Raw genomic sequence first — 110,292 nt, 5'->3', positions numbered from 1 at the left:
CAAATAGTTTTCAAATTTTTTAAAACTTTGCAGACTTGATCAATGAATTAAGAACTTTTAATTTAACGATTGGATCATTAAAATTTGATGTAGAACATGAGTTATTGAGTGGAGTAAGTCTACTAAGACTTACTCTTGGAATAACTCTACTTAGACTTATTCTATTCAATAATTCATATTATACATCAAATTTCAATGTTCCAACTGATTAATTACAAGCTCTTAATGAATAAATTAAGTTTGTAAATTTTCAAAAAAATGAAAAATCATATGATACTTTGTTTTATAAATTCAAATGACGGATAACCATAAAAACATTATATATGTTGATTTGAACATATATAAAAAACTATGATTTGGTTTTAAAATTTTTATAGTTTATCTATTCATTAATAATGTTTAATTCAAGAGTTGCATCATTAAAATTCAATGTAGATTATGAGTTATCGAGATGAATAACTTAACCGAGACTTACTTTAGGAATTAGTGAATTTCTCCTATATATACTCCAAGAGTTGTGACACCCTTCTATTCCAAAACATTTAGTGTGATGGACACAATCTTCGCTAATTCCAGGTTACTTCCTATGCTCCTTGAGATCTTTCTCTAGATTTTTTCTCTATGCATTCTTAGGGTTTAAAAATTAACACATGTGACTTAACCCTTTCTCTTTTCTATTATTGATAAGACTTTGGGTTATGTTTAAGAAACCCAAAGGTTTTTCACAAAACCATAATTAATCTTTATTTTATTTTTATAAAATATTTTATTTATATTACAAACCCAATTACATAAATTAATTAAGTCTAAAATATAATTTTTATTTAAACAACGTATTTTTGTTTTTAATTTTGAAAATCAGGATGTTATAATTGTAACTCTTGGTAGGATTACTTCACTCAATAATTTATGATTTATATCAAATTTTAATGATTCAACCATTAAATTAAAAGTTATTAATAAATAGATCAAATCTACACAATTTTACAAAATTTGCATCGTTAATAAATTTTGTAAAGATTTGCAAAATTTATCTATTCGTTATGAAATTTTAATTCAACGATTGAATCATTAAAATTCGATATAAATTATGAGTTATTGATCGGACTAACTCCTTAACTTGCCAACTTGTCGGGGCAAATGGCAAGTTGTGGGAAGTTGGTCTGCCAACCCACCTAATTTATTATTATTATTTTATTTTTAATGTTAGTTTAAATAAGTTATGTGAAATTTATTATGTGAGTAATTTGTGATTTGTTAAACAGTATATATGTTATGCATTTTATTTATTTTATTATATATAATTTGAAATTTTTATGTAGCCTATTTATTGAAAGAATTATTATTATTATTACATATCTATTTTATTATATAGCAAATTTGATATTCGTTGTGTAACAAATCAAACTAAATATATTGTAATTTGAGATTTATTTTATTATTTAGATATATTAATTTATGTGGGTCATTTAGATATTGAGAGAAAAATATGTTAAAAGAAGTATAAAAAATAAATATATGTTTCTTTTCCTTTTCTTTTTTTTTTACTTTTTTGGCGAGCTGGCCTGTCAGCATGTCAACACACCCTTAGATAGGACGAGTCAGAACATCTAATCTATTTTTACTCAATGAACCAGCCTAGTCCAACCCATGTTTTGCAGGTTGACAAGGGGTGGGACAAAACGGATATGATTGACCTGTTTTGTCATCCCTAATTATTCTCATATAATTAAGACTTAAAATTATTAAGTTGTCACAAATTGTGTCATAAAAATTTAGAATTAAAAGTATATCATATCAAATTAGTTCCCTTTAAAAGGTCTTCATTGATACAATAACTCACATACTTATTCCAATTGAAATTTTAAAGAGATAAGAAAAGAAATTATAGTTTTAATATTTTTCACTAAATTGTACTCATTTTTTTTAGTTATTCACTCGGTGAATTGTTTTAGTATGTTGCTTGAAGACTTGTGGTCTCCTTATAAAAGGGATGCTTGAGTTTATTGCGGATAATGTGGATCTTCTTAGTTGAAAAGAAAACAATGTGAGATTTGAGGATTTTTCTTCATCCAATCACTTAATTTGGGGTTGATTTTTATTAAAACAATTTTTTTTCCTTTCATGTCAAAGATAACAATTGAAGATATTTTTTCCAAGCTTTCCAACCATTCAAAGAATATCTCAAACGAATAACTACAAATCAAAATATAACATTGTAAACACATAATCTTTTAACATAAAAAAAAAAAAAAAAAAAAAAAACTTAAAAGATTTTTTCTCTTTTCTTTGATTTTTTTAACATTTTGTTTTACACGTTTTTTTCTTAACTTTTGGCATCTTTATGGACGAAATTGAGTGACAACATCGCTTAACTTACCATGGTTATATTCACTTATCAAAGTTCCTATAATATATATTTCCTCTTTTCTCTTTTGTAAGAAAAAAAGTACATTTGTTTTTTTTCCTTTTTTTTTTTTTTTTTACTTTTTTGGCTAGCTGGCCTGTCAACATGTCAACACACCCTTAGATAGGACGAGTCAGAACATCTACTCTATTTTTACTCAATGAACCAGCCTAGTCCAACCCATGTTTTGCAGGTTGACAAGGGGTGGGACAAAACGGATATGATTGACCTGTTTTGTCATCCCTCTAATTATTCTCATATAATTAAGACTTAAAATTATTAAGTTGTCACAAATTGTGTCATAAAAATTTAGAATTAAAAGTATATCATATCAAATTAATTCCCTTTAAAAGGTCTTCATTGATACAATAACTCACATACTTATTCCAATTGAAATTTTAAAGAGATAAGAAAAGAAATTATAGTTTTAATATTTTTCACTAAATTGTACTATTTTTTTTAGTTATTCACTCGGTGAATTGTTTTAGTATGTTGTTTGAAGACTTGTGGTCTCCTTATAAAAGGCATGCTTGAGTTTATTGCGGATAATGTGGATCTTCTTAGTTGAAAAGAAAACAATGTGAGATTTGAGGATTTTTCTTCATCCAATCACTTAATTTGGGGTTGATTTTTATTAAAACATATTTTTTTTTTACTTTCATGTCAAAGACAACAATTGTAGATATTTTTTCCAAGCTTTCCAACCATTCAAAGAATATCTCAAATGAATAACTACAACTCAAAATATAACATTGTAAACACATAATCTTTTAACATAAAAAAAAAAAAAAAAAAAAAAAAAAAAAAAAAAACTTAAAAGATTTTTTCTCTTTTCTTTGATTTTTTTAACATTTTGTTTTACACGTTTTTTCTTAACTTTTGGCATCTTTATGGACGAAATTGAGTGACAACATCACTTAACTTACCATGGTTATATTCACTTATCAAAGTTCCTATAAAGATATATTTCCTCTTTTCTCTTTCCTCTTCGACAACATTGTTTCTTGTTCCTTTGTCTGTAAATTACACGAGTGAGACAAATTTAAAATTTGTATCAAGAATATTCTTTAGAAATTGTATTTATTAAACAAAATGTCACGGACTTGATTAATTAAGAACAATGAAGGGTATAATAAATAAATAGAAATTACCTGAATTCGATATGAAGAAATTGAGAATCAAAAGAAATTTCAAAGTATTTATATTAATGATGATTTATAAGCTTTTTATTAAATTTAAGATTGATTAAAGAAATATAAGCAATGATTATGATTCCTCTATGTTTTGAGTTTAACACTTTGCATTCAGAACAATGACTTGAACAATGTGACTAACAAAATCAAGTCTATTCCTAGAACAAAAAGTGATTAGGTGCAAGATTCAGTTCGGGTTTTCAAAAACGTTTTCCAACTGGATTCAAAAGCCAAATATTCATACAACGGATGATCAAGCCGATATAAGCATTAAGAGAAGAATCAAACACAAATAATGAGATCAAAATGCATATATTTCAGAAGAAGGAGTTAGTAGTTACATCCAACCAATCCTTAAGGAGTTTAGCCACACATGGCCATTACAGGATCAAAGAGTGAAAAGAAGAAATTACAAAGTAAAGGATGAAGAAATGGAGTTGATCTTCGTTCCCAAAGGATTCAGCTTCCAAATCTTTGTTCTCCCTTCGTTCTTCCTTCTTCACGTCCCTCAATCTGTTTCTCTCTCTCTAATTCGTGATCCCCCTGTTTTTTTTCCTTTTCCCCCTTTTATATGAGCTCGAAAACAGGGCACAAAGTGATTTTTTTAACTCCAACGCTGTGGCAATAGAACCACAGCTATGGCTGTGGAGAATCCTTCAAGATGAAGCAACTTCTAGCGTTGCAGCTGTAGCTCCACAGCCATGGCTGTGGAAACTCCTTCATGATAAAGTAACTCCCTGAGCTGTGGCTGTGAGACCACAGCTATGGCTGTGAGTCTCTGTGGCTTTCCTTGATCTCCCAAGCCTCAACGCTCAAGCTTTGGACCTGCAGCTTTAGCTTCAAGTCTCTAGAACCAAAAATGAGCATTCCAGATTTCCACAGCTATAGTTGCAGAACCACAGCTATAGCTGCAAGTTTCTGGCCTTCAAAATTTCTCCCCAGGTTTCCACAGCTATAGCTCCAAAACCACAACTATGACTGTGGAAATCTGTCTTCTCAATTTTCCTACAAAAAAATGGAGGGAAAACATTAAAATTTGGCTACTACTCTTCTACCCTTTTAGTATAGTTTGATTCTTCCAATTTAGGGACAAAATAACATATATAAATATCTACAAATACCAAAAAAGTACCAAAAGTTGAGTGTAAATCATACATAAAAGACACTCAACAACTACCCTATCAACAACTACCCCAACTTAATCTCTTTTTGGTCCCCAACAAGATACCAATCAAAAACCAAAAAAGTCATTTCCTACCATGAGATTTCTTCTGTATCAACAATAGGTAAACACTTAATCAATTCACCATCAAAAACCATTTTCTGCTCACTGAGGTGCCCGCAAAACCAATCATGCTTAACCAAAAAGATTGCAAGATAAATCATAACACAAACATCACAAACCAATAATTGAACATACTCTCATAAGAATGACTCTCCAGGGTCAGTGTTTCTCTCAATTCCACTCATCATTTCTATGAACATAAGCATTGATATCATCTCTTCATTACTGTTCTTTGAGAGAAAATTAAGGATCACAAGGACTTTTTGAGGGTTCTACTGAGGCTTGGTTAACAACGGAATGTGGTTTTTCATATTAACAAGGTCTAAAATTAAGAGAGTAAAATGAAAATGACCCAAACATTCCACCTTGTTCACTCTTAATATTCAACTTCAACCAAATCTCTCAGCCCAAAATCTTCCTCTCATTACATACTCTTTTTCCTCAAAATTTGCTGCCTAGATTTTAAGAGACCCCTATCTCTTTTAAGACTATTTATACAGGTGCTTGTTTATTTTTCTTTTGATTTGATTTTTTTATTTTTTTTGTATTTTTTTTATTTCTTTTTTTGATTTTTTTTTGAGTATGATAATGATAAAATGAAACTAGCAAGCACAATTAAATTTGAGCAGTGAAAATGATGGAGGGGTGACTCTTCCCTTCAACTTTGCATTAGCTTAATTTCTCCACTTCCTTTCAACTAGGCAATTTTTACCAACTACCCCAACTTAATCTCCACTTCATTTTCATTTACTCTCAAGAGTTTGGTTAGGGTGAAGAGTTGGTATTTGGCATGGGCTTAAGGTTGAAGGAAGGCTAAGGCTCAAACAGGCTTCAAGGAAGGGATTCGATTATGGCTGGCTGTTTGGCTCTAGGCTTAAAAAGATTTTAGTTATTTATAGTGGAATGCCTTGATCTTGTCCAAAACTTTCTCACAAGAACAATCATTCAAGACTCAACCAATGCAAACACATATACCATGATGATGGCTCTCAAAAGTGGAAATATATATGATATATGCACTGTTTAGTCACTCTCACTCACCAGCTTGGCTAAATGTTCAATTACTGATCTTTCATGCCATGCTAATCAAATAACTCACAACTTCATGATCAAGCAAATTGGATGAGTACAACCTCAAAGCAAGTCTCAAAACAACCCATTTCAAGGTGAATCAAAAGATGTGTTTTCACTTTTTGTTGATCTAAAAGCCATCTCCTTTACTACCTCCCAAGAATGATTTTCAATTTTTCCCAAAAAATATCTATATATATAATTATATATCTCTATTTACATTTTTTATTTTTATTTTTATTTTTTTTTATTCACACTACTGCTCTCAGAGTAACTAAGGTGCAAACTCCAAACAAAATAATTAGTATCCCAAATTCAAACATTAGCAATTGCACCACCAAGTATAACATTCAACCAAAACACCAGAAGTTTAAGCATCTAACCCAAAACAAGAAAATCACCAAACAGTTAAAACGATTAACAGAAATTTAAATGACTGAAATTTAAATTGACAGAAATTTAAAATTGCATGAATTTAAAGTAAAACTCTGGTTCCTCAGAAAATGGGCTCAGAAAGTGGGTGACAGTGACCCTTCATCCTCAAATCCTTCTTCATTGTCCTCTCCTCCGTCAATTCCTTCTTCTTCAACTCCAGCATCAGACCTCTGTCCTTGTTCACCTACATGAGGCTGCTCAGGCTCACCACCTCTTCCTGAAAAGACAGGACTGTCCCCAGGCCAAAGAATAGCATCTTGAAATTGCTCCGGTGTGGGCTAAGGATATAAGCTTCCACCGGTATTGGCCTGATGTAAAGTGTAGTTGTAAAAATAGGAGTGCAAAGCCAATTGCCCTCGATGATTAGCGGCTTGTTGAAGTTGCACATGGCAAAGATGCGTCATTTCCAATTGGTACTGCTCCTCCATGTGCTGAAAGTGTTGCACCATACAAGCCTGCATGGTAGAAAAATCGAAAGGACTAGTTGGCGGAACTGGAGGTGAGGTAACTGGTGGTGGAGATTGGGAATGGGTAGGTGGTGGGTGTGATCTGCGAGATGCCCGAGGAAACTCTCGTGGGTTATAGCTGCGAGCATTGACAAACACATGATCTATCTTCCTCTTAATTGGGACCAACGGCTGAGGAATCACCACTCCTTTAGCTTTACATAAGTCTATACTCAATCCAGGGAAAGCTAAGGGTCTGACAGCACCAGACTTAGAAGGTTTAGAGAGGACAATAGCATGAATTTCATTTGATATTAAGGTAGCTATGTCCACATCCTTCTATAGCAATATACAAAAAATCAACTTTGCCTTGAAAATGGTATTGTTAGAAGTGTGTGTGAGTGGGATGACATTACTGTAGAGGACGGCCTGCCATAAACGCACAAGTGATTTCAAATCAGCTCGAAGAATGTGGGTGGGTTGGTTCTTCATGCTTGTTTGATATTGGCTACCTGGAAGGCTCAGAGTCTCAAGCACCAAATTAGACATCTCATTCATTCGGTCTTCATGAGCTTCCTATAGTCATCTTCTTCCGGGATGGTGTACTCAGTTTGCAAGAATGTGTTGATGGCCTATGGATCATAAGAAATGGTTTTACCTCTCACCCACGAGATTCTATCCTTGGAATCAGGTCGTACAGGGAAGGCATTAGCATAGAACTCTCGAATGATGATTTCATTGTATTTGTCTTCTGGCTCGCCAATCTTGGTACAATTCCTCCTTCTATATTCATTCGTGAAATCTATTAAAGGAAGCACTTCAATCACCGGACGCTCAGCTATAATTTGACGACTTTCCAAATCCAAAAATCTCTGTTGCTTGTATTTGGTGCGAAATCGGCTTGGAAGGAAAGTGAAATTTCTTGGTGGCTGAGGTGAGGATGGTGCTTCTTCGTCCTTAGAGGGTGATACTGATGGGGTTGGGGAGGAAGTAGCCACTTTCTTTCTTTTTTTATCAGCTGGGATATCATGAGTGGCTCTAGAGCTTCTGCCTGAACCTCCCCCTCTTGAACAAACCATCTGAAAAGTAATATTATCACCCCCAAATTTCCAATCAAGTTAGACCATGATGACTATGGGGCTGATTTTGGAACACAAGCCCTTGAAAACATTGAGAGCCATGTGTTCCAAAATCAGCCCCACAGTCATCATGGTCTAACTTGATTGGAAATTTGGGGGTGATAATATTACTTTTCAGATGGTTTGTTCAAGAGGAGGAGGTTCAGGCAGAAGCTCTAGAGCCACTCATGATATCCAGCTGATAAAAAAAGAAAGAAAGTGGCTACTTCCTCCCCAACCCCATCAGTATCACCCTCTGAGGACGAAGAAGCACCATCCTCACCTCAGCCACCAAGAAATTTCACTTTCCTTCCAAGCCGATTTCGCACCAAATACAAGCAACAGAGATTTTTGGATTTGGAAAGCCGTCAAATTATAGTTGAGCGTCCGGTGATTGAAGTGCTTCCTTTAATAGATTTCACGAATGACTATAGAAGGAGGAATTGGACCAAGATTGGCGAGCCAGAAGACAAATACAATGAAATCATCATTCGAGAGTTCTATGCTAATGCCTTCCCTGTACGACCTGATTCCAAGGATAGAATCTCGTGGGTGAGAGGTAAAACCATTTCTTATGATCCAGAGGCCATCAACACATTCTTGCAAACTGAGTACAGCATCCCAGAAGAAGATGACCATAGGAAGCTCATGAAGACCGCAATGAATGAGGAGATGTCTAATTTGGTGCTTGAGACTTTGAGCCTTCCAGGTAGCCAATATCAAATAGGCACGAAGAACCAACCCACCCACACTCTTCGGACCGATTTGAAATCACTTGTGCATTTATGGCAGGCCGTCCTCTACAGCAATGTCATCCCACTCACACACACTTCTGACATTACCATTTCCAGGGCAAAGTTGATTTTTGTATATTGCTACAGAAGGATGTGGACATAGCTACCTTAATATCAAATGAAATTCATGCTATTGTCCTCTCTAAACCTTCTAAGTCTGGTGCTGTCAGACCCTTAGCTTTCCCTGGATTGATTACAGGCTTATGTAAAGCTAAAGGAGTGGTGATTCCTCAGCCGTTGGTCCCAATTAAGAGGAAGATAGATCATGTGTTTGTCAATGCTCGTTGTTATAACCCACGAGAGTTTCCTCGGGCTTCTCGCAGATCACACCCACCACCTACCCATTCCCAATCTCCACCACCAGTTACCTCACCTCCAGTTCCGCCAACTGGTCCTTTCGATTTTTCTACCATGCAGGCTTGTATGGTGCAACACTTTCAGCACATGGAGGAGCAGCACCAATTGGAAATGGCTCATCTTTGCCATGTGCAACTTCAATAAGCCGCTAATCATCGAGGGCAATTGGCTTTGCACTCCTATTTTTACAACTACACTTTACATCAGGCCAATACCGGTGGAAGCTTATATCCTTGGCCTACACCGAAGCAATTTCAAGACGCTATTCTTTGGCCTGGGGACAGTCCTGTCTTTTCAGGAGGAGGTGGTGAGCCTGAGCAGCCTCATGTAGGTGAACAAGGACAGAGGTCTGATGCTGAAGCTGAAGAAGAAGGAATTGATGGAGGAGAGGACAATGAAAAAGGATTTGAGGATGAAGGGTCGCTCTCACCCACTTTCTGAGCCCATTTTCTGAGGAACCAGAGTTTTACTTTAAATTCATGCAATTTTAAATTTCTGTCAATTTAAATTTCAGTCATTTAAATTTCTGTTAATCGTTTTAACTGTTTGGTGATTTTCTTGTTTTGGGTTAGATGCTTAAACTTCTGGTGTTTTGGTTGAATGTTATACTTGGTGGTGCAATTACTAATGTTTGAATTTGGGATACTAATTATTTTGTTTGGAGTTTGCACCTTAGTTACTCTGAGAGCAGTAGTATGAATATAAAAAAAATGTAAATAGATATATATAATTATATATATATATAGATATTTTTTGGGAAAAATTGAAAATCATTCTTGGGAGGTAGTAAATGAGATGGCTTTTAGATCAACAAAAAGTGAAAACACATCTTTTGATTCACCTTGAAATGGGTTGTTTTGAGACTTGCTTTGAGATTGTACTCATCCAATTTGCTTGATCATGAAGTTGTGAGTTATTTGATTAGCATGGCATGAATGATCAGTAATTGAACATTTAGCCAAGCTGGTGAGTGAGAGTGATTAAACAGTGCATATATCATATATATTTCCACTTTTGAGAACCATCATCATAATATATGTGTTTGCATTGGTTGAGTCTTGAATGATTGTTCTTGTGAGAAAGTTTTGGACAGGATCAAGGCATTCCATTGTAAATAACTGAAATCTTTTTAAGCATAGAGCCAAACAGCCAGCCATAATTGAATCCCTCCTTTAAAACCTGTTTGAGCCTTAACCTTCAAATCACCTTAAACCTTTCCCAAATACCAACTCATCACCCTGACCAAACTCTTGAGAGTAAATGAAAATGAATTAGGGATTAAGTTGGGGTAGTTGGTAAGAATTGCCAAGTTGAGAGAAAGTAGTGAAATTAAGTTAATGCAAAGTTGAAGGGAAGAGTCACCCCTCCATCATTTTTCTCTGCTCAAAATTAAGTGTGCTTGTTAGTTTCATTCTACCATTATCATGTATTCAAATCTCAAAAAAAAATCAAAAAAATAAAAAAAAATAAAAAAAAAACAAAACAAAACAAAACAAAACAAAAATCAAAAAAATAAAAAAAAAAATCAAATCAAAAGTAAAATAAGCAAGCACTTGTACAAATAGTCTTAAAAGGAGAGAGGCCTCTTGAAATCTAGGCAAAGAATCTTAAGGAATGAGGGTGTGTAATTAGAGAAAGAATTTGGGCTGAGAGATTTGGTTGGAGTTGAATATTTAGATTGAACAAGGTGGAATTTTTTGGTCATTTTCATTTTACTCTCTTAAGTTTAAACCTTGTTAATCTGAAAAACCGCATTCCCTTGTTAACCAAGCCTCGGTAGAACCCTCAAAAAGTCCTTGTGATCCCTAATTTTCTCTCAAAGAGTAGTACTGAAGAGATGATATCAATGCTTATGTTCATAGAAATGATGATTGAAATTGAGAGAAACACTCACCCTGGAGAGTCATTCTTATGAGAGTATGTTCAATTATTGGTTTATAATGTTTGTGTTATGATTTATCTTGCATTCTTTTTGGTTAAGCATGATTGGTTTTGCGGGCACCTCAGTGAGTAGAAAATGGTTTTTGATGGTAAATTGATTGAGTGTTTACCTATTGTTGATATAGAAGAAATTTCATAGTAGGAACCTTTTTGGTTTTGATTGGTATCTTGTTGGGGACCAACAAGAGATTAAGTTAGGGTAGTTGTTGAGTGTCTTTTAGGCTTGTTTCGCACTCAACATTTGGTACTCTTTTTGGGTAATTGTAGATAATATATATGTTATTTCACCCCTTTAATTTAAAGAATTAAGTTATACTATAAGAGTAAAGGAGTAGTAGCAATCTTAAGGAATTTTCTCATTTTTTGCAGGATTTTTGGCTAGGCAGAGATCCACAACCATAGCTGTGGATCTGGAGCTCGAGCTGTGGAAGTCTAGGAAGGATATAGAGGTCCAGAAAGTTGAAGCTATAGCTGTGGATCTACAGCTATAGCTGTGGAAATCTGAAATGCACTTTGAAGCTCTAGAGAGTTGAAGCTAAAGCTGTGGAATCACAGTTAAAGCCATGGAAGCACCCAGGACCCAGCAAAAACTCCAGAGACCCACAGCCATAGCTGTAGGCTTCACCGCTTGAGCGTTGGCGGTTTCTTAAGATTGAAGGAGTTGCCACAGCTATAGCTGTGAAACCACAGCTGCAGCCTTGGAGGTTTCTTCACCCTGAAGGACTCTCCACAGCCATAGCCGTGGATCTACAGCTGCAGCCATGGGAGTAAAAGTCACTTTTTGGCCCTGTTTTGAAGCTCATATAAAAGGGGAAAAATGAAGAAACAAGGGATCACGAAATTAAGGAGAAAAACAGAGTAAGGAGGACTTGAAGAGAGAACCAGAGGAGGAACTACTACTTGGGTAGCTGGGTCATTTGGGAACGAAGCCCAACCCCTTGTTTTCATCTCCAACTTTGTAATCTCTTCTTTTACTTCTTAGATCTTGTAATGGCCATGTGTGGCTAAACTCCTTGAGGATTGGTTGGATGTAACTACTAACTCGTAGATCTTCTTAAAATAAATGCGATTCTAATTCCATTATTTCCACGTTCATTAAGTAATCCAACAAGATTCCTCAAGGTTGAATCCTAAAGTCATTTAGCTCAAAACATGATTCCTCTATGTTTTGAGTTTAACACTTCGCATTAAGAACAATGACTTAAACAATGTGACTAACCAAATCAAGTCTATTCCTAGAACAATAAGTGATTATGTGCAAGATTCAGTTCAATTTTTGAGTTTATTCCTAGACCAAATCAAGTCTATTTTTGAGCTTTCTCCCAAGCCTCAACGCTCAAACTTTGGACCTGCAGCTTTAGTTTCAAGTCTCTGGAACCAAAAATGAGCATTCCAGATTTCCACAGCTATAACTGCAGAACCACAACTATAGCTACAAGTTTCTGGCCTTCAAAATTTCTCCCCAGATTTCCACAACTATAGCTCCAAAACCACAACTATGGATGTGAAAATCTGTCTTCTCAATTTTCCTACAAAAAAATGGAGGGAAAACATTAAAATTTGGCTACTACTCTTCTACCCTTTTAGTATACTTTGATTCTTCCAATTTAGGGGCAAAATAACATATATAAATATCTACAAATACCAAAAAGTGTACCAAAAGTTGAGTGTAAATCATACATAAAAGACACTCAACAAGATGAAGGTTTGCTTTAACATTCACTTTACTCGTTACTTCTCTCCTTTTCTCTCTTTTTCTTGTTTGGTCTTGATATTTATAGCCTTGGGATAAATATGACCGTTGTATGAATTTCAAAGTGTTTGTTGGCGCAGAGCTTCCCGTTGGTGCATATAGCAGTTCTTTAATGGGCATATAGATCTTGCATTTAATGCATTTGATCTTGCATTAAATGTTTACTTTCCGAATCTGTGTTACATGAAGTCTTTTGTATAGATTGTTCACTTTTATGTCTGAATTCAAACATGATCTAAGTATTTTTGTACTTTCTCTGACATTGTAGCTGTAAAGGCGTTGTCTTTCTCTGAGAAGTAGCTGTACTATCTTTGACGCACGCAACTTTGACTTGTGGATTCGCGCTTGTTTATTTTTCTTATTTCTTCTCATACTTTTGATGACTTTTTGTGTTCTTCTATGAGTCTAGACGATATATGATATCTCTTGTTGTGAATAGTGGACTTCAAACGCTTTTCAATATTCTTTATTCTTCATTTGCGTCTGGAACATCAGTCTTCGTCTCAGAAATAGACTTCGACTTTTCCTTTCGTCTGGTTTGAATTTTACTTTCGTCTGGTCAATTGTGAAGATGGAGTACCTAAGTTCCGTCTGGAATGTTTCTTCATTTTGTGATATCCATCGTTTGATACTTTTGTTGACTTTTGATTAGTTGACCATTAGGCTTCATCTGATATTTGTACGGACTTCATCCGGTACTTAACCAACTTTTATCTTGTTCTTGATTTAGCCTTGTTTGACACTTGTTTTGGCCTTTCGTCTGATGCTTCAAGACTTCGACTAGTAGTGCGCCTTGTATTGTATTTGCTATATTTTCATCTGGCTTTCGATCAGACTTAGTCTTGATGCTTGATTTATTATCGTCTGATACTTTGTATAGCTCAACTAGGCTTCATTTGGTTTGACCATAGTACGTACTTTGTTTCTTAGTTTTGCCTGTTCTTGTATTTATCTGAAACACTAACACACATGTTAGAAATAACAATATGTATTATATTTGTCATGTTCAAAACCTTGTTGGGATTTTCTTCATCTTACTTAACAACGTTGATTTGTGGGGTCAACCTTTGATCCTAAAAGTAAATGGATATCTCAGAAAGGGCCACCCAAGGAGGGTTCTGATCGGTGAAGGGTTCTGACCAACCAGGAGTTGCATGAAGTGTCGTGGAGTGGAGTCACTAAAAGGTCAAAGCTTAGAGGTGTTTCACTAAATAAGGGTGTTATTTAACACAATTTCAAAATGATTTTTTAAATATATTATCAACAATACCCACGGATGTATCCGTCGGTAAAGTCGTCAAAAAGTTACCAACGGTTGAAAATCTGTTGGTAAATATTTCATACGAGCAATTTATCAACAAATTACTACCTGTCTGTAATCTTTCAAAAACAAAGTGTTACCCACGAATTTTGGTCATCTGTAATTTTGAAATTTCTTGTAGTATATCTAACCCTGGTGAGACTCTTGTAGGGTACTATGATGTCTCTAAGATGAGTTCAGGAGGAGTGCTTATGTAAAAGGGGAAGGTAGTGGATTATGTGTCTAGGCAATTGAAAACCCACATGAACAACATTACCCTACCACTATAACACAGTTTTTAGTAACATTTGAAAAATGTTACCTAATTATGTATAAATATTGCTAATTTGCTTTTGTAACATATTACTAAATGTAGTATATAATCCATGTTGCTAAAGACTTTTAATAACATTTTTATATAATTAGGCAACATTTTTCAAATGTTACTAAAGTTATATTTTTGTAACATTTTAATGATGTTGCTAAGTTTTTGTTAACTTTATAAAATAATTATTATTTTTAATTTAGATATTGCTATCAATTACTATTTTATTTATGTCTCCTAATCTTCTAAGAGTTCTTTAAGAGAGGATTGAAGACATTCTTAATTAGTCATCACTAATTAATTAGATATTAGATATCAAAGTTCATTTATCTTAAGTATAACTATATGATTATATGTATTCTTTATGAGTCATTCCTTTATTCGATTTGGAACTTTAATTATGGATAAAAATTAAATATGAGACAAATATATTTTTTTTACTCAATGTGAGACTTAGATTTTAGAAACAATTAGAAAGAATAATGTTGAGATAAAAAAAATGTTACTTATTTTTATTAACATTTTTCAAAAAAAATGTTGCAAAATAAGCTATGTGACATTTTTTTACTCAATATGAGATACTGATTTTGAAAATAATTAAAAAGAATAATATTGAAATAAAAAAATATTACTCTATCTATAGTAACATTTTAAAAAAAAAATGTTGCAAAATGACATACTTATTCAATATATAGTAACATTTTAACAAATGTAAGAAATAAAATTTTGCTAAAGAATTAAAATGTAATAGTGTAACCATGACCTAGAGTTAGTTATAGTAGTGTTTGTTTCGAAGTTGTGGAGCCATTACTTGTATTTTTCTAGGTTTGAAGTGTTTTGGTGATCATGATAGCCTTAAGTACCTTTTTTACTAGAAAGAACCTAATATATGAGATAGAGGAGATAGTTAGAGTTCCTTAAGGACTACAACTTTGAGCTTAGATACTATCCTAGTAAGGTCAATGTGGTGGCTGATTCCTTGAGTAGGAAATTCCTTTAGGTGTCTACCTTGATGGTTAGGATTCCTTTAGGTGTCTACCTTGATGGTTAGGAGCTTGGCTTGTTGGAGGATTTTAGAGACCTTGGTTTGGCTTGTGAGTTGACCCCTAGGAGTATTAGATTAGGAACCTTGAAAATGACCAATAGCCTAATAGAAGAGATTAGAGAGGACTAGAAAATAGATTTTTTTCTTTTAAGTCAGGTAGAGAAATTGAACCAAGGAAAAGAGAGTGAGTCTAGAGTAGGTGTAGATGGAGTATTAAGGCTTAAGGATAGGTTGCGTGTATCTTGTATACTTGAGGTTAAGAAGATGATCCTTAAGGAAGGTCATAAAAGTAGCTTTAGTATCCACCTTGGAGCCACTAAGATGTACCAAGACCTTAAAAGGATGTTTTGGTGGCCTAGGATGGATGAAGGGAGAGGTAGAAAAGTTTATGTATGCCTATTTGTGTTAAACATCTAAGGTAGAACACCAAAAGAATTTAGGAAAGTTACAACCTTAAACATATATCTATGTGGAAGTGGGATAGCATCTCCAAAAACTTTGTGGTTGGGTTACCTAAAATCGCAAAGAACCTAGATTCCATTTGGTTATAGTGGATAGACTGACTAAGTTTGCTCACTTTATCCCTATCAATATTAGATAACCTTTGGAGATGTTAACCAAGTTGTACATTCAAGAGATTGTGAGATTGCATGGGGTTTCTTTTGTCATTGTTTCTAATAGAAACCCTAGATTCACCTTTAGATTCTGAGAGAGTTTGCATAAAGTCTTGGGTACTAAGCTTTGATTAAGTTCAACCTATCACCGTCAAACAAATGGTCAAACCTAGAGAACCATCCAATCCATAGAGGACTTGTTAAAAGCTTATGTCCTTGAATATGGGGGTAGTTGCAATAGTTTTCTTCTATTGATTGTCGCCACCCGCCGAAACGGACATTGGCATTCGCGACGATGGTTGGACTCTTTTTAGTTTTGAAAAATGATGGATTGTTAGAACGACTTATTCTCAAATTGAGACCTCATCGAACTAACAATTTTGTTAAATAATTCTCACCAATCCGTATTAATCCCAAACGGGACCCTCCATGGATTAGTGGTTTTCGCAAAAAGGGGTTCTTGGAGTCGCCACCAATGTTTTACTCAAAACATTGGAAAAAGACATAAGGCAATTGATTTTCGCAAATCAACTTTGGCCATTACAACCAGAGTTTGGGTAAGGGAGTCGATTACGTGTGGGGAAGGTGTTAGCACCCCACAACGCTCCTTTCGGGTTCCCTATGACAGATTATTTCATAAATAATAGCGTAAAATTACTAAACTACCCCTATTTATTAGAACGATTATAAGTAAACTATCTACATGATGAAAGTTTTAAACGTGCAATGCAACAATCAAAAAGCGATAAATGAAAGCGGTAAAAGAAAGGATTTGGAAAGAAACCTTCGAAGTGGGCTTTTTTATATATTCAAAAAGGAGTTAGGAGGCTTTTTGGCGCTCCTTCCCACTACACGTTCGCTTGCTCCTTTCCCTAAAAATAAATATTAACTATGGAAATCAAAGAGATTTCCCTTCGACTTGTTCGAGTCTCAAGCTAAAGGCTCGTGAACTCAAGAACTTAGTCGGATCAGCTCTCGGAGAGATTTCTAGGGCAGAGAATAGCTCAAAAACCCAAGAATACTCAGCAAGAGGGTGGAGAAATGCTCCAAATGTGTGGAAGGACGAGCCAATGACGTCCTATTTATAGGATTGAGGCGCAGTACGGCCTAAGGAGTCAATACGGCCCGTACTGAGTTTTTGAACTACAGTACGGGCGTACTGAATTCAGTACGGCCGTACTAAAGTTCAAAAACTTCAGTACGGCCGTATTGATTTCATTATGGCCGTATTGTAGTTCAAATGACTCAGTACGGTCGTACTGAACCTCTAGGAGGGCGTATTGAGCTCCAATACTCACACACCATTATTCTAAGCTACTCTAAGACTTCTAGACCTACAAAGAATCATCCTAGGGTCTTCCAGGAGTCCTTCCGGCTGACTTTCCTTCGGTCGTCGAGAGTCTTTGAATCTTATTTCCGACCCGGACAATTTTAGGGGTCTACAGCTGCCCCCCTTTTACTTAGTCGAACGACTTTTTTGGTGTACCGGTTGACAAGTAAAGGAGTTGACCCAATTGTCCGGGGAGTAAGCCATCCTTCCGACTTGTAGTGTCTTCAGGTGGGAAAATTGTTGAGTAGCCTCTCTAGGTTGAGTTTGCCCTCTCCAGGGTGAGTATTAGTCGTCGCCTCTCCAGGCTCGTGCATACCTCGGTGTTTCTGACGACCTCGGTAGCGTGAGTTTGCCCTCTCCAGGGTCTGCATGCCTCCGTGTTTCTGACGACGTTGGCAGCTGCATACCTCCGTGTTTCTGACGACGTCGGTAGCTGAGTATTAGTCGTCGCCTCTCTAGGCTCGTGCATACCTCGGTGTTTCTGACGACCTCGGTAGCGTGAGTTTGCCCTCTCCAGGGTCTGCGGTTTGCCCTCCCCAAGGTTGCATACCTCCGTGCTTCTGGTCACTTTGGTAGCGTGAGTTTGCCCTCTCCAGGGTCTGCGGTTTGCCCTCCCCAAGGTTGCATACCTCCGTGCTTCTGTTCACTTTGGTAGCGTGAGTTTGCCCTCTCCAGGGATTTGTGATGATTTTGTCTCCACAGTCCACGATGCTGCTTCGACGGTTGTTTTTGATTTTGGTGCCGCTGAGGGCTGGATAACGCAGGGATCCGTCTAGTGGATGTGCAGTTACTCATAGGTTCTTGTGTCCCAACTTTCCATTGCGTAGTTGGTGCCCACTGGGGAAATTCTGATTCCTTGGGGATGCAGACACAAAGATGCTCTTTCTGAGGTGGGCGATGCCTTATGATTGGCTGACGTCATTTCGACGTTGGTGGAGTATCCCGGTTATCCTTATTCGGGTGACTTTTTTGATTTTCTGGTTTTGTTGCCTCTGCGTAGGCTGTTATCCGCTGGGGGATTCTGTCGTATTGATCTTGATTGGCCTCTTCTGTTAGGCGGATTATCTTGACGTTCGGTGTTTGGCTGAATACCGAATTCCGCTTGGGGAATGGTTATTGATCTTTCCAGATTTTCTCTTTTTGAAGGAGTGCCTCTGAGTAGGCGAAGGGGGATTGAGGATCTTATGTATCCCAGAGTATTATTTAGAAAGCCTCTTCAGGCTTAGTTTCACTCGTCGCTCGAGTTGGAAAGCTATCTTCCACTGAGGAAGTCTAAGTCCTTTGACTCGGATATTTTGTTTGGATGATCATGCTTCCATTGGGGAATCTTGCTGATCTTGCTCTGATAGCTTTCACTGGGAATTCGGCCCAAGTGTGCAAGCTGAGATGTCTCTGGGGAGTATTATTTCGGCAAGCCTCTCCAGGCTCAGTTATTATGTACGATTGTTGGATTTTCTGAATTTTTGCCTTTTTTGTCGATTTCGGCTTTTTTCGGCTTTTTCTGTACAGAAATTAAAGTGCTAAAGAACTTTGAACTCGAAAGTGGAAAATTTCATTAATCAAACGGAATGAAATTTGTACAATGATGATAAAAAGAGTGGGGCACAGCCCGATCAATCAAAATAAACAAAAAGCAGGAAAACACAGCAAATGGTCGGTCTTCATTCCTCTGCCGGCGGATCCTGCGGAGGGTCTGGGAAGCGACGATGCAGCCAGACTGTCAGGTTGTCAAAATCCTGTCTCAGGGCGTCAATGCTGTGCTGCGCAGTGTCGAATCGGGCGTCGATGCTCTGCTGCAACGCGTCAAAACGAGCATCAAAGTAGGCCCTGTCTTGCTGCGAGGTGTCGGCCTCTGTCTGCGGGTCCCCTTCACCCGGGAGCTCGATGTTCTCGAAAAGCTCACTGAAGGTGTCGCGGGTGGTCGCACGTACATATTGCCTCCCTGCCTTAGCAATGATCTTCATATTGAGCAGGGTGGCAGCATTGATAGGCTTGGGCGCCAACTTCCTCGCATCTACGCCATCAGGGCACCCCCAAGTCTCAGCGAGTCGTGAAAGGAGCGTAGAGACCAAAATGTATCCTCACCGAGCGTCGCTGCCCTCTCTTGCCCCCAGATTCTTTATATGTTCGAGAAAAAAGAATCCGGGGTTGGCCTTCTGCCCGGTGGCCATGCAGTAAAGAGCTAGCAGATCCTGCCGCGTTACTGACTCTGGACTCTTCAGTCTGGCGTGGATGGAGCCGGTGATCAGCTTGTGGCAAATCCGGAGCGCAGTCGGGAGTCGGGTACCCTTTACTCCAGCGTGATAATCCATCTGACCCGTGACCTCTCTCCACATCTCGGTCGGGGTCAGATTATCAGGGCACTCACAGACGGCGTCCCGATATTCCAACTGATCGGCTCGCCGAAAGAAACCAGCCTAGACGTTGAATTCATCCAGTGTCAGGGAACGGTATCCTCCCTTCATCCAAAAGTCTACAGAGTAGACCGTTGCGTCGTAGCTGTTCGTCGACTCTGTGACACCAACAGTAGCCAGAAATTCCTTTGTCGCGGTCGGATAGATCTTAGGGTGGGGATCACGGAGAAACCCCCATCCTATGGCATCGATGTAGCCTCTGACCTCATCTTCCCATTCCATTGCCCGAAGGATGCTGAAGTCGAGCACCCTCGACGGCTGGAAGACGAATGACTCGAGGAAATCCAACCTCTCTTAGTGCCGCGCGGTCATTTCAAGTTGCGCAGGGACCCTCTGCCTCTTCCTTGAAGACTCGGCCATTTTTTCGGAATCGGAGGGATCTCAAACACACTCACAGATAAAGTATGCAGAGAAATGAAGATGTTGTGATGAATGAGAGGAGGAGGGACGTATTTATAGAAAAAATTAGGTCAGTACGGCCGTATTGAATTCAGTACGACCGTACTGACCTTACTGTTGATGTACAAAAGAATGGGCCAATACGGGCCTTAATGAAATCAATACGCCCGTATTGGTGTGGACGTTATGGCCAATACGGCCGTATTCATTTCAGTACGCCCGTATTGAGTTGAAAATTTGTTCGTAACCCTAATTTTAGTACGGGCGTACTGAACATGGTACGGGAGCTTTTTTTTTTTTTTTTTTTTTTTGGAAATAAACAGAGAATAAGTGATCTTCCAGTACATCTATCATCTGTATGCATGTATGCGGTAGGATGCACCTAATTCTATTTGATTTATTTTTCAAAAGAATTAACCGATGCGTTTCTTTGCTTGGATTTTGCCATTCCTCTAGACGGGCTGTGCGCTGCCGATTTCTGTAACCGAGGAATGATGTGTGTTATATCGAGATTGGTGTCATCAACCCAGTGATCCTTCCCTTCCTTTAGAAGACGTATCAACCCTCCTATTGACCACTATATCTCCATGTTTCCACTAAATTATTCTAAAATCGTTTGGGACAAGAGAAAAGAAAGGAAAGATATTTTTGTTCAAAAGTTTGTGTTTTAGAGGGGATTATTATTGTTTTGAAAACGGTTTTTGTAAGAATGGCTGGCCAAGGTAGGCTCATGTGTTTAGGCTTGTTTGATTAAACACTTATGAAGTTAAGAAAGTCTTGTTATTGACGTTGTGATTCGACAACTTAGATAGCTTCCCTTGAACCTTTCTTTTTGAATTCAGCTCATGGTACCATCATGGATTTCTTTTGCTTTTTTTTATTGTCCTTATTTTTGCCTAAAACACCCATTTGTGGCGTCTCAGCGGACCTTTGTTTCATTTTTGCAACCCTAATTTTTGCCTAGATCACTCTTTTGTGGGATTCCTAGCGGGTTCTTTGCTCTTATTTTTGCGCAGCCCCCTTTTTGGGTTTCCTGTCGAGCTTTTTTTGTTTTTAGGATTTTGTCCTTAAAGGATTTCTTTTTTATCCATGATGGCACTTATCGAAGCCAAGGAAAGGTGCTCCAAGTTGTCACACACACTTCCACATAAAAATGATGCGGGTTTATTGTTATTAAGACGATTTTAACCTCATTCATGCTTATTCAAACAGGGTTAAAAATAATGTGGTCTAGAAATTTATTGCAAGCAAGAAAAGAAGCAATAAGAACTAATAAAGAACGATTTTATTATAATTCTAGCGGAAACATGTGCCCTATCGAGGCTCGGGGGTCGGGCTGTCCCCGAGGAGTGATCTCTAACAGTCATCAGGTCTATACATCCCTATCGGAAGAAGAAGAGCACTTGATGACGACGACCGGCCTTGACACTTGTGAACCGACCTTCCTAAAGATCTGGCTTAAAGAACGTCGAGAAGGATCTTGGTTCCTCTTCGTCCTTTGATCTTTATTAGGGTTGTATCCTAACCCTTGTTTCCCCGGATTATCCTTAATAATGGGTAGCTCGGGAATTCCTTGGGAATCCTTGCCAAGTCCTTGTCCAGGCAAGTATCCGTTCTTGGTGAGCATGTAGGCTACCTTCTTCATTTCTCGGGGAAACGTTTCGACATTGGCAATCTCCAATGCTTGGAAGGCGGTCTCTAGAGCTTCCTCTGCTGCATCCACGTAAGGTATGGCAGATGGCTTGCTGATGAGTATGTCATCTTCGGCTTGTACGGTCACCAGCTTGTCACCCACTATGAATTTGACTTTCTGGTGGAGCGTAGAGGGAACAGCTTTCGCATCATGAATCCAAGGTCGACCGAGGAGACAGCTGTACGCGGGAGTAATGTCCATCACTTGAAATTCGACATTAAAGATGGTGGGTCCAATTTGGATTGGAAGATTGATTTCTCCCACCACTTCTCTTTTAGAACCGTCGAAAGCTCGGACGATCATGTTGCTCGGGCGCATTTGGATTCCCTTGATTGCCACTTGATCAAACGTTCTTTTTGGCATCACATTCAAGGAAGATCCATTATCCACCAAGACTTTAGCGATGTGTTATTCCTTGCACTTTGCAGAGATGTGCAAGGGCTTGTTGTGATTCGGTCCCTCAACGGGGATTTCTTCATCGGTGAAAGTGAGGTGATCATTAGCCGTGATGTGACTAACAATCCCCTCAAACTTGTCTTGGGAGATAGTGTGCGACACGTACGCCTCGTTCAAGACTTTCAACAGAGCTTGCTGATACGGTTCGGAGCTTAGGATCAACGACAACAGAGTAATCTTTGCTGGCGTCCTATGAAGTTGATCCACGATGGAGTACTCGCTCTGTCGGATATATTTTAACAGCTCGTCAGTCTCCTCCTCGGATTCTTTAATTTCCTCGATTTTCTCTTTTTCTTTTTCCTTTCCTTTATTCTTGGGAGCTTTATCATGAAGATCTTCGGGAGTGTAGATCCTGCCACTCCTAGTCATGCCCCCAAGTCCAGCGATGTTAGAGATATCGCTGTCGGCAGAAGAATGGATGTCGTATATCCATGGCACAGCCTTATTCGATTCGTAGGGAAAAGGTCTTGGAACAGTGATCTTCAACGGTGTCGGACCTTCCCCTTCATTCGTCTTGATTACCAACAACAGAGTTGATGTGCGTTCGCTTGGCGCGGTTGTTGGCTTACACTTAATAACAAACGGCGTGCGATCCATTCTGAACATACGCATCGATTAATCCTTTCTTTTTATTAATGTTATTAATGAATTACTAGGAGAGATGTATGCAAATGAATGACTATGAAATGCAAAGGCAATTGAAAGATTTCATAGATCTCAAAAATTCGATTTATTAATCAAAGAAAGTGTACAACTCATTATACAATGCTTCGAAGCAAATTTTTACAAAATGAGAAAAGCCGATAGAAACCCACAGGCGGGTTCATGTTTCTTCTCCATTCAACTTCGGCTTCCTCTACATGACGAGCCATTGCTTCGGCTTGCGTATGGACCGCTTGGCTCATATTATCACTAATCTTTTGAGCGTCCTTCGCCTTTTGAATATAATAGTTGATCATGGCTTGCAGCTCATTAAGCTCGTCTTCGACTCGATCTTTCTCCTCTCGGAGCTTAGCCATATGTGCTAATCCTTCCCTTTCCTTCTTGCGAAAATCGGAAAGGCTTGCGGTTTGTTGTTGAGCAACTTCCCGCCATTGCTGTGCATCGGATCGAGGCAAGAGTAGATCATCTTGCATATCCTTGATCAACTGTGCCTGCCTTGTGTACTCGGCTTCAAGGCGTGCTATCTTTGCGTTGACATCTCGGAGTTGACTACTCGGTTCGACCTTTGGCATTTTGGATGCCCGAATAGCCTTCTCATTAAGGTTAGCACACTCGTCCTTGAGCCGCTCTATCTCATTGTCTTTTTTCTTGCACTGCCTTTGTAGACCGTCAATGGCGAAACTGGATTCTTCGCTTTTCTCCTCAAGAACTCTCATCTGAGCTCCCATGATTTCCAGCTTCTTGGTCAAGGCATCGACTTGTTCTTGCAGCAACCTCCTCGTAACTGCGGTTGCGCAAGAGGTGGATGGTTGGGGCACTCCCCTCTCGCTCCTCCAAGTCTCGTAGTCGGTGGAGACGGATACCCGAGGCTTTCCAAGCTCTCGATCTCCCTCGTAGATTGGTCTCTCCCACGCTCTAACGACAGCGTGCATGTCCCTTTGATGCTCGGAATCAAAGGAGAAACACAATCCTCCAAGCTCCTCTTTAGTAGGAACAATCTGAGTCCTCATAAGTTGCCTCATAGCCAATCTAGGTGAATAAGCTATGCAACCTCTGAGGCCCATCAAAGGTACGCTTGGGTAACTGCCCCATCTCATCAATACGTTGCTCGGACGGAACCAAGGACAAACCCATGTGAAGTGCTCAATGCTCCACTGTTCCATCTCTTCCTTCCATTCGGAAGCATAACGGCGACATACGGGGATCTTCGAAAAGCTCCTCAACGGATCGGGCAAAGTCCCCATGTGACTAGAGGTGTAGAAGTGTGTGATGCTCCACACATATAACAAGGAGGTGCAGCATCGGATAATCTTCCCTTGCTTCTGCTGAGATATGTTGACAGAAAGCAAGGTGTCGGCAAGAATGGCAGGCACGGGACTCTTCATGTGCACGTCCCATGCGAAGAAAGCATCCATAGCGGCATGGTCCACTGTGTTAGCGTGAAAGGGGAATAGGACTGTCCCAAACACGGCTAATGCTAGAGTCTTGTTGAAAGCTAACCAATCTCCCTCACCAGCTAAGGAAGAAAGGTGATCCTCAATCATAGCGAGCTTCCAACCTTTGATACTGCCGTTCCCCACTAAGGCAGATGATCGTGATGGTAGTTTGACTTGAGTAGCGACCCTCTCCACGGCCACATAATTACCATGAAAAACATAGACCCCTACTGATTTGGGCCATCGCAGCATGAGCTCGTACTCCTCGAGAGTAGGAACTAAGTCAAACTGGAGGAACTCGAAGCAATGCAAATCGAGACTCTAAAAGTGAACCAATGCTCTCAGAAAGGCCGGATCCACACATATCTTCATCAAATCGAGGACTCGTCCATATGATTTCTCGAACTCAACACGAGCCTCATGTGGCATCAAAGAACAGAGGTGGTCCAACCTCTCGGCACAGTATAACAAGAAGTCCACTTTCTTCAACTGCCCTTGCACTCCTCTAGATCCCTCCATGATCTTCGATAAGAATGCATGATATGAGATGATGGCGTTGAATATGCATGCATCATCTTAGGAGCATCCTGAAAACATGATAATGCTTAGTTGAATAAACACAATGCATGCATATTCAACGCCATCATCTCATATCATGTATTCTTATCGAAGATCATGGAGGGATCTAGGGGAGTGCAAGGGCAGTTGAAGAAAGTGGACTTCTTGTTATACTGTGCCGAGAGGTTGGACCACCTCTGTTCTTTGATGCCACATGAGGCTCGTGTTGAGTTCGAGAAATCATATGGACGAGTCCTCGATTTGATGAAGATATGTGTGGATCCGGCCTTTCTGAGAGCATTGGTTCACTTTTGGAGTCTCGATCTGCATTGCTTCGAGTTCCCCCAGTTTGACTTAGTTCCTACTCTCGAGGAGTACGAGCTCATGCTGCGATGGCCCAAATCAGCAGGGGTCTATGTTTTTCATGGTAATTATGTGGCCGTGGAGAGGGTCGCTACTCAAGTCAAACTACCATCACGATCATCTGCCTTAGTGGGGAACGGCAGTATCAAAGGTTGGAAGCTCGCTATGATTGAGGATCACCTTTCTTCCTTACCTGGTGAGGGAGATTGGTTAACTTTCAACAAGACTCTAGCATTAGCCGTGTTTGGGACAGTCCTATTCCCCTTTCACGCTAACACAGTGGACCATGCCGCTATGGATGCTTTCTTCACATGGGACGTGCACATGAAGAGTCCCGTGCCTGCCATTCTTGCCGACACCTTGCTTTCTGTCAACATATCTCAGCAGAAGCAAGAGAAGATTATCCGATGCTGCACCTCCTTGTTATATGTGTGGAGCATCACACACTTCTACGCCTCTAGTCACATGGGGACTTTGCCCGATCCGTTGAGGAGCTTTTCGAAGAACCCCGTATGCCGCCGTTATGCTTCCGAATGGAAGGAAGAGATGGAACAGTGGAGCATTGAGCACTTCACATGGGTTTGTCCTTGGTTCCGTCCGAGCAACGTATTGATGAGATGCGGCAGTTACCCAAGCGTACCTTTGATGGGCCTCAGAGGTTGCATAGCTTATTCACCTAGATTGGCTATGAGGCAACTTATGAGGACTCAGATTGTTCCTACTAAAGAGGAGCTTGGAGGATTGTGTTTCTCCTTTGATTCCGAGCATCAAAGGGACATGCACGCTGTCGTTAGAGCGTGGGAGAGACCAATCTACGAGGGAGATCGAGAGCTTGGAAAGCCTCGGGTATCCGTCTCCACCGACTACGAGACTTGGAGGAGCGAGAGGGGAGTGCCCCAACCATCCACCTCTTGCGCAACCGCAGTTACGAGGAGGTTGCTGCAAGAACAAGTCGATGCCTTGACCAAGAAGCTGGAAATCATGGGAGCTCAGATGAGAGTTCTTGAGGAGAAAAGCGAAGAATCCAGTTTCGCCATTGACGGTCTACAAAGGCAGTGCAAGAAAAAAGACCATGAGATAGAGCGACTCAAGGACGAGTGTGCTAACCTTAATGAGAAAGCTATTCGGGCATCCAAAATGCCAAAGGTCGAACCGAGTAGTCAACTCCGAGATGTCAACGCAAAGATAGCACGCCTTGAAGCCGAGTACACAAGACAGGCACAGTTGATCAAGGATATGCAAGATGATCTACTCTTGACTCGATCCGATGCACAGCAATGGCGGGAAATTGCTCAACAACAAACCGCAAGCCTTTCCGATTTTCGCAAGAAGGAAAGGGAAGGATTAGCACATATGGCTAAGCTCCGAGAGGAGAAGGATCGAGTCGAAGACGAGCTTAATGAGCTGCAAGCCATGATCAACTACTATATTCAAAAGGCGAAGGACGCTCAAAAGATTAGTGATAATATGAGCCAAGCGGTCCATACGCAAGCCGAAGCAATGGCCCGTCATGTAGAGGAAGCCGAAGTTGAATGGAGAAGAAACATGAACCCGCCTGTGGGTTTCTATCGGCTTTTCTCATTTTGTAAAAATTTGCTTCGAAGCATTGTATAATGAGTTGTACACTTTCTTTGATTAATAAATCGAATTTTTGAGATCTATGAAATCTTTCAATTGCCTTTGCATTTCATAGTCATTCATTTGCATACATCTCTCCTAGTAATTCATTAATAACATTAATAAAAAGAAAGGATTAATCGATGCGTATGTTCAGAATGGATCGCACGTCGTTTGTTATTAAGTGTAAGCCAACAACCGCGCCAAGCGAACGCACATCAACTCCGTTGTTGGTAATCAAGACGAATAAAGGGGAAGGTCCGACACCGTTGAAGATCACTGCTCCAAGACCTTTTCCCTACGAATCGAATAAGAATGTCCCATGGATATACGACATCCATTCTTCTGCCGACAGCGATATCTCTAACATCGCTGGACTTGGGGGCATGACTAGGAGTGGCAGGATCTACACTCCCGAAGATCTTCATGATAAAGCTCCCAAGAATAAAGGAAAGGAAAAAGAAAAAGAGAAAATCGAGGAAAATAAAGAATCCAAGGAGGAGACTGACGAGCTGTTAAAATATATCCGACAGAGTGAGTACTCCATCGTGGATCAACTTCATAGGACGCCAGCAAAGATTACTCTGTTGTCGTTGATCCTAAGCTCCGAACCGCATCGGCAAGCTCTGTTGAAAGTCTTGAACGAGGCGTACGTGTCGCACACTATCTCCCAAGACAAGTTTGAGGGGATTGTTACTCACATCACGGCTAATGATCACCTCACTTTCACCGATGAAGAAATCTCCGTTGAGGGACCGAATCACAACAAGCCCTTGCACATCTCTGTAAAGTGCAAGGAATATCACATCGCTAAAGTCTTGGTGGATAATGGATCTTCCTTGAATGTGATGCCAAAAAGAACGTTTGATCAAGTGGCAATCAAGGGAATCCAAATGCGCCCGAGCAACATGATCGTCCGAGCTTTCGACGGTTCTAAAAGAGAAGTGGTGGGAGAAATCAATCTTCCAATCCAAATTGGACCCACCATCTTTAATGTCGAATTTCAAGTGATGGACATTACTCCCGCGTACAGCTGTCTCCTCGGTCGACCTTGGATTCATGATGCGAAAGTTGTTCCCTCTACGCTCCACCAGAAAGTCAAATTCATAGTGGGTGACAAGCTGGTGACCGTACAAGCCGAAGATGACATACTCATCAGCAAGCCATCTGCCATACCTTACGTGGATGCAGCAGAGGAAGCTCTAGAGACCGCCTTCCAAGCATTGGAGATTGCCAATGTCGAAACGTTTCCCCGAGAAATGAAGAAGGTAGCCTACATGCTCACCAAGAACGGATACTTGCCTGGACAAGGACTTGGCAAGGATTCCCAAGGAATTCCCGAGCTACCCATTATTAAGGATAATCCGGGGAAACAAGGGTTAGGATACAACCCTAATAAAGATCAAAGGACGAAAAGGAACCAAGATCCTTCTCGACGTTCTTTAAGCCAGATCTTTAGGAAGGTCGGTTCACAAGTGTCAAGGCCGGTCGTCGTCATCAAGTGCTCTTCTTCTTCCGATAGGGATGTATAGACCTGATGACTGTTAGAGATCACTCCTCGGGGACAGCCCGACCCCCGAGCCTCGATAGGGCACATGTTTCCGCTAGAATTATAATAAAATCGTTCTTTATTAGTTCTTATTGCTTCTTTTCTTGCTTGCAATAAATTTCTAGACCACATTATTTTTAACCCTGTTTGAATAAGCATGAATGAGGTTAAAATCGTCTTAATAACAATAAACCCACATCATTTTTATGTGGAAGTGTGTGCGACAACTTGGAGCACCTTTCCTTGGCCTCGATAAGTGCCATCATGGATAAAAAAGAAATCTTTTAAGGACAAAATCCTAAAAACAAAAAAAGCTCGACAGGAAACCCAAAAAGGGGGCTGCGCAAAAATAAGAGCAAAGAACCCGCTAGGAATCCCACAAAAGGGTGACCTAGGCAAAAATTAGGGTTGCAAAAATGAAACAAAGGTCCGCTGAGACGCCACAAAGGGGTGTTTTAGGCAAAAATAAGGACAATAAAAAAAAGCAAAAGAAATCCATGATTGTACCATGAGCTGAATTCAAAAAGAAAGGTTCAAGGGAAGCTATCTAAGTTGTCGAATCACAACGTCAATAACAAGACTTTCTTAACTTCATAAGTGTTTAATCAAACAAGCCTAAACACATGAGCCTACCTTGGCCAGCCATTCTTACAAAAACCGTTTTCAAAACAATAATAATCCCCTCTAAAACACAAACTTTTGAACAAAAATATCTTTCCTTTCTTTTCTCTTGTCCCAAACGATTTTAGAATAATCTAGTGGAAACATGGAGATATAGTGGTCAATAGGAGGGTTGATACGTCTTCCAAAGGAAGGGAAGGATCACTGGGTTGATGACACCAATCTCGATATAACACGCATCATTCCTCGGTTACAGAAATCGGCAGCGCACAGCCCGTCTAGAGGAATGGCAAAATCCAAGCAAAGAACGCATCGGTTAATTCTTTTGAAAAATAAATCAAATAGAATTAGGTGCATCCTACCGCATACATGCATACAGATGATAGGTGTACTGGAAGATCACTTATTTTCTGTTTATTTCCAAAAAAAAATAAAAATAAAAATAAAAATGCGCCCGTACCATGTTCAGTACGCCCGTACTAAAATTAGGGTTACGAACAAATTTTCAACTCAATACTGGCGTACTGAAATGAATACGGCCGTATTGGCCATAACGTCCACACCAATACGGGCGTATTGATTTCAATACGGCCCGTATTGGCCCATTCTTTTGTACAATAACAGTAAGGTTAGTACGGCCGTACTGAATTCAATACGGGCCGCACTGACCTAATTTTTTCTATAAATACGTCCCTCCTCCTCTCATTCATCACAACATCTTCATTCCTCTGCATACTTTATCTGTGAGTGTGTTTGAGATCCCTCCGATTCCGAAAAAATGGTCGAGTCTTCAAGGAAGAGGCAGAGGGTCCCTGCGCAACTTGAAATGACCGCGCGACACCAAGAGAAGTTGGATTTCCTCGAGTCATTCGTCTTCCAGCCGTCGAGGGTGCTCGACTTCAGCATCCTTCGGGCAATGGAATGGGAAGATGAGGTCAGAGGCTACATCGATGCCATAGGATGGGGGTTCCTCCTTGATCCCCACCCTAAGATCTATCCGACCGCGACAAAGGAATTTCTGGCTACCGTCGGTGTCACAGAGTCGACGAACAGCTACGGCGCAACGGTCTACTCTGTAGACTTTTGGATGAAGGGAGGATACCGCTCCCTGACATTGGATGAATTCAACGTCCAGGCTGGTTTCTTTCGGCGAGCCGATCAGTTGGAATATCGGGACGCCGTCTGTGAGTGCCCTGATAATCTGACCCCGACCGAGATGTGGAGAGAGGTCACGGGTCAGATGGATTATCACGCTGGAGTAAAGGGTACCCGGCTCCCGACTGCGCTCCGGATTTGCCACAAGCTGATCACCGGCTCCATCCACGCCAGACTGAAGAGTCTGGAGTCAGTAACGCGGCAGGATCTGCTAGCTCTTTACTGCATGGCCACCGGGCAGAAGGCCAACCCCGGATTCTTTTTTCTCGAACATATAAAGAATCTGGGGGCAAGAGAGGGCAGCGACGCTCGGCGAGGATACATTTTGGTCTCTACGCTCCTTTCACGACTCGCCGAGACTTGGGGGTGCCCTGATGGCGTAGATGCGGGGGAGTTGGCGCCCAAGCCTATCAATGCTGCCACCCTGCTCAATATGAAGATCATTGCTAAGGCAGGGAGGCAATATGTACGTGCGACCACCCGCGACACCTTCAGTGAGCTTTTCGAGAACATCGAGCTCCCGGGTGAAGGGGACCCGCAGATAGAGGCCGACACCTCGCAGCAAGACAGGGCCTACTTTGATGCTCGTTTCGACGCGTTGCAGCAGAGCATCGACGCCCGATTCGACACTGCGCAGCACAGCATTGACGCCCTGAGACAGGATTTTGACAACCTGTCAGTCTGGCTGCATCGTCGCTTCCACCCTCCACAAGATCCGCCGGCAGAGGAATGAAGACCGGCCATTTGCTGTGTTTTCCTGCTTTTTGTTTATTTTGATTGATCGGGCTGTGCCCCACTCTTTTTATCATCATTGTACAAATTTCATTCCGTTTGATTAATGAAATTTTCCACTTTCGAGTTCAAAGTTCTTTAGCACTTTAATTTCTGTACAGAAAAAGCCGAAAAAAGGCGAAATCGACAAAAAAGGCAAAAATTCAGAAAATCCAACAATCGTACAGAATAACTGAGCCTGGAGAGGCTTGCCGAAATAATACTCCCCAGAGACATCTCAGCTTGCACACTTGGGCCGAATTCCCAGTGAAAGCTATCAGAGCAAGATCAGCAAGATTCCCCAATGGAAGCATGATCATCCAAACAAAATATCCGAGTCAAAGGACTTAGACTTCCTCAGTGGAAGATAGCTTTCCAACTCGAGCGACGAGTGAAACTAAGCCTGAAGAGGCTTTCTAAATAATACTCTGGGATACATAAGATCCTCAATCCCCCTTCGCCTACTCAGAGGCACTCCTTCAAAAAGAGAAAATCCGGAAAGATCAATAACCATTCCCCAAGCGGAATTCGGTATTCAGCCAAACACCGAACGTCAAGATAATCCGCCTAACAGAAGAGGCCAATCAAGATCAATACGACAGAATCCCCCAGCGGATAACAGCCTACGCAGAGGCAACAAAACCAGAAAATCAAAAAAGTCACCCGAATAAGGATAACCGGGATACTCCACCAACGTCGAAATGACGTCAGCCAATCATAAGGCATCGCCCACCTCAGAAAGAGCATCTTTGTGTCTGCATCCCCAAGGAATCAGAATTTCCCCAGTGGGCACCAACTACGCAATGGAAAGTTGGGACACAAGAACCTATGAGTAACTGCACATCCACTAGACGGATCCCTGCGTTATCCAGCCCTCAGCGGCACCAAAATCAAAAACAACCGTCGAAGCAGCATCGTGGACTGTGGAGACAAAATCATCACAAATCCTTGGAGAGGGCAAACTCACGCTACCAAAGTGAACAGAAGCACGGAGGTATGCAACCTTGGGGAGGGCAAACCGCAGACCCTGGAGAGGGCAAACTCACGCTACCAAAGTGACCAGAAGCACGGAGGTATGCAACCTTGGGGAGGGCAAACCGCAGACCCTGGAAAGGGCAAACTCACGCTACCGAGGTCGTCAGAAACACCGAGGTATGCACGAGCCTAGAGAGGCGACGACTAATACTCAGCTACCGACGTCGTCAGAAACACGGAGGTATGCAGCTGCCAACGTCGTCAGAAACACGGAGGCATGCAGACCCTGGAGAGGGCAAACTCACGCTACCGAGGTCGTCAGAAACACCGAGGTATGCACGAGCCTGGAGAGGCGACGACTAATACTCAGCTACCGACGTCGTCAGAAACACGGAGGTATGCAGCTGCCAACGTCGTCAGAAACACGGAGGCATGCAGACCCTGGAGAGGGCAAACTCACGCTACCGAGGTCGTCAGAAACACCGAGGTATGCACGAGCCTGGAGAGGCGACGACTAATACTCAGCTACCGACGTCGTCAGAAACACGGAGGTATGCAGCTGCCAACGTCGTCAGAAACACGGAGGCATGCAAACCCTGGAGAGGGCAAACTCACGCTACCGAGGTCGTCAGAAACACCGAGGTATGCACGAGCCTGGAGAGGCGACGACTAATACTCACCCTAGAGAGGGCAAACTCAACCTAGAGAGGCTACTCAACAATTTTCCCACCTGAAGACACTACAAGTCAGAAGGATGGCTTACTCCCCGGACAATTGGGTCAACTCCTTTACTTGTCAACCGGTACACCAAAAAAGTCGTTCGACTAAGTAAAGGGGGGGCAGCTGTAGACCCCTAAAATTGTCCGGGTCGGAAATAAGACTCAAAGACTCTCGACGACCGAAGGAAAGTCAGCCGGAAGGACTCCTGGAAGACCCTAGGATGATTCTTTGTAGGTCTAGAAGTCTTAGAGTAGCTTAGAATAAGGGTGTGTGAGGATTGGAGCTCAATACGCCCTCCTAGAGGTTCAGTACGGCCGTACTGAGCCATTTGAACTACAATACGGCCATAATGAAATCAATACGGCCGTACTGAAGTTTTTGAACTTCAGTACGGCCGTACTGAATTCAGTACGCCCGTACTGTAGTTCAAAAACTCAGTACGGGCCGTATTGACTCCTTAGGCCGTACTGCGCCTCAATCCTATAAATAGGACGTCATTGGCTCGTCCTTCCACACATTTGGAGCATTTCTCCACCCTCTTGCTGAGTATTCTTGGGTTTTTGAGCTATTCTCTGCCCTAGAAATCTCTCCGAGAGCTGATCCGACTAAGTTCTTGAGTTCACGAGCCTTTAGCTTGAGACTCGAACAAGTCGAAGAGAAATCTCTTTGATTTCCATAGTTAATATTTATTTTTAGAGAAAGGAGCAAGCGAACGTGTAGTGGGAAGGAGCGCCAAAAAGCCTCCTAACTCCTTTTTGAATATATAAAAAAGCCCGCTTCAAAGGTTTCTTTCCAAATCCTTTCTTTTACCGCTTTCATTTATCGCTTTTGATTGTTGCATTGCACGTTTAAAACTTTCATCATGTAGATAGTTTACTTATAATCGTTCTAATAAATAGGGGTAGTTTAGTAATTTTACGCTATTATTTATGAAATAATCTGTCATAGGGAACCCGAAAGGGGCGTTGTGGGGTGCTAACACCTTCCCCACACGTAATCGACTCCTTTACCCAAACTCTGGTTGTAATGGCCAAAGTTGATTTGCAAAAATCAATTGCCTTATGTCTTTTTCCAATGTTTTGAGTAAAACATTGGTGGCGACTCCAAGAACCCCTTTTTGCGAAAACCACTAATCCATGGAGGGTCCCGTTTGGGATTAATACGGATTGGTGAGAATTATTTAACAAAATTGTTAGTTCGATGAGGTCTCAGTTTGAGAATAAGTCGTTCTAACAATCCATCATTTTTCAAAACCAAAAAGAGTCCAACCATCGTCGCGAATGCCAATGTCCGTTTCGGCGGGTGGCGACAGATGGCGACTCCACTGGGGAAGCCTCGAGAGTCAGTCCCATTTAGTGATGGATTATTTCTAAAATGATAGTTTAAAATTACTTCATTACCCCTCGCTTGTATGATAATATGTTTTACCTAATTGGCTTTAATAACTGTTGGATGTTTAAATTTTCGCAATTGTTTGAAATATAAACTGCACACGAACCTTTGCACACAACAGTTGATAGACTGTGGCCAAGGCCAAGGAATCCAAGAGGTGATATCATAAAAGAACCAAGAGGAATGGGATGATCTTCAAGACCTTTTCATATGTTTTGTACATAATTTCTTTTGTATAGGTTATTTTTGCCTTTGTATTTGTAAGGCACTTTATTTCCCCTTTTAGTAGCTATTGTATATTGATTCTAGGGTAGGTTACTTGGACACTTTGACTCCATTTAACCTAACCTAGAAATACATTCTTTTGTTAGTTTTCTAGTAGGAGTGGCATTAGCAAATTAGAGAGTGTCCTTAGTAAGCTAGAGAGTGCTCCTAGCAATTTAGCCAAAGGTGGTCCTAGGCTAAATTTTTCATATTGGACTCATTTTACTCCTAATTTTTCATAGATTTGATTTAGCTAGGTTTCATTCCCATTGAATGAACCTAACTAAACCAAATTAACCATTTTCAAATCAAAAGGAGTAAATTAATTCCAAGAAGCCACCCACCTTAGAAGTGTGTTCACACTTGTGTGAACACTTGTGTTCACACTTGGACGAAATTCATGGAGTTTCTTAAGCTTGGAAGCTTGAAGCAAAAGCTTCTCCTTAGCTAGCTTACCAAGCAAGCCAAGTGAGAAGCTTGCTCTCCAAGCCTCTTGACCTTGGACGGTTTATCTAGACTCAACCATGGTTCCTAGTGAACCATGGTCAAGACTAGCTTGCTCTCCAAGTTTCCTACTCCTATAAACTTGTAATTCTTTGATTGTAAAACACTTTTGACCAATTTGAGAAATGAAATCTGAATTTTCTCTCTAAATCAAGAGTCACAAAAACCGAAGAGAACTTTCTCTCCTAAGTTCTCTCCAAAGGTGCTTCAACCTTACCTTGGTTCCTTAAGCTTCTACCTCAAGCTAAGGAGTAACCGAGCCACTTCAAGGCTTCTTCTCCATTGAAGAACACTTCAAGGAGCTTCAAAGAGTCATTGGAGTCTTAACCTCAATAGCATTCACGGTCCTAAGCATGGAGCAAGTGAAGGAATCATCAATCTCCTCACCTAGTTCCATCATTTTTGGTATCTAGAGCCTAGTGCTCTTGAGGTTTTTGTTTCTAACTTTTCTTACTTGAATCCGTGTTGTCTATTCTTCCTTTTCTGTCTTAAAATTGTGTTTGCTGCATGGATCTAGTTCTAATACAATTTTTGATGGATCCTATATGTCAAGTATGAAGTAAATGATTCATGTTTGCTTGTTCCTATTCTTATGAATCATTTTCGGTTTTGTGCTTTTAGGTACTCTTGAACTTGTGCATTTTTGTATTTGCTTGAGTCTTCTCCATTCATTCACATGTGTCCGTGATTGGACAACATACATTGAGTTAGATTTTGTTTTTGAATCATATGTTTTGTCTAGAGTCATGTGTAGTCCTTTGAATGTCATTGATTCCTAGACTAGCTTGTTTTGACCTAGTTTTTGTGTTGTGTTGATTGAGTCTGAAAATTTTGTGTATTTTTTCTTATTGAATCTGTACCTCACCATATGTGCTTTTGTTTTACATGATTGAGTTCTTAATTTGCTATTAGTCCTAGCAAATTTCTTAGAGTTAGGTTTCTATTATGTCTTGTTAAAAGTTTTGTCAAAAAAATTCATAAACACTAATTCCTCTTAGGTTTTCCTTGAGTATGTTGTGTGGCTGAGACTTATTGAAATTTTTTGAACATTAAAACAGAACCAAAACAGAGGTGTGAGTGTCTTAAATGCATTAGAAAAACAAGAGAAAGAGTGCTTAAAAATTTGACAAAAAAATAGTACAAAATTGTGTAGCACTAATTGAAAATTGCATGTGAACACCTCTTGTTTTGTGTCAAATTTTTTGCTGCAGTTTTTCTACCTTAAAACCGAGACTCCTAAGTGATCAAAAGGCATTCAAAACTCCTGAACATTGAAAGAAAAATAAGAGAAAAATATTTTGCTAAAAAGAAAAGAAAGAAAAAGCAAAAGAAAAAGCCAAAAGGAGTGAAAATTTTGCTTAAATTGCTCTCGGTTTTGATGAATTTTTGCTTACAATTTTAGTTGGTTCAGCCACCTATTTGTGTCTTGTTTTTGTTCATAATCTTAGCTTTTAATTTTGTAATCCATTCTAGTGCCTTTCCTAGGTTACTCTTGTGTGTACTAGCTTCCAAATTTGCCTTAATTTTTGCTTGTCAATTTGTGGAACTCTTTCTAGTCTTGTCTCATTTTCTTCTACCACTTGGTGTAGCCATTCTAAATTGTTCATTTTCAGTTTTAGCACTAATATTCAGTCTTGAAGGTGGTTGAGTGCTTCTTGAAAGGTGTAGGAGGCCAAGGCAAAGGACATCCACTTGAAGGCTTTGGTGGTTGCTTAGGGAGTTTGTTCTCTCTTGGTGGCTAGGCTCTTGGAAACACCTAGAAGTGACAAACATCAAAGTTGCTTCTAAAGAGAGGAGTGAAACACCTTGTGAGGCTGCAATTGGTGGCTGATTTGGAGCAAGAAGAAGTTATACCATTTGTAAAAATTTTGTGAAAATTAGAGACTAATTTAGTGACGGAATTTTTGGTTCCAAAACTAGTTTTCTTCACAAAATCCGTTGCTAAATTTGTTTCTAAATTAGTGGCAATTTGTTTTCTGGAAATTAAAGTGCAGCCACTAAATTCATTTGATTGTGAATTTACATTTCATTTGGAGTGTGAATTTGCATTTCATTTGAAGAAAATTTGAATTTCATTTTCTTGTAATTTTTAATTTCCAAATTTTTTGTACAAGGCCTTTATTAAGGAGTGTCTTGGAGTGCCTTTGGTGTATCTCCATCTCTCCTTAAGAACTCTTAATAGCTAATCACGTGTAGTACTTGTGAGAGTGGTCCTTGAAGGTCTTTGGTGCCTTTCAAGCTCTCACTTAGGTTTAATTGCTTTCAACGTCTAGTTTAAGTTTTCAAGCAATTTATGTTTTAAGCAATTTATGTTTTCAGTCATTTAAGTTTTCAAGCAATTTAAGTTTTCTTGCTCTTTATGTTTTCAAGCATCTTATAAATTGTACACATAGGCACTTGCTTGTTATTTTTCCTTTAAGAAAAGTTCTTTGTGAAAATTGTTTTGTGCAAGACAAAAGTACAAGGGGGTTTAGAGATTTTTACTTGAAGAGGCTTGGTTATTAAGTGGCTCTTTAGTAGCTCACCTCCCTCCAAAGTTCAATTTGTACTCTTAGACCTCTAAGTGCCAAGTCTAAAGCACTCCAAAACCTTATTTTCATAAAAACTATTTTTGTGTGAAAAATATCTCTTGAATTAAAATGTCTCAAAATTCCTCCAATAGTGAAAGTGATGGCTCTCCAAAAAGTCTTTCTTATATCACTAAAGAGCTCAAATCACTTAAACTATGGAAAAAGCAAGAATCCATTGAAAGAGAGAAGGAAAGAATTCAAAGAGAAGGACATCTTGCTTATCTTGAGGAAGAGTTGAGAATTTTAAAGCAAGAGGAAGAAAAATTGAAAGAAGATATGAGAAAACATAGGAAAAAGAGTAGGAGTTCACATTCACAATACACATCTCCTAATGAAAGCCTTAATGTAGGTAACCATTATCAACCTCCCCCAAGAAGAACTATTAAAACTAGGGAATCCAAGGTGGATCTCCCTCAATTTTTTGGGAAGGATGATGTGGAGGCCTACCTTGATTGGGAGATGAAGGTAGAACAACTCTTTGCTTGCCATAGGGTAAGTGAAGAAAGAAAAGTCCCTCTTGCAACCCTTAGCTTTCAAGGGCATGCAATGTATTGGTGGACCTCTTTGGAAAGAGAAAGACGTCTCCACAATGATCCACCTATCCAATATTGGAATGATCTTAGGAGTGCATTGCGGAGGAGACACATTCCCTCTTACTATGGTAGGGAGCTTATGAATAAGCTCCAAAGGCTTCAACAAAGAGATATATCAGTAGAACTCTATAGACAACAAATGGAGCTTTTAATGATGAGGGCATGCATAAGAGAAGAGGAAGCCACTACAGTAGCCAGATTCTTAAGTGGTCTTAACTTAGAGATTAGAGACCAAGTGGAGCTACTACCCTACAGGGACCTAAATGACTTGGTCCAACTTTGTGTAAGGGTAGAACAACAAATGTTGAGAAAATCTTCTAAAAGAGAAAGCTCACACTCTAGATCTCTTAGGAAAGACTACTTGGAGGAAGAAAAACCTTTTGAAAAGAAAATTATTTCAGAACCCTCCAAAGAATTGGCTAAAAGGAAAGAGAAAAATAAAGATAAGGATAGAGATCTCATCACTCCACACACTAGCACAAAGACTAGTGATATTAAATGTTTCAAGTGTCTAGGGAGAGGTCACATTGCTTCTCAATGTCCTACAAAGAAAGTTATGATATTAAGGGGGCATGACACTTATAGTAGTCAAGAAGAGACTACTACCTCCTCTTCTAGTGAGAGTGAGGTTGAAACAAAGCTTCAGAGGTCCAAAGTGGAGCCAATTTATCCTTATGAAGGAGAGCTCCTAATGCTTAGGAGAATCCTTCATAATCAACCTAGTGGTACCCTATCACAACGAGAGAACATCTTTCATACAAGATGTAATGTTTTAAATAATGCTTGTTCTCTCATTGTTGATAGTGGTTCATGGTGCAACTGTTGTAGCACTAGGTTGGTTAAAAAGTTGAGTCTAATTACTATGCCACATCCTCAACCTTATCATTTGCAATGGCTTAATAAGGATGGTGACATAGTAGTTAACCAACAAGTGAAGGTCAAGTTTTCCATTGGGAAGTATGAGGACCAAGTTTTATGTGATATAGTACCAATGGAAGCTTGTCATATTTTGTTAGGAAGACCATGGCAATTTGAAAAGAAAACAGTACATGATGGTCTTACTAATGAAATTACCTTCACTCATAAGGAAAAGAAATTTGTGTTTTATCCTCTCTCACCTCAACAAGTGGCTGAGGATCAAACACAAATGAAAATAAAAAGAAAAAGTGAGAAAGTAGGGAAGAGTAAAGAGGAAGAAATATCCTCTAAGGGAGTTATGTCTAAAGAGAATTACTTTGTCAATAAAGAACCTATGAAAACTATTCTCTTTATTCATAAAGACCTTAACTCTTACCCTCACGCTGCCACTAGTCTTGAAGAAGAGATTCACAAATCCATTATTTTTAAAGAAAAAGAATCTCAACTTCAAGATTTTGTGAAGGAGAAGTGGACTTCTTTTAGTTCTACTTCTCATGCTACTTCCTTGGTGGTGCCCAAGGTAGATAGTCTTCCTACCTTAGTTGTGTCAATAATGCACCCAATTTATGGAATATATTATTTGTTGGATATAACATCTGAACCTTCAAGGTTCCTTGTGACAAATTTTTCATAACTATCCAACAAATAATATAATCCAAAATTGTTTAGGAAATTTCTTAGTAGTATTTTCCTTATTTTTTAGGAAAAGCCTAGCTTACCACATAGGATACTTTAGGCAAGATATTTTAGTTTTTAGGATTAAGTCTTTAGTGTGCTATAGTTTTAGCTTTAGCACATTTTTTGAATTTAGAAATATACCTAGTCTATGTTTAGGAGAAGATCCTATTCATTATATTAGTAGGTCTAGTATCATAGATTTCTTTAGGTTTCATGAAAGGATTCCTTCTAGGATATTCCTTTCACATTTATTTGTTGAAAATATCACTTCTGATGAATTTCATTATATATTTGTAGGTATGGCCAATAATCATGAGGACCCTCGAGATTTGAGGTCAAATCCTTTTCAAGAGGGAGGGGATGATAGACTATGGCCAAGGCCAAGGAATCCAAGAGGTGATATCATAAAAGAACCAAGAGGAATAGGATGATCTTCAAGACCTTTTCATATGTTTTGTACATAGTTTCTTTTGTATAGGTTATTTTTGCCTTTGTATTTGTAAGGCACTTTATTTCCCTTTTTAGTAGCTATTGTATATTGATTCTAGGATAAGTTACTTGGACACTTTGACTCCATTTAACCTAACCTAGAAATACATTCTTTTCTTAGTTTTCTAGTAGGAGTGGCATTAGCAAATTAGAGAGTGTCCTTAGTAAGCTAGAGAGTGCTCCTAGCAATTTAGCCAAAGGTGGTCCTAGGCTAAATTTTTCATATTCGACTCATTTTACTCCTAATTTTTCATAGATTTGATTTAGCTAGGTTTCATTCCCATTGAATGAACCTAACTAAACCAAATTAACCATTTTCAAATCAAAAGGAGTAAATTAATTCCAAGAAGCCACCCACCTTAGAAGTGTGTTCACACTTGTGTGAACACTTATGTTCACACTTGGACGAAATTCATGGAGTTTCTTAAGCTTGGAAGCTTGAAGCACAAGCTTCTCCTTGGCTAGCTTACCAAGCAAGCCAAGTGAGAAGCTTGCTCTCTAAGCCTCTTGACCTTGGACGGTTTATCTAGACTCAACCATGGTTCCTAGTGAACCATGGTCAAGACTAGCTTGCTCTCCAAGTTTCCTACTCCTATAAACTTGTAATTCTTTGATTGTAAAACACTTTTGACCAATTTGAGAAATGAAATCTGAATTTTCTCTCTAAATCAAGAGTCACAAAAATCGAAGAGAACTTTCTCTCCTAAGTTCTCTCCAAAGGTGCTTCAACCTTACCTTGGTTCCTTAAGCTTCTACCTCAAGCTAAGGAGTAACCGAGCCACTTCAAGGCTTCTTCTCCATTGAAGAACACTTCAAGGAGCTTCAAAGAGTCATTGGAGTCTTAACCTCAATAGCATTCACGGTCCTAAGCATGGAGCAAGTGAAGGAATCATCAATCTCCTCACCTAGTTCCATCAACAGTTCCCTCTATACCCGGGGGCATGAGTGGAAAGCCATAGGGAGTGGATGTTAGTACGGCCGGTTGTCGAATGGGTCTATAGGTGCCCGTAGACCGTTGTCGGAAAGCATCACTCAAGGTGAAAACCATGAACTCAAGTCCGACAGTGCGTTGGAGCTTTCCATCGACTTACGACGAGAGGGATTGGGTCCCTATAATGGGGGCACCTTGGGGGCCTTAGACCGGTGAGAACAGTTAGAACCTCCTTGAATATGCACTTGTCTGCAGGATACCCCTACCTCGTGATTCGCTCGTGACTGTTCGTGGATGAGTGAATTGTTTGTGTATAGGTCTATGTGACATTGTTTATGCATTAATAATAAACCTCGTGATGAGGTCTAAGAATAACCCCCATGCATGAAAAATGTCATGACATGAGAGGAAAGACCATGTGTGAAAATATAATAAAAGTGAGGAGCATGTGCATCATTACCAATAAGACATCATGCATCCTCATAACCATTCATTTTAGGCTCACCAATACCCCTTGACATGAGTGAAAGAGACCCATGACTATTGAGATTCTCCGTTAGGGGAGAGATCATAAGTCAAGGAGGGTGGTAAACCTCCGTCTTAAAAAGGTAGCACCTTATAGATGGAAGGTTATCAAGCTCATGTCAAGAGTGTATTCATTCCATAAATAAACTAATTAGATTAAGCATTCATTTTAGAAAGTGGCTGGTCATCTCTCTGTCCCCACGCGCGCGCAGAAACTCAAGAAAATGGACGCGTTGGAGGAACAAAATAGGAAGCTTACAGCCGAGCTCTCACAGCTCAAAGAGCAAATGGCGCAAATGATGGAACTCATGCGTCACCAAAACATACACGGGGCTTAACACAGTGACCATGAGTCCCATCATGAGGAGGAGCAAGAGCAAGAGCCTCCGCAAGCTGTACCCCTTGGGGCGGGGACTACAATTAGAGAGCCCGAGATTTCAAAGGAGCAATTCCACGCTCTCGAAGACCGGCTGAGGGCTATGGAGGGGCATGATTTTGATATCAAAGATGCCGCCGACATGTGCTTAGTGAGGGACATCCAATTCCCTCCCAAATTTAAAGTGCCCGATCTCCCAAAGTATGTGGGATCGACTTGCCCCAAAAGTCATCTCACCATGTATTGCCGAAAGATGGCTGCATATGTCACTAATGAAAAGCTCTTAATCCATTGCTTCCAAGAGAGCTTGGCTGACACCGCACTCAACTGGTATATGCAGCTAGATGGGAATCAGGTGCGTACATGGAAGCAGTTGGCCGACGCATTTCTCAAGCGCTATAAGTATAACATCGACCTAACACCCGATAGGTCCAATCTTCAAGCCTTGAGTAAGAAAAATGATGAATCCTTTAAGGCATACGCCCAACGATGGAGGGAGTTGGCGGCACAAATAGAGCCCCCGCTGTCGGATAAGGAGACGGTGTCCCTGTTTATAAACTCGTTGACCGGTCCCTATTATGACAAGATGATAGGGAACACGACAACGCTCTTTTCAGACATCATCACCATTGGAGAAAGAGTGGAACAAGGGCTGAAAAGTGGGAAGCTAGCTAAGCCTTCCCAATCATTTGAAGCTAAGAAGACCTATGGGAAGAATAAGGAGGGAGGAGTCAACGCCGTAACTATTTCTTCATCTTCCTCCGCTTCGAAGTCGGGAAAGTCGCAGTACAACCCTGTTAAGAAGTTTGATAAACTTTCGACCACATATAGCGACCTCCTGCCGAAGCTAGTGCAAGCTCATCTTCTAGCTTACATTCCACCAAGGAAAATTGATCCACCTTACCCCGACTGGTACAATCCGCAAGACAAATGTCTGTAATTGTTCGCTCCGACCGGGATCTGAAAGTTGAGGATGAATGGGCCAGTCGGGGTAAGGTGGATCAATTTTCCGTTGAATTACAGACATTTGTCTTGCGGATTGTACCAGTCGGGGTAAGGTGGATCAATTTTCCTTGGTGGAATGTAAGCTAGAAGATGAGCTTGCACTAGCTTCGGCAGGAGGTCGCTATATGTGGTCGGAAGTTTATCAAACTTCTTAACAGGGTTGTACTGCGACTTTCCCGACTTCGAAGCGGAGGAAGATGAAGAAATAGTTACGGCGTTGACTCCTCCCTCCTTATTCTTCCCATAGGTCTTCTTAGCTTCAAATGATTGGGAAGGCTTAGCTAGCTTCCCACTTTTCAGCCCTTGTTCCACTCTTTCTCCAATGGTGATGATGTCTGAAAAGAGCGTTGTCGTGTTCCCTATCATCTTGTCATAATAGGGACCGGTCAACGAGTTTATAAACAGGGACACCGTCTCCTTATCCGACAGCGGGGGCTCTATTTTTGCCGCCAACACCCTCCATCGTTGGGCGTATGCCTTAAAGGATTCATCACTTTTCTTACTCAAGGCTTGAAGATCGGACCTATCGGGTGTTAGGTCGATGTTATACTTATAGCGCTTGAGAAATGCGTCGGCCAACTGCTTCCATGTACGCACCTGATTCCCATCTAGCTGCATATACCAGTTGAGTGCGGTGTCAGCCAAGCTCTCTTGGAAGCAATGGATTAAGAGCTTTTCATTAGTGGCATATGCAGTCATCTTTCGGCAATACATGGTGAGATGACTTTTGGGGCAAGTCGATCCCACATACTTTGGGAGATCGGACACTTTAAATTTGGGAGGGAATTGGATGTCCCTCACTAAGCACATGTCGGCAGCATCTTTGATATCAAAATCATGCCCCTCCATAGCCCTCAGCCGGTCCTCGAGAGCGTGGAATTGCTCCTTTGAAATCTCGGGCTCTCTAATTGTAATCCCCGCCCCAAGGGGTACAGCTTGCGGAGGCTCTTGCTCTTGCTCCTCCTCATGATGGGACTCATGGTCACTGTGTTGAGTCCCGTGTATGTTTTGGTGACGCATGAGTTCCATCATTTGCGCCATTTGCTCTTTAAGCTGTGAGAGCTCGGCTGTAAGCTTCCTATTTTGTTCCTCCAACGCGTCCATTTTCTTGAGTTTCTGCGCGCGCGTGAGGACAGAGAGATGACCAGCTACTTTCTAAAATGAATGCTTAATCTAATTAGTTTATTTATGGAATGAATACACTCTTAACATGAGCTTGATAACCTTCCATCTTTAAGGTGCTACCTTTTTAAGACGGAGGTTTACCACCCTCCTTGACTTATGATCTCTCCCCTAACGGAGAATCTCAATAGTCATGGGTCTCTTTCACTCATGTCAAGGGGTATTGGTGAGCCTAAAATGAATGGTTATGAGGATGCATGATGTCTTATTGGTAATGATGCACATGCTCCTCACTTTTATTATATTTTCACACATGGTCTTTCCTCTCATGTCATGACATTTTTCATGCATGGGGGTTATTCTTAGACCTCATCACGAGGTTTATTATTATGCATAAACAATGTCACATAGACCTATACACAAACAATTCACTCATCCACGAACAGTCACGAGCGAATCACGAGGTAGGGGTATCCTGCAGACAAGTGCATATTCAAGGAGGTTCTAACTGTTCTCACCGGTCTAAGGCCCCCAAGGTGCCCTCATTATAGGGACCCAATCCCTCTCGTCGTAAGTCGATGGAAAGCTCCAACACACTGTCGGACTTGAGTTCATGGTTTTCACCTTGAGTGATGCTTTCCGACAACGGTCTACGGGCACCTATAGACCCATTCGACAACCGGCCGTACTAACATCCACTCCCTATGGCTTTCCACTCATGCCCCCGGGTATAGAGGGAACTGTTGTGTGCAAAGGTTCGTGTGCAGTTTATATTTCAAACAATTGCGAAAATTTAAACATCCAACAGTTATTAAAGCCAATTAGGTAAAACATATTATCATACAAGCGAGGGGTAATGAAGTAATTTTAAACTATCATTTTAGAAATAATCCATCACTAAATGGGACTGACTCTCGAGGCTTCCCCAGTGGAGTCGCCATCTGTCGCCACCCGCCGAAACGGACATTGGCATTCGCGACGATGGTTGGACTCTTTTTAGTTTTGAAAAATGATGGATTGTTAGAACGACTTATTTTCAAACTGAGACCTCATCGAACTAACAATTTTGTTAAATAATTCTCACCAATCCGTATTAATCCCAAACGGGACCCTCCATGGATTAGTGGTTTTCGCAAAAAGGGGTTCTTGGAGTCGCCACCAATGTTTTACTCAAAATATTGGAAAAAGACATAAGGCAATTGATTTTCGCAAATCAACTTTGGCCATTACAACCAGAGTTTGGGTAAAGGAGTCGATTACGTGTGGGGAAGGTGTTAGCACCCCACAACGCCCCTTTCGGGTTCTCTATGACAGATTATTTCATAAATAATAGCATAAAATTACTAAACTACCCCTATTTATTAGAACGATTATAAGTAAACTATCTACATGATGAAAGTTTTAAACGTGCAATGCAACAATCAAAAAGCGATAAATGAAAGCGGTAAAAGAAAGGATTTGGAAAGAAACCTTCGAAGCGGGCTTTTTTATATATTCAAAAAGGAGTTAGGAGGCTTTTTGGCGCTCCTTCCCACTACACGTTCGCTTGCTCCTTTCCCTAAAAATAAATATTAACTATGGAAATCAAAGAGATTTCCCTTCGACTTGTTTGAGTCTCAAGCTAAAGGCTCGTGAACTCAAGAACTTAGTCGGATCAGCTCTCGGAGAGATTTCTAGGGCAGAGAATAGCTCAAAAACCCAAGAATACTCAGCAAGAGGGTGGAGAAATGCTCCAAATGTGTGGAAGGACGAGCCAATGACGTCCTATTTATAGGATTGAGGCGCAGTACGGCCTAAGGAGTCAATATGGCCCGTACTGAGTTTTTGAACTACAGTACGGGCGTACTGAATTCAGTACGGCCGTACTGAAGTTCAAAAACTTCAGTACGGCCGTATTGATTTCATTATGGCCGTATTGTAGTTCAAATGGCTCAGTACGGCCGTACTGAACCTCTAGGAGGGCGTATTGAGCTCCAATCCTCACACACCCTTATTCTAAGCTACTCTAAGACTTCTAGACCTACAAAGAATCATCCTAGGGTCTTCCAGGAGTCCTTCCGGCTGACTTTCCTTCGGTCGTCGAGAGTCTTTGAGTCTTATTTCCGACCCGGACAATTTTAGGGGTCTACATTGATAGAATTCACCTACAATAACAATTGTCATTCTAGTATTGGGATGACACCTTATGAAGCCCTCTATGGTAAGAGATTTATGTTGAGTAGAACTAAGACAAAGTTCCATGTTAAGGCCTGAGATAACAATAGACCACTAAAAAAGTAAGAGTGATTTAGCATAGAATGAGAGCAACCTAGAGTAGGCAAAAAAGCTACCATGATAAGAGAAAAAAGGATATTGAGTTTAAAAAGGAAGGTCATGTATTTCTCAAAGTAACTCCTTAGTCTGGAGTTGGTAGAGCACTAAAGTCTCGCAAGCTTACTCTATGTTTCATTAGTCCTTACCAAATCCTTAAGAAGGTTAATGATGTAACCTTCCAAATAGTCTTACCCCTATCCTTTTCAAATTTACATAATGTTTTTCATGTTTCTCAACTTAGAAAGTATATACAGGACCCTTCTCATGTCCTTGAATTTGATAACAAAAAAGTGAAACAACTAAGAGGTAAGGTGATTCCTCTGGTTAAAATTGTTTGAGCCTTTTGGGAGGACATCTTGAGGAAAATTCTACTTGGGAGTAGGAGAGTCAGATAAAGGAGTCTTACCCATTTTTGTTCTCTTCACGTATTTTTTGGGACAAATTCCTAAAAGGGGGAAAGTTGTAACACCCTATGTTTTTTAATTTGATTAATTATAAATGCTTTACTTTAAAATGTTAATGGGTTGATTTTATGGAGCATTTTATTTATAAAATAAAATATTTTGATAATTTTTTAAATTAATTATATGCGAGTATAAGAATATTATAATGTCTTATATTATTGCTATTATTATGATGATTTTTTTAAGGGAAGGGAATAGGTAACTAGGGTTAATATGTGTAACCACTACTACAAGATGCATATTTTACATCGATTTTCTAAAGTCATCTACATCGATTCTAAAACTGATGTAAAATAGAGTGACGTAGAAAATGTATACATTTTTACATCGATTTTGAAAAACCAATGTAGATTTACGCATAAATCTACATTGGTTTTCTTGAGAATCGATGAAGATTGCATTTTTTTCTTAAAAAAAAAATCATGCTTATTTTTTGATTATTTCTGACTATACTTCTTCAAATCAGCCTTCAAAAAAAAAGAATAAAAAATTAGGCAGTAAACAGATAAATCATCTTCTAAAATCAATACTATATATGTAAGAAAATGCATATCAGCATATCCAATATCTAGCAAATTTGTATAAATTGATAAAGATCCTTCACGAGTTTGAAATTAATATTAGTGTGGCTGATGACTACTCACCATCAAAAGTACATATTCAGAAAGAAACAATGCTTTAATAAGATCAGATTCAAACACATCAGTGACGCATAACAAGCCAAATAAAAGGGATAATAAAGCTTCATGAAATACACACAACTAATTAATCCATTGCGGACAAAACATATAACTATATAAATAAGTGAGCTCTAAAGAAAAAAATGCAAAGGCAAAAGTTTTCTTCCTCCAAGTTGTGTCATTGCTGCTTACATTTTAGAGAAAAAAGTCTATCATAAACCAAATAATCTTGTTCATATTCAAAAGAAGAAAACATCACTTGAAATACAACTATTTCACAGGTGCTTTCTAGTGACTTGAGAGCAGCCAAATTTTATGCCTATTAAACCTTAATTACCAGTGATACAAGTTGATACTCAAAGGGACAACTTACCAGCATTGGTGCAGTTTCTGAAAGCTCAGTTAAAAATGTACCTTGGCCAGCCATTATATTATCTTTGGCCCCCATTCAAACAAAAATCTGGTCAATAGGTGACAAATCAAAACTTTCTGTTGGGACATTAGCTCCTACCTGCATAAGAAATTAAAAGCATAAATCCACAGATAAAAACTGGCTTATTTAAGACAAGACTCAGCAGGCAAGGCCAACCTTCCTACACAATCGCCCCACCCCTCCCTTAAAAAAAAGGCAAATAAAGAATAGATAATGAGAAATGTAACACGACTTTTACCCGGAGAAGACATCTCCCTCAGTGTGTCATCGCTGAAAATAGCAAGCATGTAATCCGCAAATACATAAACTAATTTTAGCTTATAGAAAAGTTTATTATATTTTTTCTCTTAAAAATGCTTCTCTCATTTCATATGGATACCTGAACACCATGGGACAGTAATCTTTCCACCTGAAGTCCACTAACTGATGTGGAGGTGTAAACTTAGAACCCTCCAGTGGGAATCTCGTCTAGAATTTCTCCTTGGGATCGAAATCCCCAGGCCTAAGCTCTCTCAAAACCGAAGCATGCTTCCCAACAGAGTACCTAAACAAATCAAAGTTAGCAATGCGATCACCAATCAACCTTAAAGTAGCAATGTAGATCAAAGATCTTAGTATTTGATTCCCACAAGTAAAAAAAAAACGTAGCAATGTAGATAACATAAGATAACAATAACATTAAGATACACACCTAATACCCAGTTGAAGATTAAGCATCAAATCATAATTCTTATGCCCCTTGGAAACAGCATGACCAGGCTTCTTCTTAGCATCCCCATCAACAGAGCCACAAGGACTCTTCTTGAAGCGCACATCATCAGTCTCACTCTCACACCACACCCTCCACCAGCTTTCTCAGCAACCTTGTTTAGTTGCATTTTGAAAACTCCAAACAGCTTTTGGAAACAGAAATCAATCACACCTCAACAATCCTAAAATTTTACGCTACCAACTGAAGACACGTGAACAATTTTATATTCTATATTACATGTCTAACATAAACAATGTTAAAACGAGAAATTCGAAAAGTACCTGAGGCGAAAAATCTGCTCCAACAGAAATGGCTGCTTCTGATTCCCTAAGCGCCCTCTTCCAATCACCAAATTTTCTTGCATCAGCACAGCGATTCAAATGCTTCTCCAACAACAACAGCTTCTTCTCCTCAGATTGATCATCTTGAATCCCAGAGAGACACAAGTTCCGCCGCGAATTTTTAACCTGTCCAAACCTACACCAAATTCAAAATCCCAATGTCAACAAACTCAAATTCAAATCAAAATCCAAATTCAAATTTTCATGTGACAGAATTACCTAAGATAAAGTGAAGCAAGTCTCTTAAGCAGGGTCCAACTTCACAGCCTCAAGGCACTCCCTCACGGCCTCGCTGAGCCTCCCGACCGCCGTGAGCGCCGCCGCGCGGTTGCTCCGGCACGCAGCGTTCCCCGGCGAGATGGCGATGGCGCGATCGTACAGCGCCAGCGCCTCCGCGAAGCTGCCGCTTCTGTACAGCTCGTTCCCCAATCTCCGCGCACACCGCGCCCGACGACACGTGACACGGGGGGCGGCAGCAGGGTGGCGGCAGAACGTCCTTGTCTCCGAGGGCGGCGCCGATGTTCTTCAGGCAGGTGTCGTAGGACGAGTGGGCGGCGGCGAATGCGTTGCGGGAGGACACCGACTTCTTCATTTACAGCTTCCTCTCCTTCCATCGCGCCACTGCTTCCTCGTTCTCGATCTTCGATTGGTTGCAACCCATTCTTACTTTGCTTAAAACCCTAAATATAACAAAATTTACATTGGTTTTCCCTAAAACCTCTACATCGTTTGCTTATATTTTCTACTTAATTATAAGTTTTCTACCACATATATTTTTTACATCGTTTCTTGAACAACTGATGTAAATATAATGACATAAAATAATATTTTCCTAGTAGTGAACTGTTGGTTGAATTAAAAGGAGGTTGAGTCAGCTTTTTTAAAATTAAAAGGGATACATAGGTTTTCTTCTTACACTTTTAGTTTTATTAGGTTTTACACTCTAAAGCACTAAGAGGAGAAGAGACTATAGGGTATCATCATAAATGTCCACATTTTTCACTATTTGTTGATCAAGGTAAGAGGGGAGTGAGAATTCTCACTCTAGGCGTGGGATAATTGTTGGGTAGTGAGATTGAGCCCCAACCTTTATCTATTTATGCATTGTATGAAAGGGGAATTTTGAATGTTTGTGTTTTCTCATTTGTTGTCTTTGTCATGACTCTTCTACTTTTCTATTGACGTTAATCGTAATTAATAATGGTTAATTTCATATATTGAATCTTTTTGGTATGACTTGAGTTGCTTGTGAATTTCTGTAATTACCTTAAAAGTATGCGTTTGAGGTGTTATTGTGTGAGTAATTAGTAAAAGTGTGTAAGTGTATGTATTTCATGCCTTATAGATGCTTGATATGGGTATTTTGAAGCATTTTACCGATTGAAATGATCAATGCATGTTTTGGATCTTTTTTCATGAAGTTGTGTTTTATACCAAATTTGGGGTTTTTCGATATGGCGTTGGGCGCTAGTCATATCTAGTCAGGCACCGTTATGGCTGAGAATAAAGTGTGCTCTCTATTCCCCTTATGCTAGGTGTGGGTTATGTCTTATGGAGCACTATCGAGGTCGAGAGCAAAAGTTGCTCTTTATGCCACTCAAATTAGGTGCGAGTAAAGTCTTGTTGGGCATAGGAGTTCCAGGGAACTCCCTGTTGCTATCTCATCAAGCGTGATATGAATCACACTGAACACAAATCATCTTGAGAGTTATGAGTTCTCTCTAAATGTGTTGTATTAGGCATAGGTTAACTTTTGTCGAGTGCCATCTCATATATGGAACTGGTCTTGTATTGGATTTGAAGTGGATTCTTGTGTGACTTTAATGCTTGATGAGTATGGGTTGAACATGAGTTGAGTAATTGAATGATTAAGTGATACACTTGAGTTGTAAGTGACAAATCATATATGTGACGAATCGTATGTATGAAAAATTGTCGAGTATGTGTAGTGATTTATGATATGATAGAAAATTTGTGTGACGTGCATTATATGCACACAAATCAAAAAATTGATATATGTATATATATATATAGGGAGCGTATCAAGTGAGAAGTTTTTATTGTGAGAAGGTGAGAAGGTGAGAAGGTGGAAATATAACTCTTAGATTAATCAAGTGAGAGAAAATTTGGGATTTAATCAAGTGAGAGAAAATTAATCTAAAGGTTATATTTCCACCTTCTCACCTTCTCACAATAAAAATTTCTTACTTGATACGCTCCCTATATATTATATATATATATGCACTGCGTATATTTTGTGATGGACATCACATGCATGCAAATCGAAGTCTATATCTATTGCATCTCATATTTATGTGACTATATTGTTCCTTGGGAGTAATGATATGATATAATGTGAATGAGCTATTGTCTTTTGATAATGTGAATTATGTATATAATATTGATGTTATTGCTATAAAGGATATGTTGAGTGTGTTTGGCTATCCATCATTTGTTTCATGTCATGTGCTAAAGTGAGAAGTTTCTCGCTCTCTTTATTTTCTATGTTTTTGTTATGTATGTGTTGCAAGTGATGTTCATCAGAATATTGATGAGGTTGGTGACAAGATCTAGACCTTATTCTAGGAGTGTTTTGATAGGACATGTGGCATTGGGGGCTTAGACCATGATTGTTCTTGTTATTCTTAGGATAAGACTTATGCTTGGATATGTAATTATGCTTTATTATGGACTTTTGTTTTGAGAGATCGTTGTATGAGACTGTTTACCTCATGTTAGAGAATACATTTTGATTATTTATGCATGAATTTTGTATTTTTATATCCTTTGATTCTAAATTATAATTTATAGGCGTATGCGAGATATACATGGTATCACATACTACAAAAAAAAATTGGCATGTAATGAATGACATACACCCCATAGCAACACATTATTTGTTGCTAAAAACTATTTTTACCTATACTGTAAATATAATATATGTTGATATATTATTAAAAAGTGTAGGTATATATATGTTATAGTGACATACAATATATGTTGAATCTCATTCAAAATTACTAAAATTATGTATAATTCAGTTATATGTCAAATAGATTTATACTTACATATATTATATTTATAATGACAGTTTTTATATGTCATTTTATATAATATTTATTGTAATATTACATTTTTCTAAAAAAAAATTATTCCAAAACATTTATATCACTAGAATGTGCCAGCTAAATGACTGACTAATAATACTAACAGTACTCTAGAGCATCTTCAATCCAAAAATTTCATTTGGGGTTTTTAATTATTTATTGTGGATATCCCTTGTTATGATCCACATAAAATTTAAGAATATGTTAATTCACTAATTTCCGCTCTAATAGTTGAATTTCACTTGAATTCGTAACTTATTTTTAATATATTTGATTTTATCTGGCCACTCATCGTTAATCCTCCTTAATGTTTTATAGTAACTTAAGTAAGCAACTGTTCTTTTATTAAAAACTCTAAATCTTACTCAATGATGTTATTAAGCAATGTTACTTATTTTTAAGAACTAAATTAAACAACGTCGAATATAAATGAAGTCATACTATTTTATCGTCAATTGCTTAGTATACCTTCAATCACAGTCATTAAAAAATAATAGAGGTATTATCATCATTATTATTATTAAAAATAAAATATATGTTTTGTCCCTCTAAAATTCAGTATTATTTTAGTATTTTTAATTTAAAAATATTTTTTTTAATCCTTAAAATTTTTTAAATAGTGTTTAAAAGTGGTTATAAAATACTATTTAAATTACTTAAAAATCAAAATTAGTACATTTTTAAATTAAAGAGATCATATTAAAACTTATTTTTTTGAAAAACTAAAATCAAACATTAAAAAATGTTAGAGAGACCAAAAGATATATTTCCCTCTTAATTAAGCTACATTATTTTGAATGAAACTTTTTGTTTCCATTTCTTACTCAAGAAATTAAGCATCGGATAAATAACACTTATTAGAAGCCCGTGACTAATCAAGATCCAATGGTACTATAATTAACATCACGCAAGCAGAAAATCCACCTTCTTTAATTTCTTTCACTGGCATTTGTAGATAGAAAAACAAAAGTAAACACATTTGTAGAGTACTTGGCCAATCACTACATTTTTCCTACTCAGGAAAGTAAGCACACATATATAAAAAAATAAATAATAAATAAATAAATAAGCAATTAGAAGCCCGTGACTAATGAAGATCGAATGTTACTATAATTAACATCAAGCAAGAAGAAAATCCATCTTCTTCTTTATTTTTCTTTCACTTGCATTCGAAAATCAACACATTGGTACAATACTTAGCCAATCACTACATTTTTTTCTCTCGTCTCTTGGTTTTATCCAAAGACAGTCCACACACCCTCCTAAACTTCCAAAGAGGTAACAAAGCATTGCTCAAATGAAAATTATTACAATAATTAATTTGTTAAATAATATTTTCTATTACTTTCGTAAATAATAAAACAACAAATTATTATTACCAACTACGTACCAAGCACGTATGATAGTCATATACAACTTCAACAATATTGTATTGAGAGAAAAAAAAAATACGTGTTGTTTATAAAATATATTAAAAATAAATTAACATATTTTTATAAAACAATGTGAAAAAATCGTGAGCCATGACGACTTAGGCCATCTCATAGGTCCTCATAAATGCTCTTTGCTCTCTTACACACTCACATTTCTTCCAATTCTTCAATTTTCACCTCGAACTTTAAATGCTTCCATAGTTCTTTCTTTCAATGTACTGTTATTTATTGTTTGTTTTCTTCCCTCAATGACACAATAGTTTATAATGTCTCAGTGGAACTCAACTACATAAAAGAGGCTTTTGCACACTTGAAGTTTTCTATATATATTAACACTTTCTTTTTCATCTCTACCTTCTAAATCACTGTGTTCCTCTACTTTCTAAACCAAATAGTTTCAGGGGTGTCATGGAGTTATTAAGTATCTGTGTGACCCTTCTGTGACAAGGCTTAAACCGGTTCTTGTTGCATGCATCGAAAGGTATGTAGGTAGTTACGTTATTAACTGAAGATGCAATTCTATGAAGAAAAAAATAAGAAGAAAAATCGAATAAGTTTCTCTATAAGCTAAAACATAATAAGATTCTCAAGAAGTTAATAAGAAACGGATTTTATAAGTTAATAAGATTCTCAATAAGTTAATAAGAAAAGGATTTTAGAAGTAGGAATTATGGAGAAATTTATTTTACTTTTTCTTTTTATTTATCTCTTCAATAAATGCTTCTGAAGAATTTTATTTAAAAAGACTCTCGTAACACTTGTTTGTGGTGGATGTACATGGAACTTTGTCTTTGAAACTAGTATCCACAGTTAGGGTAAACTAATCACATTTTGAGATATAGCCTTTTAATTTTATTTTTATTTTTTGGTTTGTTTTCTATGTTAGTGGTCTTTTTTCCCCATAAAATTAGCTTCATGGTCGTGATTTTTGTCAATATTAGATAGAAAACCACTCGTTAGCCTCCTTTACCTAACTAATTATGTGCTTTTAGAAGAATCAGTTCTTATCATGATATCAAAACTTTTATGTTCCAGAATTTAAAAGTTGAATTTTTAACCGTATGATAGAATTGGCCTAATCACTGGTCTTATTTTAAGCAAAAAGGGTTCTAGTCATGAGAGTTGCATCCATAAGTTACGTAGCTACTAGCTAGCTAGTTGAGTTCCTTATTTTTCTTTTTGATGATCCAGTTTTATGTTCAATATTTTTCATGTTTCAAGACAGTTTTTCTCACTGTCGGCACACATGAATCTGTTATATCCTTTATGTTACAGAGTTTAAAAAGCAAAGAGAAACTACCAAAAAGATGGAAGATTTTTGGAGCATGATTTGTGGGAATTCTGTTTGTTCAAAGACTGTAGGAAAGCCTTTCTATTATGATTTCAAGTTTTTGACAGATCCTTCTGCATGCATCAACCATTTATTGATCATTTGCTTTGATGTGTTACTGTTGATCATGCTGTCATTCGCTATGATCCAGAAGTCTTTGTCAAGGCCATGTCATGGTCTAATCCGAGTTGAAAGATATTCAAATTTGCAGCTATTTTCTTCCATAGCCAGTGGTTCTCTTGGATTGATGCATTTGTGCTTAGGCATTTGGGTTTTAGAGGAGAAGTTAAGGAAAAACCATACTACTTTTCCCATTAATTGGTGGTTGCTAGAACTCTTTCAGGGATTCACATGGTTGTTAGTAGGTTTAACTGTTAGTCTTCAGCTGAAACAACTCTCAAGGGTATGGTTATGGCTGTTCTCTATACTTACATTCTTCGTTTATGGTATTTTCTGTCTTCTTTCCATGTCTTATTCAATTAGCAACAGAGAACTATCCTTGAAGGTAGCTTTAGATGTTCTATGTTTTCCTGGAGCATTTTTACTACTCTTATGCACTTACAGAGTATCTAAATATGAAGACACTAACAGAGAAACTAATGAAGGCCTTTATGCCCCTTTAAGTGACCAGTTCAATGACGATGATCCTAATAGGTGTGTGACTCCATTTGCCAATGCTGGATTCTTTAGTATGATGTCCTTTTGGTGGTTGAATCCACTTATGAAAAAGGGTCAAGAGAAAACACTCGAGGATGAGGATATCCCGAAGTTGCGGGAGTTAGATCGAGCACAAAGTTGTTATTTGTCGTTTGAAGAACAATTGAACAAACAGATAGAAAAAGACCCATCATCACATGTATCGATTTTGTGGATAATAATTTTGTGCCATCGAAAAGAGATTCTGATATCAGGACTCTTTGCATTGCTTAAGGTACTGACTCTGTCTTCTGGTCCTCTACTTCTAAACGCCTTTATATTGATTGCTGAGGGTAATGAAAGTTTCAAAGATGAGGGTTATGTATTGGTCTTATCACTTTTCATTATAAAGATCATAGAGTCTTTATCACAAAGGCAGTGGTATTTCCGCAGTAGACTTGTTGGGATGAAAGTTAGGTCACTGCTTACTGCAGCCATTTATAAAAAGTTGTTGAGGTTGTCCAATGTTGCTAGATTGACACACTCTAGTGGTGAGATAATGAATTATGTGACTGTGGATGCTTATAGAATTGGAGAATTCCCATTTTGGTTCCACCAAACATGGACAACAAGTGTCCAAATATGTATTGCTTTAGTGGTACTTTTTCGTGCCATTGGGATCGCAACAATCGCCTCGTTGGTGGTGATTGTTCTCACTGTGCTATGCAATACTCCAATAGCAAAGTTGCAACACAAGTTTCAGAGCGAACTTATGGGGGCACAAGATGAGAGATTGAAGGCTAGTTCTGAGGCTCTTGTGAATATGAAAGTTCTTAAGCTATATGCTTGGGAAAACCATTTTAAAAAAGCTATAGAAAAGTTAAGAAAAGTGGAACTCAAATTGTTGGCTGCAGTGCAACTAAGAAAGGCATACAACATATTTATCTTTTGGTCTTCGCCTGTTTTGGTCTCTGCTGCTTCCTTTGGGGTATGTTACTTCCTGAAAATTCCTTTGCATGCAAATAATGTTTTCACTTTTGTGGCAACTTTACGGATTGTGCAAGAGCCCATTACAACCATCCCAGATGTAATCGGGGTGGTCATTCAAGCAAAGGTTGCATTCACTCGGATTATTAAGTTCCTTGAGGCACCAGAACTACAAAGCGGATATTTTAGGAACAAGTGTTTTGTTAACAATCTCAAAGACCCTATTTTAATCAAACATGCCGATTTTTCGTGGGAAGATAGTGTGTCAAAGCCTACACTGAGGAACATGAATTTGGAGGTTAAACATGGGCAAAAGGTGGCTATTTGTGGAGAAGTTGGCTCAGGCAAATCAACCCTCTTATCAACAATTCTTGGAGAAGTTCCTCTTATAAAAGGAACGGTAAGCTTTTACTCCTTTTATGCTCATAGAATAAACTACTAAGAACCTGTTTGGATACAAGCTTGAAAGTGTTTCTAGAAGTTTCTCTACTTTTAACTCTTTATTTTCATTAGATAAACTTCTAAAAACACTTCTGACTTGTATTCCAACAGGCTCTAAATCTTGTGAAACTCCAATCAATTATAACTTGCTGACACTTTTACTTACTAATCAACAATTATATTTAGCACATAAATTCAATTTACTACAGGGAGGGATTTATTTTTTCTTTCTTTCATTCTAGCCAAAACATTTATAGGTGTCTGATTCTCATCTCTGAATTACAGATTGAAGTTTATGGGAAGTTTGCTTATGTTTCTCAAACAGCATGGATACAAACAGGTACCATAAGGGAAAATATTTTGTTTGGATCTGATTTGGATGCTGAAAGATATCAAGAAACACTCCATAGATCTTCACTAGTGAAGGACCTGAAGTTGTTTCCCTATGGTGACCTAACCGAAATAGGTGAGAGAGGAGTTAACCTAAGTGGAGGTCAGAAGCAGCGAATTCAACTTGCACGTGCTCTTTATCAGAATGCTGATGTATATCTCTTGGATGATCCATTCAGTGCTGTTGATGCACACACTGCCACAAATTTGTTTAATGTAATGACATCTTCCTTCCTTCACATTCTGCATTTATATTTTCAGTGCCATTCTTTACTTAAAGTTGGCTTTGAAACTTGGCAGGAATACATCATGGAAGGACTTAGAGAGAAAACTGTCTTACTCGTAACTCATCAAGTTGACTTCCTCCCAGCATTTGATTTTGTTTTGGTAATTCATTCATCTTAGGGAAATGATATATCATTTTCATATTTTTTTTCTCTTTGTTTCATGTGTGTAACTAATAGTAATAAATTTAAGGTCACTGATTTTATTTTGTAGTCTCCATATCCCTCCTATTTATCTTGTTTCTACCTATTTAGAGTGGCATGAGAAGGGGATATTTGTTTAGTGATGCTACATTGTTGCCCTTATATCATAACTAACAATTCTATTCATATAATTTTAAAACTTTTCTGCAAAGAAGTCATGGAAAAAGATAGGAGGAATCTACCAGAAAGAATACATTAATTTTCCCACCTTGATATCTGATCTCTTGTTTATAATTTATTAGTTTGGTGCAACACTCATTTTAATGTGGCTAAGTGAAAAGTAAATTGTTGTTAGTTTGATGATACTTATTATTCCATCATGAACTCGTTTATTCTATTATTTTTTATATATAGCTAATGTCAGATGGGGAAATCCTTGAAGCTGCTCCTTATCATCATCTATTGAGTTGGAGCAAAGAATTCCAGAACCTCGTCAATGCTCACAAGGAAACTGCTGGTTCTGACAACCTTAAGAATGTTACATCTTCCAAGAGACATCCAACTTCTGCTGAAGATATTACACAAGCTTTCATGAAGAATCAGTTCCATGAAGCACATAGAAATCAATTAATAAAGCAAGAAGAAAGAGAGACAGGAGACACAGGATTCAAGCCTTACTTACAATATCTGAATCAATTGAAATGCTATGTGTACTTTTCTGTGGCTGCTCTTTGCCACCTTATATTTGTGATTGGCCAGATATTGCAAAACTCGTGGTTGGCTACTAATGTTGACAATCCCCACGTCAGCATGATGCGATTGATTGTTGTTTACTTCTTGATTGGAGTTATTTCAATACTTTTCATGTTGATCAGAAGTCTACTTCTTGTTTCTTTGGGTTTACAATCATCAAAGTATCTTTTTTTACAGTTAATGAACTCACTTTTTCGTGCACCAATGTCATTTTATGACTCTACACCATTGGGAAGGATACTTAGTAGGGTAAGTATATTAAACAATTTATTTCCTTGTGAAATGTGATGGAATGGAAGTAATATAGTGCAATGACTGTCATTTTCTTTTTTTAGGTCTCATCAGATCTAAGCATTGTGGATCTTGATATCCCTTTTAGCCTCACCTTTGTTGTGGGAGCTACCATAAATACTTATTCAACTCTTACAGTTTTAGCAATTGTCACTTGGCCAGTGTTGATTATCTCTACACCACTTGTTTATATTGCAATTCGCTTGCAGGTAACACAAATTCTTCATTGAATTATATTGCAACAGTGAAATGGTGTGCACTTTTTTCATTAACTTTGAGAAGTACATCAAATTTTAATTTGATAATGCTCTTTCTTCTTTGCAAGAAGGTTTAAGGTAGTGGGTGAGGGAGACTTGCAAGTTTCACCCCTTTACCTTTTACCTTTTGGTAACTTGTTAATTTTTTTATATTATTTGAAATATTCTCCGTTGGAAAGTAAACATGGTAAAATATGTTTGTTTTTTTAAAATAGAGGTACTACTTTGCCTCAGCTAAAGAAGTAATGCGGATGAACGGCACAACAAAATCCTTCATAGCTAATCATATTGCTGAAAGTGTTGCTGGAGTAGTGACAATAAGGGCTTTTGAGGAGGAAGATCGTTTCTTTGCAAAGAATCTTGATTTAATTGATATCAATGCTAGTCCTTTCTTCCATAGTTTTTCCTCAAATGAGTGGTTGATCCAACGTTTAGAAATTGTAGCAGCAGTTGTTCTTGCCTCCGCGGCGCTTTGCATGGTCTTGTTTCCACCTGGGACTTTCTCCTCTGGTGAGACTTGGTCATTGTAGCCTCTAAAATGTCACTGAGTATTATAATTATCTTCGAATTATGTTTCTTTTATCATCAAATGATAACATTATCCCTTTTGATACAAGTTTCTTAATTTCAATAACTTTCTTTCAGGGTTTATTGGCATGGCTCTCTCTTATGGCCTTACACTAAACTTTTCGTTAGTACTTTCAATTCAAAGTCAATGCACTCTTGCAAATTATATAATATCTGTGGAGAGGCTAAATCAATATATGCACATACAAAGTGAGGCCGCAGAAGTAATAGAAGCAAAACGTCCTCCTTTGAATTGGCCAAATGAAGGTGAAGTAGAAATAAATGGCTTAAAGGTAATTAGTACATATTTTTGAATATGAAGCACACTGTTAAGTAATGTTGAAATGAACTGCATAATTTACTTGTTTATACCAAGACAGGTACGATACAAGCTTGATGGACCACTTATACTCCATGGAATCACATGCACATTCAAAGCAGGCCACAAAACTGGAATTGTTGGCAGGACAGGCAGTGGGAAATCCACACTTATAGGTGCTTTATTTCGTCTTGTGGAGCCAGCTGGTGGAAAAATTGTAGTTGATGGCATAGACATCTCTTCTATTGGCCTTCATGATTTGAGGTCACGTTTTGGTGTTATACCTCAGGATCCTACCCTTTTTAATGGGTCAGTTAGATACAATCTGGACCCTCTATCTCAACACTCTGATCAAGAGATATGGGAGGTAAAACTTTGTTACATTCTGTTTATCTTAGCTTTGCATAACACGTGTGGACTAATTGTTGCTTAATATGAAGGTTCTCGGGAAGTGTCAGTTGCGAGAAGTTGTCCAAGAAAAAGAAGAGGGCCTAAACTCCTCAGGTACACTTCCAAGTTTGTTTATTATAACTATGTAGTAAGCAAGCACTACTTTGTATCTTCCTAGTGAGTAATGACTAATACTAAATTGTTAACCAGTTGTTGAAGATGGATCAAACTGGAGCATGGGACAAAGGCAACTATTTTGTTTGGGGCGTGCTATTTTGAGAAGTAGTAAGATATTGGTGCTGGATGAAGCAACAGCATCAATTGATAGCGCAACTGATTTGATTCTGCAGAAAACCATTAGGACTGAATTTGTTGATTGTACTGTGATCACAGTAGCACACAGAATACCAACTGTGATGGATTGCACTATGGTTCTTGCAATCAGTGATGGTAAGTTGCATAATGACTGTTAGTAGTCCCTTTTTGTCATTTAACAAACACTTTCTCAGACTAGTCCATAAATCCACCTTCATTTGTAGGTGAATAAAGTAAAAGTGTAAACTGTAAACAATGAGTTCACTATCTGTTTCTCAATAGAATTCAACCTATACTACTTGATTTGACAAACCAAATATAGGTTTGTTTTAACTTGAAGGATTGGTTGCATTTACCTTCTTAGAGGGTAAATTTAACATTTCAATTTCTGTGGCGCATATTAATAACATGTAAAATAAGGAGCACTTGATTTTCACACTGAACTTCTTTCAAAAAAAGAAAAGTAAGTAGTATGCTTGATCAATTGTTTGTTTTCATCAAAGAAAAAGAACTTTATGATCTTATTTACAGGAAAAGTAGTCGAGTACGATGAGCCAAATGCCTTGATGAAAAGAGAAGGATCGTTGTTCAGACAACTTGTCCAAGAATATTGGTCTCATTTTCAGTCTACAGAATCACTTTGATGCTCACTAAGTTGATTTTATTACCACCAGTGTTGTCTCTCTTTGGTATTAGCAAAATGTCAAGAAAGTGCGATTAGATGTAAAATGGGTTTTGTTAGGATAAATTGTGAATCTTGAGAGGTGGGAATGAAATAAGAAAAAGAAAATATGCAATAGGATTCAAACATACCACTTCTCTTATGATATGAGCTTTAATTGGAAGATTTTGTGTTGAATGGTCAAATCTTTGCTCATTAAGTTGGTCTATAATAGTGAGAAGTTTAGACTTTAGAGTTTCACATCTATGCTACATTGTACGTGTGTAATGTAACTCTAAAATGTACAATTATTATTGTTCGACTTCAACTTTAAATTGTACACATTAAGAATCTAAAACTCATTTCTATCAAAGTTATGTTCACCTGGTATGCATATATTTCTAGACTAATCTTTGAATTATGATTAATAAGTTCATTAGATATAGGGGTGTTCATGGATCGGTTTTTTCAAAAAACCGATCCAAACCGAACCGAACCGTTTTATAAAAGTGGATCGGTTAATCGATCCATTTTTTATAAAGTGGACCGGTTTGGTTTTCTTAAAATATGGATCGGTTTTTTTGAAATTGGATCGGTTCGGTACGGTGCAGTTATCCACTTTTTTACTCATATATGGATCGGTTTTTTTAGAAAACCAAACTGAACCGAACCGATCCACTTTGTAAAAATGGATCGGATAACTGAACCGGTTTATAAAGTGGTTCGGTTCGGATTTTTTTTCAAAATGGATCGGATTTTTTAATATGGATCGGATCGGTTATGGATCGGTTCGGATCAATTTGGATTTTTTGCACACCCCTAATTAGATATCAGGGAGTAGATAATCGTAAATTGTGATCAATGGGAGGCATCCATCATGTTAGACCCGTTTGGTAGTAGATTAACTCACATAAAATAAAATATATATATATATATATATAAAAAAATTAAAAAAAAACACTGATGGTAAGAGGAAGTAAGAAAGAAAAACTGCACTCTAAAATGGTTATATCACAACAAATAAAGAGAACAGATAAAGAAATAGAAACAGAAACCGTGTGAATGAAGCAATACATGTCCTTAAAATGGTTGCATCATTGTGTTAACAGGGTCCATGAAAGGGATATGCATATGTGGGTTTGTGATGCCTACATTGATGGGGTATGGCGCTTTGATGTTTTGACTACAGTTATCCCATGTGACATTCGTGAGTTCCTCCCACATATCTTCTTTCATACCAACATGTCTGATACTATAATGTGGTGTCACTCAAATTCGGGTAAATCTGATACAAAATTCGCTTATTAGTGGTTAATCTATGAGCCAACCTTTCATCATTCCTGTACAAAGTCTTGGTCCCGAGTGTGGAAATCTAAACTCTTGAAAAATATCAAACACTTCATTTGACTTGGCCTATAAGGGGAATCTCTCTCTACTAATAACTCCTTTCGTGTTTCGCGGCATCTTTCCCTTGATTCTTCTTGTTGCTTATGTGGTGCAGAGCAAGAAACTTGGACTCACATGCTTCATGTGATTGCCCCTTGACCTAACAAACATGGCGTTCAATGCAATATCACTCAGCTATTGCTTCCTATTATGATGATCTAGCTCTTTGGTTTCAACATTATATTCAGGATGGTCATCCTAGTATTACTCGTAACTAGATTATGTCTTTACTACATACGTCTTTGGAAGTTTTCGTAATTTTGGATCGAGTGAAACCTACGGGTTTTGGTGGCATACCTTTTGTTCTACAAGATGCTTGTTAGGGTGATTTTGCACTTGTTTGAGAGGGATATGCATGGAGAGGAGGATATATATTACACTATTAAAAAAAGAATATTTTTCTACAACTTTTACGAAAAATAATTTAAGAAATTTTTGCAAATTTTACAGAAAATGTTCTAAAAATTTTATTTTGTTTCTTACAAATATTCTTGTAAAATTAAGTTTGCAAGTAATATTTTTTAAATAGGAAAAAAATTCTGTAAGTAACTTTTCTAGCAGGTTTTTGTACCAATTTTAATCTATAAGAAAAATAAAATATATATATATATATATATTTAAATTTATAGTTTAATAATTAAAATATTTTTAATTTAAAAATTTTATTTTACTAAATTATTATATCATTATAATTAATTTTTATTTTAATTTTAATTAAATTAAATATATAAAATTTTATAAATATGAAAAATTTAATGATAGTGAGTTTTAATTTAATGATAATTTATAAAATTTTAAAATTAAAAATATTTACTTAGTAAAATATTATTTTACTAAATTATTTTTAAATATTTCAAAAAATTTAATTTTAATTTAAAATATTAATAAATTAAATATTTATTTTAATTAAATGTATAAATTAATGATGATGAGTTTTAATTTAATGATAGTTTTTAAAAGGTTATATTGTAACTTTCAACATAATTTATAGATACTTCATATTCATATTAATATTGTATTCCATTATATTAATTACTTTAAATTTTATTACATGTTTATTTCGATTCCGAATTACATGTTACTAATTATTTCTTAATTAAAATCAACATTTGTAATGGATACCAAAGACCTTCAGACCACCACTAGGTATCATTTAAATGATGTTCAACCAATTGTCGTTGTAGCCTATCTTTTTTTTTTTCAAAATAAAATAAAATAAAATAAGAGGCATGATAATGTCAATGGATTACTATGTTGTGTTTTAATATTGTTACATGAAACATACATCTATCAACTAAACTTTATTTATTTACTAAATTTTATTAATTTATTTATATATTATGTCACAAGAAGGAGATCATTATCACCACAAAAGTTAACATGTGCAGATAAAGATACTTTGAAAACTCTTATGTTGAAGGGTTTAGTTGATCAAGAGGTTTATGTTGTGAGCATTGACTTTTGATTTTTATTTAACTTATCAATTTAACTTAATTTTATTTGACTTATCAATTTAACTTATAAGATATTGTTTCCATAAATGAAATTTCAATGGATATGATTAACTTAGTCATGTGCATGCTAACAAATGACAAGCATTTCCTATCTTCATTTGTTGGATTTTGGTTTTTGCCAACCATTGTGGTGGTAAAAATAACTTCTAATAATGTGCAAGTAAATTGATTTAAGTTTTTGTATTAATTTTTCTACTATTAATCATATTTACTCTGATTTTAAGTAATATATTCTAGGTGGACTAAACCACCAATCAATGTCACGCAAAATTATGAAAATAATTATATGTGCATGATAGCTTACTTGACAAAGATTTTTAAATTTTACCAACACAAATGTTTATTGCCACAAGTTTTGAAAATTAAAAAATTATACATAAATCATTGTTTTAAAATTGTCTTAAATTAGATTTTTCTTCCCATCAACTTGAGTTGGTTTCTTCTCATTGTTGATGTGAAGGGGAGAAACTTGTATTGCTTGACTCAAAACGTGGCCTTGAAAGAAGTGATACTAGAAGAAGATATGTGAAAAAATGGCATCAAATTTAAACTACTCACATCTACATAATTTCATACTTATGATAACTACCTAAACAATTTCAATAAAATCTCTAGGTTATGTTTCTTGGGGAAATGTTGATGCATCAAACATTTTATCGCACCATGATTTTTATTGTCAAACCACAAGTTTCTAACTACAGTTTGGTCGACCCAAAATGATATTGAGCAATAACCTCCTAGTTCGTATTCTACTCATTTTCCCCCATTTTTCCCTTTTACATCGTATTAAATTTTTCTTACTAAATATATTTGGTTTCACTAATTCAAAAATTATTGGGGCATATGGGTATGTAAATGGATGAGGGAATGCAGGTGATTGAAGGAGTATAAGATCCATGTAATATTCTTTTAAAAAATTTAAGTCAATTATATTATAATCTTTTAAATCTTGTATTATAATTTGTTTTTATCATAATTCAAGTTGATAGTGAGGCAAGGATGAAACTTGTATTGGATTTGATACTTAGCTCTTACAACACCAATAAGGCTCAATTCATTAAGTTGGTAGCTACTAACTAGAAAAATATCGAGGATAAGAACAAAACACTTGTTCTTACGTAATGTCGTTTTATATTGTTGAGTTGTATGTTTTTTGAATCTCTGTTTGTGTATGATCTTTTGAATAGTTGGGTATCTAGACTTATCATTTTGGATGATGTCTAGTGCATTATCATACTTTGTTATGTTTTGGTATGTAATGGACTTACAACTCTTACTCTTTATGTTCATAAATCATTGTGTTGGAAATGATTATATTTGGTAGCTCAAGAATTTTATCTACATTGCTATACATACATTTTGGTTTTTAACTAATTTGTGATTCTTGTATAAAAAGTCATTATTCTAATACTACCAATAAAACAAGAACGAAAAATCAATAGTAACAAGGATGGTCACAAGGTTAAATATATATAGCACTGATTCCTTATGATATTTTATAGCACAATCGAAGACTATAACAACATAACCAACAAAAAAAGAAATTGCAACAATGTTTATGTTCTAACATAATCGTTGTCCTTTTCTATCAAATTCACACGTGTATAAACGTTGCTTGCCAAAAAGTCATGGTTACACTCATAACATAAAAGTACAACAAAGGGGGTGCACCTCAAATTGATACAAATCCTTCAATATCCTTTGTCTATCATTCGATGATTTCATATTGGGTTGAATTTGGTGACATTATTGCTCTTGGTTCGCCTTCTACATCTTCATCTGGCAATGAGTTCCTCAAATTCAACATATACCAATGTGAACCAAATTTCACCATTTTTTGGTTCATCATCTATTAAAGTACAAGTTATTTGAACATGGACTACAGCTCAATACTACAACGAAAAACTAATTAGTTATTTGAATATGGTTCTCTTTGATTAAAAAATACCTTCAAAATTCTTTATTATTTCTCTACAAAACTAATTTTCATCATGCTTAACTACATTGTTCACAACTTGCACATATTTCTTCCCATCCTAATTTTTCCCTCAAATTCTAATTTTAGGGAAGTAAAATACAGACTACAATTAGACATGACATCTTTAATTAAGATCCTTCGACTTGATATTCAAAAAGGACATGTATATACTTTAATTTTATTTTATTTTTTTGCTAAAATTCTAATTTGGTCCCGTATAATATTTTTAATGTTCAATTTAGTCCCACTTTAAATTTTGGGTTCAATTTAGTCCCACCTGTCAAAAATGTTAACAATGTTTACCTTTCATCTAAATTTTTCAAACGTCATTTAGGAGTGTCTATGTAATTGACTTAACATATTTTTTATGTAATTCACACTGTGGGAATCACGGGCGTGATTCTCACGACTCTTAAATGACGTTAAAGAAATTTAGATGGAAGGCAAATATTGTTAGCATTTTTGACAAATGAGACTAAATTGAACCTAAAAATTAAAGTGTGACTAAATTGAGACTTTAAAATATTATAAGAGACCAAATTAAAGTTTTAGCCTTTTTTTATATTTTATCAGTAATATGGGTATATGAATTTAAAGTCACAATAATTATAGTTTGATTTTTAATCAACACATTATTGCTACATTCCATCAATATGAGAGAGGTTCATAAACATTAGTTTAACTCCCATGAAAATCACTGATATTGATGCCAATATAAACCACCATGCAAATTACATACTAGGTAAATTTTTTTCTACTCCATTGTTAAATTAGTTGATGATAGAGTTATACATATTCTAATTTAATCATGTTTATATAAAATGTTGTCAAGGTCTTTAGTGTAAGATCAAATATCCAAATTTTAATCATGTCTATACTTAGATGTTTTGGGGTGGTTAGCATAAGATTAAATATCCAAAATTTAATCATAAATGAAAGACTCAAAGTAGAATTTACCTAGAAATAACATATGACATATATGGGTTCACTCCATATGTGACACAAACTACTCACACGAAAATAATAAGGTATTAAAATGTATTGAATCACAATATTATACAAGTTTCAAAGTAACGTTCATAGAGTTCTGATGGAAATCTAGAGTAGATTCATGGACTAATCTACTCTTCAAGACCTTCACACATCCACTTGGCTTCCTTGAGATCCTAGACTCCAATTGAGAGTTGAAGATGCAACAATGAAGAAAGGAATGTCACACTCCAATCTTCCTTGAAGATGGAAGAACAATCACAAAGCACACAAGGAAGGTTTCCTTGCTATATGTCGTAACCGGGATCACGACGGGATGACGCTAACATTTTATTTTTTAATGGAGCCGCCACCAATATTTTATTTCAAGGGAAAAACATTGGAAAACCCTTTAAAAGATAATCTTTAAAATTAAAGTTGAGTTCGGGAGTCGATTACGTGTAGGGAAGGTATTAGCACCCTACAACGCCCGTAAAAACAGTACCTTTAATTAATTGCGCAAAATTATATGAATTTATAAATATTTAATTTATTCCTCAAAAACGTATGTGACATATATTTTCTTTAATCTAAGATGCCCCCTTTTTTTATTTTTTTTATTAGAAAATTATAGGGATTTGGGTTAGCGAATGGCTAATCAATAAACCTTTCCAATAACATGAAAGATAGAATTGCTATTCAATCCATGTTATTGACTTTTATTTGTTGATACTAAAATATGTTTAAAGTGTAGGACAATGAATAAGTATTATATTAACTTTTATGATTTACATGATATTAAAGGGTAGAAGTTCTACTCAATTAATATCATTAACCATAAAAATAAATGTACATAAGAAAAATTATGTTTATATTTTTATTTAAAGAAATAGATTTTGCACAAGGATCCAAGTTAGCAAATGGCTAATCAATAAATCCCTCCAATAACGATAAAAATAGAAATGCTATTTAATTAACGTTATTGGTTGCAACAGATATTTACTCTTTAGAAAGAAATTTCATATAAGAGAGTTTAAGCTAACAAATGACTAGTCATTAAACCCCAGGACCTAATAATGTTAAAGATAAAAATGTTATTCAATTAACATAATTATTGGTCGTATATTAAATATATATATTTTTTAAAATAATAATCTTAAAGGGAACAAATCGTATTCACTATGTACAAACCATAAACAAAAATAAATAAACAAACAAACAAAAATAAAATAATAATAATAATAATAAATAAATAAATAAATAAATATAAGAAAAATTAAGAGAAGAAACGATACCAAATGAGTTGAATCTTTGAATATGATGATCAAGAAGGTGCTTTTTGGCTACCTTTCACACTACAGAGGTGTCTCACAGATCTTAAGAAATACAAAAGAGAGGGGGAAGAGAGAGAGAAAAAAATTTCGAGCTCTGAAGAGTACTGGACGAAATTTTTCGGGGGCCTTGAAAACTGTGCCCCAGACGTCTATTTATAGACTTCGGGAAGGGGTCCAGAACGGCCCGTTCCAAAATCGGAACGGCCGTTCTGGACATGGCTGTTGTGTGAAAAATTTGTATATTGGAACGGCCAGTTCTGAAATCGGAACGGCCCGTTCCAGTTTTGAGAATAACACCCAATTTTTTAGACCAGAACAACCTTGGAACGGCCCGTTCCAGATGTAGGAACGGCCCGTTCCGATTTTGGAACGGCCCGTTCCAAGCCCGTTCCAGATAACCTTTTACCCCTTTGTTGAGGAGTTTGGAACGGCCCGTTCCAATTTCGGAACAGCCCGTTCCAAATTCGGAACAGCCCGTTCCAAATTAGGGTTTTTGGCCTTTTTGGAGCCTTGGAACGGCCCGTTCTGGACCTTGGAACGACCCGTTCCGATTCTAGAACGGCCCATTCCAAGCCAAAAAAAAAAAATACTCAATTTGTGCTTTTGGGCCCTCTAAAGTCCTGTCTTCTTGTCGGCATGCTTCGGGAGCTCCTTCCCTTCATAGTAGATGTCTATTTCATCACTTTTGTGAGTCCGGATAAAATTGATTATTCACACTATAGGTGCTTAAGGAGAAGCAATTCCCTAGCTTTTTGACCCTAGAGATGAAGAAAGAATTTTCTAAATATAGAAACCTCATATATCTCAAAAGTGAAGGAATATACACAACTAAGGAGTATTTTTATAAGCTTAGGAAGTGTACCAAGGAAGATAGGTTAACCTAAGGTTTAAACTAAACCGTGGTATGGTTAGTTTAAACCTTAGGCACCATATTTGAATTCAAAAATTCAAATTTGGTTCCATGACCTAGCATTCCTTGTGCTCCCATGTGCTAGTTGTATGTAGATATAATTTAGATTACATTTGGAGGTCATTTGGATCATGCCATGTGCGCCACCTCTAGGTTGGTAACATGGTGCCCAAATGCACCCTAAATGTGATCCAACTTACACCTAAATGCAATCTTCACATGAAATGAAACTCCTTCCTATCTACTTAGCCCAAAATACAAGACCTAAATGAAAATCCTAATCTACACAGCCAAAATACAAGGCCCACAAAATACAAGCCCACATGGGCCCAAGTCCTATACTATATGGGCTTCAAAGTATAGCCCAGCTCAAAAGTAACTTGGGCTTCCCATCTTTTATGCTAGCCTAATCCTCTCGTACCCTCCTGGCCATAGCCCTAATAGTGGGTCCCCTAGCTAGGCCTCTACCATTATTCCCTCCCTCTTAAAAAGGATTTATTCTCAAATTTGTAAACTTTTCCTCATCATTAATAGTCCTTACAAATGAAATAAAATCACAAACATTAAAAGTAGGGTTGACTCCATAATCATTTGGAAGGCCTAATCTATTTGCATTGTTATTATTCCTCTAAAGGACTTGGAAAGGTCTATCTCCTCTAGGATTAAGTTTAGACTTCCTCTTGAAAAGAAACATTTCCTATTCCTAAGGTGAAGCCAAACCCAATCTTTTTCATTAAAGACTACCTCTTTCTTGCCTCTAATTTTATATTTCATGTATTCCTCTATTTGTTGTTGAATTATTGATATCTAACCTTTTTATATGTAACTTTTTAATAAATTTAGCCCTAAACACCCTTTCTTTATGTATAAAAGATGTAACATCTGGAAGAGGTATCAAGTCTAAAGGTATAAGAGGATTAAACTCATATACAATCGCAAATGGAGAAATCTTGGTTATAGGCAAACTCTATGTAAGGCAAGTACTCATCCCATGACTTGTCGTTTCTTTTTAATACTGCCTTCAACATCTGTTTGCCTATCGGTCTGAGGGTAACAAATGGTAGGAAATACTTAGTTCCTAATTTTTCCCAAAGAATTCGTTAAAAATGACTTAGGAACTTTGTATCTCTATCTAAAATTATAATTTTGAGTAGTTCATGAAGTCTTACCACCTCTTTGAAAAATAGCTTAGTAATGTGGTTGACATTATATACTTTGTGAGAGGGTTTCATTTTTTTTAATGAAAGTCGTGCTTAATGACTTTCATTTTTTATTAATTTTTTAACAACAAAATTGTATTTTATTCACTATTTGCATCTTTTTGTTTTTTTTGTTAAAATAATATTCTTATGTAATTTTTTTTTTAAAAAAGTTGTGCTTCCAAAACACAAATTTTGAGTTTTTTAAAAGAAAATAAAAAAAATAAAATTCATATTATTCAAACACAACTTATGCTATTTTTGAAATTTTTAAAAGCTTACCAATTTCAGAATTTTTTTTTAAAAAAAGAAGAAAGTGTTACCCGACACAAATAACTGACATAAGCATAACATTAGCGGAAGCGAAACTCTTTCTCCTCTTGTGCAGGATAACAATTTGTCCACTGTCTTGGTGTCTCATTCTTCTCCCATTCCAAACATTTTTAAAGAAGACATGTCCATGTCCATGTCCATGTCCACCCTTCCCTCTTCAACCTTCCCAAACTCCAATCTCTCCCTCTCTCCCTCCTCCCAATCCCCAAAGCTCCCTCTCTTCCACAACCCCACATCCATTCCCAAACTGCTTCCTTTCCCCCACTCTCTCTCCCTCTCTCCACGCCTCACCCCTCTTCTCTGCAAGTCCCCCCAGCCAGAGGCCCAAGACGAGTGGCTCCACAAGCTTCCTGATAAGTCCAAGCCTCTCTACTCCCACAGCCTCCCCTGCATCGAGGCCTGGCTCCGCAGCCTCGGCTTCTCCCAGGCCAAGGACGATAGGGCCCTCTGGCTCGTCCACAACCCCGATTGGCACGCCCACCTCTCGCTCGATGTCACCGATCTCTACATAAGGTACCTCTCTCTCTCTCTCTCTCTGGTGCTTCTTTTCTTTTCGGTTTTCATGTTTCAGCTTATGTCAGTGTTTCATGTTTGTTTGTTTGTTTGTTTCCTTGTTCTGTGTTTTGCTGAACGGTTTGTGGAGGTCGGATTTTGTATTTCGAGTGTTTTATGATGAGTAGTGTCTTAAATTTTGGATTTTTTTTTCCTAATTCAACCCCACAAAACTAAGGTTGCCCTTGACTTATATATACTACTTTTTATCACTAGTGGAGGTGGATGTTCAATACACATTATGAGAACTAGACATAACTAGACATATTGAGTGTGAAGTTTATAAAATTGAATATTTGCAGACATATTTTGGTAGTTTGATAACGGTATGATAGAATTAGACATTTCGAATGTGAAGATTGTAAAACTGAACTTGTGTAGGCATATTTAGGTGTTTTGGTAATGATTTGATATCGGGTGGTTTGGTAAATTAGAGAATTATTAGTAGAATAGTGAGTGACCTGATAAGTCTAACAAAAATTGCTAGAGTGGACTTTGATACCATATTAGAATGTGAGATTTCCAATGTAATGGATATTGTAGGATGTGGATGGAATGAAGAAAAAGAAGGTGGAGGGAGTGATAGATGTGAATTGATGTAATGAAAAAGAGAGGGAGGGATAGGGAGAAGAATGAATGGATATCCTCTTGGTGCTGAACAGGTCCACCAAGAGAGGGATACACCTAAAGAAGAGGAGTGTTAGTTTTTTTTTTTTTTTTTTTTATTGTTTATCTCCTGTGCGTGTATCTCTTTCCTACTGGAACTGTTGGAGATGATACATACTTTAGAAGAATAGAGGGGAGAGGAGATGAAAGAGAAAGTGAGTGAATGTTAATCACAATCCTTTTTTTTTTTTTTTTTTTAAGGGTTTGTTTGTTTGATTTCCTTTGAATTTTTTAAGTGGCATTTGCTTTGTGTGTTGTGATGGTGCGTAATTGAAAAAATAACTCAAGTAGTTGTCCATATTATATACATCTGCAAAAGGACTGAGAGAAGAGTTGGCAAGGTAATTGATGTTTAACAGCAAAAAGTACCCAGATAACAGTTGCTAAAATTCCAAATGCTATTCTCAATAAATTAAAAGAAATCAGACACCGTTGTTTTAGAGTCACGTTCTTTCTAGAATAAACATATCATACATTCATGAATTGCTTTCAAATTTTAAAAGATTGACAATAGAATGTGTTACACGGTGAAAGATAAGAGGCTTCTTTTTTTATTAAAAGTGAAAAACTGATAATGTGCATTTTGAAGATGAGAAAGAAGCAACTATGGTGATGAAATTAGCAAGATGTTGAGGTTTCTTATTTTATGTTTCTTGCCTCGCTGATTGGATGTAATAGAATGATATTTACTCAGACATCTATTGAATTTGTGAAAAAAATAGTGATTGAATTCTTCTCGGAGATTCTGCTGATTTTAGTGATGTCATCGAAGCCGAATATAAATGTTGTGCATTTTTGTGACTAGCTTGTTGAAATCTGATTTGTCTGTTGGGGGCTGAACTTCCTCTCATTGATGCTTAAGCCTTTGCATCCTTCAATTAGTCATATAAGATACTAACTACTCCATCCGTCCGTAGTATATCCTCATAAGTTATTTTGCACAAATAAAGAAAAACTAATAAATAGATGTAAGAGAATAACGATTTTATAAAATTAACCTTATAATTAATTTACATAATAAATGAATGCAATTCAATAATCATTTTTTAAATAATATTATGAAGGGTATAAATGAAAAAAACATAATTAATACTACTTTGAAAAGCTAGTATAACACTTATTCTTAAAACTTTTTTTCCTTCAAACATGACATTTTTTATGCGAAAAAAGGAGTATAAATTAAGTTTTATTACTAAGTAAGTAAATTTCTGGTCTTCTAACTAGATGGATATGAAATAGTTGGTAACTATATTGAATAATCCCAGTGTAATGGTGCTTAATAAAGTTTATCTAGCATGTTAATGCCAATGGTTATTATAAGAGTAATGATCAGCGTAAAACTAGTGGATCTTAATGCTGTCCTTGTAGACATTAAAGAGTTTTAATTGGTGCAGGTATTTGAAGAGTGGACCTGGGAATCTTGAAAAAGATGTGGAGAGGAGGTTTAGTTATGCTTTAAGCAGAGAAGACATTGAGAATGCTGTACTTGGAGGACCATAGCCATTTTTTGTTTCTATCTGTTACATATACAACAATGGCTTAATTCCTTGTTGGAAATAGTTGGTCAATTCATATGTTGAATATTCAACTTTCATGACAGTTCTAAAGAAAGGACTAGAGAAAATGTCACCCTTGTTTACCCTCAAATTAAAATCATTGGTGCTTTTTGGGTGCGTACATTAAACTACAATACTAGTTTGTGTTAGTAGCATCACACTGCACAATTATGGAAATGTGTGAATACATGTTTAAAGAACAATGATTTAGTAATGGCGGGGTTAAGGGGCTTTATCCTTGTTGCTCTTTCCATTATTTGAGGAGAGCATGTATAATCTAAGATTCTTGTTAATTGATTTAACAAAATGTTCAATCAAAACATAAATTATAATTAATTATTTAATTCTCAAATTATTTCAAATAAGCTTGTGAACATTTGGAGCCTAAATTTTTTTATTTAATAACGTTTCTCAATATTTGTTTATTATATTAGTTGTTATAAGAAAATAATACTTTAAATAATTCAATGGTAAAATTATCAAAGATACTTTTGAAAAAATAAGTCTTATTTGTGCTTTTGCGAAGAATGACGTTACCATATAAGAAAATATTACGTCTCATTTAAAAAAAAAATTCTTTACAACTAATGTAAAAGATGAATACACAATAATATAAAAAAAATTGTTTTATACATCATTAATATCAAATTCAAAATGAGCAAATTAGATATGCATGACATATTAAAACGTTTACGGTAAGTTTTTTAATTTTCATAATAATTATAATTTATATTAAACTGAATTTTTAATTAGTTGATAGTGTAACAACTTTTACACGACTAATGCACACGAGTAAAGTCGTACAACTTTTTTTAACTAATAGTTAAAATTATCTCAATCATAAATAATTTTTTAAATAATTATTATAAAAATTAACAAATTTATCATATAATACATGATTAGACGACTATGAATGCATTTATGCTAAATTATATTTGTTTTTTCAAAACTATCAGAGAAAAAAACGCACTACGGACCTTCCTAATGAAAAAATGGGTTAGTTGCTTTTAATAGGGTGACCATTTTTTTTTCTTTGCATATACATATTTTTCTTATTTCACTATCAATTGATACATTTGTGAGAAAAAAAAAATAGACTATAAGATTATGTTACAAACGTCTTTAAAAAAAGTTAACATTTAAAGAATATTCTTTTTATATATTACTAATGAAGAAGTGGTAATACATGCCTCTATTATTTAAAAAAAAGGTAATGATTGATTAGTTAGAATTTAATGAAAAATAAAAAAGAAAATATAAATTAAATAAAAATAGTGGGGAGAGATAGTAGAAAATAGAGATTTGAAAGAAGTTGTAAAAATAAATATATATTACATATTAACTTATAAAGATATTTTGTATTTTCGTGAATTATTTTTTAAAAAATAAATAATAAAATTATATAATAATAACTGATTATTAAAAATATAGGTAATATGAAGTGAGATTTTTAGAAGATAAAAAAGTTATAAATCATAGATTATAATTTTAAAAGAAAAAAATCGAAATCAAGCGTCCTCAAATTAACACAAGTTTCAAAAGGCCAAAATTAGCGTATTTATCTAGCACAAGCATGTTCTAAGTAGCTCAGCTACAACCAATCTAATATCCGAGGGTTTTATTTAGCTAAGTGCTTTATCCGAAGTGTTTTATTTAGGGCAGAATAAGAATTATCGTAGCGTAAACAGCACAAAAAAATTTATGGTTCTTTTACCCTCTATCTGTGAATATTTTGACTAATTTTCATTGCACTCTCACTTAGTATTTCTACAACTAGAGCAGGGTAAAATATCCAGGTTTCGCTTTACAATGTCGTGTCATCAAACATAACCAAAGTAACAGTTTCAAATTCATGAAACCTTTTCCTCCGCGGACTCACCAATTTCCCAAGTTACAAGCCTTAGTTTCTTCAATTCGAAAATCTTTAGGATCCCCACAAAACCCAGTTCTTATTTTGGAACTTCTAGGCAAAGCGTTGGATCAATACCCAGATATCAAAACCTTGAAAAATGTCCATTCCAAAGTTTTTAATCTCAACTTTCACGAAAACCCGTCTCTGGGGATCAAACTCATGCGGGCCTATGCTGCCTGTGGAGAACCCGGGTTGGCACGCAAGGTGTTTGATGAAATTCCAGAGAGGAATGTTGTTTTCTATAATGTAATGATTAGAAGCTATGTGAATAACCATCGGTACAATGATGCATTGCTTGCTTTCAGGGACATGGTTAGTCTTGGGTTTGGCCCTGATAACTATACCTACCCTTGTGTCTTGAAGGCTTGCTCTTGCTCTGACAATTTGAGGTTTGGGTTGCAGCTTCATGGAGCTGTGATGAAGGTTCAGCTTGATTCGAATTTGTTTGTTGGGAATGGTCTCATTGCTTTGTATGGGAAGTGTGGTTGCTTGCTGGAGGCGCGGCATGTTCTTGATGAAATGCCAAGCAGGGATGTTGTTTCATGGAACTCGATGGTTGCTGGGTATGCACAGAATATGCGGTTCGATGATGCTTTGGAGATTTGCCGAGAAATGGAGGGTCTGAGGCAGAAACCAGATGCAGGTACAATGGCTAGTCTCCTGCCAGCAGTAACTAACACTTCGTCAGAAAATGTTCTGTATGTTAAGGAGATGTTTGTGAATATGGAGAAGAAAAGTTTGGTTTCATGGAATGTGATGATAACTGTATATATGAAAAACTCAATGCCTGGAAAAGCTATTGATCTATATTTACAAATGGAGAATTTTGAAGTGGAACCAGATGCAATCACTTGTGCTAGTGTTCTTCCAGCATGTGGGGATCTCTCAGCTTTGTTGTTAGGAAGGAGGATTCATGAATATGCTGAGAGGAAGAAGCTATGTCCAAATTTGCTTCTTGAGAATGCACTGATAGACTTGTATGCTAGGTGTGGATGTCTAGAAGAAGCGAAAAAAGTGTTTGACAGAATGAAGTTTCGTGATGTTGCATCATGGACTTCCTTGATATCTGCCTACGGTATGACTGGACAAGGCCATAAAGCTGTGACACTCTTTACTGAAATGCTAAATTCAGGTCAAACTCCAGATTCTATTGCCTTCGTCGCAATTCTCTCGGCTTGTAGCCATTCGGGATTACTAAATGAAGGAAAGTTTTACTTTAAGCAGATGACAGATGATTACAGAATAACACCAAAAATTGAGCACTTTGCTTGTTTGGTGGATCTTTTGGGACGAGCTGGGCAAGTAGATGAGGCCTATAACTTCATCAAACAGATGCCAATGGAACCTAATGAAAGAGTTTGGGGGGCTCTGCTTAGCTCGTGCCGGGTGTACTCCAACATGGATATTGGACTTCTAGCAGCTGACAAACTACTTCAGTTGGCTCCTGAGCAATCAGGTTACTATGTATTGTTATCTAATATTTATGCAAAGGCTGGTAGATGGACAGAAGTAACAGCTATTCGATCCCTAATGAAGAGGAGAAGAATTCGGAAAACGCCTGGCATCAGCAATGTTGAGCTGAATAATCAGGTCCACACCTTTCTTGCCGGTGACACGTCACACCCACAATCAAAGGAGATATATGAAGAGCTAGGTGTGCTGGTGGGGAAGATGAAAGAGTTGGGTTATGTCCCTGAGACAGATTCTGCTCTTCATGATGTGGAGGAGGAGGATAAAGAATGCCATCTAGCTGTTCACAGTGAGAAATTAGCTATTGTATTTGCTATTCTCAATACCAGGGAGTCCCCAATCAGAATCACCAAAAACCTTCGTGTTTGTGGAGATTGTCATATTGCTGCCAAGCTTATCTCCAAGATAGTTCAACGTGAAATTGTTGTTAGGGACACCAATCGATTCCACCATTTTAAGGATGGTATATGCTCTTGTGGTGATTATTGGTGAAGCTACTTGAGGCAGAAGCAAACTGCAATTTGACAACGTCAATGGCATATGATGGCGGATAATTCTTTTATTTCTTAATTTTAACTTATGAGCGAAGATTAGTTTATTGTAACATTTTTTTTTTCATATGTATTTATTGAGAAGTTTATTCAAACTGGCCAAATGTATTTTATAGGAATTTTTTCTGATTGGCACAAGTAACTTCATTTCATTTAGAAGAGCTTAATGGTGTGTTTGGATGAGGAATTTATATGGGGTAATTCATTTATTTGAAGAATTTCAAATTTTTTGAGGTGAAATGCTTTGCTTGGATGAGGAATTTACAAAGAATTTGAAATCCAATCATTTGTAAAATTTCTTAAAATAGTAGAGTTTCAAATTCTCCCAAAAATGGGAGAATTTGAAATTCCTCATATTTGTTTTTCTTATTTCACCTATATATTTTATCTTATCTCTTCATTTTTTTAATTATTAGATATTCAAAAATATTTTTAAAATTGTTAAACATTATCTAATATTAATTGTTAAAATTATTAAATATTATCTAATATTAATTTTTAAAATTAATAAATATTTAAAATTGGATTAATATTTATTTTTATAAAATTTAATTTAAAAATCTCAACATATAAATATATTTTTAAAATCAATTTTACTATGATGGAATAAAATTATCATATTCAACCTAACAATTTAAAATTTAAGAAATTTGAATTGACTCAGCCAAACAAAATATTTTAAGAATAATAGAAATTGAAATCAAAGTAATTCAAATACCAAGAATTTAAAATTCCTTGAATTTGTAAAATTCCTCGTCCAAACACACTATTAAGACTTTGGATTTTGGATCTTTGCATAGCAAAATTAAGAATTAAAATTGGGTAAGGCTGCAGTATACAACATGTTACTTTTTATGTTTTGATGAGTTTCTGGATCTACTTGGATGGAAATGACTGACTAGATCACAACAGTCAATCTTATAAGGATTGGCAGGACAGGTAAAATTCTTCTGTCATCTATGAAGACGATGATGAGAAAATCCCTTCCCATGACAGATACTAAAGTTGTATTAGCACATATATTTCACCTTGAAAAATACAGGTATATGTTTAAGTTGCCATATGTTAAGAAGGAATTCAACTTTTAAAAGTCCCGATTGCATAATGACTGTATATATAATATAAAGTCTGATAGGTCAGTTTGACGAACCTGCATATACAGCTAGGTTGGGACTTAGAAAGGATGATTTAAATAAAATCAGGTCTTTTTGATTTAGCCTACTAAGTCTAACAAGTCAAATGAATCAAAATTGGATTGATTTACATACTTCTCCGATAAATTAATAATAGAATAATTTGAACTATTGCCAATTTGCATGTCTATAGTATGTTATAAAATAATATAATATAATTAATAGTAATAGTTTTTTCAATTTTTTTATGTTTGCTACTAGAGTTGTGATTACAAACTTAGACTTAGGGTTAGTTGTTATGAGAGCTTTGTCCCTCTTATTGCATTCTTGATGATTTGATCTTGTAATTTATCATTTTTGTTCCGTTTGTCAATGAAGACGAAGATGCAACCACAGCTTCTACCAAAGCCAAAAATTTGACTTGAAGGGGCCAAATTTTTTTAACACTTATATATAAATATTTTAACATCATAAATAATTTATTATCATTTTTTTTTATCTCTCTTTCTATCACATTATATATCTGTCTTATATATATTTCTCTAATTTTCTTTTTCTAAGTGTAAACTAATATGATAATTTTCATCTATCAATTTATATTATTTTTATGAATTTTAGAGGGGCCAAAAAAAATTTTAAAATAATTTTGGGGGAGGGAACTTGGAAGCTTAAGTCCTTCCCTCCATCCTTGAAAGTAAGAGTAGGGGTATTAATGAGGAAGACCAAGATACTAAAAAAACTATTAAAAAAAAACTAAGTTTAATATCACTAAGGTATGAAATAAGTATGAAAAAGTTAGTCTAGTTGATGAGTAGATAAATACAAATGCAGTGGTTACGAAAAATTTTATACATATAAAGTTATTAGATGTTTTGTGATAGTATATAGTATCAATTTATCATATTTAATTTTTTTTCATTGTAAAAAAATAGGTTAAATTTTTTAAAATGTATTTTTTAATTTTTTAAAATATATTCAATTTGGCTTAATGTGAGTCATGTTGGACAAAAAAATAGCAATTTAAAAAATACAAGTTAGATCATCTTAATCTAAAATAACATTTGATTCATATAGACCAGGATGCGTTAGGTTGGTGCAACCTATTTGACACCTCTATGTGTATTTGGCTTGAAAAAAAAAAAGATTAAAATTTAATTAAATGGTTAAAGTAATTATTTTGTAGATAAATGCACTTTTGTCGACTCGTCTATATTATTCAATTTTCCCCCTACCACATTCAATTATATGCTAACATGTAATAATATAATTATGAAAATCAAGCCATTTTACTTTTTCTTTTGTCATGGTAAAATATTAACCGATTTTATTAAAAAATTAATTAAACACTTTTAATAAATTCTTTCCTTTTAATAAAATTTTTTCATCTATATAATTTGAATTTGAAACTTTAGTTAAAAAAATAAAAAATTAAGCCAATTTATCTCGAATCAAAGGTGTTAAAACTCCATTTTCTCGAATCAAGAATTTATTTTTGTCGTACTCGGAAGTATCCGCACACTTTTTTTTTTCATGTTATATATAAAGTAATCTTAATCTCATATTATTCTTATAGTGTGTTTGGATGAAGAATTTTACAAATTCAAGAAATTTTTAATTCTTGGTATTTGAATTATTTTGATTTTAATTTCTATCATTCTTAAAATATTTTATTTGGATGAGTCAATTCAAATTTCTTAATTTTTCAATTATTAGGTTGAATATGATAATTTGATTCTACCATAGTAAAATTAATTTTAAAAATATATTTATATGTTGACATTTTTAAATTAAATTTTATAAAAATAAATATTAATCCATTTTTAAATATTTAATAATTTTAAAAATTAATATTAGATAATATTTAATAATTTTAAAAATTAATATTAGATAATATTTAATAATTTTAAAATATTTTTGAATATCTAATAATTAAAAGAATGAAGAGATAACATAAAATATATAAGTGAAATAAGAAAAACAAATATGAAGAATTTCAAATTCTCTCATTTTTGGGAAAATTTGAAATTCTACTATTTTAAAGAATTTCACAAATGTTTGGATTTCAAATTCTTTGTAAATTCCTCATCCAAACAAAGTATTTCACCTCAAAAAATTTAAAATTTTTCAAATAAATAAATTATCCTAGATAAATTCTTCATCCAAACACACCATTAATTTATTTGACGTTTGAGTTTCTACAAAATTACCTATTGGCAATTGGGTTCTAATATTCATCTATCCCATTAGGAACTTTACTCTTGGCCCATCTCATGGGTTCCTACTTCTAGCCTAATTTCCATCACATCCATACTTGTCATACCAATTCTATACTAAGGCTAAATAGACGTGAAAAAAAAAAAAAAAAAAAAGAGAACTTAAAAATTGACAATTTTTTTTCTCGAAAAGGACTAAATTAAAAAATTCAGGGATTAAAAACTTGTTTTACCCTTCCAGAATTGTATTTATTAGTGTGAAGTTGAGTTTGAGATTGTGACATCTAATTGGACTAGAAACCTTAATATAATAATTACAAATATAAATGTGATGATATATATTAATAAATCATAATTAATTTGATTGTTGATGTTCACATAGTTATTTAAAAGATGTTAAGTCATATCATACGTATAATTTTATTATCCGTTCATAGTCATATAATATCTTTTATTTTTAAAAAGAATGTTTAATTATATATTTACAAATAAAAAAATTACATGTGTCATATGATCTGACATCTACTAAATAATTATATAAATATTAATAATTAAATTAACTATGATTTATTGGCATACATTGTCACTTAACAAATGAAAATTGACCCTAAAGACTTTTATTGAAAAAAAAATTAATGAAAAAATAAAAGTTAAAAGAAAATTTATCATCAAATTCTTAAAAAGTTTTAAAGATTAAAAACTTTATTTTTACCACCGATTAAAAACTTATTTAACCCAAGGATTATAATTTTGTTGTTCCTAACATGGGTCTAAGCCTGGATTCATGTCCAATTAATTAGACGAAAAAGTATTAACAAAGCTAACCTCTTTATTATCAAATAATGGCTAAATTATATATATATATATATATATATATATATATATATATATATATATATATATATATATATATATATATATATATATATATATATATTCACAGTTTCACATTTTCATACTTTCATTTCTTATAATTATTGAAAATATAAATTAATTATTATAATAGTTACATAATTGATTTTTTTCAGAAAATAATTTATATTTTAAGGACAATTAAATAATAATTAAAATTAGATATTTTACTAAAAATTATATATTTAAAGATTTTTTATGTCTATTAATTTTTATATATTATTAAATTAAATTATACTTGACATATAATTTATTTTAAAATACTATATATGCTAGTAAATTGAATTAAAATAAAGCGTGAGGTATCTTTTACTTGAGTACGATAAGGATAAGTTTGGATTCAAAATTTCATGCAAGGATGAGGCAAATTCTTGTATATATAAATAATTCTTTGTTTACCATGAATATAGCTTTGGTCTTTAGAAGCGTTTATGGACATTATATTCTATCGGTAGCCATTTCCATTTAATTAATTATTATTTATTTTTCAATTTTCTTTGCCAATAAAACTAATTATTTAATATATATATATATATATAAAGTATTAAATAATTTTATATTAAATGTGAATTTTATAAATCTAACTGTTAGATTAAAAATTCTTTATTTTTAGATTATATGTACAAAATTTTATATTAATTCAAGATAATTTGATACTTAATTCTTATAAAATAAAATTGATGTAATATATATATTTTAAAATATTAAAAAATATAAACATTTTAATTATTTAAATTTGTTTACTTACTTAAACTTAAATTTTTTGTTTAAGTTTTAAAAAAATAATAATTCCAGTCAATGACGGATCTACTTAGTGGCTTGTGGGGTAGTTGTCCCACTAACTTTTCAGTTATTATTTTTTTTTAAATATATAACATTATATTATTTCTATTTAAAATCTAAAAATAGAAAAAATAAAAAAAAAATAAGTTACAAAATTAAAATTGAATTTAAATTTTATTGTAATTATTTTTGTGTGAGTAGGAAGATTTAAAAAAAATATTTTAATATGTTATAAAAATTAACAACAAATTACATATTTTAAAAAAAATAAAAAAGTTGTTATGCATTTAAATTGTAAATCAATATAAAAAAATTATAAATTATAATGTATGTATTTTAAGTAAAAAAAATCATAAGTTGTTATTAACCTCTTTTTGGATATTTTATATCTTTTTTCTATTTTATTTTTACTTTTTCAATTCTATTCATATTTTGAAGTTCCTCTCTACCTCTAATGTATTTTAAAGTGTAGAATAATGAAATTGAAAAAAAAAATTCTTCTTTCATCTCTACTCATTCATGTTTCAATAACTAAACTATACATTTAAAGTGATATTTGATGTTAGTGTATTTAAAATTTTATTTTTATATTACTTTATTTAAAGTGATCTGCTTGAAATAGTTGAGGAAGATGACATAAGTTTAGCGCAAAAAGGTGAAGCATGTGCTTTATTAATTTCTATGCAAACTTTTGAATTTGTTTTCATCTTGTACTTGATGAAAAATATTTTAGGGATTACTCATGAGTTATCTCAAGCATTACAAAAAAGTGATCAAGATATTGTAAATGCTATGAAATTAGTTTCAGTTTCCAAACAAAGATTGCAAGCAATGAGAGGTGATGTTGGTCTTCTTTGTTCAATAATGTTTCATTATTTTGTGAAAAACATAACATATTGTGGTTCTAAATATAAATGACACTTTTTAAACACAAGGAAGGTCAAGGTGTAGGGTATAACAAGTTACTAATCTACATCATTTTCAAGTTGTATTATTTTTTCAAGTGATTGATCAACAACTTCAAGAGTTAAACAACTATTTCATAGAAGCAAATACTGAGTTGCTTCTTTGTGTAACATGTTTAAATCCAAGAAATTCATTTTTTGCATTTGACAAGGAGAAGTTGATTCATTTTACTCAATTTTATTCTTCTGAATTTTCTTCAGTTGAACTTTTGGCATTAAATAACCAACTTGAAAATTATTTCATGGATGTATGTTTTGATAGTGCTTTTTCAAAATTAGAAGGGATTGATGATCTTTCTATGAAGCTTGTGGAGATAAGAAAACATGTTGTATTAGAGTATTTGCTTTTAGAACTAACCTTGATACTACTAGTGGCAACTACATTAGTTGAAAGAGTTTTTTCTATTATAAATATTATCAAGAATTAGATGCGAAATCGTATGGGAGTTGAATGATTAAATGATTGTTTAGTTACTTATAGAGAGAGAGATTTTTAATAATATTGAAAATGAGCAAATCATTCAATATTTTTAAATTATGAAAACTCGTAGAGAACAATTATGATATGTATTTTTTTAATAAAAATTTTTATTTTATATTTAGACAAATATATGTATTTAAATATTGCCCCCACTACTTAAAATTTCTTGACTGATTTCGATGGTATAAATTTTAGAGGTATCACATTTAATGAGAATATACATAATTATTATAAAATCTTTTTAACATTTTCTATTCCGAATTAAAAATTCATTTCATAGTCAATATTGTAAGTGTTGGACACGTTCAAGTTGTTAAGTCATAATTATAGGGTACACAAGTCCTAACCTATATACTACATGCACAAGTCCCAGACATCACGCACAGAGACCATGTTTCAGTTTCAAAATTCAAAACCTCTCCAACGGGGCAAGGTACCATATCATATATTCCACCTAATTTGACCAACAATAAGAACATTGTTACGCACGCTTTCACAAGTTTCTTTAGAAGCCCTACTCGCAAATGAAAAAAATGAAAAATAAATAAAACAATTTATAATAATTTTAAAATAATTTATGTATATTATTTTTTCGTAGAAGATATTTAATTTTAATTTATGCATAAATTATGCTTAACTTAAAAAATAATGTAATTTTTTTATATAAGTATTTCTGGATATTATGGTTCACATCCCTCTTCGTTATTAGAAAAATATCAATTTTCTTGCAAATTTTCTTAAAAAAGATACTCAGATTTTTTTATGATTTTTTTTTGTAATAATAATTAATTATTTGTTTTTACAAATTTATTTGCAAATGAAAAGATATTTAATTTTTTAATTTATGCATAAATTATGTATATTATTTTTTTCTAGAAAAGATATTTAATTTTTTAATTTATGCATAAATTATGTTTAACTTAAAAAATTGTTATTTTTTTTTATATAAGTATTTCTAGATTATGGCTCACTACATCCCTCTTATGTTAATTTCTCACAATATTTAAATTAGTTAACTTGCACTAGAATATAGAAGTGTGAAGATTTCTCCAAAATTATATAATCATAACTTGTGAAATACTTATTTTTAAAACTACTTCAAAAATATTTTATATATATCCCAGATAATTCCAAATCATCTGAAAATGAAATTTATGCTGATAATATATGAAAAATAATCTCATTAAGTTATATATACTAGCAAAAGATCGAAGATAGACATTACTTGTGTGTCTATCTACTTTCATTTTTTTATAAGACGTAAAATCTAATATTTTATAATAATCTACTATACAATGATATGTGTTCATATAAATTTTTAATTCACTTATCATTTTCATTATACATAGTTATTCCATTTAAATATGATTATTTTATCAAATTTTATTTAAACTTATCAAATAATCATAATGGATAGTAAGTATATATTTTAAAAGAGGTGTTAGTGATAAGCCTTTAGTTCAAACTTCAAAGTGCTCAGCAAATATGAAAAAATGGAAGATTCTTGACCTAGTATGCAATTTTACAATCATAAATGAGGTGTTATAGTTTCGTGACCCAAATGGCACGTTCCATATAGACTTTTCTTGCCCCAACATACCCTCCAATAACACCTATAAATAGGTACATATATAATATATCTTGCATGATCTCAAACCAAATTGATCAAGCAACATAAACATGGAATCCCTCAACAAAGCCTCACTTCTCATAATCCCTCTATTTTTCATTTCCCTATTCAAGCATTCTCATAGTGCAGGAATAGCAGTTTACTGGGGCCAAAATGGCCAAGAGGGGACCTTAGCAGACGCATGCAACAGTGGAAACTACCAATTTGTGAACATAGCATTCTTGTCCACTTTTGGCAATGGCCAAACTCCACAACTCAACCTTGCAGGCCACTGTGTGATGCCACCACCAGTGGCTGCACAGGGTTGAGCAGTGACATCAAGACATGCCAAGAACGTGGCATCAAAGTGTTGCTCTCCCTTGGAGGTGATGGTGGAACCTACTCCTTCAACTCACCTGATGAAGCCACACAACTTGCTTCCTACCTCTGGCAAAATTTCCTTGGAGGGCAATCTGGTAAATCTGATGATATACAGACACATCTATATATTAAGAGAAATGCTAGCAATAACTTTTTAGCATACTCTTTTAAAGAATTTTTTTATTATTACATGAAATTTATTAGAGATTATAATTTTTTTTAAGATTTACTTTATATTTAATATTATTTGATAATTTTATATAATAAATTTCAATCAAATAATAAATAGTATGCTAGAAATTGTGTTGTTAACACTTTTCATATTAATTAAAGATTTAATAATCATGTACTATGAGTAAAAGAAATTTATATTAACAACTAATTAGAAATCACATCATTAATATAATTTTTAAAATAATAATTATAAAAGATAATCTTATCACATAATTAGTTACTCAAAATTAAATGACTGAATGAGAATATAAAATTGATTAATATCATTAGTATATAACTTTTTTCTCATTATTGAACAATTCATCAACACATGTAGATTCTCTCTATCTCTACCGTCCTATCAAATTATATTACCAATCATCAAAATCATATTATTCCACTTTTTGTCAAAAATAAACATATATAGATTCGACCTTTATATTTTTCTATTCTAATCATTGTGGCCATCTTGAATGTTAGGAGAGAGACGACTAATGAAGGTTAGTTACAGTGTTAAAAGATTGTGTAATGTCTTTTAGAAAACTTAAGGAGTGTGAAGTGAAAATTGAGGAAAAAGAGATTTAATTGAGCTTTATAATGTTATAGAATTGCTTTTTAAGTTTAGTGTAAACATAATATTTTCACGTCAATTATCCTAATCTGCATTGCAGTAGTATAATAGCAACAACTGCTACCTTAACAATAGTTAGTTTAAAACCATGTGTATCATACATATATTCATACAGATATTGTTTTCTCTTCTTTTTTCTCATCTTCTCTCTGATATAAATAACATTTGGTGTGCACTAATCTTTTCAATTCAGGATCAGGACCATTAGGTGATGCTGTCTTGGATGGCATTGACTTTGACATAGAAGCTGGTGGAGTTGAGCATTGGGATGAACTAGCCAAGGCACTCAATGGTTACAGTTCACAAAGGAAAGTGTACTTGTCTGCAGCCCCACAGTGCATAATCCCAGACAAGCACTTGGATTCTGCCATCCAAACTGGGGTTTTTGACTATGTGTGGGTTCAGTTCTACAACAACCCTTCATGCCAATACTCAAGTGGAAACACCAACAACCTCATCAACGCATGGAACCAGTGGATCACAGTGCCAGCCACTCAGGTCTTCATGGGGCTTCCTGCTTCTGAGGCTGCTGTTCCAAGTGGAGGCTTTTTGCCTGCTGATGTGTTGAGTTCTCAGATTCTTCCTCAGATTAAACAGTCTCCAAAGTATGGTGGTGTCATGCTCTGGAACAGGTTCAATGATGTGCAAAATGGTTACAGTGCTGCTATTGTTGGGATTGTTTAAATGTTTAATTATTTGTTTGAGGCAATTACTAATTTTATGATATTCCATTGTTTGAATAATGATCACCACTTGTGGTTGGTGTGAAGGCTATGTATGTTTGTTGTAAAAGATGAGTTATACAAATGGTAGGGTGTGACCAAATTTAATAGAAGTTATTGTGATGTCTTGTTATCAATTTTTGTATGTTTCGAAAATTCCTAGCTTTGAGAATTTCTTGTATTCATCTTCATCACGACCCCGTGATCCACCGCTTAATATAAATTTTAGTAATGAATAAGAAAAAAAATTATATGAGAAGAGAAATATTCACTTTGTATATATGTATAATTTCTAATCAAAATTAATCATTATTTTTAATTGTGAAAACTTCGTGTCAATATCACAATTATAAAAAAAATTATCTGTTAAGTATTTTATTCAGTTTATGAGTCATTGATTGGGATGTATCTATAATTTGATTTTTTTTTATATTCATTTTAAGGATTGATCTTAGATAAATTTATGGTTAAATAAGTTTTTAGTGTCTCAACTTTTTAAGAATTTTATTTTTAGTCCTTAAATGTGTTTTTTTCAACCTTTAATCCTCCATTAGTTTTCAGTCTCATAGATTAATTTTTAGGATTAAACCTCCTTTATTAAACGATGATGTGAATTAATAAATTCATGATTAACTCAATCATTAATGTTTACGTGACTACTTAATAGATCTTAAATTATAATTTTTCTAGTCGTTCATGGTCAATCACTACAAGAAAAATGACTTATGCCTACACACAAAAAATGTCACTAAAAGTCTAAATTTCATAGGTAAAGGTATCATGGACTTTGACCTACAGACATTGAAGTTGTCAACTTTGAGGGGGCATATAGCTACAACTAATAGCCTATCACTATAAGTTTTACCTACAGAGATAATTTTACCTACAACTACATTTGACTGTCACTATACGTGCTACCTACAATTTGCAATATGCGTGGGTAAAAATCATTGACTTTTATTTACACTCCCTACTATAGGTAAACACCATTAAGTTGTATTTACATGTTATGACTGTAGGTAAAAGTCATTAACTTATTCTTACATACTCTGACTATAGGTAAAAGTATTTTTTATTTTATTTATTATTATTATTATTATTATTGTACCTATAAATATATATATATATATATATATATATATATATATATATATATATATAATATCTCTTATAGAGAATATGTGTACTCTATATGAAGTGTAGTTCAAATTTTATTATTATCTTGTATACAAAAAATGACATTAAAGTATAAAAAAAATTCAAATTTCATTAACTGATATATTTAATTTAATATTTTGTTCTTGCTAAATTTCATTAAATAATAAAAACTATATATACAAAACATAAAAAAAAAAGGAAAAGATAAGTAGATGACTTATTCACATACTAGTCTAATATGGAGATTCTATATCAGTGTCAACAACCAGTAATTGTTATCATGTTATTCTAAACATCATGTATGTATATTTCAAGTATCATTGTTCATAGAGCTAGACATATAAGTATCCAAACTATGTTAAAAAAAATGACAAATTCATGATGCTAAAGTTGCTAATTAGAAATAAAAAAGGAAAACATTTTGCATTGATAAATGTCATTCTGTAAGTATTTCTATCTATGTTGATCCACTGCATGTAAATCCTTCACCAATCCTAAAAAAAATATGAAAAATGCCACTTTTGCAGCTTTGTGGCCCACTAGGAAATCCTCGTTCATTTATGGCATCAGCCATGTCAACAAAAGGACCAAGAGTGTACCAGGACCTCCATACTCCAAGTGCAAGAAAGTGCTAAAAATCTGTTCAATTCAACATATAATCACAATTCACAGCAGGTTAAATATGGACAATAATATTTCATCATAATATTAGATATAAAGCCTCGGGAGCCTTAAAAAATGATAATAGCAGATAATAGCACATAGCGGCCAGCCTAAAAAATGATAGAACAGTATATAACACATAGCAAGATGGTCACTATTTTTTATATACAGATTGAATAATTTACACCATAACATTAAAGAGATAAGTTATGATATACACTGAGAGCTAGAGAGGTGAGAAGAGTAAATTTTGGCAAACAATTATATACGGATGATCAAGGTTGATTTAATTAATTTTAATCTTAGCTGTCCACTTCAATTATACAGTTAAGATTTGCTTCTTTCACACACTCATCTTTCACTGATTTGTTTTTGTGCCAGTTCTTCAGATCAATGAACACGTGAAAACATATGATCTTCACATCTAAAAGGCTTTAAAGCTTGCTTGTCAAACAGTGAATTGTTGTAAACTGCATTATTTGGCTGTTAGCTAATGGACAAGGGTGGTTCTGGTGGCAAGCTAGCTTTCAGTTTGAAACAAAAGTCAAAGCTGGTGCCACCCCCTGTTAAGTTGAGTGCTGATGAGGATGAAGAAGAAATTGAAGTTGGGTATGTTTAACTATAAAAGTCCAACTATTGAGCGGGGCAGAAAAAGAAATGGTTAGAAAAGGGAGCACAATAAAAAATTAAAGAACTTAAGTTATTTTTAAGATAGTTTAACAGTGCACTGAACTGCACTTTTAGAGGTTCAGTTTTTTAAAATTAATCTATAAAATGGTTCAATTTAATTTTTAATTAAATCAGTTTAATTTTTTTAGTCCAATATAGTACAGTTAATTGACAGTTCAGATCAATACAGTTAATTTTGTCCACCCTATGTAAAACGATAATAAAATTATAAAAAATAAAATAAAATGTTAAACAACATAAAATGATCAACTTTTAATAACCTCCCAGGAATCGAGGGTTCATGCCACTGATTTAGCATAAAAAGGCATCCACAATTGGTGGGTCACCTACGATAGAAGGTCAAATAAAAAATCTAAGTGCATGTAAAAACTGGTTTAAGAATGATGCATGTGTTAATTCGAATTCATACGTAGTAACAAAAACAGAAAAAAACACATGCATAAATAGTCATTAGATTCCTGTTAGAAATGGATGGAAAAACATTGAGTCCAATAAAGTTGAATTTCCACTCGAGAAATTGGAGCAAATTACTTAGCTCAGCAATAATTCCTCCCAAGATCCAAACCTAGTAGCTAACCATCCTTGACGTGACGTTTAATCAAAGAATGTTTTGTGAACATACATAGTAAAAAAGTTAAAAAAGCTGTCGACAAGAACAAAACAATTGAATATTTTCGTTTGTTACAGCAAAATCTTTTGTGGACCAAAATGTTATTTCAATCTTCCTTTTCAACACGAAATCTTTTCTTTGCTATTTTCCGCATATGACTTTAGGGAATGAAACAGCTAGATATATAACAGCGAGATTTCAAACATTTAGACACTATTTTAAGTAAATTTAAATCACTTATACTTAACACATTATCTAAAACAACACAATAGCCATAGCAAGACCTAAAAAAATTACAAGATTAAAAGTTAAACAAATTTATTTTTAGACATAAATCAAAAAACAGGTATATTTCATATTTTAAGCCATTTTGATATTATAAATCAAACCAGTGGCAAGTTTTGTAAGCTGTAATAAGACAAAACAATAGCCAAATAAGGGTGTGTAATAGGGCAAACTTTATGATCTACAAGGTGTGAAACCAAACTATTCAGCAACAACAATTGTCCTTGGTGCTTTATGGTGTGCATGTGGCAGAACAGGAATTACAGGATCACCTAAACTGAGCAGCAAAAATATGAAAAAAGACATGTATGACGAAATGCCATGTTTTGGGGGGAATCAATCAGAAGTTGCAACATTAATTCAACCAATCGGCCACTCCATTAAACCAATCATCACTGAGCAGTGTGTACTTTAATAGTTGTGTGGATTTGTAACCAACATCTCACAGACAGGGCTTTGAAAGACTAGTTTGTTTTTTTCTTCCTTTACCCTTTGATATTGGTTTTGTAAAGCCAGTTCCTTCGCCTAAAAATGGATTAAGTCAAGTTAAATTTTAGTAATTCTGAACTTAACTTTTATTAAAAATGCATATTTAAGTCTAATATGTTTAGTTGATATAGATTTATTTTGAAACTTTAGCCGTTTATTGAAAGAACTCTGGAATTAATCCAGGTTTTATCAGGGCTTGATGTTTGATAACATCATTAAGCTGGAATTTCCTGCATTTTTCATTTTTAATCTCAAGTTTGAGCTTCTGTCTATAAATTAAATCCACATTTATTAAAAATAAAACTATAATGGAATATGAAGACATGTCATTACATGACAGATTCAAGTATACAAGATCAAATATACAAGAACATGCAAATTAACTTGTCAAAAAAAGAGCAGATATATTACACATCTGTTTCTTCCTCTGCCTTCTCATATCAGCCTATATTCAGAACCAAGATTTCAAAAACCAATAAAACAATCAGATTCCAGGAAAAAATGTAAAAATCTTCAACCAGGAATTAAAAAAAGAGTACGAGATAAAATTCTATAAAATACCTATTGACAAACTGGTGAACGTTCGAATACGAGATCCGTGAGTGCTTCTTCGACATCTGTTAGCAAACTCAGTACCAATAAACAAATCCTACATTAGAATCAAGAAGAAAAAGAGTACGAGATAAAATTTGAAAGTAAAGCGCAATGAAGTAGAGGACTTGGGATTATATGAACCAAAAACCTAGATTAGAAGAAAAAAATAAGCTGTAGGAGATATGCAAATTCATGATGAAGAAACCTGTGAACGGAGACATGATTCGAGACTTAGAACGGAGACATGATTCAGAACGGACACGAGCGAGGAATGGGTGCGGAGTAATTCAAAACGGAGACCTATGAAGAGAACTGGATTCTGTTGCTTTCGGGGTTGGGTTGGGCGGCTCTGATGATGGGCCTCACCATACATGGCCCAGGTCTATTACTTCTTTTATTTTGTACACTTCCTTTGTATTTTTTTATTTAATTTCTTTTTGTCGTAAATACTTCTTTCTAGAAATTAGGTTTTTGAATTAAATTTTAACATTCTAAAAACTATTTCAGAATTATATTTGGGTTGCGATTAGGGGTGATCAAAATTTTCCTACCTTACAAAAAATGGTGAAAGAAATACATTTCGGGTTGGTATTATTTATGGGGTATCGGAAATAAAGGATATGTTGCAAGATGGCTAACTTCGTGTGGGTGTAGTGCAGGTCGAAATAAAGTACCCTGTCGAAATAAACCTTAATTATTTAATTCCAATTTTTAATTATATATTTTATATTGATATTGATGTTCTATGAAATTAATTAGTCTTATATATAATTATTTATTTGTTTTACATGGATTTTTATTTGTATTAAATAACTGTAGATATAAATTTTGTAAATTTTTTACCTACCTAAAATAGTAGTAGGCATAAGTCTTTGAAGACTTTTACCTACATTGACAATTTGTTGGTAAAAGAACTTTAAGTTGTATTGAGTTTTGCCTACACCAAACAAAAGTGGGTATAGATTTTTGAGTTATACCTACATTAAACATTTGTAGGTAAATTTTTTTTTTAGTTTTACCTACACTAATTCAGGTCTATAGGTAAAAGTGTCTGTAGGCACAGATTATTTTTTTTGTAGTGTTAATTATTCTTTTTTAAAATAAAATATATTATTAAAACAATTTTTCACTTATGATCATAAATGAATAGTAAAATTACATGTATCATATGATTTCATATTTATTAATAAGTCATTTAGTTATTAATAAGTCATTTAGGTACCAATTGTCAAGTCAATTATAATTTATTATTTTATATCATTACTCAATAAATGAGACTTAATCTTAAATATTAATTTATGTGGCATAAATTAATAGAAGACTAAAGTTAAATATATATATATATATATATATATATATATAAACTAAAAATCAAATTCTTTCCCTTAAAAAAAATCAAATTCTTTAAAAGTTGAGAGAATAAACATTTGTTTAACACATAAAATAAATTTATGTACGAGAAATATAATTATGTAGTAGTGAGTGATAGAAAGGTACATGACTATTTCAACTGATGGTGACTGGAAGGTTGAGGAACTCCATAAGTTAATTCCCTGGTCAGTACAGCTCGAGATCATGGGGGTTGCAACCCCGCACGTGGAAAATGACGAAGACCAGCTGGTATGGGGTGGCTCTCGGGATGGAGGATTTTCTATAAAAAATGCATACAAGTCTTTAAAACTAGATCGTATCAGCAATGCACACCCCTTGTTCAAAAGTATTTGGCATTGGCGAGGGCCTGAAAGGGTGAGGTGTTTTCTCTTAGAATAGTGAATTTAAGCCTAATTCAACCTTACAAAATCGGCTTGAAAGGTAAGGATCGTTTTTTACTTATATACTATTTAATTACCTAATCTTTAGTCGATGTGGGACTTGGGTTTTTCCCAATATACCCCCTCACGTCCAGCATTATTGGGCTTGGTACGTGGATAAATGGTGGGTGGCCCTTTTTAATGATCTAGGAATAGGATTTGGCGGGACTTGATTTTTTTTTCTTAATACACCCCCTCAAGCCTATGGTGCATGTATCAATGGTGGGTGACCCGTTTTTAAGAATCTAGGATAGCTCTGATACCATCTTAGAATTGGTTTAATAATCTGTCTTACTTTCTCATTGAATAATCAGAGGTATATATACAAGGAGGGACTCAAAAGATAAGGATCGGTCCCTGTCAATTCAGCCAAAATATCCTAACCAAAATGAAAAAAAAGGACAATAGGACAGCATGACAAAAGCACGATAAGACAGCAGAGAAAAAAAAAGATTCCATGATCCTTGGAGCCAATAGGAATAAGGCACAAGTCATGACAGCTAGCTTAGACAATCTATAAAATATGAAATAACAAATTACAAGATCCCCCCTCAAGTTGGAGCCATTATGTCAAGCAAGCCCAACTTGTTGATGTTTGTATGAAAGGGATGTGAATGCAGGGCTTTGGTGAACATGTCAGCTAGTTGTGCAGAAGAAGAAATTGATAGAAGATTGAACAATCATGCTTGTAATTTTTCCCACACAACATGGCAATCAATTTCTATGTGCTTAGTCCTTTCATGAAATGTGGGATTCCGGGCTATGTAAATGGCAGATCTATTATCATAGTAAATTGAGGCAGGGAAGCAACATAAACATGTAGATCCTTGAAGAGAAAAAAAAAAGCCATTGGAGTTCACAACTGAGGGCTGTAAGTGCCCTGTACTCCGCCTCCGAAGAAGAACGAGAAACAATTGACTATTTTCTTGACTTCCAAGAGATCAAGGATGATCCAAGAAGAACACAATATCCAGTCACAGAACGCCTACTATCAAGACAAGATGCCCAATCAGAGTCTGCAAAAGCTGATACTCTGAGTGAAGATGCAACAAAAAAGAACAATCCTTTTGCAGGTGCAGACTTCAAGTATCTCAAGACCTTATGAGCAGCACTCATGTGTGAATCCATTGGTTTTGACATGAATTGAGAGAGTTGTTTCACAATGAAAGCTATGTCAAGTCTTGTTGTGGTTAAGTATAACAATTTTCCAATGAGACGCCTATAACCAGTAACATCATCATAAGGTTTGCCATCAGTAGCGCACAACTTAGTTGAAGGATCTATAAGAGTGGGAGTGCTTCTGGCTGCAAGCAATCCATAATCTGCCAACAATTCCAAAGTATATTTTTGTTGATTCATAACAATGCCCTTCTTGCTTCTGCTAATCTCAAGTCCTAAGAAATATCTCAAGTGCCCCAAATCTTTAATTTTGAACTGTGAATCCAGAAATTGTTTGACAGAAGAAATAACATGTATATCATTTCCTGTCAACACAAGATCATCAACATAGACTAAAAGCGCAGTGAATGAGCCATTAGTTTTCTTCACAAACAATGAATAATCTATTGTAGACTGAGAAAAACCAAGAGAGAAAAGGGCTTCAGATAGTTTGAAATACCATTGTCGACTAGCTTGCTTTAATCCATATAGTGATTTATTGAGTTTACACACCTTGTTTGGGTGAGAAGATGTGAGTCCAGGGGGAAGTTCCATGTACACCTCTTCATGCAAATCTCCATGGAGAAATGCATTGTTCACATCCAATTGTTCTAAATGCCAACCATTAATAGCTGCAAGAGCTAATACAATTCTAATTGTAGTCATTTTAGCAACACGAGAAAAAGTTTCAAAATAATCCACTCCCTCCAATTGGGTATACCCCTTTGCCACATAGCCTTGCCTTATACCTCTCTACTTTACCATCAGCATGAAACTTGATTTTATAGACCCACTTACAGCCTATGGGATGTTTTCCCAAAGGAAGATCAACAATAGTCCAAGTGTTATTTTCTTCCAAAGCCTTTAATTCAGCATTCATGTCATTTTTCCAATATTTTAGTGTACATGCTTCTTTATAGTCTTTTGGTTCATGTAAGGAACTTGTTGAAAGACAAAATTTTTGAAAGGAAACCGAACAATTATTATAAGAAATCATTGAAGAAAGGGAATGAGGAGTAGTGCACTAAGAATTTTTACCAGAAGGTGCCTTGGTTAAGCCGTTGGAGAATAAGCTGAGATGATAGTCCTTGATATAGGTTGGCTGGTGTCTCACTCTAGTGGAGTGTCTCAACTCATTTTCTGAATATTGCTGCAAATCAGTAGTAAGGGCAGGTTCTATTTGAGGGGTTTCTGTATGGGGAAGTGGTTCTGTATTGGGTGGTTCTGTGGTAGTTTGTTCTACATCAGAAAGTTTAGTTGATGGTAATTGATGTAATGTGTTAACAAATTCAGAATCAATGGCATCTAGACTCAAGTGTGAATTAGTGATCACACCATGTGATAAAGAATCTGTCATAGAATTATTGGAATCATTAAAAGGAAAATTTGTCTCATAAAAGATCACATTCCTAGAAATAAAAACTTCTTTGGATTGTAAATCATAAAGAATATAACCCTTTGTCCCTTCTTTATATCCTATGAACACAAATTTTCTAGCTCTTGAATTAAATTTCGTCCTATGTGCTTCCAAGGTGGATGCATACGCCAAACAACCAAAAACTTTAAGGTGCATAAAGAGAGGTAGTTTGCTATATAGTAGCTCATATGGTGTTCTGTTTTCAAGCAAAGGAGTTGGTAACCGATTGATCAAATGAACAACATGTTGTACAGAAAAATTCCAAAAAAATTTGGGTAAGTTAGCCTGAAAATTTAAGGCTCTTGCTACATTCATAATATGTTGGGGTTTCCTTTCAACCACCTCATTTTGTTGGGGTGTCTCCACACAACTAGTCTGATGCAGGATCCCTTTACTTGAAAAGAACTCATGCATAGCAAACTCAACTCCATTATCACTCCTTAGAGTCTTAAGTTTTGTTTGGAACTGAGTTTCGACATAGGAAATGAAACGCTTAATGTGTTCTCTCGTTTCACTTTTAGTTTTCATTAATATAACCTAAGTATGTCTAGAAAAGTCATCCACTAATGTTAAAAAATACTTGTGACCATATAAAGAAGGGATGGCATAGGGTCCCCAAATATCCGCATGTAACAAATCAAAAATTTCATTCGAATGTGATTCACTTTACTTATAAGGCAATTTCCTTTGCCAAGCACTATGACATATATCACATGGTGATATTCACTATACTTGATGAAAGGAAATTTCAAAGTCAAAAGTTTAAATTGAAAATTGGACACATGTCTGAGTCTATAATGCCATAAGATACTACTATTGGTAGTACTATCAGAACTATTGCAGCAATATTTGATGGAAGATTCATCGCCTTGAGGTTGGTGTTTTTTTGCAAGTACTATCACAAATAGCCCATCCTTCAAATTAGCTAAACCAATCATCTTCTTGGTAAATTTCTAGACAATAGAACATGTGGTATTAGTGAAAGTCAAGCTGCAAGGTATGGTTTGTAACAATTTTGTAACAGATATAAGATTGACCTTAAAATCTGGTACATACAAAACATCATACAATATTAGGGTCGGTGAAATAATAATAGTTCCAGCAAACATGGCAGAAATAGTGTGACCATTTGGTAACAAAATAGAGATATGATTTATTTTGTGATATTCTTTGTAAAAAGGGAGATGAAAAGTGATGTGATCAGTGGCTCTCGTATTAAGTAGCCACTGACAAAATGTATTACCTATTGGTGTTGTATGAGGATTTTCAAGAACAGAAGTATAGGTTGAGGATTGAACCATGTTTGAAGCATGTACACCTGGAGTAGAAGACTTGTTAGACTGTTGGATTAGTGCCAGGATGTTTTGATATTGCTCGGGAGTAAATTGTCCACTTGGGTTCTCATTTGGATGAAGGTAATAAGGATTAGAGATGTCAGAGTTTGTAATCATACTCTGGTCTGCCATGAAGAGAATAATAAGAAAGAGTGAAGAGGAAATAAAATTAATATTGTGATTGGGGACCAGAGCTCTTTTCAGAGCTCTGATACCATCTAAGAATAGTAGATTAAGCCTAACTCAACCCTACAAAACCGGCTTGTAAGGTAAGGGTTGTTTTCCACTTATATACTATTCAATTTCCTAATCTTTAGTCGATGTGAGACTTGGGTTTTTCCCAATATTTCCTATGGAGAGTAGCAAGAGAGAGTATATGCACTAACGATTGGAGATTTCTCCATAATTTAGTGCAAGATAATAGTTGTCCAATCTGTCATGAGGCACCTGAAAATGCACTACATTGCTTACGAGATTGCATGCATGCTAAATGCATTTGGCAGCACGTGGCAAGGGGTGGACTTGACAATGGTTTCTTCTCGGACTGTCTGGTAGATTGGTTGAGTAAGAATATGATTGGAACGGATTCGTGGTGGACTTAACTCTTTGCCATCACTATTGATTCGCTATGGAAGGCTCGGAATGCACATGTGTTTAGGCTTGCTCCAATCCATACCAATCAAGTGGTTGGAGAGATATTTGGCCGAATACAGCTTTTAGCCAACACCTCTTACGTTAAAAGTTTATCATCACCCCACCAGGCCTACCAAATTTCTCAATTAGGTTGGGTGCCTCCTACTACGGGGTCTTTAAGTTAAATTGTGATGGGGTTGTTTCTAACATTAATTTGGCCTCTTGTGGAGGTGTCCTACGTGATAGTAATGGATCCTTTATTATGGGGTTTGCTGGAATGGTTGGGTCTTGCTCGGTAGTGCAAGCTGAATTATGGGTAATATATCATGGCCTTCGCATTATTAAAGAACGTTTTCTACTGGCCAATATTTTTATTGAATCGGATTCTGCAGAAGCAGTGAAATTCTTGAATGAAGGATGCTCTCGTAATCATCCATGTTACTCCCTAGTGAACCTAATAGTAAGGACAATATCTAACTTTCATAAGCTAGAGTGCAACCATGTTCTTCGAGAGGCAAACCAATGTAGCAGATAGGTTTTCTAAGGAAGGGTCTTCTATTCCCTCTGATATTGAAATCTTTCATGCCCCCTATTTGGGCTCATTTTCTTTTGTTTGCGGACAAGTCCGCTGTACTTTTCTCTCGTGGTTTTAAATAATATATCTGGGCTTTAACGCCCCCCATTTCACAAAAAAATAATAATTATTATGTAGTAACATTATTATCAAATCACAAATTATTGGAATGGTAGTTATTTATTAATTTTTATAACAAGTATTTTTAAAATTATATTACTAATAATTTCTGATTGCTTAAGTAATTTTTTTTTTCTCTCTTGTCACCTGTACACGATCTTGTTGTGGTCAAGTGGTAACGTAGGTCACATACTCATTTTATCTAGGTTGACATGAATGTGTATTTTCGGTGTAAAAACTATAAATCTAAATATATATTAATTGAAGATATTAATTTCAAAAGAGGAATTTCTTTTCAAGTGTTTGAAATAGAAACCTTCACCGATTATAGAGGCTACAGAACTTTATGTATTGCATAGCATAGATGACTTCCTTTTTGACTCGACGGAAAAACAGATTAGTCAAAATATATGGAAATTAAATTTAAAATGGGATCAAGACAAAAATAAAATAATTCTTTTTTATCGAAAATGTGGATATATATATATATATATATATATGAAATAAGTACAAGAAGTTTGCCCAGATATTTCTTAATAATTGATTTAACAAATTATATAAGATTTATTTTGGATAATGATCGGATGAGAGACTAACATCAATCCATAGTCTATTTATTCAAAGGGGAAAAAAAAATCAATAATCACCTAGCCAAAATCACTTAACTACTCACTCACTAAATGTTACATATAGTGACATACAAAAAATATCCCTATAAGTATAATATATATATAGGTATATATTTATTTGGCATATAGCTACACATAATTTTAGTGTTGATTTTAAATGAGATTTAACAACATATTTTGTGTGTCACTATAACTTATACCTATACCTTTTAAATATATACCAACATATATTATATTTATTATGTAGGTAAAAGTAATTTTTAGTGATATATATTGTATCATTATAGGATGTGTATCACTATATGACAATTTTTTTATAGTTATAGTGTGTGTTGCTTAATGAAAATAAGAAATATTGACATTTGATAATTTATCTATCATCTAATAAGAATGAAAAATAATACATGATAAAAGAATGAACTAATCCATTTTAAAGAGATACAATAATTCCTACTAACAATTTGTTAGGTCCTTTAGGAGTAGCCCTTGAAGCTTCATCAAGTTGCATTGTTCTGACCGTTTAAAAGCTCATAATCCCGACAAACAAAAATTTGTAACTCGACAAATTAAATTAAGGAAACTTTGAAAGTATTAAAAGATTATATAATGGACGAAAATGATAGAATTTATAAATTTGCAATAACATTGTTTTAAATTCATTCTATTTGAATTCCCATATTTTTTTTAATAATTAGTTAAAAAAATGTTTATAATAATTATTCTTGTAAAGTTTTAACTATGCGAGTGAATTTTAAAAGAATAATTAAAATAAAAAACAAGACACTAATTTGTTTATTATATATATATATAATCAAATTATATTAATGTAATTTTTATTAACTATACACTAATTAATAACTTTTAAATGAATGATTATTGTTGGGATTGGAAGTTTACTTCTCTTATATCATATATACAAAATTTTATATTAATTCAAATTCATTTAATAGCAAATTTATATAGGTCAAAATCAATGTAACTTTTACAACAATTACACCGTTAAATAATTTTATACAATAAAATTTACATTGGTGTAACTTTACATATATTATCACATTTATATGGATCAAATTACACATGTGTCACTTTTATAATTATTACACATTTCAATAACTTTATATAAAAATTGAATTTATTCAATACATTTGTTAAATTACAACTTTGTATTACCTTAAATATATATCTCAAATTTTGTTAAAATTTAATAATAATAAAACGATAATAAAATTGTTCATGTTTTGATATGTTTTGAAATGTATATATTATATCAATTTTGATATATATGTAGTATCAAACAATTTTGAATTAATATTTAATTTTATATATTGTAAGACTTTTTAGCAAGCAAACCAAATCGTTCTAGAATTGTAAATTGAGTAAAATGTTGATCCCTTGAAGACTTGCATAATATTTGACAATCTATCCAAGATTTTTTGTTCTTTTAGCTTTTTTACAATTAATAAATGGATTCACATGTTTATAAACTCTTCTTAACGAAGTTTATTTAAAAGAAATAGTGTTTAAGATTCTTAGAGAAGTAATAGCAAGATGTTGTTTAGATATAAAGATACATGTTAGGGGTTAGAGATTTTACATAACTCATCGGATTTCAAAGAGTAGAATATATATAATATCTTTGAACTTGAAAGTCGCATTTGATTGTAAATATTTTCTTAACTCTAATTCCTTAGGAAAAAAAAAGAACTAAATCACTTTATTCACGGTTAATTCCTTGATCATTTAACAAAGTGAATTATATTAAGTGATACTTTCTCAAGATACTAAAGATTCACATCCATTAAGTGAACTAAAATTAGGTTTATTACTTCAATTCAAGGTTATGAATACATTTTCCAATGACAATCAAAACCATAAATAAGACATGGATGATCAAACCATAATAAACATTAAATACAGAAGTAAATACATTGGTATTGAAATACAAAGACAAATATATTCATTAAAATAAATACATAAAAATGAGTTCACTAGTGTAAAAATAGGCTTTTACGTCACCTAATTTATGTCAGAAACACAAAAACTCGACGTTATAAAAATGCGGTGACAGTATCGTAAATATAAAGAGACTAATTTACGTCAGACAGATGGGGGTCCGACGTAAATTAACCAATCTACGTCGGAGACACCTCTTAGCCGACGTAGATTGGCTAATTTACGTCGGACCCCCCTTGTCCGACGTAAATTAGCCTCTATATTTCCATGAAAGCAGCGCAGGCACAAGTCTTCATTTGATGGGGGAATCCGCTCCCGGCTCGCGAGGCGTCCCTAGCTCTCTGCTGAATATTTGATAAAGCAAAAGTGTAGTAATTTCACGTTTTAACTACTGCTGAATTCTTCTTTCATATAAGATTAATAAACTAGTTTTTGGATAAAACTTATTTGAACACATCATCTCCATCCTTGTAGGGTCCTTCATAAAAATCAAATCTTAATACTTTTGTTCACTCTTGCTTTATCATTTGGTTGTTATGTTACCACATTGTCTTGGAATGAATCCCTCTCTGTACCAACATTGCAGATCTGCGCCTTTTGGAGCTCCACTCCACCTTTTGCTTGCGGCGCGGCTTTGGCTTCCACGACGACGACGGTACGTTTCCTTTTACCATGTACACTTAATTGCAAGTTCCCTTATTTTTCTTTTCCTTTTTCTTTGCTCTGCACGTTTCTGCTTTTTGCTGCATCTGGAACGGGCCGTTCTGCTTGCAGAACGGGCCGTACTGCTTGCAGAACGGGCCGTACTGATTGTAGAACGGGCCGTACTGCAAGCAGAACGGGCCGTAATGCAAGCAGAACGGGACGTACTGCAAGCAGAACGGGCCGTACTGCAAGCAGAACGGGCCGTTCTGCAAGCAGAACGGGCCATTTTGCTTGACTCGTTATTTTTTTTTAAAATTTTTTTTACTACTTTTAACGTCGGACATAGTAATTCCGACGTAAATTTACGTCGGCTTTTGAATGCTGACGTAAATTTACGTCTCCCACATTAACGTCGGAGCCTTTTTCGATGTAAAAGGCTCAAAATATACGACATAAAAGACCCTTCTTGTACTAGTGATTCCATTACATCTAATCCCAACAATAATAAAACTAGTTACCCATTCTCATGACCAACAACAAAGATATTTGATACAATGAAGGGAAAATGCTCGCACTTGCTACTCTGTTATCTAAGCAATAAAACAACAACTCTTTACTCTGTTATGAAACTTAAATTAGGAGTTTTATTTTGTTTTAATAATATTAATGGTGTGAATTATGAAAGGCATTTAAAATATGTAAACGTTGTGTTTTTTTTCAACTACAAATAAGTGTAATTTCATTTGCAACAGGAGTGAGAATATAGAGAGTTTGTTTTGCTCCCAAATTTATGCCCTTTTTTCATTAACAAATTGGTATCAGAGCTTGTGTGCGTGAGGTGAGAGTAAGCCGACCTGAGCCGACCTGAGCCGACCTGGTGTATCCAGCCCGAGAGAAGAGAAAAAAATTATTGTGAGGTGTGTGAGTGGAGCGTATACACTCAAGAGAGATGGCAGGTTTAACTAATGGCATTCCATTACCCAAATTGACTAAAGATGTCAATTACGACAACTGGAAGCTGCAGATGAAGGCCCTTCTCGGCTCCCAAGACAACTGGGATGTGGTTGAGAATGGGTACGAGGAACCGGTGACCACTGAGGGGTATACAAATGCCCAACTGAATGCATTGAAGGTTGCTCGGGCAAAGGACAAGGCAACACTGTATTTGCTGTACCGAGCTGTTGACGAGTCGAGCTTTGAGAAGATAGCTAATGCTAAATCTTCAAAAGAAGCATGGGACATACTCGAGAAATCAAAAAAGGGAGATGAACGCGTGAAGCAAGTTCGGCTTCAAACCCTTAGGGGCGAACTGGAAAACATGAGGATGAAGGAGTCAGAAGGTGTATCCGAGTTCATTACTCGGGTGGAGACTGTGGCGAACAAACTAAACAGGAATGGAGAGAATCTTCCCTCAAGCCGAGTTGTGGAGAAGATCTTAAGGTCATTGACAGATGACTTTGAGAATATAGAGAGTTTGTTTTGCTCCCAAATTTATGCCCTTTTTTCATTAACAAACTAAACAGGAATGAAGAGAATATAGTGTGTGCAATTGAAGAGTCCAAGGATCTGTCAACGCTCACTGTCGAAGAGCTTACTGGGTCCCTGAAGGCGTATGAGCAGAGGAAAAAGAATAAGAAGGAGAAGGGGGAGTCCCTTGAACAAGCTCTCCAGGCAAAGGCGACAATAAAGGAGGAGAAGGTTCTCTATGCTCAGAATAATAGAGGACGAGGAAGAGGTAGAGGTCTAGGTGGTCGAGGAAGAGGAGGACAAGGTAATGAGTATGTCGGCCAATAGAACTGGCGTGGCCGAGGTCAAACTCAGGGTGGCCGAGGTCAAGCGCGGGGAGGCCGAGGTCAGACCTGGGGTGGTCGATCAAACACAAATAACATTATTGAATGTTATAACTGTGGGAAGTATGGACATGTGGCCAAGGAGTGTTACTCGATAAAATGCTACAATTGTGGAAATCTGGGTCATATTTCCAAAGATTGTAGGTCCGAGAAGAAAAAGGAGGAACCAACCAACTTCCTTGCCGAGGAAGAAGATGAAGGATTGTTGCTGGTGACAACTATTCCAGAAACCGAGATCAAACCGAGCTGTTCTTCCGAGATCAAACCGAGTTGTACTGATAACTCTGTTTGGTACTTGGACACCGGCGCAAGCAATCACATGTGTGGTGACGAGCACTTGTTCAAAATGCTTTCAAAGGAGGAGGTCGGATCTGTTTCTTTCGGAGATGCTTCAAAAGTAACTGTTAAAGGCCGATGAACGATCCGATATCAACAGAGAAATGGGAAAATCGGAGAGATTAGAGATGTATACTACGTACCCGATCTCAAAAGCAACATATTGAGCATGGGACAGTTAATGGAGAAAGGGTACTCGGTTCTGATGAAAGACCGAGAACTACAACTGAAGGATAAACTCGGGAGACTAGTTGCCCAAGTAGAAATGAAGAAAAATCGCATGTACAAACTTGAGCTGAAAATAGTTCGAGATGAATGCATGCAACTTGATTTGGAGGATGAGGCCATGAAGTGGCATCGGAGGTTCGGTCATCTTCACTTTAGGGGGTTGACCGAGCTGGTGAAAAAGGAGATGGTGATTGGACTGCCTAAAATGGAGTTTGAAAAGAAGTTCTGTGAAGAATGTGTGATCGAGAAGCACGCGAGGACTTCTTTCCCAAGGAGTTCTGAGTACCGAGCAAAGGAGCAACTCGGACTGATCCATACCGATCTGTGTGGGCCGATAACTCCAGAATCATTCAGTGGTAAGAAGTATTTCCTCTCTTTCATTGATGATTTCTCAAGAAAGACGTGAGTTTATTTTTTGAAGGAAAAGTTAGAAGTATTTGAAACCTTCAAGAAATTCAAAGTGATGGTGGAGAAAGAGATGAGTACATTTGTCAAAGCAGTCCGATCTGACCGAGGTGGCGAGTTCACTTCTGTTGAGTTCAACAAATACTGCGAGGAACATGGGATTAAGCATTTCTTGACTGCCCCATATTCTCCGCAGCAAAATGGTGTAGCGGAACAGAAAAACTGAACTATTCTTGATATGGTTCGATCTATGTTGAAAGGGAAGAATATGCCGAAGAAGTTTTGGGCAGAGGCAGTGCAGTGTGCAGTCTATGTGCAAAATAGATGCCCACATGCAAAGCTAGGAGAGAAGACGCCTCAGGAGATCTGGAGTGGCATGAAGCCAAGTGTTTCTCATCTTAGGGTGTTCGGTAGCTTGGCCTATGGGCAAGTACCAAGACAGCAGAGGACAAAGTTAGAAGATCGAAGCAAGAAGTATATATTTATTGGATATGATGAAAAATCCAAAGCATACAAGTTATTTGATCCTGATAACAAAAAGGTGGTGGTGAGCCGAGATGTTCACGTGGAGGAAACAAAGCAATGGTGTTGGAGTAACTCGGCCGAAGTAGAAACTAGCTCGGATAGCTCGGACATCGTTGTACCTTCAACAGTAACTACGACCGAGCTCTCAGATGAAGAATCCGAGCTACAACAGCCAAGGATGAGAAGTCTGAGGGAAATTTACGACACTACAAGTGAAGTCCATGCTGTATGTCTTCTTGCCGACTCTGAAGACTTGAGTTTTGAGAAAGCTGTCCAAGATGAGAAGTGGAGAACAGCTATGGATGAGGAGTTTGAAGCGATTGAGCGTAATAAAACTTGGGAATTGACCAACCTTCCTGAAGGAGCTCGGCCCATTGGAGTAAAATGGGTGTACAAAAAGAAGTTGAATGCTGAGGGAGAAGTTGAGCGTTATAAAGCTCGGCTTGTTGTGAAGGGCTATAAACAAAAGGAAGGAGTTGACTATGATGAGGTTTTTGCTCCTGTCACGAGAATGGAGTCAATCCGATTTCTGATCTCGTTAGCTGCTCAGAGACAATGGAAAATTCTACAGATGGATGTGAAGTCAGCCTTTCTAAATGGAGTGCTGAAGGAGGAGGTGTATGTTGAGCAACCACTCGGGTACATGAAGAGAGGAGAAGAAAAAAAGGTGCTGAGATTGAGGAAAGCCCTCTACGGGTTGAAGCAAGCTCCTCGTGCTTGGAATGAAAGGATTGATGGGTATTTCAAGAAGAACGGGTATGAGCAATGTCCATACGAGCATGCCTTATACATAAAGAACTCAGGAAAAGATATGATGGTAGTTGCTCTCTATGTCGACGACCTCATATTCACTGGAAGTAATGCTAAACTGATTAAGGAGTTCAAGGAGATAATGAAGAAAGAGTTCGAGATGACTGACTTAGGCTTGATGAAATATTTTCTTGGCCTAGAAGTGAAGCAATCGGATGAAGGGATTTTTATATCCCAAGAAAGGTATGCACTTGAAATCCTAAAGAAGTTTAAAATGGAGGATTGCAATCGGTTTCTACTCCAATGGAACCAGGCACAAAACTTTCAAAGTTTGATGGAGGAGATCGAGCTGATTTTGGGAGATATCGGAGCTTAGTCGGAAGTCTGAGGTACCTTACAAGCACGAGACCCGACTTAATGTTGAGTGTTGGGATAACGAGCAGATTCATGGAGGATCCGAGCTACACACATTGGAAGGCCTTGAAGAGAATTTTGAGATATGTACGAGGAAGCCTATCACTTGGTCTTTTCTATTCAAAATCGGACGACTACCGATTAGTGGGTTACTCGGACAGTGATTGGTGTGGAGATGTTGATGATCGGAAGAGTACCTCGGGTTATGTATTTCTACTCGGGAATACGGCTTTTACTTGGCTGTCGAAGAAGCAGCCTATTGTAACTCTGTCAACTTGTGAGGCCGAGTACGTGGCGGCATCTTGGAGTGTATGTCATGCAGTTTGGCTTTCAAATTTACTGAGGCATATGGGAGTGATCCGAGATGAAGTGATTGTGATCCGAGTTGATAACAAGTCGGCAATCGAGTTGGCAAAGAACCCGGTCAATCATGGAAGGAGCAAGCACATTGACGTCCGATTTCATTTCATCCGAGAGCAGATCAGACAAGGAAAAGTCGAGTTGGAGCATGTCGGAAGCCGAGTTCAAGCAGCAGACATATTTACCAAGCCACTGCCGACCACACTGCTGGAAAATTGCAAAAAGCTGATTGGAATGAGAGATGGGAAAAGCATTTAAGTTTAAGGGGGAGATTTGTTATGAAACTTAAATTAGGAGTTTTATTTTGTTTTAATAATATTAATGGTGTGAATTATGAGAGGCATTTAAAATATGTAAACGTTGTGTTTTTTTTCAACTACAAATAAGTGTAATTTCATTTGCAACAGGAGTGAGAATATAGAGAGTTTGTTTTGCTCCCAAATTTATGCCCTTTTTTCATTAACATACTCTCACTCTTGATTGCTCCTATTTGCTCAAAACATAATCAATAGAAATTCCACAAAGGGAAACTATATCACCCGATGATTGTACACATTTATCAAGCGATTTGAAATGATACCAAAAATGGACATTGTCTTGTCCAAGATCTTCAGCCAGTTTGACACCCCATTAGACTATTTCATTAGTTCAAGAACATTTGTCGAGCGACTAAAAGATCGCCAAGCGAATAACAGGCCGAGAGAATTTGTCTATGAAAGTCCCGTCATGCAGTCCTATGATTGTCGCATGATAATCAAGTTAAGAGAATTTGGCTATAAATTATCAAGTACTAGTGGTCGCCCTGTGACCTTTCAACATTGTGTCATCTCCTATACCAACTTCATCAGCCTGTAGTGTGATTGGCACTTAGCAACAGGTGTCTTCAAATTAACAACATTCTGAAAATGTTCCTAAGGTTAATAAACATTAAATCAACTAATGTAAAATATAGAATTTATGTCAGCGATTTCTCGTCGGACATAAAAATATTCGACGTAAAAAAGATACAGTGACAATTTTGAAAATAAAGTAAACTTTTTTACATCGGACTACATTAAGAACGACGGAAATTTCAAAATCTATGTTAGATGTAGCTGATGTCAGACGTAGATTTTCAATTTTATGTCAGCCCTAGTATAATCCGACGTAAAAGAGCTTTTTATTTCCCCCAGCCACTTAGTTTTCTTTGCGCGTGCCATTCGTACACGACAGAAGAAGGTGTTTATTCGTTGTGCGATTTTCGACGAGAGTTCGTCGATTATGTGTGGACGTTTCTGGTCACTCTGCTTTCTAGCAAACGGCTTCTCGACATTTGTGAGGCGTTCCTAACTTTCTGACCGATTGGATTGAACATTTGAAGTTAGTATATTTGAGGGTTTTGAACTGATCTGTGGAGCCATTTTTGGTTGCGTTTCTTTTTCCTCTTTAGTTTATTTTGGAGCTATCTTTAGTTGATATTGAAGAATGTTTATGAAAGTATTTAAATTAAAAAAATAAAATGAGTGATGTGTAAATGTGAAATATTTTTAAATAATTAAAAAAATCTCAATTGATGATGTCCTTAAAAAAAATATTAATACGGATAAATATCAAATGACTGAAATCGGACCCACCAAATTTGATTACGTATCACGTAAGGAAATTTTAATTCAAAGAATCGTGGAAAATTGACCAGTGAGCCAATACCATTAACATAGTAACCATAGTATGTTAACAAAATATAAGAAAACTGAAAATTTTCCATGAATCTACGAAGATATTTTGTGGAAAATGATGGTGATGTCATGTGAAGGAATCTGGAACCGTGAAACTAGGTGGTTCTGAGAGCATTGTCTCTTCTCGTCCCCATAAATTCGAGATAAAATCTATAAATGGATGAAGTGAAATACTTTATTTGGACGAGGAATTTATAGAGAATTTAAAATTCAAGCATTTCTAAAATTTCTTGAAATAGTAGAATTTCAAATTCTCTCAAAAGAGTAAGAATTTGAAATTCTTCATATTTTTTTCTTCTTATTTCACTTATATATTTTATCTTATCTCTTATATCTTCATGTTTTTAATTATTAAATATTCAAAAATATTTTTAAAATTATTAAATATTATCTAATATTAATTTTTAAAATTATTAAATTTAAAAATTAGTTAATATTTATTTTTATAAAATTTAATTTAAAAATCTTAACATATAAATATATTTTTAAAATCAATTTTATCATGATAGAATCAAATTATCATATTTAACTTAACAATTTAAAATTTGAAAAATTTGAATCGACTTATCCAAACAAAATATTTTAAGAATGATAGAAATTGAAATCAAAGTAATTTAAATATCAAGAATTTAAAATTTATTAAATTTGTAAAATTTTTCATCCAAACAGGCAGACTCTCTCCAAGATCGATATTTCCACTGAGTTCTCGCAAAGCTCGTTTCGGATAGTGGTTCACCACTTCATTGCAACTTGTGTGTTGTTAAGAAAATTGCTCTGTAGTCTGTACACTTACGAACCTCACCCAAGATTCTCAAAGCATGAATTATTAAGGGGTAAATAAGTTTTTGATTTTTCAACTTTATAAGAATTTAATTTTTAGTCTCTTTTAAAAAATCTTCTAACTAATTTTAAATTTTTTATTATTATTTTATCACATAAATTAGTTTTAGAGTCAAGTCTTCTCTATTATATAATATTGTATGCTAATGAATAATAACGGACTTGATTATTATAAATATTCACATGACTATCAAGTAAATATCAAATCATATGAT

At 35.6% G+C, this 110,292-nt stretch overlaps 6 protein-coding genes, 1 long non-coding RNA gene and 1 pseudogene across 10 annotated transcripts; 5 read left to right on the top strand and 3 right to left on the bottom strand.

Moving 5' to 3' along the window:
• Positions 1-8,040: 8,040 nt before the first annotated feature.
• Positions 8,041-26,142, bottom strand: LOC145958464 (uncharacterized). The gene is made up of 2 exons (XM_083075968.1): positions 12,728-26,142; positions 8,041-12,576 (listed from the first exon to the last, which is right to left on the bottom strand). The coding sequence occupies exon 1, from the start codon at positions 24,725-24,727 to the stop codon at positions 23,135-23,137; it is 1,593 nt and encodes a 530-aa protein (XP_082932094.1). The 5' UTR covers positions 24,728-26,142; the 3' UTR covers positions 8,041-12,576; positions 12,728-23,134.
• A 16,919-nt stretch (positions 26,143-43,061) lies between these two features.
• Positions 43,062-50,075, bottom strand: LOC114915297 (uncharacterized). Its single transcript, XM_083061924.1, has 4 exons — positions 49,373-50,075; positions 48,753-49,289; positions 48,002-48,605; positions 43,062-47,415 (listed from the first exon to the last, which is right to left on the bottom strand). Exon 4 carries the CDS (start codon positions 44,151-44,153, stop codon positions 43,062-43,064), a length of 1,092 nt encoding a protein of 363 aa, XP_082918050.1. The 5' UTR covers positions 44,154-47,415; positions 48,002-48,605; positions 48,753-49,289; positions 49,373-50,075.
• A 3,700-nt stretch (positions 50,076-53,775) lies between these two features.
• LOC109791194 (ABC transporter C family member 10) lies at positions 53,776-61,607 on the top strand. Of its 2 annotated transcripts, XM_020350463.3 has the most exons (13): positions 53,776-54,174; positions 54,969-57,046; positions 57,373-57,427; positions 57,554-57,693; positions 57,778-57,864; positions 58,320-58,907; positions 58,994-59,158; positions 59,422-59,716; positions 59,852-60,066; positions 60,154-60,459; positions 60,533-60,596; positions 60,693-60,932; positions 61,329-61,607. In XM_020350463.3, the coding sequence occupies exons 2-13, from the start codon at positions 55,001-55,003 to the stop codon at positions 61,439-61,441; spliced, it is 4,314 nt and encodes a 1,437-aa protein (XP_020206052.2). In that variant the 5' UTR covers positions 53,776-54,174; positions 54,969-55,000; the 3' UTR covers positions 61,442-61,607. The 2 variants fall into 2 exon arrangements, with proteins under 2 accessions (XP_020206052.2, XP_020206051.2); XM_020350462.3 differs by having other exon boundaries at positions 57,373-57,693.
• Positions 61,608-71,163: 9,556 nt separating this feature from the next.
• LOC109791199 (tRNA dimethylallyltransferase) lies at positions 71,164-74,043 on the top strand. The gene is made up of 2 exons (XM_020350466.3): positions 71,164-71,654; positions 73,754-74,043. Exons 1-2 carry the CDS (start codon positions 71,263-71,265, stop codon positions 73,857-73,859), a joined length of 498 nt encoding a protein of 165 aa, XP_020206055.2. The 5' UTR covers positions 71,164-71,262; the 3' UTR covers positions 73,860-74,043.
• Positions 74,044-75,616: 1,573 nt separating this feature from the next.
• LOC109791197 (Tetratricopeptide repeat (TPR)-like superfamily protein) lies at positions 75,617-78,035 on the top strand. Its single transcript, XM_020350464.3, has one exon. The coding sequence runs from the start codon at positions 75,768-75,770 to the stop codon at positions 77,787-77,789; it is 2,022 nt and encodes a 673-aa protein (XP_020206053.1). The 5' UTR covers positions 75,617-75,767; the 3' UTR covers positions 77,790-78,035.
• A 6,580-nt stretch (positions 78,036-84,615) lies between these two features.
• Positions 84,616-88,356, top strand: LOC109791201 (acidic endochitinase-like; annotated as a pseudogene). The gene is made up of 2 exons (XR_014434281.1): positions 84,616-86,420; positions 87,363-88,356. The product of XR_014434281.1 is annotated as an acidic endochitinase-like (transcript).
• Positions 88,357-89,053: 697 nt separating this feature from the next.
• Positions 89,054-93,579, bottom strand: LOC145953900 (uncharacterized). Of its 2 annotated transcripts, XR_014431127.1 has the most exons (5): positions 92,586-93,579; positions 92,348-92,403; positions 92,198-92,231; positions 90,663-90,728; positions 89,054-89,688 (listed from the first exon to the last, which is right to left on the bottom strand). It is a non-coding gene; the product is annotated as an uncharacterized LOC145953900 (long non-coding RNA). The 2 variants fall into 2 exon arrangements; XR_014431126.1 differs by lacking the exon at positions 90,663-90,728.
• Positions 93,580-103,603: 10,024 nt separating this feature from the next.
• Positions 103,604-104,922, top strand: LOC145950619 (uncharacterized). The gene is made up of 3 exons (XM_083061855.1): positions 103,604-104,094; positions 104,178-104,425; positions 104,642-104,922. Exons 1-3 carry the CDS (start codon positions 103,604-103,606, stop codon positions 104,920-104,922), a joined length of 1,020 nt encoding a protein of 339 aa, XP_082917981.1.
• The last annotated feature ends 5,370 nt before the right edge of the window (positions 104,923-110,292 follow it).

Source organism: Cajanus cajan, chromosome 1 (assembly GCF_000230855.2).
Source record: "Cajanus cajan strain Asha chromosome 1, NIPB_CcT2T_4, whole genome shotgun sequence".
Classification (NCBI taxonomy): Eukaryota; Viridiplantae; Streptophyta; class Magnoliopsida; order Fabales; family Fabaceae; genus Cajanus; species Cajanus cajan.
The sequence above is the reverse complement of the archived record's forward strand: the minus strand, read 5'-3'. Positions and strand labels throughout refer to the sequence as shown.

Coding starts and splice junctions, on each gene's coding strand:
- LOC145958464 (XM_083075968.1), bottom strand. CDS start 24,727: ATGCTGCGATGGCCCAAATCAGTAGGGGTCTATGTTTTTCATGGTAAT.
- LOC114915297 (XM_083061924.1), bottom strand. CDS start 44,153: ATGGACGCGTTGGAGGAACAAAATAGGAAGCTTACAGCCGAGCTCTCA.
- LOC109791194 (XM_020350462.3), top strand. CDS start 55,001: ATGGAAGATTTTTGGAGCATGATTTGTGGGAATTCTGTTTGTTCAAAG. Junction 60,067..60,153: donor TAGAAATAAATGGCTTAAAG/GTAATTAGTACA, acceptor ATACCAAGACAG/GTACGATACAAGCTTGATGG. Junction 60,460..60,532: donor CTGATCAAGAGATATGGGAG/GTAAAACTTTGT, acceptor CTTAATATGAAG/GTTCTCGGGAAGTGTCAGTT.
- LOC109791199 (XM_020350466.3), top strand. CDS start 71,263: ATGTCCATGTCCATGTCCATGTCCACCCTTCCCTCTTCAACCTTCCCA. Junction 71,655..73,753: donor GTCACCGATCTCTACATAAG/GTACCTCTCTCT, acceptor TAATTGGTGCAG/GTATTTGAAGAGTGGACCTG.
- LOC109791197 (XM_020350464.3), top strand. CDS start 75,768: ATGAAACCTTTTCCTCCGCGGACTCACCAATTTCCCAAGTTACAAGCC.
- LOC145950619 (XM_083061855.1), top strand. CDS start 103,604: ATGGCAGGTTTAACTAATGGCATTCCATTACCCAAATTGACTAAAGAT. Junction 104,095..104,177: donor GTTGTGGAGAAGATCTTAAG/GTCATTGACAGA, acceptor CAAACTAAACAG/GAATGAAGAGAATATAGTGT. Junction 104,426..104,641: donor TCGAGGAAGAGGAGGACAAG/GTAATGAGTATG, acceptor ATATTTCCAAAG/ATTGTAGGTCCGAGAAGAAA.